The sequence below is a fragment of the Scomber scombrus genome, chromosome 20, assembly GCF_963691925.1.
Source record: "Scomber scombrus chromosome 20, fScoSco1.1, whole genome shotgun sequence".
Classification (NCBI taxonomy): domain Eukaryota; kingdom Metazoa; phylum Chordata; class Actinopteri; order Scombriformes; family Scombridae; genus Scomber; species Scomber scombrus.
The window spans coordinates 20000949-20145127 of record NC_084989.1 but is presented as its reverse complement, the minus strand read 5'-3'; the positions used below and the strand labels follow the sequence as shown (position 1 = coordinate 20145127).

At 38.5% G+C, this 144179-nt stretch overlaps 9 protein-coding genes across 11 annotated transcripts in view; 5 read left to right on the top strand and 4 right to left on the bottom strand.

The window, feature by feature from the left end:
- Positions 1-44385: 44385 nt before the first annotated feature.
- LOC134002296 (inositol monophosphatase 1-like) lies at positions 44386-50622 on the bottom strand. Its single transcript, XM_062441632.1, has 9 exons — positions 50553-50622; positions 48050-48137; positions 47756-47895; positions 47506-47610; positions 46437-46482; positions 46247-46355; positions 46034-46142; positions 44766-44917; positions 44386-44630 (listed from the first exon to the last, which is right to left on the bottom strand). Exons 2-9 carry the CDS (start codon positions 48110-48112, stop codon positions 44503-44505), a joined length of 852 nt encoding a protein of 283 aa, XP_062297616.1. The 5' UTR covers positions 48113-48137; positions 50553-50622; the 3' UTR covers positions 44386-44502.
- Positions 50623-58281: 7659 nt separating this feature from the next.
- impa2 (inositol monophosphatase 2) lies at positions 58282-65650 on the bottom strand. 2 transcript variants are annotated; one of them, XM_062441385.1, is made up of 9 exons: positions 65595-65650; positions 65180-65293; positions 63290-63423; positions 62736-62840; positions 62437-62482; positions 62109-62217; positions 61845-61953; positions 61583-61734; positions 58282-59254 (listed from the first exon to the last, which is right to left on the bottom strand). In XM_062441385.1, the coding sequence occupies exons 2-9, from the start codon at positions 65240-65242 to the stop codon at positions 59136-59138; spliced, it is 837 nt and encodes a 278-aa protein (XP_062297369.1). In that variant the 5' UTR covers positions 65243-65293; positions 65595-65650; the 3' UTR covers positions 58282-59135. The 2 variants fall into 2 exon arrangements, with proteins under 2 accessions (XP_062297369.1, XP_062297370.1); XM_062441386.1 differs by having other exon boundaries at positions 65590-65645.
- Positions 65651-71365: 5715 nt separating this feature from the next.
- On the top strand, positions 71366-77076 carry LOC134002125 (ADP-ribosyl cyclase/cyclic ADP-ribose hydrolase 1-like). The gene is made up of 8 exons (XM_062441407.1): positions 71366-71481; positions 73910-74036; positions 74137-74272; positions 75264-75346; positions 75494-75567; positions 75663-75755; positions 76766-76852; positions 76980-77076. Exons 1-8 carry the CDS (start codon positions 71366-71368, stop codon positions 77074-77076), a joined length of 813 nt encoding a protein of 270 aa, XP_062297391.1.
- A 2478-nt stretch (positions 77077-79554) lies between these two features.
- LOC134002241 (ADP-ribosyl cyclase/cyclic ADP-ribose hydrolase 1-like) lies at positions 79555-86497 on the top strand. The gene is made up of 8 exons (XM_062441545.1): positions 79555-79821; positions 80780-80906; positions 81015-81150; positions 82688-82770; positions 84175-84248; positions 85568-85654; positions 85762-85845; positions 86055-86497. The coding sequence occupies exons 1-8, from the start codon at positions 79643-79645 to the stop codon at positions 86110-86112; spliced, it is 828 nt and encodes a 275-aa protein (XP_062297529.1). The 5' UTR covers positions 79555-79642; the 3' UTR covers positions 86113-86497.
- Positions 86498-94824: 8327 nt separating this feature from the next.
- LOC134002124 (TNFAIP3-interacting protein 1-like) lies at positions 94825-100249 on the top strand. The gene is made up of 9 exons (XM_062441406.1): positions 94825-94884; positions 95162-95232; positions 95325-95390; positions 95527-95646; positions 95786-95914; positions 96055-96132; positions 97025-97150; positions 99821-99866; positions 100116-100249. The coding sequence occupies exons 2-9, from the start codon at positions 95191-95193 to the stop codon at positions 100247-100249; spliced, it is 741 nt and encodes a 246-aa protein (XP_062297390.1). The 5' UTR covers positions 94825-94884; positions 95162-95190.
- A 990-nt stretch (positions 100250-101239) lies between these two features.
- Positions 101240-123925, bottom strand: si:dkey-192l18.9 (F-box/LRR-repeat protein 7). The gene is made up of 4 exons (XM_062441745.1): positions 123515-123925; positions 118740-118829; positions 102835-103452; positions 101240-102111 (listed from the first exon to the last, which is right to left on the bottom strand). The coding sequence occupies exons 1-4, from the start codon at positions 123729-123731 to the stop codon at positions 101375-101377; spliced, it is 1662 nt and encodes a 553-aa protein (XP_062297729.1). The 5' UTR covers positions 123732-123925; the 3' UTR covers positions 101240-101374.
- A 1446-nt stretch (positions 123926-125371) lies between these two features.
- Positions 125372-131027, bottom strand: zgc:111976 (mediator of RNA polymerase II transcription subunit 1-like). 2 transcript variants are annotated; one of them, XM_062441902.1, is made up of 16 exons: positions 130944-131027; positions 129766-129841; positions 129589-129643; positions 128647-128773; positions 128537-128565; positions 128283-128354; positions 128115-128189; positions 127961-128037; positions 127826-127888; positions 127608-127728; positions 127369-127493; positions 127075-127196; positions 126765-126954; positions 126585-126680; positions 125934-126036; positions 125372-125720 (listed from the first exon to the last, which is right to left on the bottom strand). In XM_062441902.1, the coding sequence occupies exons 1-16, from the start codon at positions 131025-131027 to the stop codon at positions 125372-125374; spliced, it is 1764 nt and encodes a 587-aa protein (XP_062297886.1). The 2 variants fall into 2 exon arrangements, 1 of the variants encoding a protein (XP_062297886.1); XR_009927612.1 differs by lacking the exons at positions 125372-125720; positions 125934-126036; positions 126585-126680; ... (9 more) ...; positions 129766-129841; positions 130944-131027 and having other exon boundaries at positions 127634-127719; positions 127826-127890.
- Positions 131028-131858: 831 nt separating this feature from the next.
- On the top strand, positions 131859-138018 carry ralaa (v-ral simian leukemia viral oncogene homolog Aa (ras related)). Its single transcript, XM_062441513.1, has 5 exons — positions 131859-132048; positions 133573-133833; positions 133921-134129; positions 134363-134537; positions 134641-138018. Exons 2-5 carry the CDS (start codon positions 133720-133722, stop codon positions 134761-134763), a joined length of 621 nt encoding a protein of 206 aa, XP_062297497.1. The 5' UTR covers positions 131859-132048; positions 133573-133719; the 3' UTR covers positions 134764-138018.
- A 4149-nt stretch (positions 138019-142167) lies between these two features.
- cdk13 (cyclin dependent kinase 13) overlaps positions 142168-144179 on the top strand; it is an 8631-nt gene continuing 6619 nt past the window's right edge. Inside the window, exons 1-2 of the mRNA XM_062441558.1 lie at positions 142168-143355; positions 143797-144179. The exon at positions 143797-144179 is cut by the window's right edge and continues 184 nt beyond it. Coding sequence (XP_062297542.1) covers positions 142208-143355; positions 143797-144179 — 1531 coding nt within the window. The 5' untranslated portion in view covers positions 142168-142207. The remainder of the gene's footprint in view (positions 143356-143796) is intronic.

The following is a 144179-nucleotide window of genomic DNA, read 5'->3' as shown; positions in this document are numbered from 1 at the left end:
AGTTACTGCAGATGCTGCTGTGTTTTATAAAAAAAAATGTCATGCCTCACTCTATTTTAATGGATATTTGTGGAGGGAAAAGCTAATCCAAAACCCACCATACACTCAATGACTATGGCCTTGATTCTGCACTCACAATTTTGATGGTTTCAATGATAATTTCACTTGATTGTCATCTGTCAACCATCATTTTCATTAGGGGGCTAGACATGGAGTTGGGGATTTATGTATGAATTAAATAAAAGTTTCAGCAGTGCTGGTAGGTGGCCATGGTTTCCGTCTGTTTGCAGCATTTATGCAGGGCTAAGTTAACCATCTTTTGGCCTTGTTTCCAGGTTTGACTTCTACCAAAAACCCCAGTGTTTTATTTCTGTTCAGGAGAAGGTTTTGTTTTTGTTTGTTTTGTTTTTTGTCCATCCTACAAAACTTTCTCTTTCAGCTGTTTGGTGCTTGACAGGAAGGATATGTCTTCTAGATAAAACTGCACTGCTGAGAGCAGCAAGAGGGAAGCACAACAACGAAGACAGCTATACAAACAAAGCTATATAACAAAAAAATTGAGTTTTTACACATAGAAGTAGACATGTAATCCACTGTTAATACAGAAATGTTGATTATAACTGCATTACCTAAAGAACGTGGCAGTTTTCTCAAAACATTTTTACTGAAGATTCATTTCCCAAACAGCTCACGCATGCAGAAAAACCTAATACTTAATCTGCAAAAGGCTGCAAATCACCCAAAACCTTTAAGTCATGTTTCCAAATTAAGTTATTGTGTCAGTGAATAAGTCATTGCCACCAAAATGACACGTTCCTTTGACATTATGTAAAACCAAGATGGTCGTACTGTCACTCTGGAAGTATTCCTCATCTCCAAACAGTATTGTCCTACGTGTTTTCACTGGCAATCAATGCCAACTGCACCAGACTGTTATTTTTCAGAAGCTAACTGCCTGCTATTGTATATCAAAGTGAAAACTCTTCAGATGCTGATTTCAAGAGTATGACGTTTCATATTCCACTCTGTAAAGGAAAAGAGCTCTTAAATGTGCATGTAATGTGAGGAGAAACTATTTAATTTTTTCCTGCAATGGTCACACAACACAAACCAATATATTAAAAAGAAAGAACTGAAACAAAACACAGGCCTACTATAATAGTATAGTAACAAAATAAAGTTATAATGCATGTTTGGCCACAGATTCTCATCACATTGAATGCTCTCGTTTGCCAAGCAACAGGGAGGAATCATCTTATATGTCACAACCATGCTCTGCAGACTTCTGCGGTTATGTCATCACAAGCTGCATCCATTGCAGCAAGCCAAGACGTTATTTGTCATATTATCATATACTTAACACTCTGTTACCCTCGTCCGATGTTTATCTGAGCATGCTCCTCCATGTTCACAAATTGTAATCACTCTGTTGCACTCAAGCTCTATACATTTGTTTTAAAATAGACATACTCATGATTTACACCTGTAAGATAACTGGACAGCATGTGCCATTGGTTGATCTAACTCCCCATTAATCAGTGAAGTTCAGAGTTTCACCTGACAACAAAAAGACTGCATGTGATGACTTAAACATTGAAATAATTCTAACATATTTTTTTTAGAGAAAAACTATTCAACATAGTCTATTTTGATCACAAAGACATATAAAACCCTTCATTGTTCAAATTGTACCCAACTGTTCTTCATCATTTTCCTAAATTAGCTTTAACATTTGCACATGGTAACAAAGAGTGAGAAAGGCTCCTTCTGCTTTGCACCAGTAACAAAATGTGAAGAATTTCACATATTGTTTTGACAACTTCAACTTTCATTTGAAAACTGAGCCGAAGCAACTGAGAAAGAAAGAAAGAAAGAAAAAAAGAAAAAAACTGTAATATATTCGTTACACCACAAACGCTGAAAACTCAAAGTCCAAGTACAATTTCCTTGCATGATAGCATTCCAATGAGCCTTTTAAAGACTGATCCGCTGAACATGCATGGAAAGTGTGGAGCCTTTGAATTGACCTTCAATGCAAAATAATGAAAGAGAAAGTGTATTTGAACATCAATCAAATAAAATAAGCTCCATTTTACAGATGTGTTATTTAGTCTTGAACCTGTAAAGTCTAAAGTAAAGCCCCTTGTAGTTATTTTACTGTTATATTTCTATTCATTTTCTATAAATCAGAGAAAGGCTTTAGATCTTGATGAAATCCTCACTGTGAGTATTAGTGGTTGGACTAGTCCGTCTTAGGGAAATACACTATTTTATATTATGAGGCTGGATTGTCCTAGACAATGTGAAAGACACATTTTAATGTTTAAATGGACTTCTATTCCTGGTAAATTGCATCTTCTGGAGTCTATGCAGGGAGACCTCACTGCCTTTACTGGCTGCCTCATCAAGAAGACTTGTGATAAAAGAGGCAGCTTGAGCTTGTGTAGACCTCACACCGATCAAAGCTATGGCCTCCCTTCCATATCAAATATGTCGTCTGAACATAATTTAGGACCAGAAAAGAGAGACAGGAGTGATTAAGTCGAAATGGAGTTATAATACAGGGTTGTGATATTTTCACTAAAGCTATTTGATGAGCGAGTGTGTGTACAGCAGAGCACATTTTAGCTTGTTCCACTTTTGCAGAATAAAATGATGAGGCTTCTAATGTTTGCTGTGAAGGATGTTTGGTTTTTTTTTTCTTTAAGTGCTATTGCCAAGTCAGGATGTGCACTTGTTGGAATATGTAAAAACACTGTCAAACTATGTCTTCACAAAACCACACCAGGAGTAATATTTGCTGCCAGGAAACATTTGCAATCCCCTAAAAAATGTTACATCCCACAATCTATCTCCTTGCACTTTGATAAACACACTGATACCATTTCTGGAATGTTTCTTGTTAATTTTTAATGAATTTTTTCATCATCCATCTCTGGCCACAATTCCAATGAAATAAGCAGATTTCAAGGAACATGGGCCATTCATGCCAAGGTGGTAACACTTCAAATTCTAATATCAGTCTTGAATTAATTTGCTTCTTTCATCTGTCAGGACCCATTGTGCCTTCTGTTAATGACTGACAGTGACAGCAGAGGCTCTCGCCAACACAAATAATACAAGAAAAAAAAGCCTAACAATAGCAGCAGCAGCAGCAGGAAAAAAGCACAACGCCTTATTAGGTTAAGCCAAATAAGGAGTTCTACATCCATGGTGCACTATGTATTTATCCAGCTAAAAAAATGGTTACATAATGTTTGCTTTTCAGTATGTAATACAACAGACTGTAGTTTAAGTGATTTCAGTTCAGTAACTTGACTTATAAAGGATGCAATCCATTAAAATAATAGTATATTACTTAAAGCTGTAATATTATGTCATTATAATATGATTGAAATGACTAATTTCGACAATTGCATGTCAATAACAATATTAAACTGAAGGAGTTCTTTAAAAGATGGTAAATGCCCTGTCCTTATATATAGTGCTTTTCTAGTTTTTTTTTACCACTCAAAGCACGTTTACACTACATGTCAGATTCACACATTCACACACTGATGACAGGGGCTGCCACACAGGGTGTCAACGTGTTTATCAGATGAAAGCTAACCATTCACACACATTCATTCACCAGGGATGCAGCCATCAGGAGCAATTTGGGATTAAGCATCTTTCCCAATGACACATCAACATGTGGACTGGAGGAGCTGGGAATCAAACCACTGATCTTCCGATTGGTGGACGACCGCTCATATTTATTTATTTTTTGAAACTTGCCCTGGTATGAATCAAACAACCAATCACAGTTAGCTAGCTACTACACCATGAAGCAAAAATCTTTCTCATTCCTCCTTCTTCCCTGTTGGAGCTTCTCCTCCAGGTCCAGCCATGCTGCCTCCAGCTTCATACCACTGCTGCCAAGCTGGAATGACTGCACACTGGGTAAAGGTTCGTGGAAGAAGGGCAAAGGCAGCCTGAAGTGAAGGCAGCAGAGAGAGGTGGAGGGTTTTGCATTGTGTATGTTAAACTTGCCTACTGCAGCTTTAAGTGTCCAGTCAGTGTCTGTGAACTTGCACCAATCCTGCTGAAAAGATCAAAAATCAAAGCGAAAACTTTGATCTGTGCCATCATTGGGATGTAAAATAAGATCATGAATGGGTCGCTGAATTTGTGGAACTATATAAGATGTTAGCTTGAGTTGTACCACAAAAATGCAGTTTATATTTTAACATTTCTAACAGGCATGAAAAAAGAGTACTTGTAGAAAAAACTCACTTACTGAGCTTCATGAGACTTCCTGAAATGCATTTCAGTGTCTCTAAATGAGTTAGACATCAGTGTGACATTCATGAATGGCTTCACTGTTAGAGATAGATAGATGGTAGCAGTACTCCATTAATCCCAAAGGGAACTGACAGTGTTACAGCAGCCACTTAACATAAATCACAAAATACAAAAACAATGAGACAAAAAGGGTAAAAGAAACAAAAACACCTGAAGGGGAAATTTTATACAATAATTTAGTAGACTAACAAAAAATATAAAAATATATTTAAAAAAAAATAGAATATAGGCTATAGATATAACCATACTAAAATGTACTATTTGCTGAATATAACTATTTACTGATGTTAGTATATTAAAATACAATGTACACTAGTGCATTAAGTCAGGTAGGTAATTCATTTTCATTTTCACGTTACATTTTTCACCTGCTAACTAACACTTTATGAATTGTTATTATATTCTTACATTGTCATCAAGCTTAATTAGTGATATTTTACTGTGGTTAATGATCCTGTGGTACCGATTTCCTTTAATATGAGTTATTATGTGTTATTATCACCATCAAGGTAATTAAGCACAATTGCCATTTTTATTTTTCTGAAAACAAACACTGACTAGTTCCTGTATATTTTGTTTTCAGAAAGCAAAGAACACAGTCTGGTTCGATTTTTGCTTAAATATACAAATAAATACAACAGCTGACTTGCAATTAGCTGCAGTCGGGGAGATACTTACACTGACTACAGCATGCAGCTGCTCTGTACAAGTCCGAGCACAATGGAGAGGTTGTGTTTTCTACTGTATTCTTCTGAGCAGTGGACCATGGCTGTGCTCATTATACAGTGTCATGCTGCTGATGCCATCATTGTAACCGGAGGGAGGGGGTATGTCTCCTCTCGGCGTTGTGCTAATTCCACTTGTGTGAGTGAATGGTAGCCGATCGACTCAAATGAAAGGACACTGCATTGATTTATGCTGTGTGTATCTTATGGTCAATTGTAGGGACATTGAGGTAATTGGTGACCATTCAAAAAGCAAAACAACCCAGCTGGGTGGCCTATCCAATCCCAGAAAGAGGAGAAAAAAAGACTCATAACAAGAAGTAATTGCTCGTAGTTTAAATTGGCCCCATATAGAGTGCAGCCAAAGTTATCTCAAGAGTGTCTCACCACCGCAGATTCCTCCTGTAAAGACAGGGGAAGAAAAAAAAATGACTCTTTGGTATGGAAATGAAACACAAAATTGCAGTAAAGAGGGAGGCATTCATCTCCTAGGGGCGGGTTTGGGCGGAGGGCTCGGGACAGGGGTGAGGCAGCCAAGCAGTTTAACCCCTCTCCAATTAGCTGTGAAAGTCCTTTGATTTTAATGCAGCTCTACAGACCAGCAGCACCACACATGTCCCTCAACCCTCATTATTCCGCAGCCTAATTTTCTGACATAGCTTGCAGTATCTCCCCAGATGTAACGCTGCTGTTAATTACTGCTGCAGAGCCAGAGATGTGCGGCCTGAGAGATGGAAGAGGAGGAGGAGAAAGAAGAAGAGGTGGAATGAGAGACTGGAGAACGGCAGGGCCGACGAGTCTGGAGAGAAGCAACTGGACTCTTGTTTTATTGACTGTGCGGAACAGCGACAATGAATCTGTGAAACTGTATCGGCGTGCAAATCATCTGAACACCTCCAAAGGGACTCTTGCAGTGGGAGAGTATGCTAATCAGGGCTGTGTTCCTGAAATAAGAGAACATAACTTAGAAGGTATCTCTTGTTAAATTAACGGTCATTGGGGAGATTTTCCCATCTGGCTACAGCTTAAAGGATGAACAGATACAGTAGCTCTCTCTATGCACCTGAAGTTATAAAATATATATTTCTGGGGGGGGGGGGTTTTCTGATTTGGAAGTCTCATTGTTAACTGACACCTAACATGACATATCGTATCAAAGTGCTCAAAACACGACTCTGCACAGTGACTCCCAGAAAAAAATCCTGAACCCCGGTCTTATGATTTCTATCAAGGTGACATTGCTGGAGAAAAATAAATAAAAAATAAAAAAAGAATCCATCTCTGCTGTCTCCGCTGTGCAGTGAAGTCCTTTGTGACAGCAACTGGTGATCCAAGCACTTTCCTGTGTGACTATGATGTACAAGAGCACAGCTAAAAGGCAAAACATGTTTCATTATTCAAATCATATGAATGGAGAAAGTAAAAAGGGCAGGGCTAGAGGATGTCTCGCCCAAAGTTACTGAGAAGCTCATAAAATAAAAAACACCATGAAAAGCATTCTTCCTCCATGCTTCCTTTCTCATCTCTGCACTTCATAAAAAGTGCCGAGGCAGCTATTCTAGACCTCGTCTAATAGACCATAACTCTATTCAATTAGTACCAACTTAAATGAGGGACACTTTTCTGATAAGTGCATTGTTAGGGGGTTATTACAGGATTTGATTTTATTATTACAACAATGTAAGTGAGGATTTTCTTGCGCCAGAGAAGTTCAACCCATTATTTTGTAATTACAAAGGTCATAAAAATAGCATGATAACTGTGAGCTGAATTATGCAAAGAGGCTGGAAGTATATAATGACTTACTGTATATTCTGGGATCTGTCATCAACTGCTTTTTTTCTTCTTTTTTTTTACTAATTATCTATACACGAATATGTTCTCAAAAGAAGTGTAAAAATAAACCTGTTGACCATAATGTGCAGCAAAGCAAGTCTAACTAAAAAATTATATTTAAACTAGCGATATAATTTAATCAAATGTGAACTCTGTTCAGCATCACAGTCCTGGTGTGTTTCTCCTCAGTTCTCTTTACGGTCTCGGCTCTGTTGTCTTGCATTTTGAATCTAAATGGATATTTCTGGCATCAAACAGTTTAATTATTTCCTCATTCTCTCTGGTGCATTTGTGCATAGAATAACTTCCTAATGATATATGACAGTTATGGTTCAGAGAGAATATACAAGCCTGCTGTACATCGGCAGCACACTGTACATTACATACATAAGGTTTCTCATTTTACTACTGACCCATAAGAAAGCATCCTCTAGAAATCATTATATACTATAAATGTATAATATCTTGTGACAATGATATAATGAGCTACGGTGTGACAAAATGTTCTGTTTGTTTCTGAAAACCCGCTTATCACAAAATAGCAAAGTCTTCTCTCTGTTTATGTTTTGGTGCTCACATTACCTGGATAAAGTTAGGGAAAGTTTGTGGTCTTGGTTTAATATTTTTAAATGAGACTGTGCGAAAGCTGCACACTTCTGATGCATTTATTTCAACTGATCAATATCTTCAAGTTAGTTCTGTTGCTTTGCCGTAGTTAGCTGTCTTATATTTTCTATCTAGGGTTAAAATGAATGCAAAGTAATTACTAAAGTAGGTGTAGATTTTCTCGGGGGGTTTTTTTCTTGGTTAAATATTTAGTCAAATGTGACATGAAGCACGACACAAACTGTTTACTTCATTAACATTTCACCGAAGCCACGTTTTTAATGTTGATACATTAAACATGGCCTGTCTTTTGCTTGAAGTCAGTGCTGTTGTTTTTTCTTGCAATATGTAACCAAGACTATTATGATCTAACCATCATGAAGTGCTACGAGTGCTCAAACATAACAAAAACAAGCAATAATTACGCTTTAGTTGCTTTGAGTTAGTACTGTAGGAAAACATTATCAATATTTTGTCAGTCAACATTTTGCAGATATTCTTAGTGTATCAACATTTCCCGACTTTGCAGTTATAGGTTAAAAATATGCAAAACTCTGCACATTAATTTGTTCTCCTAAAGCTTATTTGGTGTAGCAGATTAGTAATATACATATAATTATACATAACATAAAGTCATTTCTACGAAACAGTGCTGGAGTAAGACAACTGGAAGTTTTGCCAACCTCGTGAAACAAACACTGAAAACACTGTAAATGTTAAGGGGCTTCTCCTGCTGCTCGTCTCAATGTCTTTACTTTTCACAACAAGTAAGAAAAAGAAGAGAAAGTAAGTAAAGGGAGAAAAAAACAACAATAACCAAACTTGATGTATGTAGGAGAAGCCATATGGGATTCATTCAAAAGCTACGAGTGTTAAGTGTCTCAAAGGAATACATCACAAAATACATGATTTAAATGGGTCACGCTAAAAGCAGGTTTATAAAATCTGAGTACAACTTGCTGTGCTGACACTATCCTTGTATACGTATATATCTATCTATCCTATACATACATCTATCCATCCATCTATCTATACATCTATCAATGTATACATACACCTATCTATCATCCATCTATGTATACACATCTATCTATCTATCTATCTATCTATCTATCTATCTATCTATCTATCTATCTATCTATCTATCTATCTATCTATCTATCTATCTATCTATCTATCTATCTATCTATACCTATGTATATCTATAGTATACATCCATCCATCTATCAATCATTTACATGCATGTGTCCGTCCATCTATCTATCTATCTATCTATCTATCTATCTATCTATCTATCTATCTATCTATCTATCTATCTATCTTTATTTCTGTACATCTATCCATACAAACATCTATATCTATCTATACATACAGCTATATCTATCTATCTATCTATCTATACCGATGTATATCTACAGTATACATACATCTATCCATCCATCATCTATCAATAATGTACATGCATGTGTCCGTCCATCTATCTATCTATCTATCTATCTATCTATCTATCTATCTATCTATCTATCTATCTATCTATCTATCTATCTATCTATTTATCTAGTTATCTTTATTTCTGTACATCTATCTATACAGACATCTATATCTATCTATACATACAGCTATATCTATCTGTCTATCTATCTATCTATCTATCTATCTATACCTATGTATATCTATAGTATACATCCATCCATCCATCCATCTATCATCTATCAATCATTTACATGCATGTGTCCATCCATCCATCCATCTATCTATACATACAGCTATATCTAACTATCTATACATACAGCTATATCTAACTATCTATACATACAGCTATAACTATCTAAACATTCACCTATATATACACATACAGCTATCTATCTATCTTTATTTCTGTACATCTATCTGTACATACAGCTATAACGGTCTATCCATCCATCTATCTATACATACAGCTATAACTATCTAAACATTCACCTATATATACACATACAGCTATCTATCTATCTTTATTTCTGTACATCTATCTGTACATCCATCTATACATACAGCTATAACGGTCTATCCATCTATCTATCTATCTATCTATCTATCTATCTATCTATCTTTTCACAAGATTTCCGTTTTTACAAGATGCAAACAGGTCAGGAGGTCATTGCCTCTCGTCCAGATGAACATTAAACCTGTGACCTTGCATCTTCTTTCAGTTTCTCTGCGCTCTAATCCGAAGCCGCAGCAGCTTCCCTGATGACACGTCCAGCTACAGTATGTGGAAATTAGACACGCCACGGATGACAACGAAATATATACTGTGTTCGCCGTCTTGCTGCCGGAGCTATTAAAATTATACATTAATTTAGCCAACTGCCCATTATGGTCGGCTTGCACATGTAAAGGTTTCGAGGGCTAAAAATGAACATGAAGACTGTGAAGCCTGTAAATGTGCAGTAGGTGTGTGAGCATTAGAAAAAGGTGAGCTCGCAACGGCAAGGTTACCAGTATCCAATATCTATGAGAGGCCTGTCCATTTATGTGATATTGAGTTTTCACCGTGAGGCCCATTTGCGTCCTGTGCCACTGCTCATTTTATCTGATTTACTAGTCTGTGTGTGTGCTATGGCATCTATTCATCTGTGTTTAACATCTCCAGGGCCACGGGTTCACCTGCCTTCCCATGTTCCCACTGGAGCTTATTAACCGTTGTCGCTAACGGGAGCACTCCTAGTTAATTACATAAATGGATATGTACACGCCAAAATGTAGCACATCCTGGTTTTATCTCCTAAATCATCTCACATAAATCTGACTCCTTGTCCCCCAAGCAGCGGCTCCCGATGATGATTGCATAGTTCACTCCTGCTTCTTGCAGGTAATTTTCTTAGATTGGACTTTTCTAAGCTCACATTCATACACTCGCATAGTGTGTGTTATATGGAGTCCCAAAATGTCAAGTCCAAAATATAGCTTAATACATAAATAAATAATATAGTTTGTTTAATAATTAAAATGTAAGAGAGTAAAGGTGTGAAAAGAAATCGCTTTATACTTTAACCTCCATGTTTCTAAAATAACTAATTTATTTTTACTCTGGCTGAATCAGTGATTTCTTTTACGTCCCTTCTTAAAACATACTTTTATCAGAGAGCCTTTCCTGATTTTATTGGAGTTTAAATTTTCCTTTTATTGCTTTTATCTCTTTTAAATATGGTTTGCCTATTCTGGCTTTTCCCTATGTTGAATTGTTTTTATTTGTTCTCTTTTAAAATGCAATTATTTCATGATGTGTGTATTTTGCTGCCTTGTGAAGCACTTTGTAACTTTGTGATTTTTAAAAGTGATCTGGAACTGGAAGTTCACAGACACCATGCTTAATTATGTTTATCTTGCTTTAGACCACATATTGTGTGATTAAGTTTGACATCAGTGGAGCAACTGGGAGGCCTCTGTGGCTACCTAGTTTGACTGAAAACACACGCTGAGCACTATTTGCAACAACCTGAATAGGCAAAGCAAACTTTAATTGCGTTATATTTAAACTTTTGTCACAGTAGTTAATGCATTTTTGCAATCGAACACACACACAGACACACAATCCACTGATCAATCAGGCACACCCATCAAATTATCGTGATGTTAATGTAATTTCCATGAATGAAAATGTTTGACTTATCTAATAACATTGTATTACAATTCAGACGTTTTCAGGCTCCATAGTAAATAATAAATAACTGGGTAGCAAAAGTCTGTCATTGTGTTAAATTCAACATATTTTATAGCACTCAAATACTCGACAGTAGCCTACAGATTGAACAGATTAGGTGAGGTACTTCAAGGTATTAAGATACTTCTATCTGTCAGTGTTCATGTCTTTTAAAGTATCTGCTGTATTTTCCCTATTTGCTCTACAGGAGTTTGGTAAATGGAAGGGCTTAGATAAAACCAACATTTCATAGACTGAGCTCGGCTGCTTTCTCAAGCCGCCTGATGCAACCTGCTTTTACAGTGCAAACAACGCGGAGGTGAAAAGACTGATGGGTGGATTCACGAGCGGCTGCTTTCGCTTCATCCGTGAATCATCGTTCTTCGAAGCCGATCCATCACAGAAAATGAAAACTTATATAAAAAAGGTAAAAAGGCTTTTCACCTGCAGCACTCGAAGCAAGTCTCCTAATGCAGTAAATTCTGTTTGAATAGATGTGTGTTTATCTGCTTAGCGCTGCATTTGGCTTAGATATCAAGAGGGACTTGGATAAACCCATAACAGCATGGAAGGTGACCAATGGTGAAACAGTTATTAATATTTTCTTTTATGTTCAAGACAGGAGAACTCCCACTTCCCTTTTACACTCAAATAATGAAATGCACAACCCGATGAAATAATTAAAATTATTATAAATATGCTGACAAAACCCTTTGATATGTTGCCCCCCAAAGTATAAATAGAAGTCACAGGAGATGCCATTGTGAAGCAACTTCTCTAATTTCACTGGAAGTCACACTTGCTTTCTAGGTAAGAGACGACCAGGGAGCTAAAAATATCCGTTTTATGTTAATAGCAGTATGTGTTGTTTTTAAGAAAATATATCCTATGATTATGTAAACACAGTAGCTGTGAGTTTAAAAGTGAAACAGATAGTTGTATGAGAGGGAGTTTGCTCAATAGATGGTTTGGCACATTGTTTCTGGAAATGGTAACAAAAAGAGAGCTTCACACTTCTTTCAAATCAACATCTTTAATTGGCCTACTGCTGAGCCTGTGTAGGTTTTTTGAGTTCATTCTTCCTAACCTTGTAGGCAAAGAAAATAACAAAAAATCAATTATTTCCTTTCAACCCCGAGGTGCTTCACACATTCTGCTCCTCCCCACAATCAGCAGCTGCATCTCACTGGTTTCCATAAGCACAAAAGTAAAAACAAATTGAGCCAAGGTTGAGACCCGTGGTGCCGAGGACAGAGTATGTGGGAGGGGCAAGGATGGAGAACAAACACAGCTGTTTGTGACCAAGGACTTATCATAGAGGCTGTGTTGAATTCAATTGGGAAGGAATTAGTTCAAGGTTCTTCTTCTTACAAGCCAAAAAGAAAAAGGAAAACACACACAAAAATCCATGAATATGAGGAAGATTATTAGACAGACTCCCAACTGGCTGATATTTGGCACCCCGCTCTGTTTCACCAGTTACGTCAAACTGCTGAGTTACTCATGCAGAAGACCTAGCTGCCTAAGTCAATCTAGGTCTCACCAGCTCAACCATTAATATAATATAATATTAATTTAACATTAATATTAAAACCCACAATAAACTGTATCATTCTGGATATCACATCACCCGTTGTGGTTGAATTAAAGCGCCTCCCGCTCATCGTGTATTCGACTCTCGCCTGCTATCATGTGCAAAGACGACGCCCGTCATTCATCACGTCAAATGTGGTGCAAACATTCAAACAGGTGCTGAAAAGTTTACTGAAGGCTGAAGGAGACGAGAGCTCGGAGAGAGCCGAGTTAAATGTCGTTCATGGCGTTCGAGAACAAAGTGTTGAGGAGGGTTTGAGCGTGTTTAAATACTCCACACATGCACATAGCAGAAGGTAAGCAAAAATAGCTGAGCCTCTTGGCTGAGCTGTTATTCAATATTCAGTCACTTGATGCTTTCCACCTCAAAGAACGCATCTATTTATTATTTTATATGCGCCCAGGATGGTAAATTGAACTCACAGTCGCCTGTGTCCACGCTCACAACAATATAGAAGCTGGAATTTATTGTCCAGGAGCTTGAAGAATAAATTGAAAAGCACTACATCAAACTTATTCTTTTGAAATCTATCGCCCCCCAAAAAATAAAAGACTCCACGGAGACAAATGAGACATCCAAATCCTTGATATATAGATTTGTATCATGTCTTTCTTTGTAATTTTAAGTCTGTTGTTGCCAAAGGAAAAGCAGTGATTCATTTTAAGCCCTGGAGCTTTGCAATATAATGTTATGAAGTGTTCATGTGCCGTGCTGTCAGTCTGATGGGAGGATTGTCACCAATATAAAAAAATCATAATTACAATGATCATGAAGTTAAAACAAGTACAGATCGATGGCTTTATATGAAAGTGACTTCCGCAGGTTCCTCTGGATCCCTTCCTAAATGTCACCGGGATTGTCTCATTGATGGATATGGTGGATTTTTAACACATCTGCCAGAAGGAAAAGCCCCAAATCCTTATCTGATCAGGGCTTCATAAGCTTCACAGGCCCAATATAAAGGAAATTTTTTGCTCCTGACATAGCGATCGGCAGCTTTACAGCCCGCCATCTCCGTTCAGACTTCACTGCCAGTGTGTTTTGGGAGGCTTGGCATTTGCAGTTAACACCTGAAGGAATCTAATTAACAAGAGACTGGAGTATTTAATCACGTCGTACGAGTTCACAGTGCACCCTGTACTTCATTTATTAAAAATATTATGATTTTAAATAAAGCCATCATTCACTGTCATCGCTCGGGCATTTTGTGCACACTGAAGGTCTAATCTTATAGTGTGAAGAGTTTTCACACGGAGCATGTGGAAGTGATTTAAGCTTGAGATGGTGAAATATGCAAAGCCCAAGGCTACATTACTTCTGCAGACTGAGTGACTAAGTATATTTACTCAAGTACTATACGTAAATTCACCATTGAGGTACTTGTACATTTTCAGAGTGAAATATTTCACTTTTTACTCCACATTTATCTTTTTGCTTCCTTTTTTTGTTCTTAAGTTCATAACATACAGTGCATACATTAAGATTAAATCATATGCTTTCCAATGTTTTTGGTTGGTGATCTCTTACAAAACAGCATTGATTGATTTGGGCTCCTCTCTCCCTTTGAACTACTCAGATGGTTTCATTTAAATAACTGTTAAAGGTTCAAAGAAGTAAAAAAAAAACAAAAAAACAATGTCATGTTTGATTGTGCATGCCTATTGCTAAGGTGGTTAATGTAGCCCATACACATTTTTTATTTTATTCATGAAAAGAAGAAAAAATTGCGAAATACGATCTACTTGTTTACCTATACATAGCCGGTGGAAGCTAGCCAGTCAGAGCAGAGTGGGATCATCAGGGAAGGGTCCATTAAAGAGACAGGAGCTAAAACGGCCTGAACTGAAGGGCTGCATAAAGAGCCAGTATAAGACAGATAAGGAGGTTGCAAAGATATTGCAGCTGAGCCCTAGAATATAAATAAAGACCTAGAAATGAATGTGACAATCGAAATAATATGTGATAATGTATCAGTTATAGGGGCCGCTTTTCTCTCATATTTTAAGTACATTGTGTTGATAATAATTTTGTAATTTTACTGAAAGGATGTGAGTATTTCACATTGTTGTATTGGTACGTTTCCTTTAAAAGAGAGGATCTGGGTAATTGCTGGAGCATGCCTTCTACATACATATGTGTATGGAACATGTTGTGCCTTGTAATTACTTTCTTTATTGGATGCAATTCGTAGCAGATTGGAAGTAGATATATGTTATATGCAGTGCCCATTAATTATATCCAGTAGACCACTTGTGTGATTAAATTTGATTAGTCAGAGTGGCTGCTGATTTATTCTCCTCAGTACCTGTACCAGATGTTTAATAATAACAGGTACATTGGTTCAAAAGCGGTAGATGATGCAACTGACACCCGTGGATGTGTCTTCTGCTGCCCAGATACATGATTCACTTCAGGAATGAGTCTAATCAGTGATGCATTTGAATCAAATGTGGTGCATAGCTGGCATGTGCAGGTATGTGGATTTGTACTGATACATCAGTCGGTCTGTGAGCATACACAGGGTGTTTAATTTCTACGATTTCTATTTAAAACCAAAAGCATCAAAAAATGTCATTTGGTGTGGATCAAACTGGCTGACACAGCTGCCGTTTTCATTATTCTCTGTAATGCAACAGCAAATTAAACCTAGAAGATGGAATTTCAGTCATTTATTCCACATTCTTGCCAGATGTGCACAGATTGTGATGGGATGTTCTCACCATGTTATATCATTTTGGTGGATTGCTTGATCCAAATGGTAATTTTTGTGAATGCTTACATAAGGAGAAGAACTTTTAGAAAAACAGAAACACGTTATACAGTGATTGATTATCCGGGGATGGCAGATTTTTTTAAAATGTGTGTACAAGCAGATACACACCACTGATAAATAAATGAACTGTAAAATATACTTACGTACATATGCCGATGTGTCATGCTCATTCAAGCGGGAGGGGAGTCAAACATCTTCTAATTATATCATAGCTCATACCTCAAAAGGTCATACACACCCTTTCCTTATGGTACTGGCTTCTTCCAAAAGTTGCAGGATGAAACCGGGACACAGCACTCTGTTATGCATCAATGCTGCAGGAGATGTAGGCTACAGCTTGGCGTGTTGCTAAAGTGGTCAGTACAGCATCAATCCCTTTATTATCCCCAACGTGACAATGAAAAGCAATTAGTTACACTCACTTAATTGCATTTGAGAAATATAGGCATAGTTTGTTTTGCAAGATAGATGGAGCTAAAGTTAGTAGTCATCCCTCAATCCGATTGTTAAGCCTTCTAGCTCGCTAACTAGTTGTGACTTGTGATAACACAGCATCGTATTTCATTTTAAGAAAGGAGAGCTGTATGAATCATATGGCAGTGAGCTGTTTTTTGCACTACTATCACAGGTCATATACACACATATATATATATATTAGCAAAACACTGAACTCCATCTGATATCTCCAGGTCAACATGCAGAGGAAAATCTCATCGTTCTTTAATATAAAAACGACAGAAAGCCACAGCCATGTCCTCAGTCAGAAGGATAATAGTGCAAGAGGTGGGTTATCTTAAGTGAGATTTATATTGATAGGCTATTTTTATCTCATGGAAAAGTATGTAGATTTAATTGAAGATTTATTCCGTCTGTCATATGGCCATTTCAGACCAATCAAGGGGATGATGACGATGATGATCAGGCAGTTAAAGTTGTTGATATTTGATAAGTAGGTACGGATAGGTGAAAGCAAAAACACGATTAATGATGATACTATTGCTACTACTACTAATAATAATATTACTAATAATAATAATAACAAGTACTGTGTGAGAGGCTGTCAATTAACCTATTTGGTGGTAAGGGAGCAATATTAAGTGGTTTGATAAATGAAAGCCACAAAAACAAAATCAATTAGCATAACTTAAAGAATTTAATATTATTTTTCTTTTTTCGTTTTTTCAGACTGACAGAGAAGTTCTTCTGGTCATTGAGGATCCCCCATTTCCCTCCACTGGACTGTTTATTATAACATAGTTAGATACATGATCTAAATCTTCTACTCTACATAGAAATGTTTAATGAAGCATTTTCTACTTCCAGAGAAAGATGCATATTTTATTATTCCAAGTGAGTGTCTGGCGAGGAACAGTTGCATCACAAAATTGCCCATTAAAAGAGAAGAACTCAATCCAAAGACTTTAACTGGAAGTAAACATAGTAGATTCAACAAAACCTGGTTTTAAAAAAGTACCAATGGGTAGAGTACAAGAAAACAACAGATGCAGCTTTCTGTTTTCCCCGAAGAGTGTTTGGATGCACTGCAAACTATGACAGAAGTTTTATGCTGAGAGATTTTGAGATTGGAAGTCAGTTTTTGAAAACGGGGGAAAGGTTTTGCCAAACACAATGCAAGCCAACAGTGCATGGAAAACTTTCAAAAGTGGCAGACGCATTTGATGAGCAACTGTCCAGCCCAGAAAGCCAATCAGATAAAGCTGAAGACAAAAACAAATGGAAGAACAGATACAGTGCTATCCTCAGGCTAGCAGACATAATCTCCAACACTAGCATGCTTGAGATTACCCTTTTCGAGGCCATGATGAATCAGACTTCAAAAATCAAAAGGTGTTTTCAGGGAAATCATTGAACTGGTTGGAACATATAATAAAGTTATTCGTGCACATCTTGAATCTTCCAAGATAAACCCTAAAGGTGTCCCAAATTATCTATCTGCAGTCAGAATGAGATGTTTGCATGTATTGGAAATTAAGTCGGAGGTAAAATCATAGATGAAAGAGGCAAAATTCTTCTCGATGCAGTTATCCATCATTCTTCGATTTGTTGAGGAAAAAAGGCCCAGATAGAGGAGTGCCTAATGGATTAAGTGCATACGAAATACAGAACTGGTGCTGGTCTTGCCAAGAATCTCATGGAGACAATAGAGAGAAACGGCCTTGATGTCAGCAACATCAGAGGGCAAGCATATAATGGTCGTGCTGCTATGTCTGGAATAATAGGGGTGTGCAAGCCATCATAAAACAGAGCATTGAGAAGGCATACTTTGTGAATTGACATGCACATCAATTGAATCTAGTCTTGATTGGTATGTGTTGTAAGAACACATAGCCTCATGCAGCGTCTTTGGTGTCAATGAGCAACTCTGCTCTGTCGAGGAAAGTTCCACCAAAAGACGTGGATCGTTCAATTGATGTGCAAAAGGAGCTGATGGAAAATGACCCCTAGAGACCCAAGACACTGAAGGCTTTGAGTGTCACAACATGGGTAGCACAATCTGACAACTGCCGACTGCCAACTGTCCCTCTCATTACTGTGAATTCTGCAGTGGAGACACTGGATCGGATTCAGACCAATGATGCATTTGATCGGGACACATCAGGAACTACAGCAGATCTGAGACAAGCCACTGATTTTGAGTTCTGTCTCCATCTGGTGGCCTGAAGTATAATCCTCACAGTGACTTGTATTCTCTCAAAAACACCTCCAGGGGTGAAGACACGGACATCAGCACAGCTGCACAGCTTGTGGATGACTGCAGAATGGAGCCGTCTGTCCTGAAGACAGATGAAGTTTTTGTGGAGATGTGGGATGAAGCAGAGACGGATGCCTCAAAGGTCTTTGTTTATCGGAGGGAAAGAAGGCACAGGAAGTTTTTAAAGAGACCGGAGGACTAAATCAGACACAGATGGGTCCAGAAGAGGAGATGAAGGTTAATGTTTACCTTAAAGAATGTGGTGATGGAGGCATGTAGTTGTTTTTCTTGAGAGGCCACTGTGTTTGAATAGCTTTTCTTCTGTTTTATTGTGAGTTTTTCTACACGTTGCATTTTAATGTGTTGTGATGTTGTACAGCTGTTACCTTGGCCAGGTTTCTCTTATAAAAGAGATTTTGATCACAATGGGACTTCCTACCAGTGTAGAAGTGAGTGAAAAGAGTCATTTCAATAAGCGTAACAGCACAGATGATTGTGATGAAAATCTCTGAATAAATATACAGTATTTACCCTGTAAAGTACGCAATTATTGAGCTAAAGCTGATTTGAAGTTTTAAAAAATATATTCTTTGAATATCTGTTAAATTGCAGAAAATCCTGCCATAATTTTCTTCTCTCTCATTGTGCTGCCACATAATTTTGGCTTGCATGATGCACCTATACTTACCATAATTTGCTTCACTTAAACCTGTGATACCTTCGTGTACATGTATGTAGTAGAACAAAGAAACTGAATATTTTTTTTGCATACAGCTCTGAATTTCTAAATGTTTTGCAGTAGATCCTCAGAAAAAAAGAGGCAAAAACCAATCAAAACAAATGCCATGCATTAGTTACAAGTGCCCAGGCTTTGGCGGGCATGCAGGATGTCACAGCCCAGTGACTTCCTCATTTAAATTATGACCGGGAAGAACAAGAAGAATCCAAGACAGGACCACAACAAACAAGACACATCAGGCTACAGTCCAAGAGAAAGAGCTCACAGAATTAACTCTTTCAAACAACATTAGCACATTTGGTTCTGTTCACCTGACTAAAATAAGTGCAGAATTGATTATTTGATGCAGCTAAGATAGTAGTAATCATTGGCAACAGGGATGTTCTGATTCAATCTCAAAGATCAATATCATGGCTATTTAAGGGGATTTTTTTTTACTTATCGGAGAAGAACCTTTGTTTTAGGTCAGAGTTTAGGTCATACAAGTGTTGTATATGGAGAACACCGGCATGCTCTGGCACACCTGCAGTTAAAATGTCTGCAGTGTGGAGGTACTTTAAATCAGAAAATGAAAGCTGTCCAACATCCACTTATGATGTCTCCAATGTGAGATTTCATGAAGGGGTAATAACAGCTGAGTTTTATACGGCACATGAAAAATAAACACTCAACAGAATACAGTGAGTTCACTCAGGTAACTCTTCGGCTGCACCTAAGCAACAAAACCCTGGAGGATACTTTCAAATGAGACCAAAATTTCCTCGAGACAGCAACAAAGAGGACACAGAGGGTTGTTGAATTCATCGCTTCTGACGACCAGCCCATCGCTCGCTGTTGTCAAGAATGCAGGTTTTCGCCATCTCCGGGTGCTTTTGGAGCTGCGGTACGCCCCAACCCTCTCAACACCTCTTGGATCCTAGCTATTTTTTTCTTGATGCACTGCAGAGCTACTCAACTGTCAGGCATTAAACATTGGATTGATTTTAATAACGTTAATATACTTGAAGTGTGCACTGTTGAGAGTAACGGATCAGGATTCATATCGGCAGATACTCAATATTAAATGACCCGGATGGGAAGAGGGGGGCAAAAAACCTTGATTGGGACATCCCCAACTAGCAATAATATATTTCTTCCCATAAGTTGGTCTTGTAAAATAACCCAGAGCCATTATAAATGTTGCATGAAGAGATTATGAAAGTGTGCTGCCTAACTCTCTGCAGTAAAAAAAAGTCTTCAAGTAAAGCATTACAATTTCCTACAATTCTAAGGGTAAGCGATTTAGTGACTTTTAGCCCTTCTTACTTTAATCACTTTAAAAATGAAGCTGATTAACAGTGGTGGTAGGAGGCACATAGTGCAGCATATCTCTCTCCCCACACACTCTATTCTTTGATGTTGTTGTTTTTGTATGTTGCACCTCCCCATCATTTGAATATCACACAGAGAGGGGGCTCCTACTCGGCCACTTGCTGCGCCTTTGTTGCCGTGATTAAAGCAGGTGTCGCGCAGGGTTGTGTTTGTTAATGACAGTTTGCATTTAAATAGCTGTCACTCGTCTGTCAAGGGGAGGGGAGGAGGGGAAAATGTTTGTTTCCAGGCCTCCAACGTACTCTGAATGCATCTCTTTTACATAAGCTTAACCTAGCTTTTGCAAATGAGCTGGCAAAGTTTTGCAAAGTGTACCTGTAAAGACTCTCCACTGATGCTGGCAAGTGATTAAAGTCCAAACTTTAAAAGGGAGGGAAAGTGCAAGCTAACCCAGTTGAAAGTGTTGACTTGTAAATGTTTGTTTACAGCATGAAGATCTGAATATATTTTATTAATGCACATTTCTGTTGCACAACTTAGAGAATTAAAAAAAAAAATCTGAAATGAGGGGCAGAGAAAGGAGCTGTTTTGGATTCCTAAATTAGTCAATTGAATCATCACATGAACTAAATGAAAAAGATATGTCATTCATCAGGCCCAAAATGACACATATAAGCATTTTCTTGCTTTCATTTTTGTGGTGATATAAAAAAAAAAACGTGGGTCCTTATTCTTATAATATATAAATATGAGGTAAATGTAGCTATTTGAACAATTTAAGTTGAAGCCTTTTCTTCTTTAAATTTCTATTAAAATGTTGGAAAACTGACATTAAGAGAAACCAAAATGTAGAGCTACATTAAGTAATCTTTTGATTGATCACCTAAGAAAAACTGTTATGGTGAACTTGTTTTTTTGGAACTATTTTTTTCGTGATCTCATTAATAAGTCCGACAATTCAATCATTGCCCTTTTATTTCGGTTTCCCACCCCCCCGCCTCCCAAACTCCAGAGGGAAATATCAGGATCTTTAGCTGCTAAACGCTTCATTATGTTCACTGGCCGCTAACTTTGTTGGGTAAATAGTGTACAGTGGGTTTATAAAGCTTTTTTTTTGTTGTTTTTGCTGCCTGATACTGCTGGAAATAAGGTTAATGAGAGCAGTGAGATTGAACCAACAGTAAAGTTGTAGAAGCAGAACAACAAGAAAACAAAAAAAAGGCTTCATAGGGTTGAGGGGAACTGCATAGTAAGATGATAATTATCTGTAGATTCATCACAACAAGCAGCTCCTTTCACATTAAACTTCACCGTTTGACCCATTATAAGTAGATAAATATTCATCTGCAGCTTTAATTAATTGTTTAATAAGATAATGAAGCCTTTGATAGACGACTCTTTGTTCAACCCAGTAAAAAAAGGCTGATATTAAAAAAAATAAACATAAAGTCTCGAGAATAACAATGTTATTATGTTTATAGTTGAATACATATTCAAATATAACTTCACAATCTAGAAATAGTTAAGAAATGCACATTCACGATGTTGCCTGGATTGCAGTTTTTGTCATTTGCTGCAGAGCTAGTTTCTTTATTTAATCTAGCAATAAAAAGGAGATAACAGATGAACACCTGTTTTAAAGACTTTTAGCCAAACACACAGATGTTTGGTTTTATTTGTTGTTAAGAAATATGGACACATTTATATTTCCAACTGCGACACGTCTGTGTTTTTCACAATGCTTTTGGAAACCCCCTAAAGTCTCAGATTTAATGTGCCAGAGTATGTGTCATGTTTCCTAAAGTTTTTCCTGCATTTTAATACGGTGTCTGAAAACAGAACGGGGGCCCACTGAGACTGCATCATGGCACATCGTAGCATCCTTTTTAGAAGGAAAGTGACAACCAGGAGGCAAACATGACATCTTCTCTACAAGGAAACAGCGGATGTTTCCTGGGTTGTGTATAAATTGTATTTTACAGGACACTGGAAGACTGCGGTGATCAAGAAATGAAGACAAAATGGCAACCGAACATCAAAAGAGATGCCCCCGCTGAGGTATTAACTCTAATCAAGTCAAGAACGGCACAGGACCCATATGTCAAGAACAATTGTATCGCCCTTGAAAAGCAAATTCCTCTTTACAATAATGGCCCTTCGCAATTGCTCTGTTTGATTGTTCAGCCGCCCTTGATGGGTCAGCAACAAACAGGGCCGTTCATGAGCTTACTTTCATCATAACAAAGTTGGAAAAACAAAGTGTAAGGGGGGAGAAATTGCCTTCTGGAAGTAATTAGCCATAATCACACTGTTCAGTAGCTATTTGGTGGCATTAGCTTACCTTCGCTCTTAATCACTGTTTGTTTATAAGCACCCAAGGGTCTTGAAAATTTAAATATAAGCACACGACTGAAACTTCACAGCTTTATGGATATGTATGGAGCATTTTTGAGCAACAGAACAGAGGGGTCCTGAAATGGCTTTTGGCAGAAATGAGTGCACTTCTGGTGGCATTAGCCTTGCTGCTAGCTAAAAATGGCTAAAAAAAATAACACACAAAGAAACACAAGACGTTAAGCTAGTTTTCCATTTTAGGTGTGCTTTTCCTGAGATGTCGGTTCTATTAAAGCAAACACACAGTGTAAAAGAAACATCTTTTAACCATTGTTTTATAAATATGTATTCAGCCTAAATCTAATTCTCTTTATTAGCAGTGAGAAACCGGGTTGCTCATTACACTCACCTATCGATCGTCTCATCCTGAGAGAAGGGAGATTAGCGGTCAACTTTCAACACCTCAATCAATAATCATCTCCCTAATTGGGTATTAGCAGCAAGAAAGTGGACTGGCTTGTCACACAAACAAGGAAAGAAAGGCTAAAAATTCAGCGTTTGGAGGCAGCCGGGGGGTTCGGCTGTTACTCATCCAAAGCTTGCTCCTGCACCTTTAATTTCAAATTAGGGTGGTATTCCTGTTATAAGGATGCTGCGTTCTCGCTGTCTGTAAAATATCATAATCCAGGACTTATAGAATAAAGATGGAAATCCCACAAGAAAGAGGCTCATGTTGTTGTTAACTTGAGTTTCATCCAGAGGGGGAATCTTTTGACATCTCTGGGACAAACAAAAAGGCAACAGAATAATGTGTTATGGTGTCAACATGCAATTTAAAAAGAACGAATAGTTGTGTGCACCTTTTTCGATATTTTCTCTTCACAAGGTCAGTGACACTCACGCTGCGCCTCTTCGATTGACTCCGAAACTACTGAAAAAGCCTTTTGCATTCGTTTGGTGCACATGGCATTTATCTGTAATTGATTTGTTTCAGCCACTGTGAATGCCATACACCATGAGCACATTCGTTGACTCTCCCTCTTCTTCTCTCTCTCTCTGTCTTTCTCTCTCCCATCTGGCTTTCCCATCCAATCAGATAAGATTCAAAGAAAGCACGGCGTTGCACAGCTTCCCACTCTATTTAGATAATTGAAACAAATGCCAGTTTGAAACCAAGAGTGTCTGCTTAATTTACAGCCAGCGTAACTCTAAAGTATTTCTTAGGCAACAACTCTCCATCCGTGTGTCCCATTCATAACCGCTAACAATGTAGCTGCACTGAAAGCCAGTTTGAAGCAAAGCAGCGAGAGAGAAAGAGAGAGCATAATGTAACAGATGACGATTTCCTCGCTTCCTAAGAAGTTGAGGAATAAACAGAAAACAGTGATCAAAATAGATTAGGTTTAATTGGGAGTTTTTCGTCTGCGATAAATGTTTTGAAATTAGCACAAAATTAGAAAACACGCCGTGGGTTCGATAAGTAACACCTTTTCAACACTGAAAAAGGGATTTATGGAAATTACGCAGCTATAGAAACAAACTAAAGGTTTAGTTTGGTGTTAAAATGTACACTCTTCATGTTAGGCATACATTATCGTCCTATTTTTAAAAACCTAAAGGCTGAAGTTAATTTTTATGGCACCAAATCACAACAGAAGTTAACTCAGAGCACTTTTCACATAGAGCAGGTCTAGACTGCTGTACTCTTTAATTTACAGATACCCAACACTCTCCCATGAGCGAGCACTTGGCGACAGCAGCGAAGAAAAACTCCCCTTCAACAGGAAGAAAACCTCGAGCGGAGCCGGGCTCTAGGTGGGCGACCATCTGCCTCGACTGGTTGGGTTGAGAGAGGAAAGGGAAGAAAAAACAACAATAATAACAACCAAAATAATAGAAATATAACTAATAGTAATAATAATAGCAGGCGTGGGCGGCGAGAAAGGACAGAAGCATGAGGTCTGCAGTCCATGGAAGCCTGCGATCCATAACCGATTGCCTGACAGTTGCCTGAAATGTTAGGATCAGCGGCCCCGTAACTAACTCGTTTATTGAATATTTTTGTTTCACTCTGTTGTTCACATGCTGAGACAGAAGCTGCCAAGAAGAAGGTGGACATTCTCTCTCTCTCTCTCTCTCTTTCCTGCAAGTTTTTTAAATGTCAAAAGATCCAAAAGTACAGTTTTCTGTTACAAAAAAAAAGTTAGTTTATGGATTTAAGATATTGAAAATACAGAGTTTGTGTTCTTTGTGGAGTTCACTGTGTGCTGGTGCTTACTTGTGTTCATATAGAAGGTGAAGTGGATTTTAGAGACGGTGCTTACAAAGTCAATTAAAATTGCCTGAGATGGTGCTAACTGACACATCCACATGTGTTGACAATCATTTCACAGAGGAAGGAAAGAAAAAGCCTCTCCTCTCTCACTGGTTCAGTCCTCCTACAGTGACACATATGCATGAAGGTTTTATTGCCATTTTTGCTCATTTTAAATTTAAGGATAATACATTGGACAATATTTTTTATAGGAAATAAAATAATGTCTTTCTTAATCCTACAGTGGGGAAATGTACATTATTGCAGCAGCAAGTGGATAGTAAAAAAAGAATAGAAAAAGAGCATCAATAGAAAGAATAACGAACAATAAATAATAAGTACACAAGCAATAAAAAGACAGTAGTGGTAAAAAATATAGTGGAAAAGACTATGCACAAGAGTTGAAAGAAAATGCATTTGGGTGCAGATAATCAAGGAGGATTCTAGTATCTGTACATTTTTTCTTGCCAATTTTACAGAATATAGGTTAAAAAAAGGGTTCATATAATTTTCTTACACACTTAAAAATGCTTATGGATACATATAACTGTCACTGTGTGCTGGATCGGGAACTAAATCTTAGTTAATTGTGCTTGTGCAGCCGCTAATGACGACTCCTTTTTAAACTCCCACCGCTGCTACAACCCAGGATGGCACAGCAGAAGTGATTCAGACCGATTTCCAACCACTTGCAGGTTCACTAACTACATTAAGTAGTAAACTGCTCCGAGCATCATCGGTCACGTGACTTTGAAGCACGCTCTGAATACACAAACAGGCCTCAGAGCTCCTATATCAGACATAAAGAGATTGCAAGTTAAAAAAATAAATGAATAAAGCTTGCCTTTCCTCAAGCCTTGATGCGATTGTTGTTCAACTCACCCAACGTGAACTCAGGAGAATCTCTCCGGGTGCTGACCAGACGCTGCGGGGGACAGTTATAAAGACTAGCGGTCCATGCCTTGAGCCGGCGCTGATGGTAGGGGAGTCGCAGCACCCCTTTCCCCTCTGCCGGTTCATCCAGCTCCCAGAGGACCGCTGGTAAACACTGCACGTCAACCCCGAGGCCAATTAGCCTGCAAGATCAGCCTAGTGAGGGGCCTGCTGGGGAAGGGGAGGGGGACTTAATTCAAAGAGCAGACTCTGCGAGAGTTCAGCTATCCTAATCACTAAAAGAGCTCGAGTCCCAGAGGTACGATTCAAGCTTTCAGGAAATATAAAGGAGTTTTATTGTTTGCAAAAAAAAAAAAGACGAAGAAGAAGAAAAAAAAGGTGAAATAATGCACCATTGTGATTTTATATAATGATGTGGTGTTATAATACGAAAAACAACAAGCGAAAAAGAGAGGTATCCAGTGAGAAGTTGTTAGTCCGAGACCCTTAAAAAGCAGATCCGCCCACAAACTGAGCTCCCATCCACAAGACAATGTGTGCTGGGTTTGAGGCGATGATTTTAGAAATTGGTGTAAGTTTATCTTTAGTTTAGTGTCCATTGTACGCTGCAGCAGTGGCTCATAAACTGTAATAGCGTAGCAAGTGTGGGAAACCGAGGTTAACAGGAGAGCATGTGAATCACAAAACTGTTAATTAGAATCACACAGTATCCAAGCAACAGTAACAGGGCACCGAGTGAAATTAGCTATTTAGCAGGGCACCATCCTGCTCCCGTTGGCTCTCCAGTTGACCTCCGACCCGGACAATTACTCTGTACCCATCAGGTTTTACTGCCAGATACTGAAGCTGTGATGCTAGAGCGAAATGCGAATTGCGTGGGCAATGTGTGTGAACAGCTTCACAAGATATGACAACACTGCTTTTTCTCCTTCTTTTTTCTTCTTCCTCTTTCCACACTATTATTTGATTATTTATATCTTTAAAAGTTTATGTTTCACCCCCAGAAAAAGTAGTACAACTGGTAAAAATACATAAAGAGCCAAAGAGCAATGTTCAAGAAAATGCTGAACCGAGGATTTAAAAATACTACAAATATGTCACATGCAATTATTTGGACTTCATAGTAGTAGATCAGACTATAAACAAGAATGTAGCTGCTGTACTGTAGAAAGAAGAGGTTGAGACAAAAACCCTGCACATTTTGTGAAAATTCACACTTTACACACACAACATAAATTTCACACAGTATATAAAAACCATCCATTTTAATACACCTTCAGTAAATGTCATGTAATAATTGTATAAGTTGGTAACTGTAATACATGTGAATACTTCAACTTTTTCTGCATTGTACTGCCTTACAAACTATACAATTCATTCATTTTACATTTTTATATAATGCAAAATGACCTACTTACACTACTTATCACTTTTTGTTTATTACAGTAAATACATATTGGCTTGAATATAAGGTGACATTTTCAACCCACTCTCACAGCCAAATGTGTAATAGCTACGTTGGTCCAAAGTGCAAAATGTATTAGTAACTGCTCTGAGATTGTAAATGGCCGACATATTGCTTGCAAATGTGTTAATTGCAGTACATTAAACGGCTAATTTTCCTGCAATTACAACGGATCTCAGACTGGTTTCTATGGTTTCACACTTTAAAACATGAGGGAAACTGACCTGGTGTTAGGAATAGCTCTATTTCTGGTCATAACCAAAGACTGTGAAGTGTCACCGTGACGTCACTCATTGGTTTGTGGACTACCGTTTTTAAGACAGGAGTTAGGCACTTGGACCGTAGCTATATTTGATTTTTGGAGCCAAAAGTGAGAGGATGGAGCTGATGGAGGACTAAAAAATAAATAATAACTAGGGCTGGGTATTATTTAAAATATTATAATATCAGTACTAGTGATACCAAAACCCATCATGTGAATAGAAGCATTAAATTGTGACTTCACGACCACAGATGGGTTGTAGTTGCTGTGGCAGTGGGTCAATCACAAGTTGCATTAAATCGAAGCACGCTTGTGTTGATTGGCTGTGAGCAAGTAGGTACAAATAGTCATACTTTGTAGCTCTGGATGCAAAAAGGCTCGATTGCAGGTATCGTTTGACAGGAGATGTTTCGATACCTCTTCAGTCAATCCCAAGCCCTAACAATAACCACATTAAACATTTCAAAACCTCAAAATCAAAAAATTACACCAAAATAAGACCTATTTAATAATAAATTAATTATTATAGCTGCCCAATTTCTTGTTATAGGCAAATCTCACATAAACAGGCGTATAATAACAGCTCCTCGAAAGTGTGAGAATAGTCATAGTGAGAAAACTAACATGAAGTCACTCGTTGCTAACATGATTGTAAAGGATCTGCTCAGCATTGATTATGAGGGGTAGGAAAAAATCCACAATGTTATATTTTTAGGGTTCTATAAGCATTTAAGATTATTTCTTTTAATTAAGGTGTTTCTGTGAAAAGAAATGAAGGCTGATTATCACTCCATTTAGATAAATACAAGTTTGCACAGTTAAAGCCTGTTGTATGCAATGAATATTCAAAGTTATTTTTAATGCATTGTATATTTAGCTCTTGTAAATGTCGGCATGCAGCGAATATTCGGTTATTCGTCTATAACCACTGATTAGTCGACCATGAAAAAATGGGCTCATGCACAACCTTGTTTAAAATAAGGACACTTTCAACATTAACATGCAATGTGCTGACTGATGCAGGCCTCAAACAGGGTTACTCACCAACCTAGTAGTCCCGTTTATGGCAGTCCTTTATGAGCTGAAAGGTGTCTTCTTGCACCAGATCCTCCACAGTTGATGAGAAAAGTCTCTCTTCCCGCGTTGCCCGAGGTGTAACTTTGGGCTTTGTCCGGTCACCCAGTGCGCTATCTGGCTAGCTCAAAGTTAACACACATGGTAGCTTTGCGGTAGTGTAGCTGTTAGCTTAGCCGAAAAGCTCACAGCATTTAACTTAAAATAGCGACTGCAGCTCACTGTGTTTCATAACCTCAATTCTGTATTTATCCAAACATATTCACAGCAATAGGTCTAGTCTAACGTATAATAAGTATAATAAGTATAAAGTGTAAAGTCTAACGTTAAGCTCTCACATACTTCCTGTTGCATTCACTGTCATCAGTAAATCCCACTACTCCTCATTTAAATGACTACACCTGCAGAGCAACATTACATGCTATGCTGTGGAGGACCACAAGGGTAATGGGAAAGAGGAATAAACCATTTCATTAATTAATAACTAATTGTACAATTAAAAAGAGGAATTATTTTAAAAAGGGATTTACAAAACAACTTTAGAATAGCCAATAAAAACGTCATTTAAAAAATACATTAATTAAATTCCGTAATAAATAATTGAATTTCAAAAACAGAAATAACTGAATTAAGAATACAACTTTTAAATCAGGCATTTAAAAGGGCAACTTATTTCCAAATGTCCTTGTTGCTTTTCCTTCATCCTATTTGGTAATCAATTTGCTGAGTCACTCACCCTCTCCATTTCGCCTCCTCATTTCCACTTGGCCTTGTATGGTAAAAACTGTGCCAATGCAAATTAGCCCTGAGCTGAGATGTAACAAGCTATCTGATTGGCTATCACCTGGCATTCAAAGGTATGACATGGAGGTGGGAGAGAATATTGACTATTTTTTAAAGATGTTTTTGTAAATACCTTTTTTTTTTTTTTATTCCTCTTTTTAATTTTACAATTAGTTATTAATTAATTAAATCTGTGTGGCCATCCATGCTATGAAAGTATACACATGAAACTGAAAAAAATAATACTGTTATGGTATCCCGTGCAGATTATAAAGCCCTCTAGGATAAACCTTTGATTCTGGGCTATACAAACTTGTAATTCTGTCCTGGCTGGAACTGACTACCCTTAAGGTCAAGTGTAAAGCTCCTTTTCTCACCTCTAACATTGTCCTGATACTTTGCTCGATGTTGTTATACAAAACTTTTGGGCAGCTCTTCAGACTAACTCAAACACTGCTGAGAAGATCCATCAAGTGTAACTCTTTTTTTTTTTTTTTTATCCTCCGTGTCATAATAGTTGATTGTGGACTTTCTGTTCGACACAGGCCATAAACCTTCACAGACATAAGCAGCCTAACAAGACTTAAGCATGTCTCGAACCAGAGGCTTCTCTCTCCTTCTCTCTCTCTGCTTCAGAAAATGAGAGGAGCTTCTCAAAAAAATGTGACTCTATAACAGTAGCCTGTGTGTCCCCAAGGAGACTGAGCTAGCACGGTCTGCCAGTCTATCACACAGGAGCACACTGCTTTTGTGACAAACTGGCAGACTAACATCTTTCATTCCTGTAGCTCCTCTGTGCTCTCCTTCTTCTTCCTAGACAATCTGCACAATAACCTCAGCGGTGAGTGCATGACTACACAGTGTTCCCCGTTGCTTTCTGTTGATTCAGTGCAGCGCACTGGTGGATATCAGCGTTCAAACACTCCAAATTCATTTTAAAAATGTGTTGAATATACAGCAGTGAGCTGTCAAAACATCAGGAAAAAGGTCAGAATACAGATTTAATTACTTTTTATTGTATGACATACGTGTGAACAACAGTGAATAACAAAAAATATCCCCACTAACCCCAAGATCATTTGTTTGCAGCAGTTAAGTCATGCTTTGTCAAAGTTTGCTTGTGGATAGACTTGCGTACAAGCTCTATTTTAACAGGTGAGCAGCCTGGCCAACCCTTAAATCCTTGAGAGGCTGTATCTATTACAGGATCCATGAGAGGTGGGTAAGAGGCAGAGAGCATGGACGGGCTGCTTCACTGCACAGCACACAACCTCTCTTTACACTCTAACTGGCAATTGTTAAATTCGCACTTGTGTCAGTCTTCACAATTTGGAGCCCTGTCAGGTATCTCCTTGTGGACGAAACTTCACTTCAGTCACTGATGTCTCAGAAAGAAACAGCTAAGTAATTCTGCAGTCTGATGGCGGCTGCTTTTTTTTGCTATTACACAGTGGTCTTAAAGATTCATGAGGGAACTTGCATTCAAACAGGCTTAATATCCATCCTGTTTCATACTAGTAACAACATAGTCTGGCAGTGGGAAGTGAATCATAGTGCCCCAGTGACTTGGAAGTGCCCAGATATGCAAATGTGTGTGTTGGTGCAACAGATTATTCAAATGCACGGATGCTTTGCCTTTGGGGTTGCCCTAATGCCGAGCTGTGTTCACTCCCCGTGTGTAATAACTCCAGAGTCAGGGTTGGGGTTGGGGGTGGGTGGGGGGTGTTCCTGGGTAGGGTGGTGGCTGTTTTTTAGACACACGGGTGACACAAGGTGACACAGTATAGCCAGTGGCCTCGGAGGGCCACCCACACAAGAGCTGAATGGATGAATGGCTGCTTGACGTCGTTTTGTAGAATTTCAGAAGACATCTGCCTTATTGGAAAGAGAAGTGTGCAAACTCATTTTGGCATAAAATAAGCTTCTGTATGTTTGTCATCAAATGCAGTGTGGTTTGTCAGAACAGAAACAGAAAAGGCAGAACTTAGGAGCTGGTTTGAATAATGAAGCTTAAACCGTACTCAGACCCAGCAATGCGTCAACAAGGTGATTATTATTCCCAAGAAGAATATTTAGAAGCATTAGAGGTGGCAGTCTCTAATCTTGAAATTAGAAGACAGATTTCTTGAAGAGAAGGGAGATTAGAAACTCTTGATTGTATAAAACCTTGGAGCAATAATCCATATATATATCTCAGGCTTTGGTAGACCCATTACCCATTAAGCTACAAATTTCCCCCCACTCGAGTTTGACACTAGCAGGGAGCGAGAACTGTGAATCACAACTAGTTTAGAAGCCGATCCTGATCCAGTATAACTTATAAGTGTGATGTGGAAACTTGAAGCCTCCAGTTCACAAACACTGAGAATGGATCTTGAAGCTTTTGAAATGAACAAAGTTTTCATATTCATATATTATGGATTTTTAATGAAGTAGAATGGAAAGATCATAGACATACATACACGCCATATTGACTGCCTCAGTCTGTTGCTATGATATGTCAACATTGCTGCATTATTAGACTGCCTGCAAACAAATACAGGTAAATGGGAGAGCTGCAGCTTTTCTTCATAAAAGCACTATAATGTTTACAACTAATCTATTTTATATTACAAAAAAAGTCTCCAGTTACTTAGACTCTTGATTTTTTTATACATTGTGGAAGTGCCTTTTTCCATCTACGTCTCCTTCATTTTACCTTTTCTTGTGCTTCAAGCCAGAAAAAATAGTGCATCTTCAGGTATAATGATTGACAATAATTGAGGAAAAATGGAACAAAATTGGCAAATAGCAACCTTAAATAAGTGGGTACTATTTTGACCAAAATAAGAAAAATACAGACTTTTAAAATAACAACACAAAAAGAAAGTTCCTTGTAGTAATCTGAATTAATTCTCAGCACCTCTGTCTGAACCCTCTTAAGGCAACGAGGCTCTAGTTATGTGCCCCGAATGCCTGCATAGATCCAGCTCTGAATCTGCACATGTACGATGTACAGTATAGACTCACAGGTTAGTATCTAAACACTTCACTCATAGAGACTGAGGACAATCTCACAGGTTTCATTGATAGAGCTGGGGGGGAAACAAGAAAATTAGAGGGTTTAAAATGACAAAATGTAAGAGGTGTAGATTTGTTAGCAGCCATTCTTGTCACTGTTCAAGCAACTACCATGCATTTAAATCACCACAAATCACCAGACTAGGGTAGGCAGGGATCTCTGATTGTCTCGTATTATGAGACTAGTATATGGATACATAAAGCTGCTGAATGTACACTGTGTACATTAGCTTTAGCTGTATTGGCTTTCTCATGGTAACGACATATTGCAAGGTTGCTGGAACACCCATAAACGACATCCACCTGATGGCCAGATCGCATGCCAGATGTCAGCACAACTACCATTTTCAAACTATTTTCCAACCATAAAAGGATGTCTTGATTGCACATTCAAAAAACAGTCATTAACATATCAATTTTTTTGCTGGGTGGTTACACTTAAAAACTCCTTACACTTAAAAACTCCTTACACTGTAATACATGAGGACAGGTGATGAGTGGCTGGTGAGGAAGGAGAGTGCAAAAAAAAAAAGGGCTCCACTTGGATGTAAAGTACAGCATCAGCAGATGTAATTAAATCTCAGGTTTTTAAAAAGCAACGATTAAGTGTGTGTATAATGGATCAATAATGATGGACAGACAAGAGAAAGAAGATTAATCAAAGTGCTCAGAAAATTGAGCACTTAGGCAAGCAATTAATATGTCAAGGAAAGGGGGACAAAATATCCGTTAAAATAAATGTAAGAACGGCTTCGAGGGCTATTACTTAGGATTATCACCATTGATTTTGTCTATGTCTGTGTGTGAACTTGATGGTAATATCCCTATTGATTCACCACTTTTGAATAGCTTTTGATAGACACCACTCACATGTTGCTGCTCATAAGATTTGTAGTTTTAGATTTCATCACAATGTCCGGATAGCTTCCTCATTTCCTTACGGAAGGGTTATGAACATCGATCCGCTCCGAGATAGAAAGCATAAGTTCAGCACACGCTTCGATGAAATGTGTCTCAACTTTTATACTAGCGTAATAGGGCATCAAAAACAACTGGGACTTGGAGCCCCAAGTCAATATGGCTGCCGGCCAGGACAAGCTAATTTCTTTGGCTTTGCTTCAGATGTTTTGCATAACATGACTGACAACAAAAGTCAGAGGAAAAAGCTGAGACAGAAGCAAAAAGCTTACTATGTATAATAATCCCTGCAAATCACTAGAAGAGAACTAAGCTGTATACTGTATGTAACTGGGATGTACAGTGCTGCTGTGTATTGTATTATTGCATGTCATGCAATTAAAGCAACCACAGGCCCCTGCTTCCTAATGATGACAGATAATGATAACAAGCACAAATGAAAGGTCTCCTGTCTTTTCCATTCTGATTATGGGTACTGTTGTTTACTGTGGTTGTATATGCTGGACTCACAGGATCTCCAGACTCAATCTCCTGCTGCCCTCTTTGTTTCTGGCTCTACTGAACCAGAAAAGGTGGACTCTTAGTGGCTATCTGGAGGTTTTTTTTCTTGCTTGTGATGGTCTCATTTTTGTGTGTGTATTCAATTCCATTGCACTTACTGACACACTGACTGTAAGAAACGAGGAAATCAAGGAGAGATGCTAACATGGACCATTTCTTTGTGCTCTTAAACTCCCACTATTTATTGCAGGGGTACTATATTCTCTACACTGTTGGCTGCTGAATATATGCTATAATCTACACTGTTACATCAAATGTAATTTCTCCAGAGTGGATGATTGAGTCCTCTTTACCAAAAACAAAAATTTTACACGACGTCTGGCTTATTGGGGGGAAAAAAGTGCAAACTCATTTTGGCATAAAATAAGCTACCTTATGTTTGTCATCATATGTTGGGTGGTTTTTGTCACAACAGAAACAGAAAATGTCCAACAGAGGAACTGGTTTAAATAATGGAGCTAAAACCTTGAGTCTGCAATGCATCATCAAGTTGTTTATTATTCCCAAGAAGAAAAACCAGACGCATTAGAGGTAGCAGTCTCTCATCTTGAAATTAGAAGACAGATTTGTTGGAGAGAAGGAAGATTAGAAACTCATGATTGTGTAACTTTGTGGCAATAATCCATATAGATATATCCCAGGCACTGGGAGACCCATTACCCATTGAGATACAAATCTAAAGACCCCTCCAATCAAAGTGTGTTTTGTTTAGTGTTCCTACAGTTGGATGTTTGAGCTTCACTGTGCAGAATGGTGTACGCACAGAGTTTAACACTTACAGGGAGCCAGATTTGTGACACCACTTAGTTTAAGCCAATTTTGATCCAATATAACTTCTTACAAAAGTGTGACGTGGAAACTTGAAGCCTCCAGTGCACAAACACTGAGAATGGACTTTTCAGTGAAGTAGGAAACATCTTTTGAAATGGACAATGTTTGCATATTTATAGATTTTGGATATTTTTTAATGGAGGAGAAGGAAAAGATGCCATTTTCAAGATTTTAACATGGCAGTTATACTTTTTATGTGGGAAGTCCATATTTGTCACACATTATTGTTCCATACCGAGTATTTGTATATGTCTGAATACATCTTTAAACAACCTAGCTTGTAAAGTTTCATTCTATTAATAATGATAAACCCCCGCCCCAAAAAGTCCAACAAAAACCTTTTTTTTCCTATTTTTTCAATCATTTAAATATTCAAACCTATCATTTCAATGTAGCCTATTATATGTTTTGTCTACACCTATATAGTACTATGTTATATATGCTCTCATTTAAAAAATCATAATAACACCCTTAAACAATTGAGCACTGTAGTTTACTCCAAACATTTCTCATACAGTAGTAAACAGAACATTTTGTTGGACAGTATTTTTTCATATGATAAGATCAAAAGAAGAAAAATGTAGAATATCAGCAGACTCATCTTTTAATACTTCCATTTAGAGTTCAAAACTTTCATCCGCTCCACCACTCCTGTCGATTAAAAGTGCCAAAGTGCATGGTGAGGCTGGTACGTTTTGCATGGTTATTTGTCAAATTAGTGACTAATAGGAAACCTTCCCCCACTGCAGTTTGATCCATCTGCCACCAGTCTAAGGCTGTAGCTGCTAATTGCTTACGCCTACACAAACACCAGGCAGGGATATTGATTCCTCATCTTCACATCTCAAACATGGCACATTACAGGGCATCATGCTGCTGGAGGACGGTAATTTACTGACACCGCGTACATACATGCACGTACTGCTATGCTCACATTAAACTCCTTACACTGTAACACTTGAGGACAGGTGACAAGTTGCTGGTGAGGAAGAAGAGTGGACGAAAAGTACAGCATCATCAGATGTAGTAATTAAATCTTGGAGGTTTTTAAAGCAAAGATTAAGTGTGTGTTTAACAAATCAATAATGATGGACAGACAAGACAAAGAAGATTAATCAAAGTGCTAAGAAAATAGAGCACTTAGGCAAGCAATTAATATGTCAAGAAAACCTTGCAGGGACGAAAACATCTGTTTAAAGGAGCCTGTCTTACTCAAGAAAAACAACGTTATAAGATGTAAATTCAGTTACGTTTGAGTGACAGACGCCATCTAGTGGTTGTAGTAAGTATGACCCAGAGAAGTGACGTATATGACATCTATATAAGGTGAGAAGCTGGTTGGATTGATGGAGAGATCCTAACCTTTCTGCATTTCCAATCACGAGTTGGGACAGATCTTTAAAAAAACGTAACTATGATTGCTGTAGTGTTTACTGTTGCCCTGACGACAAAGGTTACCTAACTTTAAGGAAGTAGTAACTTTAAACCACACCTCATTTCAAGTGATAATTTTAACCCAAGTCATGATCTTTTCCAAACCCTAATCAAGTGTGTTTGTGCATAAAACTAACCAAACCTTAACCACAGAGTTGTCGCACCTTAAAACATCATTACTTTTTAATTTGTCAGGTCAAATTATGTTGTCCTGACGATTACTGCCCATAGAGGCAGCATATTGGAAAATGCTCCTATGGGTCATTCTGGAGTGCATAGCACAAACAACCTATGTGGTCTTTTAATTAAGAGGACTTGTTGGTTAAAATAAAAGTGAGAACGACTTGGAAGGCTATTACTTAGGACTATCACCATTGATTTTGTCCATATGTCTGTGAGTTTAATGTTAATATCCCTACTGATTCATCACTTATTAGTAGCTTTTGACAGACATCACTAACACAGCTCATAACATTTTCAGTTTTAGATTTCATTACACTGTCCGTACAGCTTCCTCATTTCCTTACGGAAGGGTTATGAACATCGATCCGCTCCGAGATAGAAAGCATAAGTTCAGCACACGCTTTGATGAAATGTGTCTCAACTTTTTATATTAGCATAATAGAGCATCAAAAACAACTGGGACTGGGAGCCCCAAGTCAATATGGCTCCCGGCCAGGACAAGCTAATTTCTTTGGCTTTACTTCAGATGTTTTGCATAACGTGACAGACAAAAAAAAGTCAAAGGAAAAAAGCTGAGACAGAAGCAGAAAGCTCACTATGTATAATAATCCCTGCAATGTTACAGCCGTGACCGTGTCCCCAGAAGATTCCCTACTGTTCCTTGTGTTTCCTCTTCCTTGTTTTCCCAGTGCTCCCCTGTCTGTCTCTTTCTCTGTCTCTACTTTGTTTGTGTTTTTACTGGCGTTGGCATGATCTCCCTTCCTCCTTCTCCTGGCTCTGCTCATCCTGCACACCTGCCTGCAATCGGCTCATCACCTCTTCCAGTCTGCTCACTTGCCTCTCAACAGCTCATCAGCTCATCAGCTTGCAGTATATCTACCCCAGCTCTTCATCCAGAACTCAGCAGATTGTTGTCTCCACCAAAAGTGGTAGTTACGCTTCAAGGGCCAACTCAGTTTGTATTTCTTTGCGAATCAGTTTCTTTGTGTTTCATGGACTAACCTGCCTTTCTTGTGTCCTACGTCCAGGATCATCACCCGTCTGCCTGTCTGTCTACCTGTCAGCAACCTTCTAGCCTCCAAGCTACTAGCTCTACCTGCCATGCTGCCCCTCATCCAGAGTCTTCCTCATCCAGAGTCCTCCTCAACCTGAGTTTGGGTCCCTCCTGTGTTCATAACATGCAAATCACCAAATGGGAACTGAGCTGTACTATATATAACTGGGATGTACAGTGCTGCTGTGCATTGTATTATTGCGTGCCATGCAATTAAAGCAACCAGAGGTTCCTGCTTCCTCATGTCAAAATCTAATGATAAAAAGCACAAATTAAAAGAGTTCCTGCTTTTTACATTTTGATTATGGGTATTGTTGTTTTCTATGGTGTTATATGCTGGACTCTCAGGATCTCCAATCTCCTGCAGCCTGCTTTGTTTCTGGCTCTATTGAACCAGAAAAGTTAGACTCTTAGTGGATATCTGCAGGGTTTTATTTTTGCTTGTGATGGTCTCATCCTTTTTGTGTGTGTATTCAGTTTTATTGCACTTACTAACACATTTCTAGACATTAACTGTAAGAAATTAGGAAATCAAGCAGAGATGCTAACATGGACCATTTCTTTGCTCTCCCAAACTATTGATTGCAGAAGTTATTCTCTCCACTATTGATTGCTAAATATGTGTATTATAATCTGTTACATTATGTTATTTCCATTCTCCTTTTGCTTCTGTGCTAAATTATACTTTCTGACAAAAATCTACAACCTTGAATCACCGCTCCACTTAACTTAAAACCACTTTGATTAGAACATTTCCTGTACTTTCAATATGATTAACAGCTTTTGTCCATTGCCTCCACATCTGCTGCAAGCTTATTTTTATTTCCAGGTTTTTAGCTTTTAGGTTTCTTGGTCTTGCTTCAGACACCTCTCCCTTTCCCATCCCTGTGTTTAAATTTAAGAATTTCCTTTTCTATAAACCCTGCACACGGTTCCTTTCTCTCTCTAACACTTTAATGAAAAATGATAAGGGAATTAGGTACCTTTTCACTGTCTTTAAAACTGCAATGCTTAAGTCCATTAATCAATTAGTCGATTCTGCAACAACTTCAATAATCAATTTTTCACTTAAATGATTTTTCAAGCACCAGAGCCTTACTTTTGTGCCTTACAGCTTCAAAAATGTGAGAATTAGCCACTTTCCCATAATAACCTGAATATATTTGGGTTTTCTACTGTTGGTTGGACAAAAAAAAAAGAAATATGAAGACATCACCTTCGACTTTAATCTGTGGCATGAATTTTAAAACTATTTTTTCTGCCTTTTTACAGTCCAAACAATTTAGGATTAATTAATAGAGAGGAACATTTCCGTATAAGGTTCCAGTGTCCCACAACATTTACTTGGACTTGTGTTGTAAGCGCATTCAGTCAGACTCGACTCCCTTTTAAAACTTGAGGAAATAGCCCTGCCTAAACCTTTGGTCCACACTATCTTGCACACCTTTATCCTTTGCCTGGTCCAGCATAAACTGATATATGTCCCAGCAGGTATGTGTGAGATGTGATTGAATCGGACAGGACCTGAAGGGACCTGAAATCACCTGATAACATGAGCCACACATACTGTAGCTTCAGTAAAGCGATCAAAACAGCACCAAATTACTGACTTGGTATACGTTGTCCACTTTTCCCCCGAGCTTTTAGGCCAAGTGACAACCTTGCTGGCTGTTTCTGAGTTAGCCAGCCTCAGTCCATCATCCTATAAAGACCCATAAAGACATTTATGCAAGCGAAAAGGCATGGAAATTCCTGTAATAATGAAAAAGTATGCTGGAAAATGGGAGTTTTGGATGTGACATTTGAGAGAACCAATTTGCTTTTTGTGCCTTTTTAATTTTTTGTAATTGATTCTCAGCTGGATAAGCTAATAACATAAGATTTCTTCATTGGCATCGCACCAACAGACAGTGTGTACTGTTAACACGTCTGTGTAAAATCAGCAGGCGAATCTCTTTGGGGTCAGGGTTTAGCTTCTATTCACATTTAAATGCGTGTTTTTTTAAGTATCTTGGATACGAGTCAGGCAGTAACAAGTCCTTTGGGTCAGGTGCACATTTCCATTACTCTTTAGTTGCCTCATACCTGCTGTTTTATGTTTATGCTAATACTACTCTCAATGAAGCTTCAAAAACCTGGCGCTCGCACACAAATAACTAATCTCACAGCAAATGTAAATAATGTTAAGTTTGAACGTTGTCTTTATTTTGTTATACATGTTGATTATCATATTTCCATATTTATTCTTCAGGCCTACTCTTAACTGTTACATACTGTTTACCACAATGTGTCTTTTAATACACATAATTCTCAACCTTATAATGAAGTCATCTGGCTCTCTTATTGTGACAGAAGGTGCAGTAATCATACAGCGCTGCATCTTGTATTACAGTCTATGGACCAGTCAGTGTCACACTATGCACATGTCTATCACCCTCCTCTGTAACACTTAAAGATCTCCTGTTTAATATCTATAAGCAGTATATTAACACCATAACTTGGTTAAATAACACACTCCAATGAAGTTATTAGTAGATATAAGGACATTTTAAGTGTTTATTTTGTATTTTAGCATCTTATGAAGCATCTGTAAGTGGTGTATAAACAGGTAATGAAGGATTAATAACACAGTATAACATGGCTTCAATCATATATATTGGTATATGATTACACACATGACCTCACAGTTAGTCATAAGACATTAATTGAAACTATGTGTGCTCACAACTCATTAGGATGTTTATTATTGACTTCAGAAATAAGTTTGCCAAAAAAAATGTACTCAAAGTCCACTTACTAGACTTCTTCCAGGGCTTTCAACCATATCCGATGACCATTAGCTATCATTAAAAGCAGAGAAAATGGGATTTAGAAAAAAAGGAATACCAACACATCCTTATATCTTCTTACAACTACATTGTAGTATGATAGGGTGAGTTATAAGCCACTTATTCATTATTTAAGTCTCAAAGAATTGATGTATCACTCCACTTTCAGCTCAACTCAGCGGTTGTATAATATTATGTCTCAAAATTATGCACAGGCCTTAAACAGAACATGAGTGTGACTTTTGCCCATCTCTTACATTGGAAGCTTAATGGGATTAAGCATATATATTACAGTATGAAAAAGAGGAATGACTACAGTTGTTACTCTTTAAAGAGTCACTTGAAAAAATGGGAACCTTCCTTCTAGCTGCATAGAGTAGTATCAATTGTACAAATGTCCTTGGATTATGAAAAAGACAGAATTTACAACATGAGGAAAATACTAATAGTTTCAAGTAAATATGCTAAATTGACTTTTATGAACTTCTGTGTGGATCTCTGACCTCTTTGGCATTTACTGTATTGTCCTACAAGGCATATTTCACCCATTTGTTACTCCGGGCAAGTTCAAGCAAATGTTAAGACGTATTGTATTTGCAACCATTATCCACTGCTGCTCTGCTGCAGCACACAATTTTCTTCTTTTCTCCCTACCACATACAAAAAAAGAAAAGAAAAAAAAGTGGAATAAGGTCTGATCTGTTATCAAGAAAATATATTTTGCCATTTGAAAGACTGATATTTACACCTCCATTAGAGTATCACACACCTAGTCATATACAACAACAGTGGCAGATGTATAGTGGCATAATTATACACACGAATTGCAGTTATTTATGTTTCAAAGGCACCAGTTCAAACACATTCATAGACTCCACCCTCCCCGCCCTGCACCCCTTACCACCGACTCCCACCCCCACCCAACCTCCTGCCGTCGTTGTTCCTGCTGTTTTCTCTCTCCCTCTCTCTTTTTTCTTTTTAGCTGCTGCTGCTGTTCCTTTCCTATTGCTGTTAGTTTTTTCCTCTCAGCTTGCGCCTCCACTATGGATTTGTCATTTGTCACTAATCTCGAGGCCTTTCATATTCCCTGTCAAATACTTGCCTGACCGGTAATTAATTTACAGATCAGCACAGGTAAAAGTGAGCAGAAATGAAAAATGACCTAATTTTTTGGGTAAGGAAGGTCTGTTTTTCTGTGAGTGCTGAAAAGGTTTTGAAAGAACATAGAGGGACTTCACAGCTTGCTGTCAATCTCTACTAAAGAATGCAACATTTCAAATTTATAATTATTTTTTGAAGAAGAAAAGAAATGCTGCAAATTCACCAAAGTTAAATGGGAATTTCTTTGAGATGCCATCTAATTGCTGGTGTATTACTGACCTCTAGTGGTTAATGCTTATATGAGTGTAATACATTGTGTAAACAGTGATAATGCCGAAATAGAGGCTCTAAGGCAATGTGGGGATGTTAACTGTAAGTAAATTATATGACACTTGACAGGGCCAATGTTTGTAAAGTAACATTGACTTAACTCAGTCAGTGATAAGGACTGTTACCTCTAATGAGGGTAATCACCCCGGCAGAATTTCACTGCCATCAGATAATTACACATTAGAATCACATGAGATAGGAGGAGAAATAAATTCACTGATTGGAAATCCTGTCAAAATAACCATCACTCTCACACTAGGCTATCTCTTTCTGCAATTGGTTGTGATAGTGGGGTGTGTGGCAGAGTTAAAAATCGTGTCCAATTATTAAACGAACGCAAGTGTGGATCTTTGAGCTGAATAGTTAATTTATGTTGAAAGATCAAATGCATACATGGACAGCCACAGACCAAAGAGATGTGTGCAAAGATGTGTAAAAATGATGCTGGTAAACAAAAATGCAATGCAATGATGCTAATTGCAAAATTGCAGTTGTCTCCCCACTTCAATCAATATCTTTGACAAACAAATCACAGAAGGGTAATCAAGATTCAAGAGATTTATTTGTCACATGCACACATGGACAACAGCAGTGAAATGGAATTGCAACAACTCTGACAACTGTGCAAATTGCAAAATGTAAAGCTATATGACAGTAAAAATAAACATAAAATGATAAAGCTCCATACAGGGAAAAGTAGTAGAATATTTATTTAATCAAAATTATATAAAGCTATATGGAAAAGGGAAAATAATGCAATATCACAGAATCTATATGTGCATAATAAAAATAAGATATACAAATAAAATAAAAAGAAATAGGCTGCAAGTTATAAACTATTTGCATTTTGTGTGTAGGGGAGGAGGAGGGAGTAGGCACATAGCAAATGCAAGTGATAAGTTATCAAAGTTGCTGATCTGCAAAAAGTTGCAGAGCGCAAAATAGGTGCAGGATGTGTTTTGTGAAGGTTTTAAGTGTTTATGGTCCATATGGTCCGAGGTAAGAGTCTACTTCTCAGCCTTTCAGTCTTGGCCATGATGGAGTGGAGATGCTTGCGAGAGGGGCAGCCACTGAAACAGTTTGTGGTTGGGTTGGTGAATGTCCTTAATGATCCAGTTTGCCTTGAACTTCTGCTGCCTGATGATGTGTTGCACTGGATCACTCTGTGAAGGGTTTTCCTATCCTGAGAGCAGCATTAGCTGTACCAGACAGTGATGCTTCCAGAGATCACAGACTGTACTGTGGTGGAGATGACGGATGTCTACAGTGCTGTGGAGATCTTCAATTTCCTCAGAAGCCTGAGGTGATACAAGCGCTACCTTGCCTTCTTCACCAGGATGGTGATGTGTCATGTCAGGTCATCAGAGAAGTGAACTCAAGGATACCTGTTGCTGCTCATTTTCTCTACTGGGGTCTTGTAGAACTAGAGTGGTGTTTGGTGGATCCTCTGCTTCTCCCTCCTGATGGGTACCACCATCTCCTTGGTCTTGGAGACATTCAGGTCCAAGTTGTTGTCTTTACACCATGACAACAGTTCCTCCACATTGTCCAGATAGGCTGTCTCCTTGTTGTTGGAGATCAGACCTACCACCACTGGGAATTTCTCAATGATATTGGAGCTGTGTGTGGCTATGCAATCACAGGTGTAAAGAGAGTAGTGAGCAGAGGACTTACCAAAAGCCAGGAGGCTTTGTAACCATTCTTAAACATGGTTTAACAGTGATCCAATGTGTTTCCACTGCTGGCTTTACATGTGATGTGTTGGTGAAAGTTCAGCATAACCTGTTTGTCTTATTAAAGTCAACAGCCACAATGAGGGGTGGATCTGTATGTTTGGTGTAGTGTTTGCTGATGGTAATCATGTAATGTGGCCAGGGCGGTGTCCGTGTCTGCTTGTGGTGGAACATAAAGAGTAATGGTGATGACTGTAGAGAACTTGCGGGGCAGGTAGAAAGGTGTGCTAGACTGGGCGAGAAAAAGAGTGTGATAGAAGAGAAACATTCCTTGGTTAACACCAGTTGATGCTGGTCATGAAACACAGTCCACCACCTTTAGATTTGCCAGATTCCTCCATCCTGTCCATACAAAACATGGAGAATGTTTCACTGCAGGGGAAAGCCATGTCCCTATGATACAAAGGAAGTGGCAGTCCTGCATGTCCCGTTGAAAGCAGACCCCGGCCATGATGTTGTTTCAGGCAGGATACTTGACAGGGGTGGATGGTGTGTCTGTTTTTGACCCTGGCATGTTTCCCTTGGCGTTTCTTTGTCCTACTTCTCCATAGAGGCTTGTTACCATTGTTAGGATTCGCTTCCCGGAGGATCTCTTTTGGCCAAGTGGAGCTATCATGCGAAACCTCATACAAAAAAGTATAATTCTATAGTTGCAATGTTCAGAAATGTGCTAAGGTTGTATGTTATTAGTGCAGATGACAGGGAGGTGTAAGAATACGAAAAATGTACTTAAATACTAAATAAAAAGCACAGTATAAGCAGAGCAGTTATTGGATATGTCAAATCCAACCTGGAGGTCACTTCATTTTTGGGAATTAATTGAAATAATTTCCTTTGGTTGAAAAATTAGGTGCCATGAAACACACCCAGTATGCAAATTAAGACAACCAGCAATGATTTAAGCACAGCAACTTTATTCAGATAACATACAGACATTGAAGAGTATTTCTTCTTCTTCTTGTACTCAATTTGCAATGCATTTGGACATTCACTGTAAACAGGGTGTAAGGAATAGTCTCACTTCTTCTTTATTGCAATGTCATCCCTCTCTGAAGGGAATATTTCGATTTCTTTAATGATACGATTAGCAATAACGTCACTGTTTGCGCAAACCATCCTTCGAGACATCAAATCGAATGGTCCCCCTAAAATATCAAACAAAGCCTTTATTAGACAAGGTTTTAACTGGCAGTCAGAGTTTTCAAAAAAAACATATCCAGCTTTTATCTGCAGCATTCGAAAGACTCATGCTCTTTTGTCAGATTTAAAATTATACATACCATCAACATCCAGAAGGACACCTCCGGCTTCCTTGACTATTACCGCTCCAGCAGCAATGTCCCAGCAGTGGATTCCGATCTCAAAGAAGGCCTCCACCGCCCCTGATGCCACCAGGCACATGTTAGTGGCAGCTGTTCCTGACCCACGGAGCCTGTCAATACGGAAATATTGGAGATGAATATAAAGGTACTGTGGCAGTGGATTACTAGAGGAAGGGTTTAAAGATTTAATACTAGCCGATAGTATGCTAGCAGATAGAAATGCTGCAATGCCTTTATGCCTTTTTAAACTGATTATTTTCAGTCATTGACAAATTAAAATCCACATCTAATGCCTCGAGAATGCAAATACTGCATTTTATTTAAGGTGTTCAGTCAGATTTTTTTATACATTTGACCTCATTTGTTTTTCATATGTTTTGCTACTCTGCTAGCGTTAGCAGGAGTTAAGCTGTTTTTTCTGATGGCTGGATGTAGCTATTACCTAATTTAATCTTGTGGAATAACTGAATTACCATGATATTGTTTGGGTGTTTGGATATTTTTCAATTTCAGATATCAGCTGGGGAAAAACCAGGACTGTTTTTTATCTTTCCAGGGCACTATGATCCATAAGGGGCAGCCAGAAGGGAAAGGGACTGACCTTGGCCTAACCCAACCCTTAAATCGGATAGTTAGGTCAGTTATAAGACAGATATGAGGTGTTAGAGTTAGATTCAAACACATACGTATACTAGGCTAGTTTTCACCTCAGGAAACATTAAGCTATGGCCTTCCATAATTCCAACCATTTGATTAGTTCCCTCAAGTGTAGGCCTATTATATTAAGAGCCATATGACAGTGATGGGGAACATTGTGTGCTATATAGAGCTGAGGAACAGAGGACCCTGGGAAACATCGGAAAGGCTCAGAAAAACCCACAAGTACATTTAGCTTTAACTTTATTTAAGGCATGCCATGACTATCTCTTGTAGCTCTCTGTTGCTGAGAGTGCAGTAAGTGTGCCGTTGGTGTCTAGACCATACAAAGATTTCCAGGCAGGAGTGTAGTTATTGCAGTTTGGTCAATATTACAAAGCCAGAGTGCAGTAACTAAAGTTCGGCTTGGTTTTTAGCATCGTTTTGATGTTACTGAATATAAATAGGGCTTCATAGAAATTATACATTTCTAAGGAATACTTTTTTAAATCAAAATTATTGTGTTTTAGCTGTGAAGGGCAGTACTAAGCATATTAATGAGTCAGTGTATGCAATGCAAGAGTATTTACCCATGAACTGGGATGCACAGGATCCTCTGCATGGTGGAGAAGATCTTGGTTACTTTTTCTTTGGACCTGTCTGTTCCATGCTCAGAGATGATGATGGACTTGTGGATATCTAAGATGACAGCATACAAATGGGGTTACAATGATGTACCATTTCAGGTGTGAGAGTAGTATATAAAAGTACATACACTCACATCATTTCAGTGATTGTATTACCTTTTACGTCAGAGACTTGAATTGGGTCGTCGTCGCAGAAAGCTCCCTTCCCCTTCCTTGCTTTATACATCTTGTCTTCCAAGCAGCTGTAGATCACACCGAACTCCAACTGAAAACATATGTCATTGTATAAGCTTTGTACACATACTTTTATTAACTCCAATATTCTTTCTTGATTTATGTGACATACCTCCTTATTGACCGCAAAGGCGATAGACACAGCCACGAATGGGAATCTGTGGATGTGAAATTTGAAAAAGGATGGTTAAGAAGAATCTTTGGAGGAAAGTTTGACATTATTATTTGTTTTCTTTCCTAGAGTTAGATGAGCAGATTGGCAGGTCACTCTTAATCTATATATATATGGTAAATACAAATATGAAGCTGAAGCTTGGAGACACTTTGCTTAGCTTAGCATAAAGACTGATAGCAAAGAAAAACACAGTTAATCTGGCTCTGTCCTAAATAAATGTGCTTACTTTTACATTGGTTTTTGTACACAACAAAACCAGATACAACTAGTTAACACATTAATTATTGTATTGAGCTTTAAAGGTGCTAGTAGGTTACCTTTGAACAGAACCAGGCTAGCTGTTTCTCCCTTTTCATGGCTAATATCTAACAAATATGGGATCTAACTCTCTGCAACAAAGTAAATGAGAGTATGACCTAAACTGTTCCTTTACTACTTGGCTAATGAGTACATCTACCCAGACATCCAGTCACTGACACAGTTAATTTCATCAGTGAGCATACCTACCAAATATACACAAGACGTTGAAAACAAACTAAAACATGATACGTGCATGTGTCAGCTAAGTTTGGTTAGATAAGGGAACATTTCAACTGTTTTCCTGGCTCGGTTGGTGGCCAAACTATGTAAAACAGTGCATACAGAGCTGTGATTATACTGAGTCTCCTGTCCTCAGAAGCGAACAGTTCCTACATTTTCACTGAGAAAAGTGGTTTTGCTAAAGTATATTTAAAAGCCATAAATCCCTTTTTTGGAACCACTGAATTACTGAGCCTCATGTACAATCAATACTATCAAGCCATGCAGCGATCTTGTAAATATTTTATGCAATGCTGCAATAAAACTTCACTTAATGGTTATTTAAATTGTCAAATGACAATTCTAATGCTTCTTATAATAGTACTATACTAATAAGAGAAAGTATCTGGTTCGATCTGTGCAAAATGAAGCACATCCATTCACACAATGAATCAAATTCTCCTTAAGCAAAACACTGACATCTTACCCATGTACAAAGTTTGTGGTGCCATCCACTGGGTCTATGATCCATGTGGGTTTGTCAGTTAAGATACACGCCTCCCCCTTTGCAACTGACTCCTCTCCAATGAAACTGCAGCACAGAAGAACCAGTGAGGACCAATGAAGAATATCAAAATATGAATGAGCAATGTGTGCTTTTGTTACAAGCATTCAAATACATAAATACATACATTCATACATAGGTGTATGTCTGTGTGCATGGAAGTATGTCTTACTCGTGTGTGCCTTCTCCAAATTCAGCCTTAAGAGCCCCGATGATAATTTTCTCCACCCTCTCGTCGGTCTTCGTAACAAGGTCTACAGTGGAGCTCTTTGTCATGACCCTTATCTCGCTCTCTCCAGCTTTCCTAATTTCCTAAACAAATGTAATAGTAATAGTTTTAGCACATGCTTAATCAACTGTATAAACTTAAAAGCTGAAGATCTTGAGGTTAATATAACAAAATCTAAATTAATTTCAAGTTTTTTAAGAAATACATTTAGAGGCCATTATAGTGGCCCAACCTTACCGCTCCAGCTTTTCTTGCCACTTCAACAGCAAAGTCATATGCCTTCTGCCATGGGTCACTCATTTTTCCTCTATTTCTTATTTCTTACCTGTAAAAAAAAAAGAAGGAAAAAAAGCCTTTAAAAGTGCAACGACTCAAAGCAGAAAACACACTATACTAACTTAAAGCAACTATATGGAGTTTTTAACTGGTTGTTAAACAGTCTCAGTTTAATAATGATGCCTCTATATGATCTACATAAGCAAACAGTGAGAAGATTGACTATTTCTATATAGTTATTCTAAATGCCTGCCACCGCAAAATCTGACAAAATGATTTCAGCAAGCAATCTAGAAGAGCCTGTGTTGACATTATATATAGGATTGCAGCATGAGGGAGTACAAAGATGTTATTAGGAGATGTTTCTTCATCTGATAATGTTAAAAGTAAAGTTGTTTGTCTGCTTCCCCACTCACTTAAAAAAAAGAGAGGGAGAGAGAGAGAGAGAGAGAGAGAGAGAGAGAGAGAGCAGCTATGGTTGAGTGAGCTAGAGGGTGAATGAAGACAGGAAGTGACAATAGCGAGAACAGTGCAGTGAATCACAAGAACAAAATGTTATTTTCTGATTGATTCATAGCTGTTATGTTTTAAAGAACAAATTAGCACACTCACACCTTCACACAACCCTGAGGAACGGTGCTTCGTTGCTAGATTTTGTGTGAATGCAGCAGACTCAGATATACTCCACATGTGTGCACACTAGTAAACAGGGTTGTGAGTATTACAAACCGCTCTGCAATGTTTTTAAGATCAGCCTTTTGACGCAATAATCTGTAACTCAAACCAGACTTGCTGGATCATATTTCATCGTCTCACTCTCACTTAAAACAACACGCCCACACCAACACAGCCACTTGTATTGTTTTACACAGGATTGTTTTCAGGAAGAAGTGAAATCTTCAGTGAGATGAGAGCTAAGGGAGGGGAGACTAAGTGAGTATTGGGTTCTAGGCTTATCTTGAACTTTTAAGTAGGCTACTTCAAATAAAAATGTCCTGGCAGCTCTGATGGAGTTAAGGATTCATCCATCCAAGGGCTGCTTTATTCCAAACAGTTCCATTGTAGATATCTCTTTATACACAGTCAGTGGTGTCGATGGGTAGCAGAACACAGCAGCGCATTAATTAACGTTAGATCCTGGCCGATCTGGTGTTAATGAAGTAACTACTGCTGTGCTACGGGCATAAATGCACACATCACTCTCTCACTTTAAAGATGCACTTATCTTATCGTTTCTGCTGCTGTGTGATGCTGCAGGTATTTAGTAAAGTCAAAGTAAGGAGTGTGACACACAGTCAGCTGTGGGCAACAAACAGAACATCAGTACTGATGTTTCTACAACATCCCAGAATACATTCAGTGACACCTGAACTATACTCATGCAAAATTCAGACATGTTTCTAACACGTTTCAGACCAGCATGACTCACATGAATAGCTGTGTGCATATCTCTGCTAATTAAAGCCATGCAGTTTGAGGTTTTTGTGCTCTCTGCAGTTTTAATTATGGACCAGTCTATGTGCTGAAATGTGGAGCAAAGCCTGAAACACTGTAAACCGCTCCACAACTTTACTGCCTATAAAACATCCATGTTTGCCAACCATATTTCTCCAATTCGCCCTAAGGCTCCACATTAAGTTCCACTCTGTTACATTGAAATACCAGTTCTGAGGACCAGACACCATTCAGGGCTGGAGCAGTGATGACTCACAGGACTTACAAGACGGATTCAAAGGTTTGGCACGTTTTGTTGCTGCTGACATGAAGACAAATGAGATCCAGGTTTCCTACGATTCACAGGAAACCCTTCTGCATCTTTTTACCTTAAGTGTTGCAACATAGGGGCATTGGAAGGGATATGAGTGATACGCAACTTAAAAAGAATGTGGGAGGATAACCCACCTACTTCCGTCACCCGTGCTTAGCACACAACAGAATATGTTATGTAACGCTTCCTGTGCAGCTGGCATCTCTTTATCCTGCATTGTTTTCAAGCTCTGAACTAATAACCACAGGCCACAGGTTTTAGACTTAAAAATCATTGCAATTAAGAAACGCTGATGTTGATGTCAGTGTTAAACGGATTTAGAAAGGGAACATCGTCAATGAAAATGAGACAACAATTCAGCAATGTTCCTTTTCTTTACATTTTCCTTGACTTAAAGATTGTATCATGAATTAAAGTACTTCTTTCAGTGTTTACATCGTGTTAATCTAAAACAAATATGTCAAATATTTATTGTATACTTCATATACATAATTTCTTCTTTTAGAAATCATGTCTCAGCTTTGTGAAGAATCCACCCTGCACACATATTTTTTGGTGATAAATTAAGGAATGATAACAAAAAAAAAGAGTTATCAGACTATAATCCATCTGCTATGATGATAAGCACACACCTGGACACCTTTCATGCTCACACATGTATCATCCATGCACTGCCAAAGTTAAAGAAAACCTTACCTTGTGAAGTCAGGTGGGTGAGCTGCTGCAAAATGCTGGTGCACCTTCCCTTGAAAAAGTTAACTTTAAGTTTCCTCATTGAAAAGAAGTAGTAAAAAAAAGCTGGCATGACGGAGTGGGAAAAGTACTAGCACCGCCCTCACACATTTCTTCACAGCAACCGCAGTAAAGAAACATTCACAGACTTGCAACGACATGATGCCACATTTACTGCGCAATGAGTACATGCTATGGCTGGATTACAACATGGAAAATTTCCAGTGTCTACCTATGTCTTCCGAATAATGTGAAATTGTCACAGGAAGACACACCCTGATGTGTGAATTTCTTCTACACAGTATGTCACATATGTATACCAAACAGGTTACATGACTAGTAAGTAAATTCTCAACAGTGCAGCAATTTCCATATTCATAGTTTCACGTCAGCTCCTATTAGACATGAATTTGATTGACCTTTAGCTCCTGAATCTTATGGATCTCCAAAGTGAAAATCTTACATTTTAGAGAAATTAAAGGATACATCGCAGCTCCTGACTTAGTTTTAACATGGGATTTGGCATGACAAACAAAGCCTCTGTCAGTTTTATATTTCCTGACAGCTTCACAGCTATTGAGCTTTCCCTTTATATCCTTCTATTGTACTCCACCGGTGGAAAATACTTTGAAAGGTTCCCTGGTGAGTCAGTGTAGATTATATGTGCATGCATGCCCGTTCATCGCTTTGCCTGCTGAAAGTTGATAAAGTCTTGGCAATATCCCCGTGAACTGACTAAGGAATATACTGCAGGAACACAGATCTTCATGTTCATTCCTGTGTAAACCAGGTAAAGCTTGCAGTTTTTATATCTCACTGTAAGGTGAGATAAGTTAAATATAATTTAATTCCTCACCTACATGAGAGCATTAGCACAAACACAAGATGATGCCAGGTAGACAAATCCAATGACAATACTACGAATTTGCTTAAAAGCCCCACACCTTAAAAGTATACGGGAAAGTGCACTGAAGTGTAAATCAGTCAAGTTTACACTAGAAAACCACTCCCAGAGATGGAGCACAGATTTGTGTGCTTGATAATTTTGGGCCACATGATAATCATGAGCTCCCTATTGCATGGAGTCCCAAGGGAGTGTCGGTCACTATCCTCTGAATCCTCAAGCTACATCTCATAAAACTCAGTCACAGTCTTGCAGGACTTGTCAAAATATACTTCAATTAGTGGTACATGCTGCATGCTGCAAGAAAATTACATTTAACCTCTTACTTGTTTGTGACTTGAAATGTGAAAATAACGGTGATACACGCCTCATCATAATTTACCTTTAGTCTTTCAGTGGTTATAAGAGGAGGCAAGTATGCATAATATTAGTGACACTTAACACTGTTGAGCCAACCTGAGTGACTTTTTCACATTTTTGGAAGACACTAAAGACAATAAAATGTGCATTGTCTTTGTTAGTGAAAAAAAGCAGAAATGGCATGAGTGTTTCGACAGGGCTTGTTAAGACATGGCACCATGTCTGCCACACCTTGCATAACATTTCTTAAGTTTATAGTTGTTGAAATACCCCAAACCTGTTTCGACTGTTTGCCATTGCACAAGTAATAACTAGATGAGAACTAAAACAAATGTTTAAGAATGTCATCTCATCCTCTTGAAGCGAGTGAGTGCTCAATCTTTATAGAATAGCAGTTGCATTAAGCATTGGTATAACTACCAGAGAACATTGTCATCCTATAACACCAATTTAGGTATTCGCTACAAATCTGATGCACAAGCTGTGCAGCAAAAATAAACAGACCCCTGTTGGATTGAACAGATCAGTATGGGGTATCATGATGGGGGGATGTGTTGAAAGTTTTGTTTGACCGGTAGCAGCAGGAGAGCAGTTGTCACCCTGTTGTCTCTGTTGTGCACTAAATATAAGACGCTCTCTAAAATGTTGGGAGACAGGCAGAGGGAAATGATAGGACAGGAAAAACAAATACATCAGTCTTGCTGTCTCTCTGGCAGGTCTGTTATGAATAATTTATCCAGAATGACGGATGTTTTGGATGTTTGGATTCGCGGCGGAAACTGAGGCCTACTAAGATGCTCAAGTTAGTGAAGGTCAGCGGTATACCCTGAAAGATGAGCAACAGCTTCAGGTTATTTCCAGGTTGTTTCCTGTCTAGTCGCTAAGCCCCTTCTGTGCTGTACTATTTAACAATAACAGTCTACAGCCATGCTTGCAGCTCTGTGAGGCTGCTCAGCAATGCTTTGAGCATGCTTACATTCTCACAATGCTAACAAGATGATATTTAACATGTTCAACATCTTAGTTTAGTATATATATAAGGGCGGAAGCTGATGGGAATTATAGTAATAATGATAATAATAACTGTATTAATATAGCACTTTTCTTAACCTATTATAAAGTATTTTAACTAAGGACATACATTAATGAATATGATTATTCAGTAAATATAAAATTGTACTAATTTTAAAAAAGGTGCATTTTTAGGTGACTTTTGAAAGAAAATACAGAAGCACCTGTACAGATTGTATATTGTAATGCATAGCACAGTTTAGCTGCGATGACAGCCTAATGCATGGTCATCTTGTATTGCAAGTCTAGACTTGAGTGAGTCTAGTCTAGAACTGTGAGAAGGACTTGATCTGATGACCCACAGAATTAGTCAATGGTTTGAACACACTTCCTCATTTAAGTGAATGGGAATGTGTCCAAACTTTTAACTGGTACTGTAAGTGTATGCTTAGCAGGCCAGAGGTACAATTTGGAGCTAATTTATTTAATACTTTGTATGTGATTAATAAACATACAAAAATTGCTTGTTTCATGTACTGAATTCAGAGAGTGTCAGTAAGTCATTAGTTTTGCAAGTATTTGATCATGAACCACATTATTGGAGAAACTGAAATTTTGACCTGATGATGCCACTAAACCACAAGTCAGGAGACCACTAAACTAATTCCAGTTCATCCTGTGGGAAACATGAATGTGTATACCACATTTTATGGCAATCCACCCTCTAGCTGTTGGTACATTTGACTCAAAAACGCGCTGGTGGCACTAAAAGAAAACTCAGGCAATCACCAATGCCTGTACCACATCTCATGACAAAGTTCATAGTTGTTGATATTTTACACTGCTAGTGTGGCTAAGAGCTAGGGTGTCCCTAAAGAGTCAAAATGTACTAACAAGATTTAATTAAACTTGCATCATGTTGTGTACTTGTTATGGATTAAGTCTGCTGCATCAATGTGTTTTTGGAATTTGAGCTGCTGAGCAATAATACTCAATTGTTCTGCTATGTCAGGCTACACATTCAAATGAAAAAGTCTTTATTATTGCTTGTAAGAGCGTGACAAAGATGTACTCTGTATGAATTGACTTTAATTTAGTACAGACGTATACAGACATGTTGGGTGTTGTCTTAAAAATTCTTGTCTAAAAGAAGCTTGGGAGGATTCCCACTGCACACTGTACAGATCCAGTCTTGACAATAGATTATTGACAGACTTCTACTAATCAGTCAACTCCACCCTTTCTTGATATTGTTGTAAAGATATGTTGTTGTGAACTGAAGAGACGACAATAAAGCAGTACATGCGATTAAACAAGAGATCAAGATCTATGTATAGTAGTGTTTATATATGGGGCTTAAAATTTGTATTTGATTATCACCTCCAATAAGCTTGTCTACTATAGTTCTGGAAAACCTTTTTCAGATTGAAGAGAATGGGCAGCTTTTTTTGGCCAATGAAAAAGCTCCCTCTAATTTACATTTTTCTGCAGTTAAATTTAGTTTTTACAGAATGAAACAAAACTATCACCCATCAACTTTTCGTTACATTAATACTGTAAAAATAATCCTTCAGCAAATAAGACAAAGTTGGGTATCTGATCTTTGTTATTCTTCCTTAATTACCTTGCGCCCATATATTATAGAACTACCCATGAATATAGGGTATACTTTTTATTGCACTATTGTTAGTATTGTTCTCTTATCTGCTGTATACAGCTTATTTTTTCCCCGTAGTGTGCACTTGTTGCTTGTACTACACTGTGTACCTCTGCAAATTGCCTCTTGGGGACAAATAAAAGTGTTTTGAATTGAACTGGTGGCAGAGACATGGTTATAAACCATGTCTCTGCCACTAGAGACATGTTTTTTTTTGCAGCAAGTGGGAATTATTCCTGATGGAGAGCTGCAAGGTGTCTGTTAGTAGCCTGCCACTATTCCTGCAGGGATCTGCTAATAATCTATAACAACAGCAAGCAGATCCACATGCACAAACCATATTTCAATCAGGATGGACTGACTGAAAATACCAAACTTAGAGCAATACTTGTGAAATGAACACATCTGCTGTGAAGTGCGTGATATAGGAAAAGATAAAGAAAATGATTTGGCAGTTATGATGCCTTTGTGAAATCATTATAATCCAAAAAAGAGGAAGTCAAGTCACCGTGGGTTGTACTCTGGGGCAATCTCTGAAGAAAACGAGACGTGGTAAGGATGCTGAAATGACAGCAGACATCAACACAGACAGGCACAGTTTCTAAATTCTGACAGTAAACAGATGAACAGATAAAGTGGATAAAATCCAAATGAGTAAAGTAAGTACAGTTAAAGCAACACCAGCTGACGGAGATGGAAAGCGAATAAAAGAGAATATTAAAAACAAGTCTTCTTGATTACTTTATTTAAACTTAGCGCAGCAAATTTAAACACAAATATAGGAAATGCATGTCAATCATAGACAGTATAAAAATAATAGATGTAGCTAACATGACGTCATCCATTTGTTAGTGAACTTTTAAAAGCCTCGAGTTTGGCACTTTGACCATTACCATCATGCATGGTGCATTTGCGGTCTATGGTCAGCTGTGATAATGCTAATGCTAGTTTTAAGGCTGAAAACCATTAAAACAAAAATGTACTTACTGGAAAAACTAAACAGCCGACTCCTTCGAAGGTATTTTAACAAAACCAGATGCTTAAGAAGACATTGTTGCTGTGGTAGCGACTTCTCAATCACAACAACTAAAGTATACCCTGTTTTATCGTCAAATTTGAATTAACTGGGAACATAATTTAGAAAATGAACATCATGTTGTATTGAAGAAGACTTGAAACTAGCAAATGAGACCATAAACTCATTAGGAAGGTGTTTACTGAGGTAATTAATCAAGTGAGAAGTAGAATAATTTTCTCTTCTATACAATCAGACTTCTTTTTGGAGCCAGTGGAGTCGCCCCCTTATGGCCACTAGAGAGAATGCAGGTTTGAGGTACTTTTACATTGGCTTCACTTTTCAGACCCAGAACTACCCGCTTGATGGCAATATAATGGCACATCAAGCCAAAGGTAGAGCAACAAAATATGTGTTAAATCTGTGGTAAAGAAACCGAGACAGAAACCAAAGAAAATAAGGATGAATTTTACTTGAATTCTAAAGTAACATTGTGTAAAAAATGTCTACAGATCCAGAGTCTTTATTATCTCCAGTAGAGTAGCTACATTTTTGTGGCAGGAACCTCGCCAGTTTTTCCGAGAACAATTGCTCGTATTTCCTCAGTGGCAACAAGGACACACAGTAAAGGGTAATGACACAATAAAGGCTAATGGTCGCTGTGGCTTTAATGGCTCTGCAGACATATAAAAGAATATTAAATATTAAAAGAAGAGGATTCTACAAGATTTGTTAAGCAGCTGTTGATACAAAGGTGGAGCTGACAGAGGAGGTCTTGACTTTCAGCTGGCTGACTCCTGAAATCCTTTCCAATACTGGTGATTACGTCTGAACCCCCTGCTGCAAACTAACATGGACCATTGATTTCTGTGGATGGTGGAGGGGGGTAACCCATAAGACCTGGGTTTGCTCAAGCAAAGTGTTTTAAAACCATTTGTTAGCCATCAGCAAACACAAACTCAAAAAACATAGAGAACAGTCCGTGGAGAGCAAAACTCCGGGCTATTTCATAGAGCACATGAACCCAGGGGGCAGTCCATCACGCTGCATGTGCAGTATCTGCTACGAGGCACCAGCACTGACTGAAAGGGCAGGGGAAATGCAGCTGGGAATTTTACATGGCGTAATGGCTGTGAATGCTTTTATCTCTCTACTAAATTCACAACGGCAGCAGTCAGTATGTTGTTTTTTTTTTATTCTCTAGTTTTTATGGTGTGTCAGAGGCCTGTTTTCTCTTTATTTGGTTCTCTGTTTGCCACAAGAGACATTTTTCTGTGCATGTTTTTACTTTATAGACATTATAAAGGAAAAAAGACAGTTTATCAACTTTCTAGGTCAAAGTGAAAATGGGCATTTATTTATATTATGTCCTGAACAAATAGCTGATACGGGCCACTGTTGGGATCCCACTTTGGTGCTTAACAGACTTGCTGGAGGGACTTTTCATTCTCCACACCAGTTGTAAATAATATAAAAGTTTGGGAACATATGGGCTCACATATAGCAGAATTTTATAGTACAATGGTAGAATGAGGCAACACAAGGCAACACTAGATTTAAGGTGCCAGTTGCAGTTTTGTGTTGTGGATTGATAAAAAAAAGTATTTCATAGGGGCAAAGTCAGTACTTCCTAATTTGATCATAGTAATTGAATATACTCTATATAAAGATGGATGATGTGTGACGTCATCCATTGGTTTTCATTATTTGAAGCCAGTAGTAACATGGGTCAATGACGTTTGGGTTTAAATTTGAAAATAAACATGAATAACTTGCACTTTTTGTTTTTAATCCATTTTGAGAGAATATATTAGAGGATTATGGCAAAATGTCTAAGTGGTGCAACCATAAAAACTTTATACCAAATAATTAAACTTGCTTAAAAATTCTAAATTCTCAATAAAACACCATATCAACTAATTTGGCATGATCTTACATTATAACTTTTTATATTAAATAAAAGTAATGGAATAATATTGTTCTAAATATTACATTTAATCTGGGGAATCATGTCAATCAGGAACCATTTACATTATTAGTATAAGTCAACTTAAATACACTGTATGTGGACAAAATATTTAATATTTATCATTCTTTTGTGGTTACACCATTTGACATTTTCAGGAGCATTTAGTCTTACTTTTGGTAAAATGGTGCAAATGTCATTTCAGATGACATAAAACCAACAAAATACACAGTGTACCTTTTAACAAACCTGATGCTGCTTTTAAGATTGAAGATCTAATATTTTTGAATTGCTCACCTTGCCAACCATTATTTGTCACTGACCCCTATATATGGATAAAGATCAGCCATTTATAAGTCATAAAACAACTAATATAATGTATTAGAAACATTATTTTAAAAGATTTAGTCAATGCAACATGTTGCTGCTATGAAAATATGAACTAAAAAGGGTCGTGGATGTTACAGAATATCAACTAACACGGAGAAAAAAGTGTCTTTTAAAATAATGCATGAGTATCTAGGGGATGGTTGGTGGCATTGCCCTTTAAAAGGTGCTTAAAGTGCATTGGCTTCATCCTCACGCTGCAGTTGCCTCGTCAGCGTTTTTTCTGCACATATTACCACACTCCCGTTTTAGTTCTGTTGCCAGCGAATGGATTTTTATGTACGACATGTGGATGCACGCCGACACCTGTCTCTGAACTGATGTGATGATACGAAATCATCCATCTGGGGTGTTTTAAGGAAGACGCTGAAAACAAGCAGGATATATTTACAGTGCTATTTATTTTCTGCCTTCTTTACATCCTTACAAACAAGTAAACACATAATATTTAAAAAACTTTTGCACAAGCTGCACACATTTTTAAGAGCAATGTCAATGTCAAATACCTGTGGAGTTACACACTACAGTACTTATATGTGCAGCGTTTGGTGTACATATTCTTATATTGTCATAGTGTAAGCTAATAATGGCTTTCAAATTCAAGAATTTACTGCATGAACAAATCTACCAAAGCAACACATTTAATTGAATACAATAACCTAAACAATAAAACATCAAAATCCTATGTGGAAAAAGCAATATAACTGGTCAAAACCTGAACACTGTGATTCTAAAATGACTGTAATAGTGCAATATTGAGGTATTGTATCTGTGAAGTTCCTTGATTGTATCTTGGCTGCATTGTTCACATATATTAATATAAATATACTTTTTAAAATCATGACTAGGAGGACTAAGGGAAAAGAATAAGAATAACAAAACAAAAGGTGTGTATAAGACAACTGATACAAATGCTAAAAGGGCTCACCAGCACCAGTTGCCAACCAAATGCTAGTAAAAGTGGATGGATGGTCGTTCACAAGCAAACAAAAACCCCAACACAATGGTAATTTACTGAGTGGATGGTAAAATATGAACATTCACTAGACTTTTTTGGACGGTGGACAAAAAAAAAGGTTCATTTTGAACCCTGATTGCTAAACCCAATCAGCTGTCCTTCAGAGGTAAGTTTATCATTTTGGTTCTTAAGGCAAAGACAAAATCCTGACTTGTTGAATACAAAAGAGTTGGGTGTGTGTGTGTGTGTGTGGATAACTTAAGTAGGCAGAAGAGACTGTGGAAAGTTACTAGCCCTCTGTGTCGTCCCTGCCAACGTTAAACTCTGTTATCTCCTTCGCAATGCGTTCAGCTATTACTCTGCTGCTGGCCACGATCAGCCTCCGAGACATCAGATCAAACGGTCCACCTGGATGAAGGAGAAAAGAAGTAGTACTGAAGTGAAGTTGAGTGACATATTTCCATGTTGCACATACTAATATTCATAGACTTGAGAATTGTTGCTTAGTTATAATAATAATTATAATCATTATCAGTGTTGGGGAGTAACTCCAAGTAACGGCATTACGTAATTTAATTAGAAAATAAATGTAACTGTTGATGATTACAGAGGGGGGTTACATCTGAAGTCAGACCTTTAAGATTTTACTCAGGAGGGTTTTTTCCTTATTTTTTAAATATTTTTACAAGTTACTGAATACATATATTGCTGTTTTTAATTCTTGGAAATCAATATTTTTTTTATATTTAGTAAATAAATCATGACTTTGACCTTATTTGGAGCACACATGGGCTTAAATGGAGTCACAGTACCAATTAAGCCCATGCCAGACTTTTGACATTTCATCAAATATCTATATTTTATATTCCAAAATCTACATGAACTAATAAATACATTTTCAAATGAGAGATAAATGTTGCTTTATAAGAAATGATCTCCCTTATAAATCATGTCAGTATGCATGAAAAACACCTGAACTTAGATTTTGGTGCTTAATGGGAACACTTGGTTAGAAAATTATAAAAGTAATCAAATGAAATAAATTACATTACTTTAAGAAATTAAAATAGTTACATTACTTAGTTACATTTTAAATAAGGTAACTAGTAATCTGTAACCTGTTACATTCCTCTCCCATCCCTGATAATAATAACCATACAGCAATGCAGCTCAAAGTGCTTCACATTAAAGGGGCCTAAAAGGAGCGTAGAGCAATGTTAAAAAAGAAGAAAAAATAAAGAGGATAGAAAAAGAAACTAGCTAGTTATGTTATGCTAATGTTGTCTGTGGATGTTACAGTACCTGAATAAACCAGCTAATGACCCTAAATGTAGTCTGCTGCTGCTGCTGGTATTATGCAAATATTTTGTTGACTATTAGACACTGGGTACAAGTTTTCTAGTTTCCTGATAGAAGAAACTTTCTCAATTTATAGTATTAGATTGGTTAATTGGGATAAGTGCATACTGTTTGCTTAAGATTTATTTGTTTTAAAACCCACAGTTAAACCACAGCAAAGATAACGAAGCATCTCGTGACTTTTAGAAAGTTGTTTCACCTCCCTGTTATTGCTGTGCTCCAAAGTCATTAACTGAAATATATTATTTAGAGTACCTACACCAAAGACTTTTTTTCTTCATAAAATTAAAGTTATTGCTTATCAGAGACAGAATAAAACAGTGCTACTAGTCACTATAGCAACAGTTGAGCACAAGCATTGTTGTAGGTACACCTGTGCAATTAAATGCATCCCAATACAACAGCGCTGCCATAAATTCTACTTTTATACATTTTGACGTTTTGTTAACATCGTCAGAAAGGTTATGATTCTACTTTATGTTTATTATTGAGGCCGTAGTGAGGGGTTATGTACTGGGGTGCATTATATTAAAAAATGTTCCTAATATTTTGCTCACCCCATTAACATAAATGACAATGGCAACAAAAACTCAAAGTGTATAAGCTCCCGTTAAAGTAGAATTTATGGCAGAACTGTCGTGTTGGATTAAATCAGACTGCACAGGTGTTCCTAATAAAGTGCTCAGTGAGTGAACAGTATGTGCCAGTGGAAATTTTCTCCTCCATAAATCTGGTTCAGTGTGGCTGCCCAATTTATTAAACAAGCAGAATCCCTTAATTTGGAGATGCTTGTGTATATAAGAAAGATTATACTAAGCAGGTCACTATAGGGAGGGGGAAAAAAGTTATATAATTCAGTATAAAAGCAGATGGATTGGATTATGAATTTGCAAGATTATTGTCCTGTTCTCATTTTTGAAACAGATTTTGTTCGTTCACCTCACATGGCCTCGATGTTTTTTTACAGTAACAACCATGCCATTGAGAACTGTGCAGGTTTAACATTGGTGGCGTTGCCCAAATTTAAGAGCAAATTTCTCAAACAGTGCGCTTCTCATCTCTTGCCTGCGTTTAATTTGCATTTGTGAACAGATGAAGGATAAAAGCCAATAACAACAGGAATTATTAACAATAAATAATTCATAAACATGAATAACGTCTGTTGTGTTTTTGCGCTGGAAAGAACGGCAGCATATTCCCACTGCTTTGTTCTGTAATCTCCAAAAGCAATCCGACTGTTTTTCCCTTTGACAAATCAACCACGCTGCTGCTGCTGCTGCTGTCTGCTTCCTTCATTTCATCGAGTGACTCAGCAGCCTTCGAAAAAAGTGAAGCAGATGTGGTCTTTGAAGAGCTGCCGTCGTCTCGGTGACTCACCTGAAATATCCATGATAACCCCTCCAGCTTCAGTGACAATCACCGCCCCTCCAGCCATGTCCCAGCAGTGGATGCCCATGTGATAGTAGGCGTCGGCCGACCCGCACGCTACCAGACACAAGTTGACAGCTGCGCTGCCTGGGGAGCGGATACTGGGGATGGAAATGAAAAATTGGGATGTTTGCTTTGCATCCGCCTGCACGTGATACACTTTTGTCCTCCAGATGGTTTGTGAAAGTGTGTGTGTAAGTGCATATTTTACCCATGAACGGGGATGGAGAGGATGGTTTTGATGTTGGCCAACATTGTTTTGAACTTCTCAGGATCCTGTTTGAAGCCCATTTCTGTCAGTACTAAAGATTTGCTGATATCTAAGACAGAAACAAATAATTAAAAAACTCACTAGAAGACAGCTCACCGTGTTTAATGTTCAACAGCTATAAAATCTCACTGTGATGTTGCCTCCACCTGGTGGAATTTTTAAATGACTGCAACTCTAAAGCTTGACGTGATGATAAATATTCACCTTCCTGTCCAGACACCTTGATAGGGACTCCATTGCAAAATGCTCCTTTCCCTTTCCGTGCTGTGTACATCTTGTCCTCAATACAGCTGTAGACAATCCCAAACTCTATCTGAGACCAACACACATCACAGAAAAACAAAAAACAGGCATTTCATGTGGGAGGAAGGCTAAAAATAACCAGTATAAATAGAGAAAGGGAGCATTTATCAGACATTCGCTGGGTGAATTGGTCAATTAGCATGTTAATTATTCTAATAATTAAGACATTACAGTGTCAATTACATTAGAAACATCACAAAATATGTTAATCTCACACACTAAAGCCTACCTCTTTCTTCACCGTGAAACCAATTGATACAGACACAAATGGGAACCTGTACAAAAAAAAAAAAAGAATAAGAATCACAATATAAAGCATTCACTTAATGAACTCCCCTTAGGTTTAAGCTCAAAGGAGCCAGATTCTATTATCAGTTCAGTTTCATCGGGGTTGTCTAATTATCCCTGATAAAGAGGACATTCCATGGGGAGCCTAATTAAAAGATAAAAATGGTTAAAGAGCGATAAAGATAAAACAAATGTAGGCTGCTCGGTGGTTTACACAGCGCTGAAGTTTAGAGGCAGTACCTGTGAACAAAGTTGGTGGTACCGTCGATGGGGTCGATGATCCACGTGGGACTGTCAGTGAGAACGCTGGGGGCGCCTGCTGCTACCGACTCCTCACCTATGAAGCTTCAAAATCACAAACAAAGGGAAAAGACGAAAGAAAAGGAAATTATTTTTGTAAATGATATGATTACTACACCAACTGCAAAATGAATGATATAAATACATTTTATACTGTATACCTGCTATGTTATTTGATGCCTGATGGTGTACAAAAGGTTTTGCAGCAGTATTTTGATCTTCATATTTACCAGTTAACTGAACAAATTAAAAAAATATACACATATAGTCTTCATTTTTTGGTGTCTGATAGTCTCTTGTTTGTTTGTTTTTGTGAACAGTGACTCATGACCTCAATATATCTAAATTCTTGGCTGCAGCTCCTCTTGGAGAAGCGATAAGAGCAGGACTGTGACTATGCTTGATTAACTAATTATAGCAAATAATCATCTACATTGCCAAAAAAATATACACAGTGAAAGAGACTCTCTTGTCCACATTAACTTGTAAAGTACCTGTGTGTGGGGTACTTTTCCTTGATGGAAGATATAATGAGCTGTTCCACTTTCTGGTCCGTCTCGGTCACCAGGTCAACCGGTGAGCTCTTCTCCATGACGGCGATGTCCTTTTTGAGCGCCTCGCGGATCATCTGGCAGGAGCACAATGACAAACCCGGCGAGGGGATTTTTTGGATCACTGACCACATCTGCTTCTGTAATTAGCCTAGTACGTTGTGTGTTATGGTAACATATTGTTGCCACTGATAGGTCAGAGATAATTGGGTGTAAGCTCTAAAGCGTTAACATGTTTTATCTGTTGGTTTTTTAGTGTTAAATGTCGTCGGAAATCATGAACGGAGTATAATCAACACAACTCCTAAAACCACTGAAGGAGCTGAATTAGACTGAATTAAAGACTTTCTGCACATCTATACACCAGCTACCTCTTAATTAATTATGTATTATGACTTCATCAGGCACTTGATTGCACTTTATTTTATTAAGCACTAGTTGTTTTTAACTGCTGCGGCCTTATTGTTTTTTAATTGTTCTTATGTATGTTTATTCTTAGGTATGATTAGTTATATATTCTACTTTCTCTTGCACTTTGGTCCCAAGAAAAACAATTTCCTTCTGCTGGTTGGAATGACAAATAAATACACTTGAATTATAAAAAGTATCTTTACGAATTAACTTTCCACACTCATAATGATAATCTTGTAAAGAAACTAACTTCTAAATTTGTATTTTTCCTTTTGTTTTAAGAAATACTTTCCCTTTGTAGACCCATGTATGCATCTGTTTCTTTCATTTTTAATGTTAAATCACTGAAATTCATTCGTATTAACTGGATGGACATCGGTGGAAATACATTTTTAAAAATCTTTATAACTAATTTAAAGCTTTCTCTTGCTTCAAACAGCTTCATAAGACCAGATCATTATGATTTCACACTACACACCCTCAACCTGGAATAATACTAGACAAACGTCATATAAACACTGCTTTCATACCAGACATTCAACCTCTCTCTGCCCTATTTTAAAGTGCTACAGTATATGTCTTTACTGTAAATGTGACTTCTATGGTGCCACTTAGGTCAGGATCTCAACAGAGAAACTGTATCTGAAGAGATTTAATGAGTTTGATGTTTGTTGTTGCACAGATTTAAAGGGAAAATATGTTTTACTCTTTAACTTTTAATAAACGCTTTTTCTTATTCTCTCATTCATTTATTGTACTTATTTTTTCATTTTATTTAACTTTTCTAAACATTTTAATCATCCTTATTTTCTCTTGTGTGCACTGGTCTCAATTCTTGACTTGTTTTTTATTTTTTTTATTCTCTCCTTATTTTTATTAATTTTCTTTATGCTGACACTTGTTCTCTCTATCTCTCTCCTCTTTCTTTCTACTTTCTCCCTCTCTCATTCTCTCTCAACCCCAACCGGTCAAAAGTTCACACAGCCCGGTTCTGCTTGAGGTTTCTTCCCGTTTATGGGAAGTTTTTCCTTTCTGCTGTCACCAAGTGCTTGCTCATGTGGGAATGTTTGGTCTCTTTAAATTAAATTAAAGAGTACAGACTATACCTGCTCTATGTGAAAAGTGCCTTGAGATGACTATTGTTGTGCCATATAAATAAAAAAAATGATTGATTCAGGAGACTTCTATGGTGCCATTTTGGTCAGGATCTCAACAGAGATACTGTATCTTTAGAGATTTCTTGTTTATATAAAAGTTAAACAAATAAAACTAAAAAACATGTTGTGGACTTGACTTTTATCACTGTATCATGACTAGTTTCTGTATTATAGACAAAAGTGCATGGAAAAACCATGCATTAGCTAATATTGTGCAGCTTCTCAACTAAGAAAAAAAAAGGTGATTATTGTTTTAATTGCTCACCTCTCCAGCCCGTTTGGTGACCTCCACACAGTGGTCCATGCACTCCTGCCACGGATCACTCATGTTGATATGATTTAGGAGCGGAAATACTCACAAAATACTGATTATAGACACCTGTAAGAAGGATATAAGATATGCACAATAGCACCCTGTTAAAGCAGCAGTCACAGACACAACAGCTGATGAGCTTGAGGCTGGAAAAACTAGGTTACATAATTAGAAAAGCGAGAAAAAATGTTTAGATAACGCTGCGGAAGCCGGATGCTACTTTTAAACCTGCAAAAGCTAATGCTAAGCAGCTTTTAAGATGGAAATGACACATAAAAGAGCACTGAGCTTAATGACAGCTATGGCTACAAACCTAAAATGACCTGTTCTGTCAGACAGCTTCGTATTAACCCTTAATTTACCTTACAGAGAGCTCCTGAGACGATATGAATGAGCTAAATGCTAACTCAACCACGCCTCCGCACACACACTGACTGACTTCTCAATGTTGACCAGCGGGTGGGTGGGACTAAACGGGAATCTCGCTCTCTCATTGGTCACTCGATGCCACCGGGTGTGAATCCGCCGCTCTGATTGGTTGGAATGCTGTCACTTCTTTTTACAGGAAGGCGCTGTGACAGGACAACTTTTGCACAGAAAAGCAAAGTGAGGATGGATGATTTCGTTAAATGTAAGTTTTTATACCCTCTTTGATTTAATGCTCACTCATAAAAATGATGCTTATAAATCTGTAGGTGCAAATCTGACAGCCTATGTGTCACATTCATGCATTTTTTAAGGCTGCAACTGCCTTTTATTTCCCTCTAATAATCGATTAATCAGCTTTATATCAGAAAATAGTGAAACATGCATGTGATAATTGAGCCCAAGGTGACGTCTTCATATGTGTTGGCCTTTTTTGCTTGATGAACACTCCAAACAAATACAAAGATATTCAATTTAACATCATGTATGACACAGAAAAGCATCAAATGATGACATTTGAGAAGCTGCAACTAGCAAATGTTTTGGCATTTGTGCTGAAACTATGTCTAAAACTGTGATTATTTTGTCAGAAATATTTGCTGATTAGTTTTCTATTGATTAATACGCTAATCTTTGCAGCTCTTTACACATTAAAAAGTTTCCTGCTTGTTTCCAAAGTGGACACACAATTATTTCCCACATAGAAAACAGGAAAACCTGATTATTCAAGTAACTATGCACATTTACAGGAAGATAATATGATTTAACACATCAGTATGGCTTGTGCCTTAGAGCCTGTGGTGATGTCTTCAGATTTGTTTGCCTTGTTTGGTTAATTAACACTCAAAAAAACCCACAGAAATTCAGGTTACCATCATAACATATGACACAGAAAAGCATCAAATTATCACATTTGAGAAACTGAAAACGAGCAAATGATTTGGCATTTGTGCTAAAACTATGGTTAGGTTTAATTTTTGCACATAAAGACAAAAAAATACCTAATCCAAGAAAAATAATACAGATTTGTTTTTAGATTAGGAAAAGAAAAGAGAAATGTGCAGAAGGAGCCAATAAAACCCATATGGGCTCGTCAGGTGGCCCTCCTATGGTAAGACATACAACATAAAAACTTAAGAGTAAAGAAATGTAGACAAATACATACAAAAGCTAAACAAAAAGTATAAAAAAATCTAAGGTGTTACAAGTGTTTCCAGAAAGGTGACAATTTACTGACACATAGAATATGATAGTGGGAGCGGTTATGATGCAACATTACTTAATTGATCCAGCAAGAAGAGGATGGTTAATTTCATAAATGATTTCCAACTGGTGGAGTTTCTAATATGAACCGGTAATCGTTTCCAACGATCCTAAGTACTTCACGCAGAGGAAAAACAAACACAATAAAACTGGATAACTGGATCACAAGGCAGTGAGTCAGTGCTTCTCATCCACAGAGCTCAAAACACATTCACACAGCCTCTTTATACAGTCACCTGAAAGTCATAAATAGCTGAGATACAGGACTTTAACCATCAAGCCTGTGGTCACATAACCATAATAATACATATAGGGCTACAAACCCACTTCTGTCCAGAAGGTGGCAGCAGTAGCAGCAAAACTGTTGTCTGCATGTTCTGTAACATACAACATGACACAGATACAGTATCTTGGCAGGCAGTAGGCTAAAAGTCCTTTTTTTCTGCATTTCCTGAATTATTATGCACTTTTAGGAGTCCTTACAATGGGCTTGGGTAACTTGTGATAGGCACTTGTTGTTGTTGTTGTTGTTGTAGCTATTATTAAAAGCATTAGGGACTCATGAAATACTTTTAAGTTGTCAATTCTTTCATTATTGAAGAGGTCAGAGCACAGTGTAGCACAGTGCAATGCTTATGCCTCTTCAGTTTGATACAGATTACACTACCTACAAGATTACTAAATTGATAGTGATAAATGTCTTTATTATTTGTTTATTTAAGGAAGGGCAATGCACAATAAATATATTGTACCAGAAATAGCTATAAGCTGATTTGCATCTGTTGTCCCCTTATGTCCACTTACAGTATTGGTTTCTCTCTACCTCAAAGTTGAATTTGCTGCCTTCCTATACCAACTGTTAGACTACTCTGTCTCCTGGGAGAACACGACAAATAAAAAGCCCCGAAATGATGAGAGAGCCCCACATTGCAAAATAACACCATCCTCAATGACAGGGGGAAATTAAGACACAGAGGGAAAGAGTGTTGAGAATAAACTGTGGTCCCTTGGGCAATCAGTAGAGTGTGTCTGCATAAAAATGACTTGTGACAGCTTCATCAGGTATAACAGATGCTTTTCTTAATGTGATCCAACCTGCTTTTCCATTTTCACATCTTCTTTCCTGTCATGTTTGACCTTATGACTGAACAGTATTTAGCGCTGTATAAATATACTAAATGCTTGACTTTTCCTCTTTGCTATTGTGAATTAGTGAATGGAGCGATTCACAGTGTCACTGGAATGATTTTCACACAATACTGTCTATTTTTTTACTTGGATTGGCGCATTTGGAATTTACCTTTTGAAACTACCTTTTGAAACTATAGTTTTAGCAGGCATGAAAAAGTGTGTGGCACAAAAGGAAGTAGCTTTTTAAATGATTAAAAATTAATTTTCCCTTTGTTAAATACATGCTGTAAACTTCCTCTAATTTTAGCTCTACTTCCAAGTAAAACACATGGCGTACATTATAGGGAAATTATTCAGTTTGTCATTTCCTCAGTGGAGAATGTGTGTGAAAAGAGTGCTTCAAATCTGCTTTCTTGAGCTCTTTTTTAAAGGTCTCAGTAAGATTTAGGCTTTGTCCGACATTCTTTTTGGCTCGGTTCAGCTACTTAATCTAAGAGAATTCTTTTTTTTCTTTTTAGCCAATAAGCTCAAGCAGCCCTGTGGGGACTGGCTCTCTGCCCTCTTGCTCAAACAGCTACGAATGCAATTAACTTTAAATACACGAGAGGACAGTCTCATCTATATGCTGTCTTACAGATTTCACCTCAGATGGCCTTTATCTCACGGAGAGGTGGCAGGAATTCAAAAATCATAATGTCCTTTAAGCTCTTAATGATGTGGTCTTGCAAATGTGTTAGGCATACATCTAATTCCTCCATATAAAATAATGTTTTTTGCATTTTGTGCAGGCAATATAATGAAAATCACAATAATCCAATCACCACAGTGTGTTATGAGAGTAATATTTTGTACATTTGATGGCTCTGGAGAGTCTCTCTTGGCTCTTGTACCATCTTCAAGTGGATATCACATATTTAAAAACCAGTGATTTTGTACATACAGTGGGATACATTAATAAAATAATTTGTAATAAACAACAAATGCAGGATGTGCCCCCCTCACGGCCATCACTTACAAATATGTCTTGTCGTCACCAGCCCTGCCCACTTTTTGCAAACTGGTGATATTTTGAACACGCAAGTCTTTGATGATGAAATGCGTCATTTCCTCAGTTCTTGGCAAATGAATCACTAGAAAGTTTCTCTCTCAGGACACTCACTGTAGTTTTTATTATGTGCAAAGTAGATGAATTACTCCTTGCATAAGTTCACACAAAAATAAACAATAAACTGCAATCTGCTATCTGACACAGGGGAAGAAAATGGGTTAAGTTTCAGTTTCATGGAAGGAACCAAAATATACATGAAAGAAAGTAAACCAGGTCAAAAGAAGGTGTTTAAACTCCCTTTTATTGACGATCAGAAATTAATTTTTTCCATGTGCTCTTGTATGTTTTGCCAGTTAAAGTTTCTACCTCTGGCCATTTCACACAAAATGAATGCCAGCAGCTGGCAATAGAGTGAGGTTTCATGTTACCTCACTGATAAATGAATGGATACATCTGTATTATATGTCTCTGTCTATATGTGGAGTGGTGGAAGAAGTGAAGGTATAAAATTATTAGCAGTAAAATGCTCTTAAGTATCAAAAACCAAAGTTCATGCATACATTCAAACCTTTATTTAAGCTTCAAAAATCATTGCAATGATGTCAACATGCACGGTTAAAAAGACAATATGCAGAGTTAAATAGATCAAAAGAGGACTATACTGAAAACAATTGCACACTGAGGTGTAGTGATTTGAGATCATGGTCTTGAATTGTCCAGGGTTAGAGTTAGAGTGTCAATCTTGAAGATAATTCTACACGTTTGGTGCACAAAAAACTAAATAAAAAAATAAACCTGCATGATTCACAGCATAACACAGTTTGAAGAGCAAGTTTGGCTGGGTCCCGTGGTTGAAACCAGCATAGATTTTACATAGCGTGGGAAATGTACTCTATTATAGCAGAACTGTGTCATATTAGTGCATGATCCAAGAAGTAGTGGTTGGTCCTACTGTACTTCCTACTACGGTTGCACTTTTAAAAACGGGAAGATAACATCAAAGAACAAACAGACATGAATATACTACACAATACAACACATTAAGTGTATACAGTATACTAGTATAGTTTTATGCTGGTAGTATAAGAAATCAATAAGCTACACGATGATGTTTAAATAATCTTAGCACCGACAAATGTCAATCAAACTTCAACTGGGTGCCACCGCCAAGAAACTAAACAAAGAGACTGGAAAGTGTTACACAAACATTTTCACCACAGTACTTCAGGTTGGTTTATACCCCATTAAATGAGTTCATGACATAATACAGTGTGTCCAGTAACAAAAACAAAAATATTTTGTCCTTTAGCCCATGGCACCACTTCCCAGAGAACAGCGCACACTCTGTATTGGAAGACTCTTAATGGCACCCTAATGGGAGTCATGTGGATCTACTCTCTGCAACAGGGGGCTGGGAAAAAAACATCTTGTCGACCTACGAAGACCGGCCTATCAGGCATGTCGAGCATTACCCCTGAGAGGACGATACGCGTCACACCACACAACAACCAGACTCAATTTGGGGAGAATTTTGACCTGAACTAAGCATTGAATGTCACACCCATGGAGCCATTTCTTGCAATTTTGCCTCCAGTCTGGAAAATGGTGAGCATTTACTTACATGTTTTCTCACTGTATTACAAAACTGGGCATTTGTACAGCATGTGTCTTCGCTGCTGTAATCTGTCATTGGCAGTAATGTTAAAATGATGCATATCTTTGAGAACCAACTACTTAAAATGGTATGACTTTTATTGTTGTTTCAATGTCAGCCAACATCATCAGTTTAATCTCCTGCAGGGCTTTGTCAATGTCAAAAAGTTCTTAGAAAAAGACTAACGTGGGAAAAAGTTATGTACATGCCACGTGATAATTTGATTTCAGTCAATCACATTGCAGCAAACACCTTTTTGTGCTCACAGGCAAATACCTGCTGGCCTGGAGTCACAACCGAAACTCATAAAAAAACAAATGTTGTTTGCTTTATTAAAGCATGCACAAACACACATCTTTTCTGTGGAGCAATGAGGAGGTCCGGGGTCCCCATCTCACGATCATGACCAACCCTAAAACATCTGTGTCCTTTGTACTGGTCAGCATGACAATATGTAAGTAATTACTCCTATCATGCCCACACTTTTTTTTCTTTTTTCCTATGTTTTCATTCTTTTCTTCCTTCTGTGCTTATTTTCTTTTGATGTGCCCCTCCCAAATGTGATAGATAACGCGTTCTTTCTTTCTATCTTTGTGTCTATTTCAAAGGGTTCGTTATGTTTCTGCTCTGCCCCAGTCAACTGAGAGCCCAGCTCGGGACAACCCCCAACATTAAACACATTGTGGTCGGGAGGTGTTATAGTTACATGACTCTAGTTAACCCCAGTTTAAGGTAACGCACTGTACAATCACTTATAATATCTCCGATCTGTTATGTCTCTTTTTTTGTGGACTGTAGTCACATGACTTGGACTAGAATGGGACTCATTTTACAGATATGATGACTACAAACAAAAGACTTTGACTGTAGCCCTGATAAATAAAGCTGCAAGACCTGAAATACTTGATATCTTCCCAAAGCCTAAAGCTGGGGAATGTTTTGCTTGATATAATACAGTATGTACAGCATTCAGGGCAGTGTTAAAGCCCACATGAGGAGCAGTAACGCTTGTTTTTTAATGTGTTTAGCTTCGGTAGAACTGAGAAACTGATACAGATGTGGTTACTGTTTAACGGGGGCATGAACTGATCTCTGCTTCCTATTATGCAAATACATTTTGTTTCATGGGAAATTCTAGTTTTTGTTTTGCATGACTTGATTTATTTCTGTTAACTTTTCAAAAGAGGTTGTATGTCATTTTATATGTAGTTTCATTACAGTTCAGTACAGGCTGCCCATGTATGATAAAGTAAAAGGAAACAAATATGAGGCCTTCATAGATTAAATTCCAGTAATTTGATGCACTACCCTCCATTTTCCTGTTGGTGTTTACATTTTGAAATGGCATTGAATTTAGTGAAGAACATCTTATCACTTAATAATAAGAAAGTTTACTGATATAGCACTTATCAAAACCTTCACAAGGCAGACATAACAGGAACAAAAACAATAATATAATGCCAAATACACACTCATTAAGAACAAATATAAGGAAATCAATCAATAAAGACTAAAAGAAAGCTTTACATTAAAAGTGAGTTTTTAGAAGCGACGTAAAAAAAATATACCCAGAGTCTGAGATTCTCAAGCAGGTCGTCCCATTTAATAGCTTTACCTCTTTGACTTCTCGACTTTGCATCAGACACAGCCAGGAGGTTTCTGTCTGAGGACCTCAAACTGCATTTAGGGTGACAAGAAGAGAGTAACTCAAGAGATGTAATCTGAAGCCCAGCCATGAAGTGCTTTAAACGTAATGAGCTGGATCTTAAAATAATTTCTAAAACCAACTAACAGCCAGTGTATGGACATTTAAAAAAGGAATATATATATAGTCTCTTTTCATGGTCTGTTTTTTTAAGTCTGGCTGCTGCATTTTGTACAATGTGTAGTCTTTGAAGTGAGTTCTGGTTTTATACCAGTTAAGAGGTCATTGCAGCAATCCACTCATGAGGAAATGAAAGTCTGTATGATGCAAAACTGAATTAATTCTGGCAAATGTCCCTAAAATGGTAAAAGCAAACCTGGATTACTTTGCTGATAAGTATTTCAAAGGTGAAGCGGAGTCGAAATTCACTCCGAGGTTTCTGGCAGAAGACTTAAAGTTGGCGTATCATTCACATGTCCGGATATTTATTTTTATTCTGGGATTATACTGGAATATCTTTGCATGGGGTGCAGTTACAAAAAACCTCCATGTTTATGTTATACTGGCTTTTTATCCAGCCCATCAGTTCAGCCTCTTTCTTAAACACTCAGTTTTAGCCCCTGTTTCTTTATGTCCCCTCTTCTGATGAGCCCTTAACAGACATCTACCAGCTCTGGATGCTACATAAACAAACAATAGTAATAGTATTTCTTCGACTCAAACACGTCCGTTCATGTTCGAGCCCAAAGCCAATCTGAAATATGAGAGTAGATCACGCAAACAGCACATGAGACAACCTTAGCAACAAAGGCTAGAGAACGGATAGCCGTCTGTGAGTATGTATGAACAATCTTGCGTCAGTTCAACAGGGAAATAGAGGCAACTTTGCAACGCTTTTGTATCTACTAAACAGTTTCTTAACGTGTAAATGCTAGTGCGATTGTCAGGCTTCACTGTTCTTAACAGCGGGGTGTCATCTGCGAAAAAGAGGGATGAGATGTCATGTCTGCGAATGGTTTAATGAAGTGGACGTATATACAGTGAGAAGAGGAATGGTCCATCCTTGTCCTCACTGTTTTTCTCACAACTCTAAATACTGTCACCAACAGAAACAAAACATCTTCTGTTTGATAAATAGGAAACCACTAAACCACTTCTAGGCTGTCCTAGATATGCCAACCCAGTGCCAGAGTCTATCAGTTAGTATGCTGTGCTCAACTGTGTCAAAGGGTGCAGACAAATCCAAAAATATGAGGATTGAGCATTTGTCCATAGTGCTTAAAAGATCATTTGTTACCTGTAAGCTCAGAGCTGTCGTACTGAATTACACTTTTCCTAAATTTGATTACCTTTCAGGGATTTCAGACTTGTTTAAGCCTTGAAACCCAAATTTGAGTTGTAATTTCAATGTAGGCACACAGTTTGATACTTACCAGTGACTTTCAACATAATGACAATGCATCATACAAAGTTTGGGAAACTACATTGGTATATGTATCCTATTTGCATGTGTAGGTATGACTGTGAGGAGATTTGGAGACAGTTTGAGGAGGCGGTTGTCCGTCAGTCTTCTTGTAATGTGACGGTGGAGGATTATCATCACATGTTTCAAGTAATACCACAAACCTGGGTTTGTGATAGGGTGAGCAAGACTGGGATTTTACCTCCAAAATGTCAAAGATAGAAAAACCATTGAGTCAAGCTGCTTTATATTTTCCTTTTTGTCCTTCACTTCTGTTTAGTTCCTCTTCTGGAGTAAAACCAGGACACTGATGCACAGCTATGCGGCTGTTGTACCTCACTTCTGGACACTGGAGGACACACTGGTTGGATATATGTTCAACGACCTCATCTGGTGTGGCCAAAAGGAGGACTTAGGTCGATATTATGGAGACAATCACAGTAACTTAAAACTCAAATATAATATCTGTAAATAAATTCCCCTGAAAAAGGCAGGACAGCAGTAACCTCAGTGATTTCCAATCTCTTTTACTTTTGACTCGTTACAGTAAAATAAAGCAGTGCGTCCATCAGAAGTTGCACAAGTTTCTCCTTGAGACATTTCATAAGGAAAAAAAGAGTATAGAATTATGTTGCAGTTTTTTAATTCCTGTCGACGTAGGTTTCTTAGAACTCCTCAGATTAATCTTGGAACTTGGGTGCTGACTGTCATGTTGGGAACCACGTAAATGACTGTATGATAAACTGAATTTTAAAGGCTTTCTAGGAATCAAATTTCTCTTTAATGTACAGCATGTGTTTTTCTTGAAAGTAGAGCCAACATCTTAACATTTGGGGAACTGTGAATTGTGTAATGAGCAAGGGTTAGATGAACTTTAAGTATTCAAAAGCTACTCCTTTTCATGCCACACTGAACTATTTCATGCATTAATGTAATAACTCCAGTAACAGTTCCGTAGCTGCTCGATGTGTAAATAAGCAACTGTTTGCTAATGAGTTTGAAAGTGTCGTATTTACAGTTTGTTTCTGGTGCCCCAAAGTGGCCAACAGTTCAGTTAATGCATGTTTCAGTTGTTTTTATTTAAAATAATGTCCCAATTTTCATAATCATCCCATCAACAACAAAAAGTGCAACACATTTAGCTTTTATTCATGTATTTTTAGCATTAAGCAATGTAGCACCTGGATTCAAATGAAACATCATCACTCAGGCAGCTGCAGCTGTGCTACCAAATGTTTTAGTAGTAAAAGTAATGCAGAGTGATGAAGCTACCAACTGCTGCTCTTTGCATGCCAGCATCAAAACAATCACCGTAACATGTTTTTCATACTATTCACTCATCCTTAATTTGAATTGAATCTAAGTAAGAGCTTCTTTTAACTGACGGATGTGAATTTTGACACACAGGTTTTGATTTCAGCTCTTGTCCGGAGTGGTCGACGTGCAGAAATCATCCAGTTTATTCTTTGTGGAGGCAAGCCTCACAAAATGTGAGTTTATTGTTTAAACTGCAGAATATGTGTCAGCACAATTCTCCAGCATACAGACACTTGTGTTCTTCATTTATATGCAACATACCGTACCAAAACCAGCTCTGGAATATTGGTCTCATGTGACTTTCTTCATCCATTTGTTAGTTTGCGGAGACGGCATGTGGCAACATCACTGTATTACTGAATGGGTCTATTGATAATGCCTTCAATAAGAAAAGGTAAAAAAGGAAAAGGAATAAAGCAAGTATTTTGGTGCTTGTGTTTGTTTTTTGCGAAATGCATTTGTAATATAATCTTCTTTTGTCTCTTACAGCATGTTTGGAAGCGTTGAACTGGACTATCTGAATCCAAAAAGGGTGAATTATGTCAACATAAAGGTGGTTACAAATCTAGAGGGACCCTTTATGTGAGTATAAGAACAGTAACATACTTTGAATTGAACATGAAAATATTGGAATTTCTTCCCAGAACACAAAGTAAACTATCACATAAAATTGTGCCATTTACTAATGTCTTAAAGATAAGCATTAATACAACTTTTGGGTTGCATGGTTGTGAAAAGCAGCACCTCCAAAAGAACACAGATGAATTGTGATGTTCTATCTTGCCGAACCAACCCTCAGTATGTAAGTCATTCAGACAACGCTTAAAATGTTGTCCAACCTGAAATCTTGTCAGACCTGTTGTCAGTGGCTGAGATTTCATTTTCATTTTATGAAAAGTAAATTTTGCCCAACATTGCAACTCTCACTCCTTATTCAAATGATTGGATTACAGCATATATTTTTGCATTCATCATTAATAACACAAAACAAGAAAAGCAAGATTAATTCAGTCATTGTAACTGAAATCAATTGAGATTTTTTTTGTGGCATTTTCAGTGTTGGAATGGTTGTAGAAAACATGGCAGAAATGATTCTGCTAATCAAATGGGGATAAAATAAAGTTGTGTGTCTCTTATAGATTTACCAAATCTTATCAGATCAAGTCATTTTGCGAGGCTTTTGTGATACTCAAAACTATTTATCCCCCATTAAACAGCCACAACAGTAGCAACAAAGTAGGCTACAGTGGAGGCTATAACATAAGCATGTGTTTTTGTTATTACTCTCACTACCAAAAGGGGAAGACAAAACCCCCTCACTCCAGCTTTAAGGAAAAAAATCAATTTATTAGCAACTTATTAGCATTTATAACTACAGACTTCATGGCTAATTAAAGTAGACACAAAAAGGCTAGGCACTAACTAGAGGGATTTTCACTACCTGGCAACCTAAAAGTTTCTCTTTATAAATGATTTATAAAACATTGTTGAATGATTTCTTAATCAATGAAGCCCACACCTTACTGTATATACAGAAAGTGGTACATATCCACACATCTGAAATAAAGGTTCTCATTTTCCCTCTTTTACAGAGAATCATGTAGACAAGGATCCATTGTAGACTTGATCCAAATCCTCCAGTCCAGAGGTTTCCGCTGGACCTGCACAGACAACGACCAGTAAGTGACATCTTGTGTATATATATATATATATTTTTTTTTAAAGAGATAAATTCATCCAGATGTTGTTTATGGCATAATAAAAAGCACCCCACCCTGGAGTAACAGAAATCCTATTTGTCCACAGGACCCTGATGATCCTTCAGTGTATCCAGAAGCCTGAACACTCCTCCTGCCAGACATTTGCAAACAGCCTGTTACACAGAAAGATCACGTTGAACTGAATAACATACCTCTGGTATTATTTTTTTGTCTTTTACTTATAGTGATTTAATTTTAACATGATTTTTTATGTAAATAAAAGTATGACCTGAACTGAAACTGTCAGCGCTGTCATTTTTAAAGGAACATCAAACTGCTTGCTCAAACCACTTCCTGAGTTAACAAGAACACATATGTTCAGCTTTTTTTTTTTATTCATCCCATTTCATTAGCAGATTAAGTTGACACAGAGAGTCACTTAGAGGGTTTTCTGAAGCCATAAGTTCCTGCTTTCTGTCAACAGAAGTTAGACTTTAACAGAGGATCAGAGTTCAGGTCTACTAGCATTGAGCACAGCTGTACTTATTACACAGAGCTGGATGAACAGGGGTTGATGCGGGACCAGCAGCTCAATTTTTAACATGGCGACAGTAATATGCAAATCTGGCCATGTTTATCTTGCTGTCTGAGTTTACAAGTCCAAAGGTTAAAATATGATTTCACTTTTGTGTATATGTATATTTTAAACCAACTCAACTAAGATATCAGTGTCTGTTTGGCTTCATTTCACAAGTAAATTCATGTCATTTATTGATTCATTGTTTTATTTTGGTGCCTTTTCCAATACTTTAATCAGGTCACATTAAATGAATCTAAAACCTCAACCTGTGACACACCCATACTGATATGCAGTGTGCAACTTGAGTCATTTTCTTTGTTGGATCACAATAGCTAAAGCCTGGTTGTATAAGACACATTTTGGAGTTTGTTGGAGTTTGTTCTGGACCTGAAACATAACATACGATTACACTTGTAATTTATATGTAATTCAAGATCATACGATCAAAAATCACCAAAATGATATATCTGAGTTCCGGGATCATAAGGGCATGATGCATCCTGTAAAACCTGCAGACCACAAAGTTCCCTTCTGTATCGCAATGTGCTCACTATTGACGGTAATACTGTAACCTATCTACAACCCTTATATAGTAGCACATATTTTACCGGGAATTAACTTCACCCAGCTACTGCAACAGTTCCTGGGTTGAGATGTATATAATTAACTTCCTCGCCTTCTGAGAAAAGGTGAAAAGAAGAACAGCAGTCCCTTCAAAGAACAAAGTCAGCAGAAAGGCAAATCTTTAAAAAAAGAATCCAAGGAACACAAGTATATTTTTATGCTTTTTGAATGACTTCCAGCAAGTCAGCACATTACAACTCATCTGTGTTTTACTTTTTAGCAACCTGGAAGGAGCTACATTCTTCAACAAAAAAATAATTAAATACATTAAAACATATAAACACATGGTGGTCATATTATAGGATTAGCTCTGAGTGCAGCGGATCATTAAGAAAGCACAGTGGATTGTCGGCTCTCCTCTCCCAAACCTGAGAAACATCCACTCAAGTTGCCTTCACAAACAGGCCACAAACATCATGATTGACATCTCATACCCTGGTCACACCATGTTCACCTCTCTCCCCCCAGACAGGCTCAGGGTCCAAACAGATTGCGAAACCCCCTCGTGAACCCCTAAACTCCTCCCAACACTCACTCACTCACTCACACACACACACCCTGGGACCAAGTGCAATATATATATGCCACTACTGCTGCACTTTACTGTTTATACATCCATATATTTATTTATCTGCATTATATGCATACATATAGCTTTATATACATATATGTATTAATCATGTATGCTGCTGGGATGGAGAATGCTATAAAGTATCTATCTATTTAAGGGAAATAAAATTGAAAGAAATTAGCCTATAACTTGACAATCTGGATAAATAAAATCTGAATAATGCAATTTTATTCCGATTGTTTTTAGTTTCTGAGGGGTGAATTTATGTATTTATTTATCAGCAGTATTTTCTTGTGACTGCTCTCTGCTTGTACCGGATTATTGCAGCTAATGTCAAGTGACTTAATTAAAGTAATCCACCACAAAGTTCATATAATATGTATGCCTCAGTTTTATAATTTTTAATCATCTGGTTTTTTAAATGTTTAAATCTACACACTTTCAATTCTGACTCCCTCAACTGATACACATATTTGCTTTGAATTTGTTGTAATCTTTATTTTATACTTAAACTTATACTTTATACAGAAACTGTGCAACTTTAAAGAAATTAGCCTATAATCTGACAATCTGAATAAATAAAATCTGAATAATGCCATTTTATTCCAATTGTTTCTGGCTTCTTTTGGGAGTGAAAGAGGTTTCAATGGGGTTGCAGTCTCAGAATTTATTTATTTATCTATTAATGTATTTGTTTGTTTATTAGCAGTATTTCTATTGACTGTTCTCTGCTTGTACCAAACTATTGCAGCTAATGTCATGTAAGTTAATTATCAGTTAGATTTTATGAGATTTTTATTGTAATGATATCCGGGCGGCATCGATCCCTGATTGGAGCAGAGAGCAGCCACGAGCCGGCGCACGTGCGCGCACATTGCTCAGCTGCCCTCCATAAATAGTCCTGACTGTCTGAGCGCGAGCGTCGCTCTTAACAAACAACTATTGACAGACAAACTTTTTTATTTGTATTCATACTTTAAAGAACTAATCATAAATGGAGCGAGGAGTGTATCTGCTTCCAGAGAAGAGGCGCAGAAGACCCTGTGTCCTATTTAGTGTTACCGCTTTGTTACTTGTGTTTGTTATTGTCGGTGTTGCGTTGGGAGTGATGCTGCGTCACAAAAATGACACATTCCAGGAAACATTTATTTCCAGGTGTGAAAAGTTTAAAGGGTAGGTGCAGATTTTTATTAAAATCTTATCATTATTAAAAGGTTCTGTAAAATAAAAAACAGGGGTGCATAACAGGTGTTATACAGTAGTTGGTGACCCATCAGATGCAATCATTAGTGTCACAATGTGAAATAATTCAAGTAAAATGCAGCATGTAAAGTTAAAGTATATAAGTATTGCCAGCTAAATTTAATTAAAGTACTTGATTTTTACTTGCAATGGAGTTTTTCTCATTGTGATAGTTTTACTTAGGCTAAGCCAAAGTGATCTGCCTTCTTCCACCACTGCAAGTTACAGAATGTGAAGGGTCACCAAATATTGTGAAACACCAGGTCACAGCTGGGCAATACATTTTACCAGACTCTTTGACAAGGCGTTCCCAAACTGGGCTCTGTAACTGTTAAATTATCTGCTGGAATACTTTATCATAATAGGCATATTTGAAAATGTTTACTATTTGAGTCACATGAAAGTTTGTTCATTTTTATCTTCCTAATTTCCCCTCCCCTCCAAGTCACACTACACCTAAGGTCAAAAGTCGTATGAGTCAGATAGTGTTTGAAGCTTAGTCCAAGGTTTTGTTGCTCAGGTCAGATGTCAAATGAACATACAGTACAGTGCATTGCAATAATGCAGTTTCTAAATTACCTGAAGCACTTTTTTCATCAGTATGGATTAAAATGAAGACATATGCACTGATAATATGTACTACACACACTGTGTAGGGTGCTTCTCAGCCACAACACTGGGTTCTTGTGTGTAGTAGTTTCTTTACACTGAAGGGAGGGGGTTCATTTGTTGGTTAATAGTAAGTAAACTGTCATTTAAACAACTAAAGTATCTCTCTGCAGTAAAAGAGAGGATGATGGGCTTGGACTGTTCAATTTTAATCTTTAAAAAAGTTCCAAAATTGGTCAAAAATGAGGCTGATCCACATTCAATTTCATTTATTTTTCAGATCCGACTGTCAAAAGATATGGCGTGCATTTGAGCAAGCGTATGTAGGACGAGACCCTTGTAATGTTCCCATGGAAGAATATAACCCCCTCGTTGTCGCAGCCCCTCCCCAACCTGCATGCAACAGAGTAAAAACATCACTCATCACAGGACTGAGCTCAGTATCCAGACATAATCCTTTAAATAACTTCAAAATAATAGGTTTAACAATGTGATGTCAACTGTCTTTGGACTAGATCATGTTGTGGAGCAAAACAAAGGATGTTGTCCATGATTTCACTGAGAAGAGAGATTGTTTTGGGACTCTGGAGGACACTCTGCTGGGATCCGTCCTAGATGACCTGACCTGGTGTGGAAAGGAGGGCAGCTCTGGTAAGACTCTGCAGATGCAATCACAACATATTCATGTAAATTCATAATTGGGGGGCCAGTTTAAGTCTATTTTCTTGCAGTCTTTAAACTAAAGAAGTTGTGCAATTTGACTTTTTACTGGTGACAACACCTTCAGATGTGTTTTTCACCATTTGTGCAAAAGACCAATCATGCTCTTTGTGTTTGTTGTAGGCTTTGTGTAACATGATAACGAGAGATTAAACACTGACACCAAGTCATAATTGTTCATGTCAAATGCCAGAGGTTTTCTTTATGATTACTGCAGTTACTTTTGCAACAAGTCTTGTCAAGTTTTGTTTTTTTTAAATCCAATATTACAATACCTCAATGGGTTTTACAGGCTTGCACAAGATCTCAACATAGCCCAAATTCTACTGAAAAAGGTGAGGAAGAAGTTCAAGTTAAATCTGAGAGGAAAGAGGAAAATCAAAAACCTGAACAACCAGTCTTGACAAATTATCTTTCTTTCATCTTATGACAGCTTATGCAGTTTCAGTGTGTTGGTATTTACAGTGTCCACACCTTTGCAATAAGTGTGTATAAATGGCAATCTCCCTGACGGCTGAATAAGCATTAGCCGGATTCTGATGGCCTTTTGAAAGGAGTAGTTCAACATTTTAGGGAATTTGCTTATTTGGTTTCTTGCTGAGAGTTCAAGAAACCTTGGCTGGGCGTATTAACTTTGTGGAGTCTCTGCTGGTTTCTCGGTGACCTCATAGTGACGACAAGACTCCACGATATGACTGCGCCCCAAGAAATAACCAAATTGCAACATATATTAAAAACATTTTTTTTTTCAGAATTAACAAATGAGATACATAACGTGTTAATTAGTAAGCTTTAGACCTGCTGGTATGCAGATGCTGCAGGCTGCAGCTTCATATTTACTAGGTTTTATGTCTTGCTTTTTAGCCGCTATGTGCTCCTCCAAGTCGTTCACCAGCTGGTCTGTCTGTCATTTGGTGCTGAGAAGGAAGTGTACAGAGGGGTTTTAAAGCATTTTCTCTCAAGGTGGCCAAAAAACAACACTATAAGAGCACTGATAGTGAGGCAAAAGTGGAAAGTTGTTGGTTTGATAGCTAAACTATGAGCTAAAACTCACTGTAAAGCTCTATAAAGCCGAGAGGAGCTGCAGATTTGGATAAAAATTCTGTGTAGGTTGATCACCACCATCCACACCTCTAACACTGTCAAATTATTTTCACTTTGTCATAAATTGTCAATATAAAAATATCACTTATAGCTCCTTTAACCCCTAAAGCAGGGGGTTAAGTATGTACACAAGGGCACTCATAATAATTAGCTTATAGTGCTGATAGCATCCTTATGGGAATGCTTATTATTCTATTATCTGTGCATAAAGGTTTTACTGTTTGTCTGGTCATTTTCTGTCTCATTGTGGTTATTTGACATGCTGAACTTCCTGTTTTGTCTTTATTCTATGTGAACACTTCCCCAAAGCATTAACTACACAGAAATGGCAATTAAGTATTGAATGTGTTGTTTGTTGTTCTAGAAACTTTCACTACTGGCTGCCCAGGATGGACAGACTGTGAAAAGAACCCTGTTCGCTCCTTTTGGTACAGAGCCTCGGCTGCAGTAAGTTCCCAACAAGAATTCACTAGTTTTGCTAACAAATAAAACAGCTTTGGCTTCAAGTAATGGATTCATAGCTCAACATGATATATATAACACGTGTTTTAAACATAAGGTGAGGCACATATCTCCTGACAAGAAGTGATTATGATGGATAGGAGCGAGGAAGAAAGGTCACCATGCCTGGTTCTTGATCAATGAGGCTTTGTGTTGGTCTCCATGGAGCCACATTGCATAGCTCTCTCCTGAGTAGCAGCAGCGGCCCACTCATTCAGAGGAGAGCCCTTCACATTAGCTGCCGCTTTAGGGAAGTACAGCCACGACATGGGACATGGTGAGGAATGAGCTGATGAGGCAAATCTGACCTTACATCACCTCAGAAAGTTTAAATGACCACAGGTGTTGCCTCAATAGCGCAGGAGGAAACAACGGGCAACGTATTTGTTTTTGTGCAAACTGTGCAACAGCTCACAGATCCTTTATTTGGACATTTAAAAAGTGTAATTTTAAATATCCTATCCTTACAATCTACTTGTAATTGCTTTGTATAATTGTACTTTAATTTATGTATTTCTTCTTCTTCTTTCGATATTATTATTATTATTTGTACGTTTTATTGTGAAACTGATATATTTTAAAAAATAACTTCAAGTTGAAAAGCATTTATGCGATATGTTTCTGTCTGTTGCACCTTGAAACCACACCTGATCCCTGCAGCTAGATGATACATTCAACCACTGGAGGTCAGCGAAAGCAAGATTTTGAGCTGTTATTTCAAGTCAGTTGCTGCCGGCCAAAGTGCCTCCTTTCAGTAGTAGTTGACAGCTGCAGTGTGTCCTACTACTACTCAGCCAGTCAGTGAAGGAAGTGGAAAAGCCTCAAGGTGTAAAATGGTTTGAATGTGTTTCCTTGTCTGCAATACTTCATTGTGTGGGAAAATCCACCAAACATCCTGGTTGTTTTACAGACTACAATCCGTGTGAGTCACTTTTATGTTGGAAGTATTTTTTCTGCACAACCTGTTTATTTAATCATATTTTTTATCCTGCTTTACTGTGGTCACCAATTTGATAGCAACATTTTGACAATAAAAACGATATATCTTGGTAAATGTGACCCTTTTATTCAACCTCACACTCCCCGATTAAAAAAAAAAAATGCATTACACCCTTCTCAAAATAAACCTGTCGAGATATTTTCCTATATAAGGGAATCCAGATCCACCCCATCTCTTTTTAAGTGATATTTATTGTTTTGCATCTTTTAATGTGTGTTTGTTTCTTTTGTCTGTCTGACAATGTATATATCCAAAATGACCTCATAATCTTGCTATTTTTTAGCATGTAGGGAATCTGTCGTCTAAATTCAAAGTGTATCTTTACTTGACATTATCCTTCCTGTCTGTAGTTTGCAGACGCTGCCTGTGGTGATGTCACAGCGATGCTAAACGGGTCCATCAGCACACCTTTTTATCCTACAAGGTAAGCAGCTCTGCACCTCTTATACTTACAGTTTTATGACTTTAAGTAATAAAAATGGTAGGAAAAATAAACTTTCTTTCATTTTTGGCAGTGATTGGGAGATTAAAGATGTGGTTAAAGCAATATTCAAGTCTAGTGGTTAAATACTAAATACTCTTAATATGCATCTTAACACCTGTGATGTAAACCAACCAAAATCAGCTCAACACTACGGACCAGCCAATGGGATAACAATCTCTGGGTAGATTATTGCAGATATTCTCATTGTTAGCAGAGGAAATGCAACGATCTCTCTCTGCACAACAAAATGAAAGGGTCTTATCTGTTAAATAACAGAATGCGCTTTACTTCCTTTCATACTTCCTGTCATACATACTTTGGTTAAGCATGACTAGTTCTTCTAAGCTTGATTAATGATGGAGGTTGCTGTCAGTTTCTCACTGTCGCTGTGGATCAATCACAGTAAAGCTGTATTGTTGCAAATTTTACGATCTCGTGACATTTATCTGGTGTCAAAAGAAGACTGGAGGAATGCACAGTGTATTGAATTGTGCATTTTTTTTTCTCTGCACAGCTAAGATTAAGACTTGAAAATAAGTATATTGTATGTTTCACATGTTGCAAGTAGCTGCTTTTAATATGTCACACCCAGATGTCCCCACACCTGTTTTAATTTCTCACTTTCAGATCAGCTCATTCATCTAAAATCTTCTCACCTATTCACCAGTTTATATTTGCATTTTTATAAAACAGATTTTCATGGATTTACTCACAGTCTGGTATCAGCGGTTTTTGTCTTGTCTCAGCTCTGAATAATCTCGATTGTGTGAAGATTCCTTTTCTGATTTCCTCTTAAAAGAACATGAGGAGAAAAAAAACACTGAGGCGTTCTGCAGCATGAGAATAATGTTATGACTTTGCTTTCTCTTTAATTAGCACTTCAAACTAGGATAAACTTAAACGAAATGATTGTAGGATTAGTTAAGGCACACTTGAGTTGTGATTGGTGTATTTTTATGTCTAATAATTCAACCTTTTGAATAAAATAAAGTGTCATATTGTTGAGAATTAAGTTCAAGAAGCATTTGTAAGTTGTTTTGTATCACTTCTTGTATTCTAGATAAATGAAGGGCATTGTATATTGTTACCTTATACTGTAAATACTGGATTTCTGAATCCTGCTCTCTAAATAATGTAGATTTTAAAATGATGGGGTATGACATGACTTGTGATGCAGTGAACATTTAAACTTTTAATTTAAAGCTTTTCTGCTTTTATTTATATCCCTCTAAATTGTGCTCTTGTATTTCTGCTGTCAGTATTTTTGGGAGCATCGAGGTGAAGAGATTGAACTCCACCAGGGTGAAGAGCCTGAATGTTGTTCTGGTCACAGAACAGAATGAAGTGTAAGTGTTTTTTAGGGGGTGAAACACATAGAAAGACTAATTTCAAACTTTTTTTAAATTAATAATGAAGTATTTTTCTGTGTTTTTTATTCATATTTCCTCTTTAGGGCAAACTGTACAAATGCATCTTTAAAGGACTTACAGAAAGAGCTGGATAAAGGAATTAAATACAATTGCAAGGAAGTGGAAAAGTAAGTACAGCGCACGTGTGTGTGCGTGTGTGTGTGTGTGTGTGTGTGTGTGTGTGTGTGTGTGTGTATATGTGTGTATGTGTGTATGTGTGTATGTGTGTATGTGTGTGTGTGTGTGTGTGTGTGTGTGTGTGTGTGTGGATAATCACATGCATGTTTTTTCTCTTCACGCAGTAGATTAACCGCTTGTTAATACACCTCTGATACAGATCTCAGATTGAGGAGTGCGCCTCTGACCCACAGAAACCCTGCGGAGCCTGCTGGTGAAGATCTGGGTCAGATTATACCGTCAGACGTCACCGCGGCAATAACCAACTTTTTTTAATTTCTGGGTTTGACAATCAAATAATGTGCTATTATTAATATGTGATTCTTTTTGTACATGTGGGCCAGTTTGACTTAATGTGAAATATGTATTCTTTTTTTACATAGATTTCATTGATATATTTACTTTATAACGATGCACCTTTTGTATAGTTTAATGAACAGGTTCAGGGTGTGATGGGGAAGCTTTTTACTAAATCTTAACTTGTCGTACTGTACTTGTAGGGTAAGATACCTCTGCTGCTATCCGATTAGGCTCAACTGATGAGCTCACTCCTACTTAATGGCAGAATTTGAAATGATTTGAAATAAAATGTTATAATATGAACGCCTGTGTGATATAAATTGAGACTCAAAAGAAAGAACACATTTTATAAAACTAACAAAAAGACATGTTCAACAAGTTCAACTGAATGAAGCTCGACAGGCTACTGACAAAAAAGAAATATAAGAGTATTTTTGTTATGTAATTGAATTAAACATTAACTACAGCTCTATTGAAAGATGTTAAAATGTTATATTACCAGTGAATGGATCTACTTCTTCAGATCGTATCAATAAGAACATTTTATTTCATGATAATCACATTTTTTAATGTTTTATTTAAGTATCTTGCTGTGAAGGGAATCAAAGAGAACATGGGAGTGCTAATATAGACTTATTCATATTAGTGATGCAGAGTTAGCCTGATACTGTATGCCTATCTTTTTTGCTTTTTATCCATGTCTCATTTTAGGAAGAATATTAATAAAAGAGCAGGCAAAGGCACAGTAAAGTCTTTCTAAGGTGCTGGTACTAATAGCAGAATGGAGACAGGATAAATAGGAAAGAGTAGCGCACACTCAGCTCCATTTTTAGTTGTTTTAATTGCCAACTTTTCAACAAAGTCTTCATCAGGATACTCTCAGCACTATTCAACATGAAAAAAAAGAAAACCAGACCTTGAGTATCGCTTTTTAATTGAAATACCCTCATATCACAAATCTCTAATATACCTCAAGGAGTTTTACAGCCTGTAAAATGCGATGTCCTCTACTCTCATATTCTCGATACAGATAAGGGAAAAGAAACTTTTATTGGGTAAAAAGTGGATGAATCTTAAGCAAGAGCAACAAAGAGGGGATCCCTCTTCCAGGAGCATGGACAATCAGGATGTGACAGGTATAAAATATGAAATATGAGCCAGTTTAAATGAGATAAGATGCAATTAAATTGTGTTTATCAGCACTAAATGGAGAAAAAACCTGAAAAATTATCATAAATTATAATAAATCTTTACATTCCGTTAAGTTACACCAGCAGATTTGGCTAAATTACACATAAGAAACTGAACAGATTTAAAATTCAATACATTTGAATAAAAATAAAAAAAGAAAACGCTGTTTATTTTTCTTCTACTCGCGTCTCCATTTCTTTAAAAAGCCGAGCACATGATTTTTAGTTTCTTTTTTGCTTCACGTGAAACTAACCTGCTGTATCATAATGCTAGACACAGGCGTATGCAAATATAGAAAACCACTAAACCACTGAACAGGAAAGAAAGTGCTCCTAAAAAGACTCACGTATGACTTTGGTTTTTTTCTATTTGTAGGTGTAGGCCACAGAGTGTCTTATCTTTTGTGTGTGTGTGTGTGTGTGTGTGATTCACAGGCGTACACGCAGTGACACAGACAGAAACTTCAAGACTGGAGTGAGAATTGTTTGCGGCAGGAAGAAGGGGGTCATCAGGCACAGTTTTACCTCCTCTTTCCTTTCTAGAGACCTGCCGCTGTGTCACGCGTACGGTAACTGACTCTGTGCTGGGAAGAGAGTACGGGGGTTCTCACTGCACACAGGTGTCACATCAAGAAGGCCCCTTATGTAAAAACCACAACATGGGTTACTGTGAGAAGTCATGTCAGTAAGCATCGTCACGATTTCAGTCACTGCCGTCGCCACCGACACTACCCCTATGACTGCAGAGCGTTATCTTTTTATAGTGCTTTTGAGAAAATAACAAAGGCAGATCAGTAGATGATGAAAACAGTGATCGAGCTGATTGTAGTCGAGCCTATAAAGACGTTTTTTGAGATTTCTAAGCTTGAAGTTGAAGTGAATTTCTTAAACTCTTCCAATTCTGCTTTTTTACCACTTTACACTAACTGTCATTATCTGGCTTATCCATCACATTTTTATTCATTTTGACTTTGTTGATGTTAGTTTTTAGGTCAAAGGGTCACTGGTTTTGAGTAAAAGTGCTGATAAAGCATCTGTGATATCATTTGTACATTTCTTTAAGTCTGGGTGTAGGTTTACCGCTGCATCCCCAACTAGGAAGTTACTGGAGCCAGAAAATTCACATGTGGTGAAGCTTGAATGGACATGAGCAGCGGTGGAAAGTACACTTACTGAAGTACTGTGCGACTTCTCTACAAGCTTACTGTACAATGTTGAGGTACTTGTACTTTACTTGTATAATTCTTCCACTTTGCCACATTTCAGAGGGAAATATTGTACTTTCTACTCCACTACAATAATTTGACAGCTTTAGTGACTATTCAGATGAAGATTTGACACAGTGAATGATATAACAAGCTTTTAAAATACAACACATTGTTAAAGATGAAACCAGTCCTACAAAAAGCAATGTGTAGTCAGGGTCACATTTCAGATGTAGTTATTTTCCCTCTAAACTTCTCACATGGTTTCATTTCAATAAATGTTCAAATGATCCAATATTTCAGCAAAAATCAAAGATTAGATAAAACGTCCAAAAACTGAAAACAGATTTGTGTACCAGAACTGTTTTTTCTTCTTTCCTCTCCCATTAATCATCTCACCACCCTTCACATTTATCTGATGACCCTTTGGAGGGGCCCCACCCCTAGGTTGGGAACCACTGGACTAAACTAACTAACTGTATATAAAGTAGTGTAAACTAGCTCCACCTCCAGCAGCTGTAACATGCTGCTCTAACACTGATGCTTCACTATTAATCATCTAATGATGTCATAATAATAATATATCAGTCAGAGGACCAAACCACTACTTTTACTGTAGTACTGCATACTACATCACTCATAATACTGCAGTACTTTTACTGTAGTACTGCATACTACATCACTCATAATACTGCAGTACTTTTACTGTAGTACTGCATACTACATCACTCATAATACTGCAGTACTTTTACTGTAATACTGCATACTACATCACTCATAATACTGCAGTACTTTTACTGTAGTACTGCATACTACATCACTCATAATACTGCAGTACTTTTACTGTAATACTGCATACTACATCACTCATAATACTGCAGTACTTTTACTGTAGTACTGCATACTACATCGCTCATAATACTGCAGTACTTTTACTGTAATACTGCATACTACATCACTCATAATACTGCAGTACTTTTACTGTAATACTGCATACTACATCACTCATAATACTGCAGTACTTTTACTGTAATACTGCATACTACATCACTCATAATACTGCAGTACTTTTACTGTAATACTGCATACTACATCACTCATAATACTGCAGTACTTTTACTGTAATACTGCATACTACATCACTCATAATACTGCAGTACTTTTACTGTAATACTGCATACTACATCACTCATAATACTGCAGTACTTTTAATGTAATACTGCATACTACATCACTCATAATACTGCAGTAAGACTTTTTCATTCACTTCATGCACATGCAGAGGGAAAGAAGGTACTTTAACTCAAGTAAGGCATCTGAATACGTCTCAACCACCAGCGCTCAGGTGGGACAATCAAATGGAAACCACCACAGACTGACAGAGTGACATTGGTGGATAATTGTGTAGGTTTAAAATATGCAAACATATTCAGTCATGAGACTTTTTTAACATTCATATCACCAGCTGGTGTGTTTTCTTTCTATGTTTCATGTGTTTTTTCCACCAGCTGTTCCTGTTCCCTCCCACACTCCAAAGAACTGCAGGTTAAAGGTCTTTTGGAAACAGCGATGTCACCACCCTGCACTTTAATCATCACATTGTCACGGTTGGCGTTGTTAGCTGATGACTGGACAGAGACGTTACAGTTGCTGACGTATAGAAGATATCCTGTTATGGGAGGTCTGGCTCTTTTATTTCTGAAAAAAATGCTGATGGTACACTAGCTCTCTGGGTGAAGCGGGATATCCCAGAATGGTGGAAGCTCCAACTTCAACAACGAAAAACAACAAAAAAATCCATAAAGTGATAAAAATGTGTTATTCTGATTAGATTTATGGGAAGAAATGAAGGAAGGAAATAACTTATGTGCTTTCCTTTCACATCATTTTTTGGGAGGAGAGTTTTTTTGTTTCATCATGAATTGAAACCAGTCTCGCATGTGTAAAACAGGCTGCATGAATACAGGTCTCGGTCTCTCTCTCTCTCTCTCTCTCTCTGTGTGTGTAAAAGAAAGCATAAATAAGATGAGCAGCCTCAAGTTGAGTCCCCCGCTATGACTGCCGGTCACTGGAGGAGGAGCAGCGGTGTGTTTTCCCCTCTTCTTCTTCTTCTTCTTCTTCTTCCCTGAAACGAGTCCGCTCTGAGTCAACACCTTTGAGAACAGACTAAGAAGAAGATTGTGAAAGACGATAACGCTGCGTGATGTGTGATTTTCCCATAAACCGCAGTTTTAATAGTACAGATTGTGTTTAGCTGGGCAGTTTCCTTTTTTAACAGCCTATTAGTGATTTTCCGGTATCGCACTGTGTGTAGTTTAACCCATCCAGGAAGTTACAGCTTTAACTGCAGGAAGTTACAGGTTGTTACTGTAAAAAGTAACAACCAGCAAATAAAATAAAAATAAAAAAGGAGACTATGCACTCACTGGCCTCTTTATTAGGTAGACCTGTGCAATCTAATTCAATCCAATACAACAGCTCTGCTATTATTAGATTACACAGGTGTACCTAATGAAGTGGCTGTAAATGTCTTCAATAGCTTTTTATTTTTACATTTCAATTTGTTTTAAGGTTCAAACAACTCGTGCAACACAATTTAAACAAGCATTGAAATGTTCATATTTGATAATTGATCATTTTTGAAAAACAACAACAACAACAACAACAACAGATTATTCTTTTCATCAGCTGTAAAAAGTTGGGCTTTTTTGCATTTAGCCTGAGTGTTTTTTGGTTGTTTATTTATTTTTTCTACAAGTCATATTCCACAAGTTTCCATCTGGTTGTGTAGTTATAAGTTGCATATCAGCAACACCCACAGATCCCATAGCTAGCCTATACTTTTTTTGTCATACCTCACAGGCCACAGCTGCTCTATTCTATCATTCCTATTCATATTTACTATGGGTCCTACTTTAAAGCATCACACACTATCAGGGTGTAGGAGTACTCTGAAAGTCAGTTTGAAGGCTTTGTGCAAAGACTGTACTTATATAAGGTTTGCATGAAAAAAAAACGTGTATTTTGATTTATACAACATGCAAAATAACTGCAATTTTCTAAAATTACAGTATTAATAATCTTTTTTCTCAGATGGCATAACATAATAATCATGCATAACTAATAATATTTAGAATAACATTTTACAGTAGTTTCTTCTCAGAGTCCCCAGGGACCCCAGTCATTAGTAATTGTATTTTATAGTCAAGGCCAACATTTTGGTAAGACTAGGGTTGAAATATAAATACATATACTATACAACTTAAAACATAATGTAATTTAATTTTATACATTTATTTATTTCTAATTTGATGTATTTGTTTGTATTTTTGGATACCTCCTCTTAAACACCAGTAAGACTTGAGCGTCATTTTTTGCAGTGTGTTTTTTTTTTATTGTTGTTTCTCTCTCCCTCTCTTAGTCATCGCCTCGTACCATCACTCATCCTTTTTTACCGCTCGAGCTGGTGATCATCTGGTTGTACTTTCCTTTCCTTCGATAAAGTCCGTCAGCGGCTCTGCCCAGAGACTCCGCGCGGCCGCCGAGGGAATCCCGCGAGATGATTGGACAATGCTGGTTTTACCACGTCACTCAGGATCCTCGGTATAAACCGGCCCCTGTAGTGTCAGGAGAGTAGTAGCTCAAATCTCAGCTGTTGTGGGATCAGCACATGTCGAGGAGCCTTAAAGGATAATAATATGGTGAGTATTGTTTTTTGATTTTTGTTAATATATAGAAATCTCAGCTCACATTTTGCTTATAGTATTTCTATCTTATGTCTGTGTTTTAATTATAAAGTATTTAGACATTATTATTAGATATTATATGATCTATATGATGGATTCCTGGATTCCCAACAGAGCATGTTTACTGCTAAATTCTCTATATATAGCCTAATATAGCTTTAATATAATATAACATAGTAAATACGGCATCTGAAGACATCTGAGACAAAAATATCTGGTTAAATGACTTCAACAAGCTGCTGACTGAAGCTGAGTAAGATAAAAACTATTGTGATTAAGATTGAAACTTCTGAAGACGTATCAGTCAAGTCAGTGTTAGGCTACTGTAGTCAAAGTGAAATGCAATCAAAAATGAATGTAATATTTTTTGTTTCCCTTTTTAAAAAATCTAATTCTAATTGTTAATTATTTATTTATGTATTTATTAATTTTTTTGTGCATTGTTTATGGAAAATTGTTAATAAGGACCAAAAGAAGTCACTACTACTACTATTAATGTTTGCAGTAGTCATAGGCTATAGTGCAGTAAAATTAAATTCTGTGCATCTTTAAAAATTGGCCCTGGTTCTGGGTGCTCTGGACTTAACCCCAGATCTTGTCAGCTCTTAAATCCGCACCTGATCTGAGAGCTCCACGTGCAGACTGAGTGTGAAGAATCACATGAATGTGCGCATGAGAAAATTCACACTCTTCGTGGGTTTGAGTCAGCTGTCACATTGTGCTGCACTCAGCACGTGGAGCTCTGTGCAACAGTACAGTAGCTCAAAATATAGAGGATCCTATAATGTTGAAGCTTTAATCAGATTATTATTTTCATTTTAATTAATCTATATTTATTTCTGGATTGATTACTTGTTTAATCTGACTAGTATCACAAGTTTCTTCTGACCAGTAATGTAACATCCAAAGTTAATTCAATTTAAAATTAAATAAAACAGATAAAAAAAAGCAGCAAATCCTCACATTAAAGGATTAAAATAGTTTGTATTTTTGCTTGATAAATTATATTTAACCATCAATTAGTTTCAGAATCAGCTTTAATTGGCCAATATGTTTAGGCATAAAAGGAATTTAAATAATAATTTCAGCTCTTGATCAAATATTTTATCCTACAGTAATTCACACGATTTAAGCTGATGTTGCATGCCAGGGTTTTTCCAACAGCTGTTTCACTGCCAACTCCTCCTCCTGTGTGTTTTCAGTCATTGCATAAAACCAGACGACCTACGGCGCGATCACAGGCGAGAGAAGCAGCTCCCACAGTGGGAACACAGAATGAGCACAAACACATCCACAGACTGTATCCATCACTGCCGAATGTAGACAGGTGAGGATCATTAAGACTGTTTGCAATAAAAAATTCTTCTTATAATTTACTGACTCAGTGCTACTAGTCAAGTCAATTCTATTTGAATAGCCCAACATCACAAATTACACACTTGCCTCAGGGGGGGGTTTACAGAATTACATCATCCTCTGTCTAAAAAAACAAACCACAAAAAACCCAGAATAGGACCTGAGCCACCTGAGAGACATGAAAGAAGAGTACAAGAAAAGACACAGAACAGAGAGAAGGATAGAGACATTATTCAGAGAGAAAGAGAGAGAGAGATGAGATGAGGCTGAACTACTGCAGGATGGGGAACCAGATCCAAGACCTCAGAAAGTGACACCAACAGGCAGGGAAGCAGAGTGGATCCAAGATGGTTTCTGACATATATCAACAATAATTAGCAGAACAGCACTTAGTAAATTCATTGAGACGGACCCAGTAGTGCGAGCTAATGAAGTACAGCAACTACTTGTAGGTTGAGGCAGTTTTAAGTTTAGATTTAAAGGACTCAACAGGGAGGTTTATTCCATAAGAACAGGACAAGCTGACTTTTTTAAACTTTGGGTGGAGACACAGGAGATCAGACAGGTATGATGTGGTCCAGTTAACATTATATAATTCAGCATAAGCACCTTAAAGTCTGATCTAACATGGACAGGAAGCCAATGATGGGAGGCTAGAATTGGTGTAATTTAGCTGCAGCCTTTTTAACCATCTAAGGACTTTTAGCAGTAGCATGAGGCACTAATCAAATCAGGATGACACACATGCATGTATTAGAGCCTCTGCGTCAGCAACAGAGAGGGAAGACTGAATTTGAGCTATGTTGCATAAGTAGAGAAATGCAGTCTTTGTGATTTCCTTAATGTGGTTATGAAAGGAGAGGGGGCTCATTGAGAGGGGGCTAGAGCTAAAACAGCCTGTTTAAGACAGAGGTTGAACTGAAGGGCTGCAAAAAAGCCAGTATAAGATAAATAGGGAGGGCTTTTTTTTACTTTAAATCATGCAAAGATATTCCAGAGCCACAGAATATGCATACAGATCTGGAAATGTGCACTGTATGTCCTCTTAAACTGAAATGATCAACAATAACTCATGAAAATAAAATGTTTTCAGGTATGAAGTTTGTGTGCTGAACGGTTCCAGTGAAGAAAATGAAAAAACTAAAGCAGCCGCAGTTTATCACCCTGCTGAGAGTCTGCTGGAAGACACCCAGGTAAATATCAGACAAATAGACGTAATATTGGAAGATACGCCTGAAAAAATAATGCTCATTCCCACGGCGTCACTGTCCGATTCCCAAACTGCGAGGAAGTGACCTTGTTCTGTGGGTTACTGGAAACAAAGCAAAACTTCCAAAAGTGTGTAAAAGGAAGTTGGCAGATACAGTCATATTACATAATTACCATTACAGTCATAACCACTATTCTGCTGAGGGATATATGCCACATTTGAATTGTTCCCCTTTTTTCTGTTTTATTTGCCTTAGTCAGAAGTGTCTGCTACGAACTGTGACGCTAACATGAAAGCACAGATACTCATCATGGAGAAGCAAAAACAAGAGGTGAGTACATTTCAGAAGTGAGAGTCATATTCATCCCTAAAAACAAACAAAAACCATTAACAAAAGATTAACGCTCTGTCTGTTTTACTCAGCTTCTTTCTATTAATGAGAGATGGGCGAAGGAGTACCGAATCATAGTACAGTACTACCAAGATAAGGTAAGAAAGAAGCAAATACATGGTGCTAGTTAATGTTTCAGTGAGCTTTTGTTAGATTATTTGATCAGGATAATGATTAGATGATACATTTTTTAAGGTCTCCAATGTGTGAAATCCTGATTCCTTTGCCTGACAGGTGCGGGATTTAAAAGCATTACTGCAACATAACAACTTTCACTCTAAAGAAGAGGAGACGCACATCGCATTGTTCAAAAAATCTAACGTCAAGACAGTGATAGAAGAAGAGAGCACACAGGTAAATATGATACCCAAATATGTGGATCCAGAATAATGTTTTTAAAGCATTGTAATGATCTAAATCTGTAAAAAATAAAAAATAAAAAATAAAAAATTAAGTGTGTAATCATTTGATCCTTATGGGACAATTCTCACAGGCAGGAAACAGTGACGTCAATGCCGAGGTACTCAGAGCAGAGAGGGAAGCAAAGGAACTCCGAGCACATAACAGCACTCTGACCCGAAAAGGGCTGCATCAGCAGGAAGAGATCAAGCGACTGAACAAGGCAAGTAATGACATGTGGTAGAAGACACAACAAAAACATACCTAGCTTCCTTAATAGCTATATAATAATAGTTATATATAATAGCCAAGGCAATAGTCAAGGCATTTTGACTTCATGGTTGCTTCATTATGTGTGTACAGGCTCTAGAAGAGACATTTATCACCACTAAGCCTCTTGCTGCAAGCAATGAAACACTACAGGATGTCTGGAAGCATCAGGTGAGATTTCTTCATCATCATATATGTTTTTGTTAAACCCTTATTTACAGAATTGTCTCATAATTGGTGTGTTTTTCATTCATAAACACCTCACCAGTCATTAATAAATAGGTTTATCCCATTTCTTTATGGACAAAAACACAACCTATAGCATTATATTATGCTCCTATGTTACCTAAAACAGGAGAATCAGATAACAGCCATGATAATGTCAATGATTGTCATTTTTGAATGGTGACTTTTTAATTTTCACAGCTCAAATTTAACCCCTAACATTCAGAGTTGTTATGAACAAGAGCAGGACAGGAAGTGGGATGACAAGTAAAGAGGTGTTTACTGTAAAGTTGAGCTCTGATGGAGGCTGATGGCAGCGGAAAGGAGCTCAGAACTGCTGGAAAGAGTGGAGGAGTGAGGCTGGCGTGGGCAGGATGAAGTGTATACGTGTGAGTGTGTGTGTGTGTGTGTGTGTGTGTGTGTGTGTGTGTGTGTGTGTGTGTGTGTGTGTGTGTGTGTGTGTGTGTGTGTGTGTGTGTGTGTATGTATGTGTGTGTGGGGGGGAGGAAGGGTTATAGCAGGCTGAGAATAGCTGGTTGGCAGACTGGGGATAAGGTCAAGGTGTTACTGAGGTACAAGAAAAAGCAACGCCTGAAGTGTAGCTACCACTAAGGTGACACACAAGGGGTCTATAGCTGAGTCAGCTATATTCACAACAGGAATGTGTACCAGCTGGAGAATGATAATATATACTGGATCACTTTAGTAAAAGTCTTTACATTTCAAGCTAAGAGAATAGTGTTTAAGATGTGTTTAACTGATCTCAAAAGTAAAAATGAGTCCAATTTGATCTGAATGACTATGTAAGGGTTAATCATCTCTTTTGGTCCACTTTCAGGCTGAGATTTATAAGGAGGACTTTTTGAAAGAGCGGAAGGACAGAGAGATCCTCAAGGGGAAGTGTCTGGAACTGGAGAAGGGGTTGAGAAAAGCTCACAAGGAGGTTCACGTCCTAAAATCACAGGTATTTGAAGTTTACGCTCTTATAATCGGACATGAGGAGAATCAAACTGCATAATCCTGGAAAAATTTGCATGGCTCAAGTATAAAGATTTCATTGAGCGTCTCTTGTTCTCAGGCATCGACCCGGCCGCCTCAATCAGTATTTGAATGTAACTGCAAACATACACCTGACCAACATCACATCGGGGTTCACAGACGACACACCCTTGACGAAAGACGATGATTTTCTCCTCGTCGGTCGGTCTTTGTGTGACTCTTTTGCTGCACTTTATGGAAGTCTCTCCTGGGTCTCTCAGGCTGAGACTTTGCAAGTTTCTCAGGTTGGACAACAACAAGGAAAAACAAAACAAAGCATCATCGTAGTGGTTTCACAATGCGGCGTGTCATCCTGCTGTGCATCAGAGACGAATGCTGAAACTCATATACGTACAGAGGCACATCTGCATCTTTTTAACCTCGATGGTATGCAGCTACTTTTAAGACAAGGACCATGTCACTCAGTATCTCTGTTAAAGCATCCCGAGAGTTGTTTTGTTGCAGGTATTGTGGGATGTGGGAGAGAAAGATACTTTAATCACAGTATTTATTTAGATAGCTTTTTTCTTGTTGTCATTGTCAAATCATTTATGTTTTATTTGTATTTATCATGAAAATAAACCACTGAATAGCATGTGTGTTGATTCTCTTGCACGATTAGACAAATTTGTAGGTTTACCACTCCCTTCTTGCCCCCCCAACATTGATCCCGCCCAGTGAGCCCTAGAAGCTTTTTCACAAGTAGATACAGTATATCAGAATGTTCAGGCACAAAAAAGCAGATACTGATACATTTAATTCATCGTCATATAAATGTAAAAGTTTAATAGCATGATCACTCTGTGGATATTCATGCTACAGTTGTGTCCTGCAGGTGTAGTGGGCTCCAATCACAATAGCGCTGTGGAGCAAACCCTCAACCAAAAGTAACATGACCTGCCCACAAATATGTGTACAGTAAAAAGTCTATTTGCCATATGTGCTCAGGTATTTGTAACCTGTGTGATTACCTTCATACTCACCAAAGACATTGATGACACTAGCAGATTGTCCGAAAATGGTTTCTAAGTTTGGATCTCCATTAAAAAGTGGTTATGTTGTTAATAATCCCTCAGCTGTCTAATCCAGGAAGCTTCAGCGGCCTGATCCCTGAGGTTTATCTACAGTGCTCATTAAATCCGCAAACATTTGGTTGAGTTGTGGTAACTTCACACCAGTATCACAGAAATCTTTGACCTGTAGTGGCCTCTACTGGCCACCAGAAGGAATCACAACCACAACATGTATCAACTGCTAAACATTCAGCCCCCCACTCAACACTTCAGCTTCCTTAAATTATGAAGAAATCATCTAGAAATAATGTAATAGGAGGTGACAGATTATATATCATGATATATTGGTATGATATTTTAGGAATCCAAGAATACTGAGTCGGTATTGAATGACAACCACAAGCATGGTCTGATAAGCTGCCAGAGGCGAGCCTTATTACCATCCTGGAAGGCTCCTCCTGAGGCCAGGCCTTCCCTGGGGATCCAGAGACACCAGAGCTCCTTCATGTAAACACAATTCAAACATGCTGGTACTGAGCCATGACCACTGCGGCAGGCTTGTTACCATTTTACTCCTTAGAGAGCATGAGACGGAAAGTTGAGAGGGTAATTGATGTGATTTATGTTATAAAACAAAACTTCCTCAGGGTTACATCATTCATATTTTCTGCATACTGTAAATTAAAAATGTTTTAGAATGACAAACTATAAGTTATATAACCAAAAAGGATGATCAAATGTTTAGAAAGTAGTTTACCTGTCCATGCATGACAGGCTAAAGTAGGCCACATAGGCGTCTGGGTAAATATCCCTCAGGTACCAAGAGAAGTTCCTGCACTTTAATCTTTCCCTGAGTTTATGAAGCGCAGTAATATTGCCAAATAAATTCTGAGGGTAAAATGACAACAGACAAGCAACATATCGAGATTAGATCAACATCATGAATGTGAAATGACCGACTTGACTACTGTAAAATTGCTCTGTCCAACCTCATTAAATATTGAAGCAGCCTTTCTGTTTGCATGATAGAAGATCCATTTGAAGTCGTGCATCCAGACCTCGGCCAGGCAGAGAGGTTTCCAATTAATATCAATGTACATGTCACCCCAGGGGGATCTTAAATGTAGGTGTGGGGGGGGGGGGGGCAAAACCATCACCTTGACAATACACAATCACATCACTCAGTTGAACACTTGTCAATTTTAATCACACTTTGTTGGCTAAGAACTGTTTCGCATTTATTTAGATGCAGATATTCACACCTTGCAGCTGAGTCAGTGCTATCATATCATATCATATTCCTCCAGCTAGTCTAGTCTTTCTCAAGGCTGGCTCCCGGTGGGTCTGCACGTATTCAGGTAAAGGCAAACCTTAGACATTCCTACTGATGGATACTTAACATGAAAGGTTTTCCAGAAGGCATTCACAGACGATAGACACCTTTCCAAATAAGGTAAAGAGGGTGTGAATTAAAAAACACCCAAGAAATGCACTGAAGACACTGCAGTGTGCATAGCATGTGGGAATATATTGGGATTCTGGAAATAGCACCTTGGATTCTTGTAAATTCATATGTCCTGCAGGAATCTTTATACATCCTCCTTTCCAACAGCAGTCCTCAGTATACAGGTATTTTGCCCAATTACTTTGCTGTAACTGAAACATGTTTACTTCCCGGTTTTAATCTTGCATCTTATGCCAAAGACAAACTCATTACCTACAAGCTGGAACAACTTCATTCAATTTTTTTTAATGTAATCAAATTAAATGATTTACACCACATACACTCTGCATGCAACAACCTCCAGGGGCTTCAAAAAAGAGCCTATGTTTACTCATATTTTTGGCATTTCTGTGGCATCCCTCACCCCTTCCCAGAGCGCAGCTGCTTGGGGGGCAGCCAAGAGCAAGGGCCCCCGAGGGTGGCAAACAGGATGCCCAAAAAACTCTTCCACCTGCTGCTCTGCGGCTCTTACTGTGCTGCAATGTCCTCGCACAGCGCCGGCCTTTAGAGCCACTACAGGTCCAGAGCTCTCTTAAAAACACAGAGGCACAGATTGTTTTTCACAGCTGTCTCTTAACAACAATGTTTGCTATTGCTTGGTGTTGTGATTATGTCATATATTTGCTTGCTAAGGAACTAAGGAGCACTGCAGGAGCACAGCAATCAACAACAGGTGGAGGAGACAGATGTTGCTTCTGTTAGAAAGGCTTTAAAAACATCAAAACTTACACAAAACAGACATAAACAGTATTACAATTCTGCCCCAAACCTGTGCATTTATATTTTCCCAGTTACTTCAATAAGTCACAAATATGTGCAGACTTAAATCCTTTAAGACTTTAATGAAGGGTTGAGTAAAACACTCACAGTTGTTGAGGCGGATTTTGAAGAAATTTATTGGCACAGTTATAGCAGCAATGTGTTCTTGTTTATTTCAAACAATGATCCCATACCTGTTTGTCTCTTTTTTTGGCAGTAAAAGTCCTCTCAGTAATAGTATCCGTTAATTAACAGAAACCTCAGATGACAAATTGATGACATTTTGAGCTCAGTTGAAGTGATTGTCAGCACAATAGCATAAAGTGCATATGCACACAACATAAAGAAAGTGAAACTGAGTATATTTTAAATCACCACATCTGCTTTTTTTTTTTTTGCTGCTTTGTAGCTACATTCTTAGTGGTTTATTCTGAAGATACTTGCTGTTCATAAATAGTTGTAGTAATGTACGATAATGATTATGTTTCAGGGCCTTAAGGTGATGATGAACTTAAAAATAGAATATATTACAATGCTTTTAAATGGTAACACAACTGTACCCAGTGCTCAGTGTCGTAGCATGTTGTTACATTGCAAATTGTGATGTTGACAACAAAAAAAGTAATATACTGACATACTGTACTTCTCTGCCTTTTTTTTGGTTTTACAGATAAATATGTTAAATACATTCTAAGGAAGTATTTTTCAAAGGACAGCATTAACAGCTACTAAGCGGATTTCAAAAAAAGACAAATTCTGGCCAGTATTGCACACCAGTTTTCAATCAGTTCTGACACATCAGCTGCTGCCAACACCATAGCAGGAATATTAGAACATCCACTTGTCAGAGGACCAGTCCAAAAAGCTCAGATCGTCAATAGAAAGCAGGGTTTGTGTGCTCGATGACACAGCGCCGGCAGTGGCGTCGGACAAACCGCAGTGCCTCTGGCGATACCTCACAGTCCTGCACGTTGAGAAGCTGCAGCTCGCAGCAGTTGGCTGCCAAAGCTTTGAGTCCTCTGCCTGTTACGCTCTCGCACGCTCTGAGACTCACCCGCCTCAGGCCTTGGCAGTACATAGCCAGCTGCTCCAGACCACTGTCCGACACCAGCGGGCATTTACCCACATCCAGAGACTTGAGTTTGGGGCAGCTCCTGGCTAAATGGCCCAGGCCGTGATCTGTCAGCCCCTCACAACCCCTCGCATTCAAGTAGCGCAGTCTTGGGCAGTAGCGAGCCACGTAGCGCATGCCCACGTCTGTGATGCGGGTGCAGTGGGCCACGCTCAGGTAGCGCAGGCAGCCCTCCAGTCGGGCGACTTCACGCAGGCCGAAATCCCCCACCAAGCGGCAGTCACTGAGACTCAGCTCCCTTATCGAAGGGCAGTGGAGAGCCAGGTGGCGCATGGCTTCATCAGTCAGTCTGATGCAGCGGCGCAAATACAGGTGAGTCAGGCGAGGGCAGTGGGCGGCGATAGTTCGCAAGCCCTCATCCTCGAGGGAAAAGCAGTCGGTCATGTCCAAGTAGTGAATGGAGATCTGCTGGCCGTGCAGAGGGGACAGCTGTAACGAGGCCTCTTGGGTCAGGCTGATACATGTCACCTTGGAGCAACCTGCAGGAAGAGGAAGCAGAGATTATTTCTTCAATGCATACTGTTTTTTCTCCATTGAAAACAATCTTACTCTTGAAGTTAATTTATGATTCGCCACTTGAGGGCACCAGAGTAAAGTATTTGGCTTTATGCCTGCAACTAGAGGCATGAAAATGTTTGAGTGCAAACAACTTGGAGAAAACCAAAACTGAGGTCAATTTGCAAAGGAAAAAAAAAATCAAAGACCAGCGTCGTTAACTGTTAGAAAAATGAATTTGATTTCATCATTTTCAGCCTTTCAAATAAAACCCACAAAGTTTGTTTTTTTTAAAGGCTATTTTTACAGCAAAGGGCTACAAAGGGCTTACTTCCTGGTGCTAATGGCACAGACTGGTGCTCTGCCACTAGAGTGCTGTCCAACTCAGTGTTATTTGTGTCACTTCCTTAATGAAAGCAGCAGACCGCTCCTCTTACTCATGTTGAGGTAAGTTCTGCTTTCAGCCTAAAGAAAGCCTTTCTTCTCCCACATGGGAGCTTAAGGTTGGCAGAGCTTCTCCAGCTCCTCTAATGATTTTAGCAGCTTTAGAAGAAATGACTGAAGAGAGGAATTCTTTGAGGTAAATCCACACTTGTGCGTGATGTAAGGTAGCAGCCACTCCTTAATAAAACCCAGTAAGCCTGTGCCTGGCCTGTAATCAAGTAGCTTTGACTGCTTTTCACTGAATATGGCGATGTGGTATTTACCTGAGAGGTTCAGGTGTTCCAGGTTGGGGCAGCGGGACACCACCTCAAACACAGCGTCATTGGAGATGTTATAACAGCCAGCAACCTCCAGATGTCGCAGCTCAGGACAACTCTGAGCGACCACATGCAGGCCGCGGTCAGTGAGCCTCTTACAGCCATTGACCACCACCGTTTCCAGCGTCAGACACACATTTGGGGTGTCTTGGCACAACCGGTGGGTCAGGACTCGAATGGCACGGTCAGCATGAAGGAGCTCTCCTGTTAGCCTGACGGTGCTCCACAGCCTCGGGTCCCACGCTAGGTTATACCAGCGGCGACATACCCTCGCACAACGGCACAGCTGGTTGGTGGGAAGATGGGAGAAGATCTGCAACAGACTGTGGTCTGGGAGGAGGTCGATGGGGGCGTGGTGGTGGCTTTTCGACTGGCGGGAGCGCGTGTGGGTGCCAGGCTGAGAGTGAACAACAGCGACTGTCTCAGCGGGGGCAGAGGAGGAAGAGGAAGAGTTGGTCTCATGGCCATTGCTTGAGAGGGCAGGTGAGGAGAGAGAGGAGGATTTAGATGGCAAGATAAGACCAGGGCTGGGGGTGCTCAGTGTTCGTGTGCTGGAGTCTAAACCTGGAACCAAAAAAAGAGAGGAAAAGACAGAATTACTATCTGAAGTCAACTCTGAATGTGGAGCAAACTGTACAGCTTCTGTAAAGGGAAAACTTCTCCCTCAGTGTTTAATATTATTCATTTATGATGGTCAGGACATTCCAGGAATTATTTTGCAATGTGAGTCTGTAAAGCAAGTTTTGCTGGACTTTCCCAAAATGTGACTCATGCACCTCTACTTCAACCAGAGTAATTTCCTACATTTCTCAAAATGACTTTTGAAAACTAAAACAAACGCTTTAAATGCCTTCAACGACTGTGTTGTCATCTGTTGGTTTTATAAAAGGGAACAGAACAGTAAAGCCGAGTTTCCATGCAAGAAAAAATAGCTTTTGCTTCTTAAACTTTGGTCAAAATCAATGCAGCAGGGATAGCGATATCCTGACGTTGATCCGTCCTTGGCTCAAGTTCCAAAAACACTGAATCCTACATTTCCCATGATGCAACATGTAACATCTTTTCATTGGATCCACCCTGTCTGGTTAATGTCCCTATCTTTCAAACTCAATGGCCCCAGTTTGCAAACGTAGGCTTCCTTTCATAAATCTGCGCTCTGTAAGCCCAAGCTGAGATAACCCCTGATGACATCACCAGGGTTATTTTAAAGCTCGTCCTTGACATTAAAAAAAAAGGTTGTAGTGCCTCCCCACCCCAGACAAAGTATTATATAGACTTGATTTTTGAAGAGGTTTGAAAAGTTTAAAAAAAGGGGCATCTTCCTTTTAAAAAACAGGGACATTTGAATAACGAGCTGCATATCTCATCAATGTTGTGTTTCATTCTGGAGGACCAAACCATGACCTTTACCATTGCTGTTTTAGATCACTGAAATTATTTCCCTCCATTAATCTTCGCTGTTTCCGTGCTGGAAATGACTCACTGTCACAATATATTTTCCACTTATCCGTGGGAATAAGAAAAATCTAGACATAAAGCCAAGAAACCGGCCAACAAGTGCAGGGTTCAACACGATGGTGCCATAGCCACACCAGCTTTTATCATCAATGAAAAAGACTTTCCATGGATCTCGTTATCACGTTTTGGGATGTTTGGGGAAAAAATATGTCACATTTATCTTCCAGGCGTTTGGGAAGCAGTCACAGGGCCTCTTGATCAGATGAACTCTGTAGCTTCAAAGCGAGCAGCTGAGGAGTTTGCTGCTGGGGCTGACAATGTACGGTTACCCCTGTGTAAACACTGAGGCCCTCCTGACAGATGTGCGCTGATTGCCGCAACGTCTAAAGACGCAGCTGTGTGAAGCGCCGACTGGATCTCATCACTGTGGCGTGAGATGCTCCAGGCCTCCGCCTCCATCAGGTCAGGGTGTTGGATCTGATTCCCGGGATCGACCCATCACACCGGGACACTGAGTGCTTTCCTCTGATGCTATCAGCTTCTCCTCATCACCCCTCTAATTCGTCTTGTCCAGTTTTGAGTTGAGTCGGATTGATAGTCATCACTAAAAGCATTTCGAGAAGTTACAAGAATGATGTCACTTACAGCTGTCCAACTGTGACCCCCCAAAAAAATCACTATCAGTCTATATGTTTGAGACATTGATAGTTACTGTAGGATATGTGATGAGATTGGGTCTCAGGTATCTCTTTTCATTCTTCTTCAGTGACTTTTCTCCACAATACATATAGTAAACATATAGAAAGCCGTATTCATTGATTTTAACCGCCTGGGTGCAGCAGACCAAACCTTAAATATAACATTATCACCTTATGAAGTGGATATGGCTAATGTGTTAGCATTCATTTGGACTGGAGATAAGGTCCATCTAGTTAATTTAAGTCCAATATTGTTTGCTGTGTTTTGATCTCTACCTGAGGAATATCCATCTCCTTAGTTCCTAAATGTACCTCTAGATTCACGATCTAGTTGCTAATTTAGTTTGTCATTTGGCACTATGCAGGTACAGTATGGTTTATCAGCTGTTTCTTTAAACTACCTGAGTGGTAAGAGTGAACCAAAACAGTAAAGTTGCAGCTTTAAGGCCGAAACAACGAGCTAAAAGATGCTCAGTAGAGCTGAACTGCGAGGTTTGCTAATAATTCTGTGTGAGTTTACTATGAGCTTCTTCTCTATACCAAAACTGTTGCATTAATAGAAAAAATATTTTTACAGTAAAAAAGTGGAATAGTTTCATATGAACGTTTATTTGAACTAAGAAACGTTACTCGCATTTCGAGCGAAGCTGCACTTTGCATGTTAGCATGGTATTGCGCAAAAGTAAGATGGTGAGATTGTGAACATGGTGTAGATTATACCTGCTAAACAGGGTTCAAAGTTCACTTTTAAAGTAGTGAATAGTCAAATTGTATCAGCCACTTAATAGATTACCATTGTTTTTTTGGCTAGTAAGTGAAGTAAATGTACCAGCTACATATTTTACAGGCAATTGACTGATGCTAATTTTGAGCCCTGCTGCTAAACATAAGCCTGAGTACAGTGTCACAAAGGCCTCACTAGTGTTGCTGTAGACTCTTGGCTTTTGAAGTGGTAGTTTGCAGTGTTGATGTCTTGAATTGCAATACATTGTTAAGGGTATCTACACTTTTGCCACCCTCTCCCTACATTTGTAATGCCAGGCATGTAGATGAATCCATGATTGAACCGAGTTGAGATGCTTCCAGACTGATTGTCAGCTAGTGATGAATGGACAGCATCCTGCCTGTCATGTGGATTTGTGTGCTGGGACAGACAGCTGGGCAGTGACATCGGCCGTACTACTGCTGTCCCTGCAGATCTGAAATCCAGACCTCAGCTCAGTCTGCCTCCCAGCCCGCCTCTGATGACATCCACAGACCGGGTCCTCTCGGGAACATGTCCTCCGACTCACAGCTACTTTTAAAACTCCCTCTTGTGTGCCTTAAAACACTCACTCGCATCCAAACTCGGACAAAACGAAGAGCATCACTTTAAAAGTGCATCGCATTTTATAAATCTCCAGCATCTCGTGGGTGGTCTAGCTATGATTAGTTCAACTTTAAATTTGTATGACTATTTCCTTGAGGTCATCTGGCTTATCTTGGCCGGCATTGCTCTCAAATGGCTTTTTACTGATGATAATGCATTTTTTTGGCTTAATACAAAAGATTTAATGGTCTGAGGTCATTATAAACACTTCATCTATTTCAAATTTCCCACACCTGTCCAAATATGTCATGACAGTGGTGGTGCTGGGATTTTTTATTTATTCAACCACATTATAAATATCGCAAAATTCCTGAGTTAATACCTAGTGTTTGTGGATTTATCCAACATAGCTGGAATCACACAGAGCTATACAAACAAGTGGAAATCAGTATATTTTGGCATCAGGTCCGATGGGGTGCAAGAAATTTCATGTTTTCAGTAAATAATAAGAATATAAATGATACTGTGTTAAATATTTATGGTTATAAAGGGGATCAGTCCTTTTCATATCACAACACAAAGATGTACACAATGACCAAAATCATGACTGATGAATGATTTTTCATATTTCTTGAGTCATTAGTTTTGATGGATGAATGAAGTCCAGGCTAATGAGATGGATTCTGCACGCAGGGGAGAAAAACTCATCTGCCACTGGCTTAGGAGCAATGTTCAAATTGCGTAATTACATGTGTTACTGATCAGAAGAAGAAACAAGAGAGAACGGAGAAACATGGTGCTACTAATTAGACTACATCCACCCCATTTCTCTCCGAGACGCAGTTTCCCACAGCTGGTGGGGAAAAGCTAAATGAAGACAGCTTCTCAGTTGTGCTGGATTTCAGATAGATGGCACTTGGTTGCTTTAGGGAATGTGCAGGTGTTGTGGTTATCTAGCTGAGTGAGGCATTTGTTCATTAAATAATCATTGGGGCTTTTTAAATGAGATAAGTCACTTAGTCGATCAAATGTCCAATATAGTGAAAAATGACAATCACTGTTCCCCAAAACCCAAGATGAAGTCCTCAGACTCACATTTAAGAAGATGGATTCAGATAATTTGATACTATCAGCCACAAACAAATGTATAGGTTAATCACTTTTCTAATTTGTTAATAATGAGCTTCTTCTTTCCTTCGCTTTTATACTTGTCACCATTACAATATAAATTAATTTACCTTGATTTTTGCATCTGAACAGCTTTCTCTCTCTCTGTCTCTCTCTCTATGTGTGTCTTTTCACATGTTCACATATTCTCAAACAGCACATATTATTCACAATTAGGCAATCAGTACTTCCTCTAGACTAACAAACACACTGTTTCTAAGCTATGCAGATATTGGCTAAATAAATGTCTATTGAAGTCAGACTAAAATTATGATTAAGCAAGTTTACTGTGTAAGAATCACAGTTCATCAGGTACAGAGAGCTTATTGGCAGGCCTGCAATCGTCGACTTTTTCACTTTTTGCTTTGAGAAGCCTCCATCTTCAAGATATAATCTAAAGCCGCAACCTGCAGACAAATATTTCAACTTTTCAACTTTCTCAAAATGAAATACTATTATTCAGACTGTCCATCCAAAAAAGACAAAATTATTCAGATAAAAACTCCCTCTTCTGTCACTTATAAACTTCACTTTAGTAAGAATGATAGTTGGGATACAATGCTGTAGTTTTTCCCAAGCTAAGGTCCATAGCTTTTAACCACGTCTCAAATCAGTGGACTTCAAGTTGGAACTGTTTGATCAAACTATTTCCAAGATCCAGAATGAAATTCCTGCTTAACTTTAAGCCAACACAGATGAGAAGTCCTGAACATACATTAAGTCATAACAGTTACATGGCAACACTTCATCTCCATGACGACTGAGCAAACTCCATCCGTGGATACGACTGAAAGCTCCAGGAAAAGCTAGTAAATGGAACCCAAGGTTGGGATACTTTTGTCATTATTTACTGTCTTTTTTTGTGTGTTCAGTTCAGATCTTTTATTCTCAGCGTTAAACTCAATTGAAAGAATAACCTGTCCCTTAACTCTCAGTTACTGCTTAAATCTGTATAAGTTAACCGGCGGTGTCGTGTTTTATATCTGCGTATCACTTGCAAACCTATCATTAACAGGACAAATACCATGCAGCTGTTAAACGTTTCTTGAAGGCGCTGCGAGTGCAGATGGTGGAAGACTCAGTTTGGTTTAGGAAATCAGAGGAGAAACAGTGGAACATCTGGTCTTTACCCTGGACAAAGAACAACAGAGCAGTGGTGAAATGAAAGAGAAACTCATGCATTTTGAATGTGCGTATAGCCACAGCAAGGCATACTTGGCTGAAATCATTTGCCACTAATACCAAATCTATGCTGATCCACAGCAGTGCCGCAGCAGGATTCCATTAACATCAACTTAGCCTTACTTCTGAGACACATCTGGATCGTGCTTTGATACCCAGAAGTTTAATGTAAATCAATCGGAGTGATCACTGAAAAGACAAGATGCCTGCATGATGAAGAGGCGCAGCTGGATGTTCGGAGTGATGTCGCCTTAATGACAAAAACCTGATGAATTTTTTAAAGTAGTGCACAAAAACAGATTTCGAGGGCCTCAAAAAGAAAATAGGGGCAAGAGAGGAAAAGAAAGAGGGAAGATAAATTGGCAATAGAGCCTGCAGACTTTACCAGAGACAGAGACAAGTGCACAGGCAGGGTCAATCCTGACTTTGGCGCAGCCTGGTCATAAACTAAAGCTATAGGGATTCTTTTCAGGATCTTGCAGTGCTGTGAAGTTCTGCTAAGACCCTGTCTGGAGCTAGCAGGATTATTACTGCTGCATCTGGCAGAATAGACCAATCCATTACCTCAATGCCATTAGCCCTGTGACATGTTCACTGTGCTCCTCCCCAGCCAAGACTGTGACAGGGGTGTGGTGTAGTGCATGAGAGGGAATTTAGAGATGCTTTCTGCTTATAAGTGAAGAAATCAAACAATCAATACAAGAAAGTGTTAAAAAAAAAGAGTCAAGTAATAAAAAATAAATAAAAAAGACAACCTGGCAGCAAGGATTTGAGTGAAAGAGGATCAAAAAAAGCAACAGATTTATCAGCAATAAAACGGTTACATGCTCCAGTTTTTTAAAGGGAAACATCCGACAAAGAGAGAGAGAGAGAGAGAGAGAGAGACAGAGAGAGAGAGAGAGAGAGAGAGAGAGAGAGAACTCCTGGGATAAAAAACATCTGGGTATGTCTTGGGTTTTACTGAATACATGGAAGTTGATATTACCGTACAGTGTGGCGGCGAGGCTATCAGCAAAGCCTTCACTACAGGAAGGTCTTACGTCACTGGACAACCTGAAAGACAATAGGGCCTGCTGGTTCCTTTACAATGTGCACACTTGGACAGGAAACAGACTACTCCGCACAACCCCCCCTCACCCCCCTACAAAACTCCTAACTCCTCAACTTCTACACTGAAGCTATTCTCACACTCACTCAGTCTCGGGATTCAATTTTTGAAGCTTGTGCAGCACTAGATTTGTGCTAAGTGTGCGCCACGCTTTCCCCCCAACAACACGTCCGATTTCCTAAGAGGGGAGTTTTCCGTGTCACTTTATAAATCCTCAGTGGAGGAGGGGGGGCAGCAGTTTTTAGATATCGTAAAGCCAAATTTAAAGTCACTCCTTCACAAATGCAAGCTCTCGTGTTTGTCTATTCATCACAGCGCACACATTTTCCACAGAGCAGAGATGACAGTCCAGACTCCAAAGGCAAATTAAGCATCATGCAAAGATCGGTCCGGCCTTTGGCAACATCACACACATTCAAACTGACGTCATTTTTCCTTTTTTTCTAAGGTTGTTAAATCAGGATGTCAGAGATGAAGCAGCAGAGAAGCATGTGCACGAGATGCCTTTCTGTACAGTTTATCCTTTCTGGCAGTCGTGTGTGTGTGTGAGAGAAGGGGTTAAGAGCATATAGTGACAATTGTGTTAAATGACTGAGGAGGGCAGCGCTGGCTTTCACACAGCGCAGAGAAACTGCACATCAGACAGGAATGGAAAAGCGAGCGCTGGCCCAAACGGTTGATTTGGTTGTGATGAGGAGCAAATGTAATGATCTCATGTGGTTGAAGCAACAGAACAAGGGAAGTGCTGGAACTTTTGCGGTTAGAGACTCTTGACAAAAAAAAAGAGTTCACTTTGACTGCTTTTAAGAGGTTAGTTTGTCTCATATGGTAGAAGAGAATAAAACTCTTCATAAAACTTCATTTAATTGGTTAAACTGAGCTTTTTTGCAGCACAATGCACGATTGTGATTGGTCTTACACTGCATTAAATCATTTGTATATGTAGATTGAATGCCATGGTGCAGGCCAGTCATACTAAACCTCATGAAACTTGGACATTTCAGTGTCAATATGACTGGACAGGAGTTGGAAATACAAACTCACCAGATGGCAAATTTTTCTTCTCGCAGCTTTTAAGGTGGAAAAAAAATGTCCAGTGGGGTTAAATGGGTTTAAAGCATGACTTATTCTGACTAAGACCTGTTAGCGTTTAGCCTCACAGAGCCGCTTTCATGGCTGTAAACTTGTTACATTTCTGTTTGTGTGTGGATTAAACAAACCAGATATGTTTAAACTACCTATTTAAATTTAGAGGCACTGTTTGGGAGATTTTGCTGCAGTCTTTATGCTAATGAATTATTCGTGTTAGCTATAGATCCCATCTTACTCTGGGGTAGAAAGTGTATATTTTCCAAAGTATCTGACTATTCTGTTTAATCAAGTCACCTCTGTTTGTCTGAATAAGTCATGTAGGCCAAGCTTTGTTCATTTACACCTGCGTTCCCATACTAGATTTTATGAAAGGCAAACCCAGAACCTAACACGTAGTCTGGTGGTTTTGGATCTTTGGTTGCTTTTGGTTTCGGAGTTTAAATCTGAGTAACCAAATATAGGCGAACGCTTTGACAACCGAGACAAATGTTTCGTCCTTCTTAACTGCAGCTGAAGTCGACTCTTAACTCGCTCTATATGACCGAGCCAGGCGTTATGTGCAACCACAAACTGTTCCTCACTTGTTCTCGTGGTTCTTTTAAAAACACACAATTCTATAAAACGTAGTTTATACAACCAAGACCCCTTGAAGAACTCTGTCTGGAGAGAAATTTTCCTCTCATTTTTGTAGCATTGCATCCTCGGCCACAACTGACACTTCCCAGCTTACGTAATGAAACAAACCACAGAATGAAAGTATGGGGAGGGTGGGGTTGGGGTTGGGGTTGGGGGGAGTCCGCTTTGTCAGTTTAGCTGGTCCGCAACTGTGGTCATATTGCCACATAAAAGCCCAAACACCCAGGTGTATCACAGTAAAAACATCACTCGTGAGCCAAAATCTTACAGGAAGTGAGCGTGTGTTTCGGCCAGGTGGCGTCTTTCCCAACTCCTGTCAAACATGCTCCTGTAGTAATGCTGAAAAATGTGACCCTGTTGAAGAAAATGGCAAATGCATTCAAAACAACAGGGCCGAGCGCTTCCTCCCAGAGACAGAGAACGAGAAGACGGAGCCGTAATCAGAGAAGAATTATGAGATGGGTGCACTCTGCTCGCTCAACTGCCTTTTCCTTTCCCCTCCTCCTCCTCCTTCTTCTTCTACTTCTCCTGCTTCGATAAACTGCTTTCACTTGTTTTCTTTTTTCTTTCACCGCCTTATTCTGTGCCTTTTTGCTCAGATTTCCTGGCTCTAGGAACGGTAGAAAGGAAGGGGGAGGAGCGAGGACAGCTGATGGAGAAAATCTGGGGGGAAAATAGCGTTGGCATTCTTTTCCCTCTCTGTGTTCTCTTTACAAAGACGACTTCCAATTTCCAATGAGGTTTGGAAGAAAAACCACTGATATTTCTCATTACAATTGCTGTAGACTTGTTGAAAAAGTTAAAATAGTTGCAGTGTGCTGCTTTATATAAGTTGAAAATGGGGGGAAAAAGTGACAGCAGTCCGCAACAGTATTCCCTCTAATCCTTCATAGGTAACCAAACATAGTCAACAGTCGATCACCTGTCAAATATTCTCCTTCAGCAACAGATGCTTCTTCATCTAAACAAACTTCTCGGCCTGTCTCAGAGCTTCTAAAGCAGCTGTAGAGCTGCAGGACAAAGTTTAACCAAGACTTCAAAAAAGATAAATTTCTCACAACAGCTTGAGGTTTACCCTGTGTTATTTGACTTAGAAGATATACTGAAGTAATGACTGCAGATGAGTGATAAAAGTTACATTTACAACATAAGTGGAGGATAACAAGCTAAATCTTTTTCTCGGCGGTGAAAACGTCCCAACGGCAACAAACGCACACAAACGCAGCACTGCAGCCTTTTACACATTTGGCACAGCAAAAATCAACAATGAAAGACTATACGTCTGCTTAAGTAAACACAACTAAATGGGTCATCACTGCGTGGAGTTGGTTTACAGATGAAGTGTGATGTATTTGTTGCCCTTGGGAGGGCAAAAATATTAACATGTTGGAGACAGGAGTTTTCTGAGCCGAGCTGTTTAGACTGCACAGTGAGCCCTCACGCTGACTTCAGAACAGCAATGTGGGAGTGCTGTGAACTGAGAGCGATCAATATTTCAGTGTTTATTGCTATAACTTTATTATATTAGAGCCTGTGATAAAAAGGAAAACCATCAGGTGAACTGGAAATATCACAATCTTTTTATACTTAACTGACGGGAAGTTATTGAAAAATGAGGTTGTGAAGAAAACTGCTATTTTAACTACAACCTGACAAACTTATTTCAAAAGATTCATGTCATACTGCCACTCACAATTACATGCCTTCACTTCACCTGAAAGTTAAGGAAAATAAAGAATAAAAACCAGCAGCAGAGTTGAGGGTTTACATAACCATAATGTTCCTGGTTCGAGTCCAGACAGGGGCCCTTACTGCATGACACCTCCCATATTTATGCAATTACTTACCATACTGTAGCTGTCCAATGAAACACATGTGGGTCCCCAAATTTGGCGATTTTAAAGTTCTTTGGATAAATGAGGTTAAATCTTCCTTGATGAGCTTATAAACTCCTGCGTTTTAAAGAGTAACACCCTCTGATCTCCAGTGGTTTCACCTTGCTGTGCGCCTCAGGACTCTGTGATGTCATTGTTGGGTGTAGTTACAGCACATGCAGTGAAATACGTTACCATTAAACGCTAAATAAACCTTGTAAAAACTCACTTGATCTGAAAAATTCATTGTCACAAAGAAACAGGCTTTTTTTTTTTAGCTGATTAAAAATTGGCGTTTTGGAGATACATCGATCAGAAGAGATAAAACCACAAATGCTGTATTAGGATCAAAGCAGCAAGGAGGTTAATTGTTATTTTGTATTGTCTTTTTAAATATGCATAAAAGTAGCAAACGGAGACACAATACTCATTCATGATGCCTTAAAATCTGCACAGTGATTTGACAAAGAGACACAAAGTTGAAACTCGACCATTTACAGCTTGCGTTCTTTCATGACCTGCACGGCATGCAACGGTAATCGGACAGGAGAGCCTCCTTGAATTCGCCATGTTTACATTTGCAGGCTGATGACCACTTATTGCTCTTATTGGTGGGCGTCACACAACAGATGTTTTATGTTGTCAAGCTAAAGAAGGCGAAGAGAAATCTAATACGCTCCACTTTCTTTCAGGCATCTTACATGCAGAATTGGTCTTCTTCCACTGTGATAAAATGACTAATCGACTTGCCTGATGCTTATTTACATTCCCCATTTTTGGCCTGATATTGTGCAATCCGGTCCAGGCAATAACTACTTGCATAGCACAGCTGTAACGATTGTATGCATAAAAACAGACATCTGTGAAGAAGTAGAAACTAAAAGATACACTGCTTTTAAAAAAAAAAACACATATAGATCTGCATTTAAAATCATGACATGTTTACAGTGTTTAGTCTTTTACTACGATGTTGGAAGTGGTGTAGAAGGATTGAGTAAGCTTTTCCCTGTCACTGTTATCACTTTGTTACTTTGCTCCTTGGCAGACGGAGAGGAAGTCGGCATGTTGATTGTTCCCGCTGTTGGCTGCGTCTCAGCCACCTTCCTGGTGCCATTATAAACGTGTGAAGGGGCTCACCCCTTAAAGCATGGCTGCTTTGTCATGATCAACGCCCCTACGAGCCTGCATTACATCAGTGGCTAAAACTTGGCACGAGGCTCCAGCTGATATAGCAGGATCAAAATGGTCTTCGAGAGGCTGAACATCTCTGGGTGTTGTCGGTTTAGCTCCTGCCATGCCTGAGCCACATTCCTAAGGTACCCTGAGTTCCAGTGTGCCAAAGCAAACCCTTGAGGCCCAGACGGGGTCACAGTTTAACCCCTGCTGGGAGTTACTGAATTTCATCCCACAGGAAGGATTTACTGTTCAGGACTGTGCCTCTCAGTCTGCAGCTAATAAGGAACTCAACTGGGTCAGGCCACCACAAGCCTGTCTAAATAATAAATGAAAACAGAGACACGTCGCAAAAAGTTGCCAGATGACTGCCCAACACAGTTTGTTTTTGGGAGGAGAATGAGTGTAACTTCCTAATGTTGATTTAGTAGGAATACATGTTGGGCCAGCAGAGGAAGACAGGCAATGGCCTACTTTCCATCTCAATATGGATATTAAGGCTGGATAATAATTCAGTATTATGGTTTTTTGGCTTTAAAGCAAACCACTGTGGAAGTACCTTGCAGTGTAATACCACCAAAGGCCACTAGATGCTAGATCAAACTAATTTCTAAAAGTACTCAATCATTCCTTTAATGAGTCATTATGGTCACAATCACTAAATTCAGCCCTCTAATAAGTGCTCTGGTGGTCATTTTGGAAATTGTTTATCTGCTAATGAGATTTGTTGTATGGCTGTTGATTGACAGCTGTGATTGACAGTTGGATCACCTGCTGCTCTCCCCGGCTCCGAAACTCACACTATTGTTGCAATATTTCGGTGAGTTTAGTGATTACAATGCCTGTCTAGTTAGCACAATTTAGCTGAAATAGCTAACGTTAGCCTAAGTGTGCTCTGCTCAGAGTTCCCAGCAATTTATTTGAAACCGTGCATGTGAACACGTTACCTCAAACTAACTAACTACATTAATGCAACAGCGACATTACTGCAGCATGGACACTGTATGATATGAATACTCCCAGTGTGCGGTGGGGAAACAGCCCAGACTGCTTCCTGATTAGTTTAGTGGACCACAGGACTAGGTGGGCAAGGACTGTGTGATCTGCCTGTGTGTGTGTGTGTGTGTGTGTGTGTGTGTGTGTATGAGTATGTGAACGTGGGTCTGCATGTGTGTGTATGTCTTTTTAAGGAGGGGGGATTTGACTGTGGCCATGGTGGTTCCAGACCATGTAATTACTCCCACTTAGCATGGAGAACAAAATAACAATTTCAGTCATAACACAGGAGGGAAATTATGGTGGGGAAGCCACTGGCCATGGTCTATACTCTATATATTCATATCTGCACAGGTTGTTCTCCAAGTAGACACATTCAGGACAATTATCAATTTCCCTAAAATACTCTGGGTGCACTTCCAGCAGTTCTTCAATGGACAGATCGAAGTGAGTCAGCATTTCCAGCAAAGTTGAATGGGTAACAGTAATCTGCCTTGTCTGCTCACAGGAAGAAGGTACAGCCTGCTCTATATTTTGTGAGGTTAATCAGTGAATTAACCTCACTAAAACAAACTAATTGACACACATCTACTGTGAAACCAAAAGAACATCTGACGTCTCGAGAGGATCTCACCCAATGCTTTCTTCTCTGAGAAACACCTTGAAATCTCCAAGCTGAGTGACAGTTATAAACACAGGCTGTAGCCGGTATTTGTTTTCTTGTGGCCAACTCCAAACCACAAGAATACTACATTCATCATGCCAGAGCAAATTTAAGATTGGTGATGACAATGCATGAGAGGGACTGGGTGAGTGTATGTGTATGAGCGTGCAAAGCAGCCCGTGAGTCACTGGACAACTCTGAGAAAGACAGAGCGACCACAGCACAAAGCGACAGCAACAATACAAAGAGACCACAATGTATTCGCAGGGGGACTTTGATAAGGTTTTTTGGTCAAAATCAATGACTCAGTGATTACTTCACTGAGTGCTGAGATCTCAGGCTTTCTCATTGTATGACTCATTCTTTCTTTTTGGAACATTTCCCGCCTGTTTAATGTTCAACATGACCCCAAAAATCTGTCAACCAGTGTGAGACACCCTTATCATGTTGTGCTTTTTTATTGCTAGTTGACATTAGCCAAAACATAATTAAAAGGTGCTATGAAGCTAATAAAGATCAGTCAACTTATAACAGCTATAATCTATATTTTTCATAACAACAATGTATCAAGTGACGATGTGTGTAATGAATTATCAACTGACTCTGCAGCTTTACAGAGCTTTGCAGTGAGTTTCAGCTCATTATTTAGCTGTCTGGCTACAATTTTACTCTTTTGGTTCACTCTTACTGCTCTCATGAAGTATTCGTACACACCAGGCAGGATCTTTAGAACAAAAAAGCCCTAAAAACCCACTGTAAACAAAGTTAGAGATAGCTTGTGCACATTTAGCAGCTAAAGTGCCAGATATTTCCCTCAGGAGTTGGTGGAGACCAAAAACAGAGCTAAAAGAGAGTGAATATTGGACTTACATTAATTATGTTGCCAGATATACAACTCCAAATGAATGATAATGTTGCTCCGTAACTGTTGGATGTGTAAATAAGCAATCTTTTGCTAATAGGTTTAACATATCAAAAATGATGATAAGTCAATGTTGTGTCCCAAAGTGACCAAAAATCTGTTAATTGCAGTTTAAAGTTACACTAATCAATAGTTTTGCATTAAGAATATATCAAATGACTGTGACTGTAGTGTGAAAGAGACAGAGAATTAGCCTTTTCCTCAGCTCAGCTTGAGCATTTTAGCATCTTTTAGCTAGTGCTTTTTAGCTGGCCACTGCTTCAATGTTTTGGTGCATTCTCAACCCTTTCATAAACTAATTGTTTCCAGATGCAGCACCTAAAACAACAACAGTATGCTACCTGCTCAACACCAAACAGCAGGCAGATAAAGTTAGCAACTAGCAGGTGAACATAGCATTTAGCTGCTCCTTCAGGAGTTGGTGACCAAAAGCAGAGCAAGAATGATGCTTTTTCAGCTAATTATGCTGCTCTTAAGTGGTAAAAAATGTAATTAATTCAGTTTTTTGTGTAAAAAATGATGTAGAATATATACTCAAAAATTATGTAGAATATATACTCACAGTGATATCCTACAAAAGGTCAGAGGTTTACATGCTAAAGATAAGATAAATAAATATAAAACTGTCCATGCCTGGTTGAGATGATGTGGTCTGCAGTTTTTTTTGTTTTTTTTATACAAATTTCTAGACAGCACAAGCATCAATATTGCGTTTTTTTCAGTGAGGATAGCCTACAGCTCCTGGCATCACATACTTGGAGCTTTGACAATGAGAGGTGACGATCTGAAGAGAAGACTTGACTTTTGGTAGCTCTGTTTTGTTGAAATAAAAACAAAAAAAACAAAAAAGCTGCTTTGACTGACAGCTTGTTAAAAATGTATCAGGCCGATCCACATTCAAGACAGCTGCTGACAGGAGGCTTCAAAAGGCATCTGTCAGCTGCAAAGTATTTCTAAATCACAACAATGAGCATACAGTTTACATTCGTAACACATACTGTACACTCCTGACAAAGAGAAGCAGTTCCCTGCACTTACTCTGCCAGGGTTGGAAGATTGCCTGGGCTGGCAGGAGGCGAGGGGAGGAAAGAGGGAGCCAGAGAGCTGCATGGAGAGGAGTTACAACAGTGTCTGAGCAGAAGGTGAAGCCCTCTTTCCCCATTTTCACTCCCCACACCTTCTCCGTGTCCAGCAAAGTCCCTCCTCTCCCTCGAGCACATGTACCTCCCCTCCCTGGCAACGTTTTGAGCCTGATACGACCACAGTTTAGATAAGCATTCTTCCACAATGAGAAGCCAAAATTGTGTGTGTGTGTGTGTGTGTGTGTGTGTGTGTGTTTTCTTTTTTCTTCTTCTTCTAAAACAAAGCCCATGAAATGCCTTTGGTTTCTGATGGGAGCTGTGAGTTTGTTTTCAATTTAGGGTTATCCCAGGAACACACAGGTTTCTCTCCAAAAATAGGCAGTTACAGAAAGTGGATGAGGAGGGAAGAAGAGTGGGTGGGAGGAGGAGGAGAAGAAGAAGAAGAAGAAGAAGGGAGGGGAGTTTGGTTAATGAGCACCAGATGCCTTACCTTCGGTGGTAGCCACATTCTTTGGAGCTTTAGTTGGTGTGTGATCTGTGCTCGAACTTATGTCAGAGGAGATGCTTGAGCTCCCTTTACCTGCGGGGGGAATGGGAAGAAAAACAGAAGTGCTGTGATACAGTATGGCAACTTTAAGATGAGAAACTGCATCTATGAGTCATGTTTTATCACTTAAACAGTCACATAATGTAACGTCAACTGAAATCTTTAACGTTTTTTTCTTTGTTCAAATTGAAAACGTGCCCTTGAGAAAGCTACTTGCACGCTCGATTCCTTAAGAGTCTGTCAGAGATAAAGTGGATGTATGTAATACAGTAAGGAGGTATGAAGTGTAAGGAAATAAAAAGCCCATCACTCTCTGCACTCATGACTTTTATGTGCCAAAGCCTTTAGATGAAAGTTTAGCCTTGGCACATGCAACAAAGTCCACTGGTTTGTTTGAGTAGGTGTCCGTTTTTTGATATTTGGAAGAAGGATAAAAGTCTCCCGAAATCCCCTTCAGCCCTCGCTTCCACTGACGATGAGTGAAGAAACCTTCCTGCACAAGATACAAGCAGTCACTGTATTTAATGTATGATTATATGTATCATTAGCAGCATTCTTTTTAGGTCATACTACTATGTGTGACTGCCACATGAAAGTGCTTTCTTATGAAGTTTACATGAATTTACAGCTTTTATTTATGAGCTATATGCTTGGATTATTGGATTTAGGTGTCCTGTACAGTCCCATACGAGTGCTACATTTCAAAGATATATACTCTTTGAATGTGCGTCTCTGCTGCTGGAGTACGACAGGCCATGGTGACTGCAGGCTGCCTGTGGAGGGTTTGTTTATGGCATTTCATTCCTCTGTCAGATCATAAATGCAGCTTTGTGGCTTTCCTGAGACTAAGTATGTGCCTTTCACCCAGCACGACAGGCAGAAGAGGTAGTCTCCAGCAGTCACACCCACTTGCACATCAAGTGCAACCACCTAAACAGACTAGACAGTTCCCAAAAATAAGTCGTAAATATAAAAGCTTGTGCAAAGGGGGCGAAAAAATGCAACCTGTGTATCCAAAACTCGGCCACACAAACAACACGTGATCACAAAGGTACGTATAAAATGATTAAAAAACCCTACTCAGCTTTTATGGTATGAGTACAAATGACATTTTGTGGTGACATCACTGAGCCAGCACATCTGCAGCGGCTCTGAAACGACTCAGATATTCATGAGGAGCTCGTCAATGTCAACGTGAGAGCTCTTTTCTAATAACAAAGCAGAGCAAGGGATCATAAAGCTGTGTCAACAAATATATTTGAATATTACAGGAATTCTTTCGGCAGGGTCACCGGGGTGACACATGTGGATCTGTGCAAGGCAGATTGTTTTCTGTCTTTAGTGGAAAAACAACTTTCTGAAAAGCTCCTGTTTCCTGACTTATGCTCATATAATGTGTTGGTGGAGGGCTGCTGCATAGTTGTGACCAGTGTGTAATTAATTGCGGAGTCACACTTGAAAACAGATGTGGACGGACGGACTGCAGAATGCTGCACTTGTGAGTAAGACACCGGTCTTAGGCAACTATCAAGATGATGACTATATAAGTGCTATAAAGATTTTATGCTTTGAATAAACGCCATGTACAACAGTGTTTACATTATGCTGCAATGGTGTTTTCTGATTGAGGTGGACACCGGCTAACATCTTCTTTCAGTCATGAGATGAGAGGTGATATCACAACCATCCAGTGCATCTGAAAATGGATCCCTTTAAGATCCCCTCATCTGATGACAAGCAAATTAATGACTGCACTTACTTTTATGTTTCTTAAAGAAGCTAAAAGCTGCAACAATCTGTTAGATTAATCAATCAGTCTATTGGCAGAAAATCAATCAGCAGTGATTTTAATAGTCGTTTAAGCCGGTTATTTTGAGCAAAAGTGGAAAAAATTCACAGGTTCCAGCTTCCCAAATGTGGGGGTTTGGACTATGGCTACAAAAAACAAGACATTTTAAAGAGTAACCATGGGCTCTGGGAACATTTTTTTTACAATTTACCAACATATGATCAATCACATGATAGTTTAATCGAGAAAATGATCATTAGTTGGAGCCCTGCTGCTTGAAAATGTCTATATCTCTGCAATTAAGCCTGGTGTGGAAATTAAAGCTGCATTAACCTCAAACTCATCAAATTAATCCTCATGTTTCATTGAGAAAATATAGATATCATCCTGTTAACACATGATGATGTCACATCAACAAAAAGCCATCAAGACTATGTTTGCACGTCGTTGCACTGAATTTGGAGTTAGGCCTGTCACCACAATTATTGACTTATCCTTTTCAACTATCATCACGTCCATATATCGACTTATCGTATGATACATGGACATGACCTTGATAACTTTTTTACCTCAGTATTGCCACACCTCACATTAGCAGCTAATAGGCTATTCACATTGGCTAATCGAGTAGTGTCCTCCATTCCCCACTGTGCACATCCTGAGTGGAGACTGCAGAAGCGTGCAGCGTCGCTTATATGGAATTAAAGGTAAATAACTCCTGCATTACTATGCTATTATATTATCATTATATCAGTGGCATAAAATGATCTTTAATTGACAATAATATCGTTTATCGCGATAACTTCTGAGTAAATATATCGTGTATCGTATATAGTGACAGGCCAAGTAATCTACATGATTCATATTGTATACCAATGAGGTGCAACCATGCCAGATGCTAACTATAAGTTAATCTAATGCTATGACAGACTTTTGAGTTACTATTGTGCAACAAGTGTGCAATCTGTATAGTCTATATCATGTTTTTTTCTGAAGAGTAAAGGAAGATACATTTGTTGCACATTCAGCCCATGGATCACTTGGACAGAGTCAAGAATCTGCTCATATACCTTCACAGGCTGGATTCCTGAATACTCCTAGGTGGAGCTGGTCCACATGTTATTTTTAACATCACGAGTTCCAATCTTTTCTCTGCAGTTATTGACTTAGGAAGAGATCACACTGGAATGTTATTTATACAAACATTTCTGCTCTGGAGACAGAAATAATGTGTTTGCAAGAGTCGGGCCACAGTTGTTTTTTGGTTTTTTTCTCTTCTTTTTCTTTCTCTCCCCCCACGAATATATAATGTTGAAAGATTAAGGCCTTAGATTATGAAGTGAAGGTGAGCCTGACTCTGACGTTTGAACTGACATTCCAGGATCATTAAATGCTGCTACGGTTGGAGATTTTTATCAATATTGTGTTTTGTGAGTCTTGGATTTTGGTTATCTTAATATTGCAAAAGAGAAAGTTTCATGTTGTCTTTCGGTGGATTTAAGCTGCATTCCAGTAGGGTGAAACAATTTTCTGAATCTATCTGCAAGCTGAGTGAGACGGACAGTGAATGCCTCTGCTTGCCTGGCCACCATCTCCACATTATTGATGACTTCTCTTTTTGTCTTGTCTGTTTCATATTGGCACATTATTGATATCAACATAACAAGCCAAATAATGCGGTATTATTAAGTGTGAGTCAATATTGGTATTTATCCAACTTGTCTCCTGAGATATCTGCTTCTAATACACCTGATGACAACATTTAACATCAATCAGCTGCAACAGAGCTTTTTTTAAGACCACAACTACCTATTAAACTAAAATATGAATAATTCAGGAATCAGTTGTCTTTAGTGTTAGGCACATCTGTGGAAGCCTTAACCTTTTCATGTATTTTCAAGGCATTGAATACACATTTTCACTTACACAGGGATCATATGGCGTTGACCGATAATGCACAAAATGGCTACCACATCAAACAACAATAGGTGAAGGGCTTGTGAGCAAAAAAAATCTCAGGAATTGCCTCTTATCAAGATAAGAATGAGTAAGTGCCCACATGCCCAGACACTCATGTCCATGGACCCGCCTCCACTAGACCTGCAGATGCACACTTTCAGCACAAAATATATGGCATTAATTAGACTACTTGGTGTTGTCTGATGAACTTGTTGCTCCAACAAGTCATGTGTTGTTGACTGATTATGTGAGTTATTAAGAGCATTAAACTGACTGTGAACTGACTGATTTTAAAACCTTAAAAAGACTTCTTCTCTGCTACTAATTTCCAACACTAGAGGTTTGAAGTCTGCATGTGAAATAATAACTTACCTGTGCAAACTCTTGTATTAAGCTTTTAACTTGAACAATAAGAGCCTTTGAGGAGTTCATTTCCTGGATAATAATGTAGAGAAGTGGCTGCAGAGGGCTGTGTTCAGTTAGAAGCAGCTCATTAAGAATAAAAAGGGTTTAAAACATGACCACCAGATGTCTCTGTCTTTCCTGTGGGATGAATATGAACGTTGCACATCATTAAAAAAAGGTATAAAAAAGTAGGTAATTCAAAGTCAAATGTATCAGCACCGTTTCAGCACATCTTATACGCAACTTGGCGTTTTGTGGATGGAGTAGGGAGTAAGTTTAACTCTACACAAGCAGTGAAAATGAATGTAGGAAAATTGAAGATATAGAGGGAATAGTGCTAGTTTTCAGCTAGCTGCCTTATGTCTGAGGACAAACCCCAAGGAAGCTAAAGACTTCAAGAAACTGTGCATTGCTTTGTGTTTTTAGTAAAGCAGGACACCAACAGGAAACATGCTCATCATTTCTTTTATCAAACTTACAGCGGTGCAGTTTTGTAAATGACTCGTCATTTCACGCGTAATTGAAATAAAACGCCTTTTTAAAAGCTGTAATTGCACACACTTACCCTCGCTTCCATACTGTTTTCCATTGTTCGCACCCATTTTAAAGAATACATAATCTACACGCAAACTCGTGTTAACAAAAGCAGTTAAAAGTCCAGAGTAAAAAAAAAAGGCAGTCTTTCCGTAAAGATGGACTAGACAGTCAAGAGTTTTGTGTTGGGCCGCTAGCTCTGACTCCAAATAGTTAATCCAGATGTTGAACAGAGGACGCCTCAGCATTACGCAAACCTAGAATCCAGACTTCAGCTTCCAGCGGTGCAGACTGGCTATATCTGAACATCCTTAGGACTCACTGCGTTGTAAACACACACACACACGTAAAGAAAAGAAGAAGAAGAAAAGAAAAAAAATCCCGATTCGAGAAGTTCAGGGAAAAAACTTTGTGAAGTGCCCTAAATGGTAAGCAGCTGTTTATCAGGCTGAGTGCGGGCAATCATAGCGGCCAGACAACTTTCTGAGGACGCGCAGCTCTCGTCCAGTGGATTTGGATTTAAAGAGACCGCAGGCCAGGGAGGGAGATGTGGATATTTAAAAAAAGATAAAAACCCAAAAGACAGGCCGTGACTGCGCCTCAGCAACAAAAGCAGAATAAGATATAGCCTATTGTTGCACACCAGCTTTTAGATTTTTTTTATTATTATTTCACAAACATTTGACCAGAACAGTCAGTCAATCTATTCCTTTAAAAGCAACACAGAAAGGAGGCACCCACAATCCCAACATGTGATTTTCCCATTATATTATGTGCCTCATTAATATTCAATCCCCTCACAGGTGTGCCTTTCACCACATATACTTCTCCAATCACAAGCTGTGGCACATAATCTCTCCTATATTCTGGAGGATTTTGAGGCCCACTGAAAGAAGAGCATGGTTCAAACACATATGCTAGGATGTTTCTATGTATAGCAGTCATACAGGTCATTGGATATCTAGAAGTAAAGACTCGGTGACAAAAGCAGTTGCTTGGCGTCGACAGTTGACCTAATATTCTAGATACATGTCGAATTCCTGTCTGAGTACACACAGGCTATATATTTAAACTGGGATAACCTGGTATTTGGGTCTGGTTATTATAGCACTACTGGTTTTATCTGATATGTAAAATTATTGCAAACACCTGTGATGTTGCATGATGAAGCTATACCCAATATAAAACCAAAGTATTTCTAATAGTGTTCAGACTAGTCATATTTGTGCTATATTGGTGGCTGATCTGGCTTGCACCCATGAAAAGCCGTGTTGTGTGCACAGGGTGTTCAACAGTAATCAAGAGATTTCAGATCGTAGAGTTTCCATCCCACAGAGGCACATAACTCCAACACTTTCACACCAAAAGGCATTTATTATACAAAACATTTAGTCTCAGGTTTCTCATTTTATGTTGATCAACCAAGCTGTAGGCTACCCTTGATGTTACATCTGCATCCAGTAGATTCTTTTCTTTTTAAAATTTGCAGTGTGTTGATCTGAGTTTTCTCTTACGAGCTGTCGAGAATGCATAATGTATTTTAACAATGTTTGATTGGCTCACATGGTACTAATCAAATGGGCTCTTGGCTGTCTGCGAGAGGTCAAATGCCAAACCTCAGACCTTTACAGCCAGCAATCTCTGCCACACTGGAATGCATAGCTAGAAAGACTTCGGCTCCATATACACACACACACGCTCACAAAACTCAACCTGCCGCAGTTATACCGCATCGCTTAGCTGACCACAGCCTGAAAATTGACATGTTTCGTAGTTTTACTGATCTGAAGTGTGAAGGAAACCGATGCTTTATCAAAACATTTACTCAAGTCTAAAAATATTCATCTAAAAGCTGAACTTTAGGGCATGACATGTAATTCACAAAGAGTCAGATCAGCTTAGACAGGTGGCCATTATTGGTCATCCAGTGTGGAAACACGACCGCGGGAGTGAAAGGGTAAGGGTTGACAGCAGGACTTGTATTTATTTCAGACAGAAGCTCAGATTTGGCTACAGACATGGCATAGCAGGCCGAATCAGAGACTGTGAAGCTGTCTTCTGGCACAGCTGCACTCTGGGAGAGCGTGGTGTTGGCGTTTGTCACAGTAGTAATCGAGGGAGTCGAGTGCTCATTTTCGGCCTCTGTGGCGGCCCGGCAGCTGGGAGAAAGTGGGCTAGAGGTGATCTGCTCTAGTTTACTGTATAATGCGTGCAGGGTCACGGGAACTGACATGCACCTGTGTCAAAAACAAACAGTATTGGAGGAGATTAGAATAACTTATTCCTTCTATTAAAGTTTGGTGACATTGATATTATTGAAGTCAATCCAGTTCATATCCTTCAAATCAAAACAATGATATTCCCCAGGGAGTAAGACATCCTACTAGGAAGGAGGCAGCCTCTTAAAACTGTACAGCAAGGAGGGATTGATACAAGTTATGAAACCATACCTCTTCAAAACACTGGAGACATATTCATCCACAGAGGAATCCCCTATTCCTGCTCCAAACAAGCTGCAGTTAATCTGATGAGAATCAGAAATGTTCACCAGTACTGTGGACAAAAAACAAAATACACAAATAAGTAATTTAAGATAGACTGATGTCATATTTATCATTGACCTGACCCTAAAGGACTGGGGTGTAGGATTTAGTGGCATCTAGTGGTGAGGTTGTACTACTACCGAACTGAATAACCTTTGCCCTAACCCATATTTCGCATGTTTATGAGAACCTACAGTGGTTGCAAAATTCATGTAAGGCCCTCTCTAGATCCAGTGTTGAGTTTGTACTCTCTGGGCTACTGTAGAAACAAGGCAATTCAACATGGCAGGCTCTGATGAAGAGGACCTGCCCCCCATGTAGATATAAAGGGTAAGAAAAACAATCACTTATTTTTAGGCAGTTATACATTTACTAAAACGTTCATATAACTATCATATTCCATTTTCTAAGTCCATTCTGCTAGATGCTACTTAATTATACACACACTGCATCTTTAAGTGACTAATTAAGTAAATTGAGGACATTTTCAGATGTTGAGGCTCTCAGGCAACGCCCAAGATTCTTTAACTTTAATAAAGATGTGTGGAAGATGCTCACAAACAGCAAGGGAGTCTGCGTTAGGTCGGTGAAAAGTCACAGAAAAACTGGTGTCCAACTCTGGAAGGATTTCGAAGTGCAGGTCACAAGCAGAACCTGATAAAGAACCTGAGAGCCATCAATAAAGTATTGCATGATTGTGAAATACTTTGCAGTAAAGATCTCCAGTTCTTCTCCTACCTGGACTGGTGCACATACAGCTTCTCAGGAGGGTGTTGGTGGCACACTGATGGCGCAGCAGCTCCAGCAGGGGTGGGACATGGGCCGGGTGGGTGAAAGGAATGCTGTCCATCACAGTCGCTCTCTGGGCAGGCACCTCCCATGAAGCTCCGGGGAAAATATAGCTGTGCGTCACATCACCATGGAGAGGCTGGACAGAAAAGGGTATTAATGAGTCTTGAGTCATGATGTATAATCATTAAGCTTACTGTGTTAACTGAGCACAACACACAACAGTGTCAATCACTAAGGCAAAAAGCTTTGAACATACCACAGTATAAATAGTATCCTGCTCATCTAATGTCTCCATATGGCTGCTTGCACTTTGTGAACCCCTCAGCAGAAGCTTGGGTAAGGGTGCCCACTGCAGGTCAACATCTGGTATGGTTACATCTAGGACATTACAGAAGGTAGAAAAGCACAATACAGATGGGATATAAATATATGTTTAAGGCTCAAAGAGAAAATAACACTAAATGTAATACTTGAATAATGTATGAGAAGAACTAAAAAGCATATGTAAATTTCATATAGTAGAAGAACGCATTGTGAAATGTTTCCAGACCTGTAATTTGGCTGAGCTTCTTAACAAAAGGCAACATCATTGGTATTGGTGGCTGCAGTTTGAGCAGAAAGCAGGCAGGAAATGTCTCATATGGTCCCTCACTCAGTGGCATTAACACTGGAAATCTGCAACAGGACACAATTTTATTACAGAAATACTACGTGATTTGGCACTGAAATGCAGATTGGGATGAAAAATGAAAAGTATTCTGTTGAATGAGAGATTAATCATCATGTTACCCCTGAAGATCCAGCTGTGAAGGCTGTGGGATCACAGATGCTGTCTGAAGCATGTGAGCCACAGTGCTCGGGCCTACAGTCACCTGGGCTGTCTGCAAAACTGGCTCCACACCTGAAATATCTTTTTCAGCAGTTAATTGTACATATATTAAAAGATTCACAAGATATCTGTCAGATGTATTAATTAATTACTGCATTTCTGTCTGTTAAGAGCTCACGTGAAACTGAAGTCTTCATCTCTTCAATTGGGATTGTATAGAAGTGGATAGTCAAAGGACAATCTAGGAGAGGAAAATGTTATCAATTAAAAAGTTGAATTTCTTTAAGTAGTTTTTTAAATTGTCATTATGTACCTTCTTTTCCAGGTATTAGACACCCAATCATTCTATTGTTAATCATGTTCATTTCAGGGTCACTGTCCTCTGGTGTCCTGAAAGCAGATAAACAGTGTCGGTTGGTTCAAATATTTCAAACAAGTTTTAAGCATTCTTGTTCAATGTCGCTCACTTTGTCAAATGTGATATTTCTTGCAAGTCTTTTCCGAGGTGTTGTAGAGATGCAAACAGTTTTAATTTGACATCACTGGAAAGAAAGAAAAAGGACACAAAAGTGAAGATTACTGCAAGAGCGCCCCATATTTTTCAAGCTAATAAACATTTTTTATGGAGTCGTTACTTGTCTCCAGGGATGTTGTACTGGGCGACGAGGCGTTCCAATTTCACGGAGAAGTCAGCAAAAAATTTTGACCTGTGTGGACAGCCGTAGAGTCAGCACGAGCATCTAAAGCTGTTTATCTTTAGGTAATCATTTAAGTAGCACTGTCACCTTAATCCCTGTAATGTGGAGGAATAACAGCAGTGCTGCTGCAGTGCGCTGGCTGTGAACTACGTGTCAAATTTTTAAAAATGTACTGTCACTCTTCCTCTTACCTCAGCAGCTGAAGAAGAGATTCACTGGGCTGCAAGAAAATTAAGTTTCATTAGCACAGTAGAGAGTAAAAAGGGAATGTTGTGAATGGCTTTCCGCATAGTCCACTTACAACAGGTGATCCTCCATGTGGGGCCACCTTAACCTCCTCCACCCCACCACATGGCAGCAACACCACTTCCAGGTAGAATAAGTCAGCTGTCAAGTAACATGTGGACTCAGTAATGTGAAAGCCCATCCTACAGCGTGAATGTAAATATGGAAGAAAGAAAGAGGAACCACATTATTTAATACGATGAGAGATAAAGTAAATGTCATGTTGCTGATCTGAAAACAAAAAAATAGAGAAGTGAGGGAGATCTGATAGAGATATTAAAAATATCACAAGCCTAAAATATCACAAGTTGAAAAAGGACAGATTCACTATTTATCAAATGTGTCTTAAAACAACAGTTCCCAAATAAACATTGAAATAAGTTTTACTTCCCATAATCAACCCTCCTATTCACACTGACCATTAGAAAATCCCTTCATAATGACCTTACAATGAAAGTGATGAGGGACAAAATACACAAGCCTCATTCTTTGCAAAAAATGTATTTAAAAAAAAGTTTATCTGAAGCTAATATGAAACTTTAGCCGTCCAAATGAGTCAAATCAAGTAGATGTATCAATGTTAGTCTTTCTAATGCCAAGGTCCCTCTTTGTTACTATACTTCCACCGCAACTCAACAGGGAAATACTGAGGCAACACAAAGAGGGAATTTGATGCTAAAAGACTGTAAATGTGGCAGATATCCACTTGATATTACAGACTGCTGAAGCCCCATATAAGCTTTTAAATCCATTTTTGAACAAAATGTGGATTTTGGCCCCCATCGCTTATATTGAAAGCACATTTGAAGGGGATCTTTTAATACTCAGTATGAGCAGGAAGAATGATTACAGTGACGCACATCTCTTTCAGTACCTGACTGTAAGAGTCTTGCAAAATAATTGTGAATTGATCCATTAAAAGATGACAAAAAACTGCATTAATAAGTCAACTCTTTACCCTTGTTGTCTGGCTATCATTTCCAGACGAGACCTCATGGCATTCATAGAGGACACTAAAATATAGAGACACTGACTTATTCACAAGTAAAGCTGAAATACAAGTCACTTCTATGTACTAAACTACAAAAAGACCAAAATGCATGGAGAATCATCAGTATGTGGTGTTTCTTTTTACCATTTAACACTTCCTGGAGCCTTTCCAGGGATCTACCCAGCAGCTCACAGGGTTTGGATACATCTCTGGATTTGTCCTATTATGAGAAAAGCAGCAGCAGGATCAACAATGGTGCAGTTGTGCGACAATGTCATCCTTGTGTAAACAGTCTGTGGTCTTCCAAGCCCATCCCGCTGTGCAACACAAACTGTGTGACACACAGGCGCAGGGAAATGTTGACATTTGGATCTTTGCACTTTGGGATGGGTATGTTAAGGGAGGCAGTGATCTCATTGCACCTGGGCATGTGAAAACACATTGTGCATTGTAAATACCCCCCTGAGCTCTATCCTCATTACTTATTGTCCTATATAAAAGTCCTCTTGAACATAGCTGCTGGCAGATATGAGTAGCACAAGCTGTTTTATCCCTTTGGACCACACATCACTTTAGATCCCCAAAGTAATCCAAGTTTCTTTATCATACTTTGGAGACTGAACACTGCCAAGCTGAACTTCACATTCATCCAACGTATTATCTGTCACGGTGCTCCACCCATGATAAATATGAAGAAAACTAACTGGCCCTCTCTAGAGCTTCAGTATATACGTGCTAAATGTGCATCATATGTTTCATTTCAAGCTTTTCTGTTGCATAAAAAAAACATATGAGACACTACAAATCTGAACCCCTTAAACCTATTCCCCAAATGATAAACATCTGCAAGTCGAGCATCTTCCAAAGAATAGAGCATAAAAGGGTTTATCAGTATAAATATTGCAAAAAAAGAAGAAATGACCAACGCAAACAGATAATGATCTTGCCCATCATTGTGCTCCAAAATTAAAACAACTGAACTCGAGTAAAGATGTGATAACTCTCAATGCACAGACCGCTGATCAAATAACAAAGGCTTGAATGTTCTCGAATAGATGATCTCATTCTCAGTGCATCACCATTGCCAGTTCCCGATTATCACATCATCATATTAAGAGAACCCACCCAAGTAAACTGGCCTAATGACCATTATTCATACACTTAACACATTTTTACTATCATAAAACAAATAAGAAAAAAATTGGAGTTTTGTGTGATCTCCTACTTGCAGTGAGATATTTATAAATAAAAAAAAAGGGTTAACTGAGTGAAAAGAGGAGAGGATCAGATTATATGGCAGCGTTTACTTGAATTAGTCTTACCATGCATCTTCTCACAAGCTTGAATGTTTCATGCCAATTCCTTTCTGCATATTTCAAGCGCAGGTCAGAGAGTATGGACTTCATCACTAAGACACACAAAGAAAGAAGAAAAGGAAAATAAACAGACAAAATATGATCCCTTGAATGTGTGCTGGCCTTTTTTTCCCCTCTTTCATTTCAAGCAAGTTTTCCTTTATTTTATTTCCATTGTTTGTACATAATATTATTTAGGTAAATTACAAATAAACTAAACAATTTTAAAGCATATCTTCACAATTATTTGTATGTTTCGATTTTTTTTTTTAAATTAATTACCTTCCTCCTTAAAAAGTCTATTTCACTCTGGCTAACATGCCTTTATCTGCACACAAGCCTGCAAACATTTATGCTGATTAGCAAATTAATCAATTAAGAGTCACCCACATTCCAACTACAAATGACAAACAATAAGTGATCAAATATTTTATTATTATAAAATGAGTCAAATCAAGTAGATATGTTTCAATGTTAGTCTTTTTAGTGCCTCGGTCCCTCTTTCTCACAACAAATAAGCATTTTTTAAAGTTAAAAATTAACAAATATTTGTATGCTTAGATCTAAATTAAAAATAATAATTACCTGCCTCCTTTTACAGTCTATTTCACTCTGACTGACTTCCCTCTATCTGCACACAAGCCTGCAAACATTTATGTGGATTATCCAATTAATCAATTAAGAATCACCCACATTCCAACTACTAATAACAAAGAATAAGTGTGCAAATATTTTATTCTTATATATATATATAGATATGTGTAGGTGTAAATGGTATAAATAAAGGGGGCAGACCTTTTTGTAATAATAAAAAAAGAAGTGACAGGGAAACGTGTTGTTGTCCCAGGCGGGCGGGCGTTGTCAGACAGAGCCGAGCCCACAGCAGGACGCACAGTCAGTCTGCAGCTACCAGCTACCAGCCAAGCTAATGCATGCTAGCCATGAGCTAACAAGGAGCTAAGCTGAGTCTCTCTATTTTTCTCCCCCATTTTTTAAAGCCAATACATTTCACATTTTCCTCAGCCTTCGTGTGAGACGCTGCACCCAGGGGCAAGCACCACTTCACTTACTGGTAGGTGATGTTAAAAACAACACATTTAGTGCTATTTAATAATCTGCAGTTCCCTTTTTTTGCACGTCGCATCATTTTTAGTTGTGATTAGCTGCTTGTTATCTGCTGCTAGCCTGTGTGTGTCTGTCTGTGTGTGTGTTAGCAGCCTAGCCGAGTTTACAGGGAACATCTGTTGCTCTGTATACCCTATTTCTTTTCAATGCATATGTTATCTGAGCTGCTGTGTTGTTGTTTATTATAGAGGAGATGAGGTGAAGCTAACATGCTATTATTATATATAGATATATATATATTATTTGTAGCCTCATCGCCCCCCAAATCCAACCAGCCAGCCGGTTCACCTGCAGGTTGACATGTCAGCAGCTAACTTGCTAATAAGTTAACATGATTATTGAGAGTATTGTGCTTGCTTGTTTATAATTTTGAGCCTCTTATTGTTGCTGTAATTAGTTTAAAAATGCTCACATGCTCAGCTAACATGTAAAACCAATATATTTATAATGTTGTGTTATGGCTATTTGTGTTAGTTGGCAATGTCATGATCGACTGGTTTATTATGATGTGTTAGTGGTGTATTAAAGTGGGTATGTGTTATGACTCTATAGCAAATTTGTGGGGTCGTCATTATTGCATCATTTTTAAAGCTGTGATGTTGTCATTCCTGATCTGGAGATGAATCTAGTATCTTAATCACATGACTTTTTTTTTTATTTTTTTATAGAAATAGTTACATCAGCTGATCAGTTTCATCAGGCAAGGTTTCATCACTTGCTGATATTATTAAAAATGATTAGAAATGGAGTAATATGATTTTTTTTTTATTAGTCTTTACTCTAAGGGTTTAAATGGTTAAGTTAAAAGCAATTGCCTTCAGTAATAAATTGTAATATTGACTTTCAGTGCTCCTATTTTGTTAATTTGTGTAATGACCTTTTGGCTTCATTCCCATCTTTATCCTTCGTCCCCAGAGGACTGTGTGGCTCTATGATTGGGAAGGGCATGGGTGCACATTTCTGGACATCATTTTATTATTTACCACTGCCTTCTTGGATAGTCCTAGTTTTGGGGAACCCGGCCAGTAAATAAATAGCTTTTAGCATGTGTCAGATTTGATCCACTCCTGTCAAAAATTGGAAAATACTGCCAGATGTTACCTAGATTTAAAAAAAAAAAAAAAAAAAAAGGTTGTAGTGCTTTTGCTAAATGGCTCTTTCTCGCAGGTTCACCCTGGCTTAGCAGATTGGGGGCAATATTGTTATATTAACTGATGTGAAATGTTTTTACCGACCTGTACACAGCTGTAGGGAGGAATATTAATATAAAAAAGCTATTTAAAAGCAGTTTTTGTCTATTAAATTAATGACTGTGGTGAAGATAATCATCCATTGCACTCTTTTCTCTATTCTTTACTAGTGGAATTTACTGCAATGAAACACAGAGATGGCGATGTAATGTCACTGCAGTTGTAATTTGTAGTCAGAAATGATGATGAAACATAATCTTCTTTTTTTCTTATTTCTGCAGGAATTTCTCGGTCAACTCTCTCTCGTCACAGCTGAAATCGTCCGTCTGATTATTTACGGTCTTCATTTCACCTCACGGCCCTTCCCTCCACCTCCTTGGACAACTTTCTCCCCACTTCACACTTGAATCTCCTGCGAACACAGAGCCATGGCAGCTGCTAAGCCAAAAGGGCAGAACTCTCTAGCCCTTCACAAAGTGATCATGGTGGGCAGCGGAGGAGTGGGCAAGTCGGCCCTCACGCTCCAGTTCATGTATGACGAGGTGAGCGTGCGTTCGAAGTTTTCGCAGCTATTTCATGTAGGTTTAGTAGATTACATTCATTTCTTTTTTCCTCCCCTTCTTTTATAGTTTGTTGAAGACTACGAACCCACCAAAGCAGACAGCTACAGGAAGAAAGTGGTGCTTGACGGAGAGGAGGTACAGATCGACATCCTCGACACAGCTGGACAAGAAGACTACGCAGCCATTCGGGATAACTACTTCCGCAGTGGCGAGGGTTTCCTCTGTGTCTTTTCCATCACAGAACTGGAGTCGTTCGCAGCGACAGTAGACTTCAGGTGGAGCCTCAACACCTCTAGAAACATCACAATTTAATTACTCTGATCAATATTTACACATCCTCTCTTACAGCGCTTTTACATTACTTTCCTTTATTGACGTTTTAGAGCACAGCTGAGTGTTTGCTTTTGCTGTACAGATGTATAACCTGAAGTTTCCTTAAATCAACAGTAGCCAGGTTATTTACATAAGTCACGACTGAGTGACATTTCCTCTTTTGTTTTTTTTGTAGAGAGCAGATTCTGCGAGTGAAGGAGGACGAGAACGTGCCCTTCCTGTTGGTTGGTAACAAATCAGACTTGGACGACCGACGGCAGGTCAGCGCGGACGAAGCGAAGGCACGTGCCGAGCAGTGGGGCGTGTGCTATGTGGAGACTTCTGCCAAAACCCGTGCCAATGTTGACAAGGTAAGTGTTGACAGTTTAAAGATAATAATCAAAGGCTTGGCCGTAGAAATATGAGCTCTTTCTTTTTTTTTTTTTTTCTTCCTTCTTTTTCTTTTTGTAACAGGTGTTCTTTGACTTGATGAGAGAGATCCGGGCGAGGAAAATGGAGGACAGCAAAGAGAAGAACGGCAAGAAGAAAAGTAAAAGTTTGGCCAAGAGAATTAGAGAGAGATGTTGTATTTTATAGTGGTTAACGAGAGCAGGGTAGCTGCTTATGTACATATACATTTCTCAGACTTTTGCATTTATTTTGTGCCCGTACCTGACCATGACTTTCTGTTCCTGGTTAACAGGACATCTGACCGTGTGTCAGGGAGTAGTAAGGTGGCACTCCATACACCATTTATAGCTCTAACTTTTTATGTGCTGACACTCCAAAATAATTTATGTACTCTCTCTCTTACTCTGACCACGTTACAGAGTGTAATAAATGGACGGTGTTTTAATTTAGGCCGAAGCTTTTTGACAAAGAAGCTTTTAAAAGGCCCCTGAAATGTTCCAAAAGAAAAACAAAACAACAACAACAACAACCTTTTCATTGTAAAGTTTGATGTGTAAAATGTACTCAGACAACTGTGCAGTTCAAGTTGAAAAAGATGAGATGAAATGAAAGTGTCATAGCCAAGGTTTTAAATGGAGGAGGGGGAGATATATAACTGGAGCTCAATATTGGGAAAGCCCCAAGTCATATTATTAAGTCCACCGTCTTGAGTAAGAGATGTAAGTTAACAGACTGTTAGCAGTGTGTCAACCCAGAATTCATCAAGTGCCACCGAGAGAGAAAAAAAGAATCTGCATCGCACTGGTGAATCTACAAAGCATTTTAGTTGAAAGACTGTTGTGTAATCTTAGCCAGAGCCTAACATTTTGATGCCATTCCTATTTGTTGTTTTACTATGTGGTGGTAATGGTTTTGAACACACATTTTTATCTGTGAAGTTTTTCTTTCTTTTTTCTTTTTTCTTTTTCCTCCTATCATATCAACCAGTGTAACATGAGTACACTAATCTTCTCCTCCATTTTTCCCTTCCTTTCCTTCTTCCAGTCACTTTGTTGAGTCCTTCTCAAATGCACAAACACACATTGATCATTACCCTTAAATATGTGAGGGATCTTAGAAACACTTGAACTTTTTTCAATTCTAACATTTCAGAAGTTTTACCTCACTTGGCTAATGACTTTCATTGCCTTTTTTTTTTCTTTTGCTATTTAAAGGAATCCCTGGTGCTCTGATAAAAGGTGATTCCAACAACACTACATCCTTTACATGCTGTGTTTAACACATCTTTAAAGTTTATAAGAAAAGATAATTAATTGCTTCCAGTCATGTAAAGATTTATTTTGCCAATTTTTACTTTTACTGGCTCAGAGTTTTAAATCACCAATTGTTTACCCCCGCTTTCTTTATCTTTGTTTTTGTTTTAAAACTTGTATGTGTTTCTTAATTGGGCTAATATGGGAATACATTAATGGGCAGATGTATTTAAAGTCATAATATATATAGAGAAAAAAGAATGTAGGCAGATAGATAGATAGATAGATAGATAGATAGATAGATAGATAGATAGATAGATGTGAGGTGGTACCTGCCCAAAAAGAAAAGTTCATCTCAGTCACCAAAGAAAAATGCTAGCTAGTGCAAACAAATGCCCACTTATTAAATTAAAATGAATCACGACTTGCATCTTGTAAATTGATGCAACACTACCTTTGTAAAAAAACCAACTGATAAGTAGGTAAAGGTTGAACAGGTGTCAGCAGAAGTAAAGCCTGATTTAATTCTGAATTGCCTGGGATAGAAATGAATAGTTATGGGAAGGCTTTTAGTAATTTATGTACAGTGCACACTGTTGCCTACCTGTCCATTGTGAATGTGAATAATCCCCCCCTCTCTCTCTATCCTGTTTCGCCTGTAATCTTCGGGCTGCCGATGATGACGACGTGCAGTTTTTCTACATCCTACCTTGTTTACCTTTTTGTTACATTATGTGCAAGACTACCTTGTGTCATAACACTGTTGTTACATCTAAATTAAAACACCTGATGTGTTTTATTTCATTTTGCTCATGTAGCTGAGTAATTTGACAGGCAAGTGAAAAGTGAAACGGTGTAAAAAAATTGGCAAAATGAGAGTTTAATACGGTTTAATACAGACCTAAATACACTGTGAAAGCTGCCCCTGCTTTTTATTTTAGTTTACCTATAACTGAGCCATTTTCTTTTCATCATTACACTTTTTTTGAATGTTTTATTTTAAGTTAACCACACATTTCTCTCCTGATTCATTTTTTTTCTATTTAAGTTATATACGAGTAAATGTGTGCATTGCTAACAGCAACAGCTCACTATTTACTGAATATGATGCCCAATACTGGAGTCTATGCAAAAAAATAACTGCTGTAAATGCAATGAGGAAGCGTAAATGAAACTCAGTGTTTGACTGTGGTTTGGCTTTTAAAAAAAGAAACACACATTCAAAGATTGTGAAATTACTTATTGATTCCCTGAATTAAGTATAAGAACACTCAAGAATACCCGGCTTCGATTACAGCCTTTTGTTTGTCAGATGATTCATTTCATCAATCGTACTGTCCCGCACGACAAAAAGACAGTAACGCGTATAAGAATGTTTGTGGTGGTTCTTATTTATTGAAAAGCACACCGTAGAGTGAGACTTTAAAAGAGATAGGAGACGAGAGGATATGTGAGCCAAACTCGAACCCATAATGTTAGGAACCCGTGGCACCAGAATGTTTGGATAGTAGTTTGGATTCTTATGTTTTTTAAGGGCTAACCTCCAGTACACCATAACATGATCGAGATGACCCTGACAGTTGTAGAAATAGACATACACTACTACTTCTTTTTTTTCCTTTTTTTAATGTGGCATACCTTTCCTCAGCTTATACGGCCATTACATTACATGAAGTGCTGTGTGTCTCCATTGGTGAGGATTGTTGAAGCTACTATACTTAAAAAGTGACCACCGTAGTGCTTGCTTACTCTAACATTGGCTTTACACAGTTGCAAAACATCCATAATCTAATTTTTCCTCCATCGTCGTCTTCATGTATACTTCTTGACGGCCCAACATGTTTTCAGCCGGATTTAAGGGTCTGACACTAAATAATGGTGAAGGTTTGTGTGAAAGCTACAAGCAAACTTGTCGTACTTGGGTATTCAGATAAGTTGTTTTGCCTTTTATATAAATACCCTTGGAGTTTAAGAAAAAAGGGAAAAAAAGGATATAAACTGTAAGTGTTTTGATTGGATGGTTTGATGTATGCCATCAAATTAAATGTTTCCTTCATGTTTACTTATTTTAAACATAACCACTAATGTAGCCTATCTGTTTGTGAATGCAAGAGGTGAAGCTTACATTTCAATTCATTTTTTGTGAGTTATTTGGAAATGGCAAATAAAGTGGATATTACTAATAATATTTTTTAAATGTATTCAGATTTTTGTGTCCAGGTTTGTGTCTTGACTTATGAATTATTTGGCAGACTGGTCTTGGGATTGGTCATGTACATTTTAACTGATTGTGCAATGTGACTTCTGTTTTTTAGAATCAGCAATTTTTTAAAGACCTTCACAGTATTTTACTCCAATTAATGGATTCTTTTGGCAGAATTTTATATTGCTTAGTGGGTTTTTGTTCCTCTATAAAACAGACAGCTTCGCACAGTCAGCACACAATCACACTGATTCTTTGTGCAACATACACGATCATATGCTTGACTCGTGTCATGTCATGGAGGGGGGGGGGGGTATTGATTTACCATAGTACAGACATGGATATACTGCTGCTTGTGTATGCTTAACATAGCTGTAAAACTCGCTGAGCGTTCCAAATCTAGGTGTTTGCATTGCTCAGTGCTTAGAACATTTCTTTTTTTAATATTGAAGTAACATCAATATATATTTCAAATGTGGACAGTAATAGAAAATGATTCAGAGAAGTAGCAATAACACTCTTACACACTAATTTGATTCAAAATGTGTCAGTGCTGTGTTATGGGATCATTATTATTAATCTATCAACATGTAAGCAGTATATTAAGGTTCAAGTTGAAGCTTTTTTAGTGGCGTTATACAGTTGGGTAATTTATTCTATGCATCGTGTGATATAAAAGTGATAATTTATACTTAAATCTTACCATTAAAGTAAGTAGTTACTATAAGAGTTAAGTGTGATGAAGTAAAAGCACAGTATTTCCCTTTTTCAAATGCAGGGGAGTAGAAGTGTAAAATAACAGGAAATAGAAATACTGATGTAAAGTACATGTAGTTAATGTAAGCAACTTAAACCATTTATAACCAATAATTGGCTTTTACAAGTTTTTTTAAATTTTAGTTTCACTACATTAGATGTGGTAGAAATTATTGGTACCTATGCATTTTATTTAAAGAATGCATATTTTGCCCTATACAGTGTTGAAATTAAAATATATACTATCAGTGCATGTCTATGTTTGGTTGCAGTGGAGAAAAAAAACATTTTGTGAAAATAACCAAACTTGTGCGTATTCTACAAAGACATTTTAAAATAGCCTGGACAAAATTATCAGTACCCTTCAGAAAATTAAGGATAGTGTAAACAGACTATCATGTTTTAATTAGTATCACAGGTGGTCTCAATCTTATAATCACTCATGCAGCCAGTTTAAAAGGAGAAAATTACTCCCTCAGAGGAAAATTGGCCCGAGATTGAACAGGATGATCGCTTGAGTGGTTGAGAAAGAACCAAGCAAAACTTCAATACAGATCCAAGCTGATTGTTGGAGTTCAACGTACGATAGTTTCAAGTAGCACCAGGCGTTTTGGAGCGAAAAATACAGCCCAGTGTCAGAAAGCTGTGTTTTAGTCACAGGTCACGGGTCTTCCAGCAGGATAATGACCCCAAACAAACATTAAAAAGCACTCCAGAGTGGCTGAGAAGAAAACACTGGACTGGCCTGAAGTGGTCCGCTATGAGTCCTGATCTGAATCCCACTGAACATCTGTGGAAAGAGCTGAAACTTGACGTTGGGAGACGACACCCATCAAACCTCAGAGCAACCAAACCAACTTTATATATTCAGATATATTCAGTGTGAAATTAAAAATGATGGATACCTTATACTTATGTCAGTTTCAACTTAATACTGATAACATTTAGATTTAAAACATTTAAAAACCCTATATTTTTGGCCATGTCTGTATTTAATTCATATTTGTGTGCCTTTATAAGCAAATAGAAAGACAACTAAAAGTTTTTTTAATGAATACATAAAATTGAATAAAGTTAAATAAAGTCATTAAAACAATACCCTCATTTACAGTTTCTACATCTGTATAAGTGTAAGATGTAATGGTGTACATACTGCTCACATTCTTCATGAAAATCTGAGAAGAGAGGTTTCTTTTGTTGGCAAAACTTATGAGATTAAATTTAGTTAAGATAATTATAAGATTGATGATGTGAGATTGTTTCCAATTAGTTCTGTTGTGACTTAAAAACCCAGAGCAACTGTTACAACAAACATTACTACTGTTTGCTGTGTTTGCACCTTTTTATATTACACATTGCACTTTATTGCCCTTAGATTGTTTTATTTATGTTTTAAATTGTTTTTAATTGTCTTAAATGTTCTTATGGCTCAAGGAGTGCTATCCAAATTGCATTATATTGTTGTCTGATTCTCAATATAATGACAATAAAGCTACTACTACTTCTATTATGTACAATATAATGCACCCTAGTACGCCACCATCACCCACTATGACCTCAATGACAAACATAAAGCTGAATCATCACCTTCTTGACAATATTAACAGAAACTGAAACTGTATAAGCTTCTTTAATGTAGAATTTAAAGCAGAATTGTTGTATTGGATTGAATTAAATTGCACAGGTCTACCTAACAAAGAGGACAGTGAGTGTAAGTTTTTACTATCATTGTTCTTACCGTTTTTGTACTTATTATTTATTGTTCTTTATTCTTTTCTTATTGCTGCTTTTATATTATATTTTGCTGTCCACTTGCTGCTGTAACAATGCACATTTCCCCATTGTGGGACTAATAAAGGAATATCTCATCTCACCATAACCCACTATGACCTCAAAAATAAACATAAAACAGAATCATCACCTTCCTGACAATATTAACACAATTTTAACATGTATAAGCTTACTAAATGTAGAATATAAAGCAGAATTGTTGTATTGGATTGAATTGAATTGCACAGGTCTACCTAGGCTAATAAAGAGAACAGTGAAGATCAAACATTCAAAAAGAAGAAGAAGAAGAAGAAGAAGAAGAAGAAGAAGAAGATGATGAAAAACACACTTTAAATGTTGAGTGGGTGGTGGAGGAGGGGATGCCTTTTAAATCTCAGAAAAAAAAGATGTCACAAGTTATTATTATAAAGGGGTTTGTGGTTTATCATGGGTGTTATAAGAGACTGTATTGTGAAGGTTAGGGTTTCCCTCGCTGGTGACGTAACCTCTGATCTGGATTACGCATACGTGTGTCATTGGCTCACAGCGACGCACCAGGCCTGTAGTTTGAAAGCTGTCTGGGGCCCTGGCTGGCTGGCTGGAGCTGCTTCTGCTGCTGCTACACAATTAGCCCACACTGCGAACAAAAGTTACACGATTTTTGGGGACACACATTCAAGCTATTATTGTGAGCTCATTCTTTCCACCCTTGGGAAAGACGCCTACTGCTTTCTGATTTTACCAGTATAAAGGTGGCGGACTGGAGCAACAAACCCCCTGACAGGATTATTTACAGGAGCAGCTTTTATTTTTAAATTGTTGTTGTTGTTGAATGGTGTTTTATGTTTTATTGCGTCTTCACTTGAGTTGCCTTGAACAACAACTCTCCAAGCAAGGAGAGAAGAAAGCTACAACTCGTGTGCTGTGCTATCCACTTCCTTGTTGTTGCACACTTGGAAAGAGAGTGAGAGAGAGATGGGAGGCTAAGAAGTTTGTGAGTTGTGTTTTTGTTTTTTTTAACATTTTTAAAAAAAACTTTCACTTCAACACTATCCGGTTAATGGATGTATATATTTTTGTACAAAGCCGTCAACATTTCAAGAGGAGCTGTATGGATTTTTTAACCCTGTGCTGCTTTGACCATGAATGAAGTGGACTAGTAGTAGTAGTAGTAGTGGAGGGGGCTAGCTTAGCATTAGCCTCAAGATGTCCGTCCTCTGCTAACTTAACTACACAATGGTTGAGTATCGACTAGCTTATCTAATTAATCATCATAGTGTGGCTTATGTCGTGTGATTGAATCTGTTGACATCGAGTGTCATGAATTATCAGCTGAGGTAACTCCAAGCTTTTTAAATAAATTCTTTATATCGGGTTTTTTTTCTCTCAGCCGAGCTAGCTTCGTGATGCTAACTGAGTTAGCTTCGTGATGCTAACCGAGCTAGCTTCGTGATGCTAACGCTAAGCTAGCTGACTGGCTTGTCTTAAATGTGAATATCAGCTAACTAGCCCTGTTACAACCCCGCTAGCCCAAATGTTTTGTTCCACAGTTTAAGTAAAGTACGTAATATATATATATATATAGAATATTATTATCTTAAACCGGGGTGGCTGTAAAGTGTAGAGTTCATTTTTTTGTGTAGTATAAATGCCTAATTCAGAGGTGCTACGCGAGGGTCGGGGACGCAGCCCCTCCACGCAGAGAAATGCTAACAGGCAGGACAGGCGCAGTAGTAAGCCGGGGAGCGGTGCTGCTCAGCGGGACAAGCACCGGGACAAGAGGCGCTCCTCGGCTTCCAGGAGGAAGAAACGCAGGCAGGTCAAGGGGAGAGACTTGTGGCATGTGGGTGCAACAGGGGAGCCGGGCAATGACCGAAAAGGCACTTTTGTAAAAGAGGTTGAACTGCGGACATTGGTAGAGTATGATGACGTGAGCTCCCAGTCAGAGAGGTTTTCTGGGAGCCCCTCTCCTAAACTTGACCCCCATGCTGACCGACTCTCAGTGGAGAGGCTCAGTGATGTTGACTTTGGTGACTGTAATGGACCAGCATCCCCTCGCAGGAGTCACCGAAAAGACAGGGAGGTAGTCAGCCTCGCCAAGGACGAGCAAACTAGAGGACCAGCTGAGAGGAGCAAGCAAGACAAGGAGCCGAGCAAGAAAAAGGACCGCCAGAGCAGAGAGAGAGACTCCTCAAAAGCCAGGAGTGGAGGTAGCCTGAGTGGCTCTAAAAACCACAGAGACACTACGAGGAGCAATGACAGAAATGGTAAAAGGACATCCACAAGTCAGTCCTCACAATCTGCAGATAAAAGGGATACGAAGAGGCACAGAAGTAAAACAAGATCTGACAAAGAGCCGCCATCTGCATACAGAGATGCTCCACAATCTTACAGAGATGACCGTGAAGACCTCAGGGCATACAGGAGAAGTCCTGGATTCAAAGCTGAAAGTCCCTATGGGACATCATACTCATATAACTACCAGTCGCCTGGTGGTTATAACCAGCAGATATCTAAAAGAAGTCCAAATTATGGGAGCAAAAGACTCTCTCCCAGTTCCAACTATTACAGCCGGGATACAGATATGTATGGGGCGTATGCTACCAAGTCACCCAGTTCATACTCCAGCAACAAAAGGAAGAGGTCCCCCGTGAGCCCAGCCAACTATCGCAGGTCCCCGAGTTACGGCCGACACAGTCCATATGAGCAAGGAGAGTTTACTTCGAGTCCTTACGGAAACCGCCGGCGATCACGAAGTCCATACAGAAAGTCCCATAGCCCAAGTCCAGATGTCAGGTGAGGGTCTTTATAAACTAATGTGCATTTTATTTGTTAATTAATTTGATTTGTTATAGTAAGAAACACTGATTTATGATATGATGGCTTATGAATGAAATTAGCCTCTTAATGAAATTTGTAATTGTAATGTTCACAGTTATGCAACCCAAAGAAAGACTTAGTTATAAATGATTTATATTTAATGTGGCTTCAGGTTTTGTTTTGTTTTTTCATTATTTCTGGCTTGTATATTCTTTAGCAAAAGTCTGGTTATGTGCAGTTGGTAGGATGGCTGTAATGACTTGTTTTATGTTTTATTACATGCCATACATAAAAACATATTTCAAAACTGTAATATCCACCAGATCTTTATCTAATGAAAGTAAGTCAAGCATGTGAAGTTTATGATGTAAAGACCAAATCTAAAAATTTCGTTCCTGTTTTTTTTTTGTCTTCCAGGCGATCTGCTAGGTCCCGTAGCAGAAGTCCATATTCATCCACAAGGCATTCACGCTCTCGTAGCCGTCACCGCCATTCACGCTCCCGCAGTCGCCCCTCTAGTCTTTCGCCGAGCACCCTCACCTTTAAAACCAGTCTCGCTGCCGAGCTCAGCAAGCAGAAAAAGGCCAAAGCTGCTGAAGCGGCTGCCAAGGCCAAGATCTCCAGCAACGCCTCTACACCGACCAAGGGTTCCTCAGCCGCACACCAACCGAGTCCTAAGTCCAATCACACATCAAGAAAGGGCCGCCCTCCCTCTCCTCCGCCACCAGAGAAAGGTCCCAGAACTCCCACGTCCGGCCAGCCTCAGTCCCCCTCCGACCGGTCGTCTAAGAGGACCAGCG

Coding starts and splice junctions, on each gene's coding strand:
- LOC134002241 (XM_062441545.1), top strand. CDS start 79,643: ATGGAGCGAGGAGTGTATCTGCTTCCAGAGAAGAGGCGCAGAAGACCC. Junction 85,655..85,761: donor GTCACAGAACAGAATGAAGT/GTAAGTGTTTTT, acceptor TTTCCTCTTTAG/GGCAAACTGTACAAATGCAT. Junction 85,846..86,054: donor AATTGCAAGGAAGTGGAAAA/GTAAGTACAGCG, acceptor CCTCTGATACAG/ATCTCAGATTGAGGAGTGCG.
- LOC134002124 (XM_062441406.1), top strand. CDS start 95,191: ATGAAAGCACAGATACTCATCATGGAGAAGCAAAAACAAGAG. Junction 95,233..95,324: donor TGGAGAAGCAAAAACAAGAG/GTGAGTACATTT, acceptor TGTTTTACTCAG/CTTCTTTCTATTAATGAGAG. Junction 96,133..97,024: donor AGGATGTCTGGAAGCATCAG/GTGAGATTTCTT, acceptor GTCCACTTTCAG/GCTGAGATTTATAAGGAGGA.
- zgc:111976 (XM_062441902.1), bottom strand. CDS start 131,027: ATGAAGTCCATACTCTCTGACCTGCGCTTGAAATATGCAGAAAGGAAT. Junction 128,038..128,114: donor GAAATATCACATTTGACAAA/GTGAGCGACATT, acceptor ATCTGCTTTCAG/GACACCAGAGGACAGTGACC. Junction 127,494..127,607: donor TCACAGCTGGATCTTCAGGG/GTAACATGATGA, acceptor GTCCTGTTGCAG/ATTTCCAGTGTTAATGCCAC.
- LOC134002296 (XM_062441632.1), bottom strand. CDS start 48,112: ATGAGTGACCCATGGCAGAAGGCATATGACTTTGCTGTTGAAGTGGCA. Junction 47,896..48,049: donor TGGCAAGAAAAGCTGGAGCG/GTAAGGTTGGGC, acceptor ACATTTGTTTAG/GAAATTAGGAAAGCTGGAGA. Junction 44,631..44,765: donor TGTCCTTCTGGATGTTGATG/GTATGTATAATT, acceptor TTGATATTTTAG/GGGGACCATTCGATTTGATG.
- impa2 (XM_062441385.1), bottom strand. CDS start 65,242: ATGAGTGATCCGTGGCAGGAGTGCATGGACCACTGTGTGGAGGTCACC. Junction 62,841..63,289: donor GAAAAGTACCCCACACACAG/GTACTTTACAAG, acceptor GTGATTTTGAAG/CTTCATAGGTGAGGAGTCGG. Junction 61,735..61,844: donor CTCTCCATCCCCGTTCATGG/GTAAAATATGCA, acceptor TTCCATCCCCAG/TATCCGCTCCCCAGGCAGCG.
- LOC134002125 (XM_062441407.1), top strand. CDS start 71,366: ATGTTTCTGCTCTGCCCCAGTCAACTGAGAGCCCAGCTCGGGACAACC. Junction 75,347..75,493: donor GGAGGCAAGCCTCACAAAAT/GTGAGTTTATTG, acceptor TCCATTTGTTAG/TTTGCGGAGACGGCATGTGG. Junction 75,756..76,765: donor AATCTAGAGGGACCCTTTAT/GTGAGTATAAGA, acceptor CCTCTTTTACAG/AGAATCATGTAGACAAGGAT.
- ralaa (XM_062441513.1), top strand. CDS start 133,720: ATGGCAGCTGCTAAGCCAAAAGGGCAGAACTCTCTAGCCCTTCACAAA. Junction 133,834..133,920: donor TCCAGTTCATGTATGACGAG/GTGAGCGTGCGT, acceptor CTTCTTTTATAG/TTTGTTGAAGACTACGAACC. Junction 134,130..134,362: donor GCAGCGACAGTAGACTTCAG/GTGGAGCCTCAA, acceptor TTTTTTTTGTAG/AGAGCAGATTCTGCGAGTGA.
- si:dkey-192l18.9 (XM_062441745.1), bottom strand. CDS start 123,731: ATGCTGAGGCGTCCTCTGTTCAACATCTGGATTAACTATTTGGAGTCA. Junction 118,830..123,514: donor AAAACAGTATGGAAGCGAGG/GTAAGTGTGTGC, acceptor TTCCCCCCGCAG/GTAAAGGGAGCTCAAGCATC. Junction 102,112..102,834: donor GGAACACCTGAACCTCTCAG/GTAAATACCACA, acceptor CTCTTCCTGCAG/GTTGCTCCAAGGTGACATGT.